The sequence below is a fragment of the Arachis ipaensis genome, chromosome B7 (assembly GCF_059453495.1).
Source record: "Arachis ipaensis isolate K30076 ecotype BB chromosome B7, ASM5945349v1, whole genome shotgun sequence".
Lineage (NCBI taxonomy): Eukaryota > Viridiplantae > Streptophyta > Magnoliopsida > Fabales > Fabaceae > Arachis > Arachis ipaensis.
The window spans coordinates 18,462,248-18,606,426 of NC_142442.1; the positions used below are offsets into that span (position 1 = coordinate 18,462,248).

General features: G+C 32.8%; 6 protein-coding genes and 2 pseudogenes across 14 annotated transcripts in view; 5 read left to right on the forward strand and 3 right to left on the reverse strand.

Annotated features, from left to right (window-relative positions):
- Positions 1-4,463: 4,463 nt before the first annotated feature.
- On the reverse strand, positions 4,464-22,164 carry LOC107606820 (isoflavone 3'-O-methyltransferase 4 pseudogene; annotated as a pseudogene).
- On the forward strand, positions 12,615-16,369 carry LOC107608841 (uncharacterized). The gene is made up of 5 exons (XM_021107414.2): positions 12,615-12,783; positions 14,507-14,556; positions 15,167-15,271; positions 15,680-15,864; positions 16,255-16,369. The coding sequence occupies exons 1-5, from the start codon at positions 12,615-12,617 to the stop codon at positions 16,367-16,369; spliced, it is 624 nt and encodes a 207-aa protein (XP_020963073.2).
- A 9,647-nt stretch (positions 22,165-31,811) lies between the features above and the next one.
- Positions 31,812-36,268, reverse strand: LOC107608842 (metal transporter Nramp1-like). 2 transcript variants are annotated; one of them, XM_088493879.1, is made up of 10 exons: positions 35,725-36,268; positions 35,023-35,101; positions 34,824-34,928; positions 34,529-34,638; positions 34,202-34,375; positions 34,022-34,105; positions 33,243-33,359; positions 32,993-33,133; positions 32,659-32,848; positions 31,812-32,289 (listed from the first exon to the last, which is right to left on the reverse strand). In XM_088493879.1, exons 2-9 carry the CDS (start codon positions 35,048-35,050, stop codon positions 32,834-32,836), a joined length of 774 nt encoding a protein of 257 aa, XP_088350005.1. In that variant the 5' UTR covers positions 35,051-35,101; positions 35,725-36,268; the 3' UTR covers positions 31,812-32,289; positions 32,659-32,833. The 2 variants fall into 2 exon arrangements, with proteins under 2 accessions (XP_088350005.1, XP_088350006.1); XM_088493880.1 differs by having other exon boundaries at positions 35,023-35,234; positions 35,725-36,238.
- Positions 36,269-38,091: 1,823 nt separating this feature from the next.
- Positions 38,092-47,421, forward strand: LOC107608843 (uncharacterized). Of its 7 annotated transcripts, XM_088493878.1 has the most exons (10): positions 38,094-38,834; positions 42,775-42,807; positions 44,995-45,066; positions 45,454-45,597; positions 45,696-45,767; positions 45,871-45,942; positions 46,050-46,124; positions 46,426-46,494; positions 46,772-46,843; positions 47,019-47,421. In XM_088493878.1, the coding sequence occupies exons 1-9, from the start codon at positions 38,407-38,409 to the stop codon at positions 46,836-46,838; spliced, it is 1,032 nt and encodes a 343-aa protein (XP_088350004.1). In that variant the 5' UTR covers positions 38,094-38,406; the 3' UTR covers positions 46,839-46,843; positions 47,019-47,421. The 7 variants fall into 7 exon arrangements, 4 of the variants coding, with proteins under 4 accessions (XP_088350001.1, XP_088350004.1, XP_088350003.1 ...); XR_015892285.1 differs by lacking the exon at positions 42,775-42,807 and having other exon boundaries at positions 38,092-38,834; positions 45,385-45,597; positions 46,606-46,843; positions 46,983-47,421; XR_015892284.1 differs by lacking the exon at positions 42,775-42,807 and having other exon boundaries at positions 38,092-38,834; positions 45,385-45,597; positions 46,606-46,843.
- A 7,396-nt stretch (positions 47,422-54,817) lies between these two features.
- On the forward strand, positions 54,818-65,861 carry LOC107608840 (isoflavone 3'-O-methyltransferase 4 pseudogene; annotated as a pseudogene). The gene is made up of 4 exons (XR_015892417.1): positions 54,818-54,942; positions 64,060-64,370; positions 64,633-64,697; positions 65,562-65,861. The product of XR_015892417.1 is annotated as an isoflavone 3'-O-methyltransferase 4 pseudogene (transcript).
- Positions 55,245-57,248, forward strand: LOC148550490 (uncharacterized). Its single transcript, XM_088494515.1, has one exon. The coding sequence runs from the start codon at positions 55,245-55,247 to the stop codon at positions 57,246-57,248; it is 2,004 nt and encodes a 667-aa protein (XP_088350641.1).
- A 25,140-nt stretch (positions 65,862-91,001) lies between the features above and the next one.
- Positions 91,002-106,514, reverse strand: LOC107606821 (isoflavone 3'-O-methyltransferase 4-like). The gene is made up of 4 exons (XM_021107405.2): positions 106,046-106,514; positions 92,663-92,973; positions 92,323-92,387; positions 91,002-91,372 (listed from the first exon to the last, which is right to left on the reverse strand). The coding sequence occupies exons 1-4, from the start codon at positions 106,471-106,473 to the stop codon at positions 91,073-91,075; spliced, it is 1,104 nt and encodes a 367-aa protein (XP_020963064.1). The 5' UTR covers positions 106,474-106,514; the 3' UTR covers positions 91,002-91,072.
- Positions 106,515-143,774: 37,260 nt separating this feature from the next.
- The window catches only part of LOC110264885 (uncharacterized), a 1,787-nt gene continuing 1,382 nt past the window's right edge, over positions 143,775-144,179 (forward strand). Inside the window, exons 1-2 of the mRNA XM_021107421.2 lie at positions 143,775-143,810; positions 144,030-144,141. Coding sequence (XP_020963080.2) covers positions 143,775-143,810; positions 144,030-144,141 — 148 coding nt within the window. The remainder of the gene's footprint in view (positions 143,811-144,029; positions 144,142-144,179) is intronic.

The following is a 144,179-nucleotide window of genomic DNA, read 5'->3' on the forward strand; positions in this document are numbered from 1 at the left end:
ATTGGGGTACTCAAGGGATGTGACTTATTCATATAAAATCTCTTTAAGATCTTTTCTGTGTATGTTATTTGATAAATGAAGATCCCATTTTTTGTATGCTTGATCTGTAGGTCGAGACAAAATTTAGTCTTTCCAAGATCTTTCATCTCAAACTCTTCTTTTAGAGCTTTTATAATTGTTGGAATCTCTTCAAGAGTTCCAATGATATTTAAATCATTAACGTACACAGCAACTATAATGAATCCAGATGCAGATTTCTTTATGAAAACACATGGACAGATATCATCATTCTTGAATCCATTTTTTGGCCAGATACTCAGTAAGATGATTATACCACATTCGTCTATATTGCTTTAGTCCATATAAGGATCTTTACAATTTGACTGAGTATAACCCTTGTGATTATTCATTGGATGATTTAGATATCTTTAATCCTTCAGGGACTTTCATATAGATATCACGATCTAATGAGCCGTATAAGTAGGTTATTACCACATCCATTAAATGCATATGTAGTTTATGATATGCGGATAAACTGACCACATAACGCAATGTTATTGCATCCATTACAGGGGAATATGTTTCTTCGTAATCTATACAGGGCCTTTGTGAAAAATCTTGTGCCACAAGTCGAGCTTTGTAGCGTACAACTTCATTTTTCTCATTTCGTTTTCTCATAAATACCTATCTGCATCCAACAGGTTTTACATCTTCTGGTATGTATGGACTACAGGTCCAAACACTCCATGTTTTGCAAGTGAGTCTAACTCAACTTTCATTATGGCTTCTTCCCATTTTGGCCAATCATTCCTTTGTCGACATTCTTCAACTGTTCTTGACTCAAAATCTTTACTTTCATGCATGATATTAAATGCCACATTATAGGCAAATATTTCATTGACAATTGTCTTATTTCGGTCCCATTTTTCTCCTGCAAAGACATAATTTATCGAGATATCGTCATTTTCACAACTTTCAGGTACCTGAACGTCTTCTGGTGTTAAAACTATATCAGAATTTTGGACAACTGCAGGTGTCTTTACTATGTCTTTTTCAACAGGAATAGTATTTATCTCTGTTCATTTTTGAGGATTTTTGTCTTTGGAACCGACAGGTCTACCACGCTTCTGGCATGAATTTGTTTCAGTGGTCACTTGTTCAACTGGGACATCAATTCAAATTGGAATATTTTCCGCTGGTATATAAGATTTAGTTATCCTCTTTGTATCAGAAAATGTATCAGGCAATTCATTTGCTATTCTTTACAAATGTATAATCTTTTAAACTTCTAGTTCACATTGTCCTAATCGAGGATCTAAATGCATCCCAGTTAAGTTCCTTTTTAGGAAGCTTATTCTCTCCTAATGTTGGAAATTTTGATTCATCAAAATGACAATCTGCAAATCGGGCTTTAAATACATCCTCAGTTTGTATCTTAAGATACCTTACTATAGAAGGAGAATCATATCCAACATATATCCCTAATTTTCTTTGGGGTCCCATTTTGGTGCAAGAAGGTGGTGCAATGGGAACATATATCGCACACCTGAATATTCTTAAATGAGAAACATTTGGCTGCTGGCCAAAAGCTAATTGCGTAGGAGAGAACTGATGGTAACTACTTGTTGGCCTCAAACGAATGAGTGCTGCGGCATGCAAAATAGCATGCCCCCAAGCCGAGGTTGGGAGATTTGTTCTCATAAGTAAGGGTCTAGCAATTAATTGGAGGTATTTAATAAGTGATTCTACTAATCTATTTTTGTGTATGGACATGAGCTACTGGATGTTCAACACTTATTCCATTAGCCATATAATAAGCATCAAAGGTTTGGGAAGTAAATTTACCAGCATTATCAAGACGAATTGCTTTGATTGGATTTTTTGGAAAATGTGCTTTTAATCGAATAATTTGAGCAAGTAATCTCACAAATGCCAGGTTGCGAGAAGATAATAAGCACACATGTGACCATCTCGAAGATGCGTCTATTAGGACCATAAAATATCTAAAAAATCCACATGGTGGATGAATATGTCCACATATATCGCCTTGAATTTTTTCTAGGAATTCAGGGGATTCAAATCCAATCTTTACTAGTGATGGCCTTAAAATTAATTTTCCTTGAGAACATGCAGCACAACAAAATTCACTAGATTTAAGAATCTTCTAATTCTTTAGTGAATGTCCATGGGAGTTTTCAATAATTCTCCGCGTCATGGTTGTTCCCGGATGACCAATCGATCATGCCAAGTTATGAATTTATTTAGGCTAGTAAACTTCTAGTTTACAATGGCATGTGATTCAATTGCACTAATTTTGGTATAATATAACCCAGATGAAAGTGAGGGTAACTTTTCTAATATAACCTTTTTATTTAAATAATGAGTTGTGATACATAAGTACTCATGATTTTCCTCATTCATTATTTCAATATGATATCCATTTCGGTGAATATTTTTAAAACTCAACAAGTTTCTTAGAGACTTAGTAGATAATAGTGCATTATTTATTATGAATTTTGTTCCTCTGGGAAACAAAATTATAGCTCTTCCGGAGCCTTCTATCTCATTGCCTGAGCCAATAATAGTATTAACATATTCTTCTTTTGGCACAAGATGGGTAAAATATATATTACTTTTAAGAATGGTGTGCGAACTTACACTATCCGCAAGGCAAATATCTTCACTATATGTCCTTGCCATTTTCTTCAAAGACAAATAATAATAAAATGAGTAGAAATATTTGCACAGTAAAATTATTTTCTTGATTGAAAATATCTTTCTAAGAAGTATAGTATATACTAAAATTTTATTATTATTATGTTGGCACACTCAATAATTTTGAAATTCATAAATATTTTATTATACATCATACTTGAAATTCGGATGCATAGAAAATAAAACTTGACAATAAGATTTTTACATTATTTATTTACATGAATACTTAAGAATATCACATATTAAACTATTCCATCATTGATCAAATAACCAATATTTCCTTCAAGATCCTCAAAGAAATCAGATACATCATAATGAGTGGTGGAATTTTCAGCATCATTTAAAACAAAATTCGACTCTTTTTCTTTGTCGTCCTTTTTCAAAGATACTTGATAAAGATCGACTAGGTGTCTTGGGATACGACAGGTACGTGACCAATAGCCCTTTCTACCACAATGGAAACATTTATCGTCAATTGATTTATTTTGCCTATTGTTTCTTTTTTTATCCCACTTCTGGTGAAATCCTTTGTGAACATAATTCTTTTTCCTTCCATAATTTTTCTTGTAACTAAAACCTTGCCGTTTTTCTTTTCTGGGGTTATGATTTGCCGCATTTGCTTCAGGAAATGGGGCGGCGCCAGCTGGGCGCGCTTCATCATTTTTTAAAAGCAACTCATTCTTGCGTTCAGCAATAAGAAGGTAAGAAATTAGCTCAGGATATTTTTCAAATCCTTTTTCTCGATACTGACACTGTAGGAGCACATTCGAGGCATGGAAGGTCGAGAAAGTTTTCTCTAACATATCATTATCAGTTATCTTTTTTTCACATAATTTCATTCGTGAGGTAATTCGAAACATTACTGAATTATATTCATTTATAGATTTAAAATCCTCTAAATGCAAGTGCATTTATTTATATCGGGTTTGAAGAAGTATCACCGTCTTTTGATGATTGTACATTTCTTCAAGGTCTTTTCACAGATCTGCAGGATCTTTTAATGTGAGATATTTATTTTTCAATCCTTCGTCAAGATGACGACTAAGGAAGATCATGGCTTTGGCCTTATCTTTCTGGGATGCATTATTTTCAACCTTAATGGTATCTCCAAGATCTATTGAATCAAGATGAATTTCAACATCTAGTATCCATGATAAATAGTTGTTTCCAGATATATCAAGAGTATTAAATTTAAAATGAGAGAGTTTCGACATAATAAAAATTTATTACCTGAATCTTCCTAAAATTTGATCAGAGTCTCGTTCTGATAACGTATTGTAACATAAATAAGGAAGATGTACTAAATATAAAATAAAGATGTGTAAATAGAAGGCTCTAATATTAATATAATTTACTCAATAAAAATGATTCATATATTTATATGAAGTAATGTAAATAGAAAGAGATTAACAGTATATAAAAAAAAGAAGAGAATGTATTGGTGTATGTGTATTATTTCAATCGTCGCTTTTACTATTTATACAAGTGACAAGCTTCTATTTTCAACCTTCATTAATTTTAAATTTATTTTAAAAAGTAATTCCTTCAATATAAAAAATATTAGCCACCCAATTTTATAAATGGGCATTCATTCCGTTCTTATCATAACATCTTTTCCTTAATTGAAACTGCTTCCCAATGACAATTATTAGTCATTTTTATTATAAACGAAACAAAGAAACATAATCTTGTCAACAGTTTCCATCCATGCAACTATATTCTCTAATCCATATATAGAAATCAAGTAGCTACTTGTAGAGCTCCATGACCCAAAAGCTAAAGACACAACACACAAATCTTATGCCATTAAATCCAGATCCATTTGCTAAGTCCGTGAAATCTTGTTTGCTTCTTTCAATCCTCCTAGCGTCTGAGTCATGATGACAACATCAGATTTAAAAGAGTCTTTGACAATAGCTGTTGGCTCAGGCACAATGGGAATAATCATGTCCATCACAATGACCTTCCCCCTTCCCATCCTTTATAGCCTTGCGGCAATTCTTTAATATCTTCAGGCATTTTTCGTCACTCCAATCATGAAGTACTCTCTGAAAAAAGGAAAAAGAACAATTGCATTACTTTATTAGTCTTTATTATTTTATTAAATTTATAATTAAATTTCTTACCTCATATATAATTTTATAATTAGGTCATTTTTAATATAAATATAAAAAAATGTATTTTTACTAATTTTTTTTATCATTCCAAGCCTTCACTACAATGGCATGATAGTGACATTCAACAGTCACACCATAAAACCAAAACACAAATTACACATAAAGCAGAAGAGATACACAAAAATAAATTCATAAGAGTACTATCATCATGACTATAAGGCTAATCAAAATAACTAAGATGCCTTATTCCTCGTCAAACAGAGATCCTTCTCCCACGTTTTAATCAAACTAAGGACATTTTTTTTGTTGGAAATGTTTTTTTGTGGGGAAAGAATAATCTGATACTTAAAAGACCATGCAAAAATATTCCAAATAAATGGCTTAGATTGCATTTATACTTGTTAGAAAAGAGACACAAGTAACAGAGAACTAATTTGGATTTATGTCAGGCAGATCTATCATTGAAGCAATATACCTATTAAGAAGGATGATGGAGAGGTATCATAGTAATAAAAGGGATCTACATATGGTGTTCATTGATTTGGAAAAAGTGTATGATAGAGTACCAAGGGAAGTCTTATGGAAGGTTTTAGAAAAGAGGAGAGTAAGGATCGCATATATTCGTGCAATTAAAGACATGTATGATGGGGCCACAACTAGTGTGAAGACTCAAGATGGTGTGACAGAGGAATTTTTCATTGGTATAGGATTACACCAGGGATCATCCTTAAGTCCATACCTTTTCACATTAGTCTTGGAAGTACTCACAGAGCACATCCAAGAGCCTGTGCCATGGTGCATGCTTTTTGCTGATAATATCGTCCTTATGGGAGAGTCAAGAGAAGACCTAAATAAGAAGTTGGAGTTATGGAGAGAAGCTCTAGAAGTGTATGGTCTGTGCATAAGCCGTAGCAAAACGGAATATATGGAATGTAAGTTTAGTCTGAGAAGGGAAAACCCTAATATAGAGGTGAAGATTGGAGAAAACATCCTACGAAAAGTTAAAAGTTTTAAGTATCTTAGGTGCATCATACAGGATAATGGAGAGATTGAACAGGATGTAAATCATAGGATCCAAGCAGGTTGGTCAAAATGGCTGAGTACATCTGGTTTTATATGCGACAAAAAAGTGCCTTTAAAACTTAAAGGTAAATTCTATCGCACCGCTATAAGACCAGCTATGCTTTATGGTACGGAGTGTTGGGCGGCTAAAGGGGAGCACGAACATAAGTTGAGTGTGACAGAGATGAAGATGTTGAGATTGATGAGTGGTCATACACGATTGGATAAAATAAGGAATGAAGATATAAGGGAGAGAGTTGGAGTAGCACCCATTGTGAAAAAGATGGTTGAATCGCGTCTTAAGTGGTTTGGACATGTGAGAAGAAGACCGATAGAACATCCAGTCAGGAGGGTGGATGAGATGGAAGATGGACAAGGGGCGAAAGGCAGAGGAAGACCTAAGAAGACCATCCATGAGGTGGTCAAACGAAATCTACATGTAAACGGTCTCTGTAGACATGACACATGACAGAGCACAATGGCGCTGTTTGATTCATGTAGCCGACCCCACTTAGTGGGACAAGACTTTGTTGTTGTTGTTGTTGTTGTTGTTGTTGTTGTTGTTGTTGTTGTTGTTGTTAGAAATACTAGTTTTAACTCAAAATTAAATGTATTTGTAGAGCGATCCTAACATGATTTGGTTGGACCAATCTTATAATGACCGAATTTTTTTTAAACAAATTGATGAACCTAGATTTTAGAGGAACGGCAGCTGGTAATAATGGAAACGTAGTTTTGCCGGTGAGAAAGAGCTTAACAGAAGTTAATCCTGGCGGTATGATGGACACACTGGGCGAGGTGGAGACAACCGTTGATGAAGATATGAGCAGCAAAATGAAAATAACAATAGCCGAAGAAGCAAGGACCAGCGGAAGTATCATTGGAATTCAAAGTACTGGTGGAGGAAAGGTTGTGTGGAGAGCTCGTTCCTCTCAATCCTCTGCGGAGGAGTTTCTTTGAGGACACCGCCAACAGAGAAATTCGATCGAAAAATGCAGCATCATCTTGATTTATTCCAAATTCAAAGAACATAGGAGATTGCATTGGGAAGAGCCCTACAATAATGATCATGGAGAGCTTTTTCTAGGAGATAAACCAAAAGAATGAAAAATTACAAGTAAGGATGAAATTTTGAGAATGGATGGGTGGGGCTATGGGATTCGGGTAGAGTTAATGGGCTTAGCCCATAAAAAAAAGATAAAGAATAAATAAATAATAATTTAGAAATCACGAAAAAAATTAGACTCTAATAATAATAATAATAATAATAATAATAATAATAATAATAATAGTAGTAGTGAGAAGACCCAGGGCGAAAGTGAGCAGGTGGTCTCAGAAAATGTAGTGTGATTCCCTCTCTCTCCTATAATAATAATAATAATAATAATAATAATAATAATAATAATAATAATAATAATAATAATAATAATAATAATATGAATTTGTGAACCGATCTCTCTATTTTTTATTAATTTGTTTTACTAACTGATCTTTTAAGGTCTAGAATATATTTTTTCACCCAAAAAAAAATTTCTTCTTTATTCTAAGAATGTCTCTACAACTAGAAAGAATATTTTTATTGGGTGTCCTTTATCAAGTTTGTTTAGGACATAAAAAAATATTTTAAAATTAATCTTAATCACTCTAAGATGATCCATGCATCTTTCAGTGAGATTCTTGATAAGATTAGGGGTAAACTAACAGGTTAAAAAGGTCTACTATTAAACAGGGAGGGAAGGTTCTATTTAGTCAACTCGATCATGGATGCTATTTTTGTAAAATCTGGTCAAATCGTAGGTTAATTAAGAAATAAATTAAATATGGGCAAAAATGATTAAAAATATAACCATCATAATTTGGCAATTTCGATATTATATTTGGATTTATTGGATTTTTCTGAGTCAGAAAACATAATTTTCTGAGTAAAAATGCGAACTGAAAATTTGACCGGCAGTACCAACTGAGATCTGTCCGGTACTGCAGTTGAGAAAACTAATTTTTAGTAAGAGAGGTTAAAAACTTAAAAATTGTAATTGAGATGGTAAAAATAATTAAAACGCACATTAAAACGTTAATCTTAAAGGTTTCGACCCAAAAGTGGACCAAATGGCCATATATGCGAATCAGGCCCAAATTAGACCAAAGATCCAACATATATAAGCATTAGTTATAAGCATTTCACTAATTCAGCTCATTAAACCTAGAAAAGAGAGAGAGATGTGCTGAAATGGAGAAGAGAGAATGAAATAGAAACCCTAAGCTTCCAAAAACTTTAAATCACCACAACTTTCTTTAGGGAGCTTCAATCGACGAGCCGTTTGCGGTCACGCGTCGCTCTTGACAAGCTTTTCACGTTCATCTAGATATTACGGTAAGAAATTTTAAAACTCAAGCCCATTTTTGTTTCTCTCACAAAATTTGTGTTTTGGCTTTGGGTTTTGAGAAATCTTGTGATTTTGATGGTTTAAGGGTACTCTAGAACGTATTCTAGCTGGGTTTCATCATACATCTTAGTGGACAAGAGGTAAAAACCACTTTCTTTGTGTTTATGATAATTTTTGGAAATCCTAGTGTATTAAGTTATGTGTATATTGTATGAAAATAGTGTAGAGTGGTGTTTGGGATATTAAATTGCTCATTGGTAAAGCTTGAGACTGAGTTTTGGGTGAAGATTCTCAAGTGAGAGCTTGAATTTGACTTCCAAGAGGTACGGTTTTAGTTTTATTTAAATTTCGTATAATGTGGTATGAAATCCTAGGCTAGATGCCCCTAGGATTAGGTTTGAATTGAGTATTTGGATGGATTATGGTATGTGTAGAAGATATGTTATGATAACTAATGTTTTGGATGATGCATTGTTGTTGGGTGGATTGAAATTGGTGTTGTTTAGGGAATTATATGATTATGAGTTCATGTATATTGATTTTATGAATATTGGACGGGAGGCCGTGAATTTTGAGTCGGAGGCCGGTAGAAGGTAAGGACGGTAAGTGATGATTGAATTGTGTGATAATAGATGATATTGAATGAAGAATTGGTATGAAATATATGAGAATATGATTGACTGATGAAATAGTGAAAAATGAGGTTTTTAAAATGTGGAATTGATGTATTTAAGTTGGAATGTGTAGATGGAGTAGGTTTGGATTTGGTTGTATGTGAATATGTGACTTGAGTTTGTTTGGGTTCATTTTATTGGTTGAAAATGATTGAGACTTGTGAATCGTTGAAAAATTGGTAAATGTGTGTTTTTGGTAAAAACAAATTTTTGACCAATTTTGGCGGGCCATAACTTAGTCCTCGGAGTTGAAAAACTTTCAAAATTAGATTTTTATGAAAATTCATTTATCAATCTTTCCAACGGTTCAAGAATGGTTGAAAATAGAATTTTGTGGAAAAAGTTATAAGGTTTTAAAAATTGGACTGAAAAACTAATTTCTGCAACATATCATATTTCTAGTTATGATATAGATGCATACGCGGCTCGTGACGCGCGTACGTGGGCATTGGACTCTGAAGTGCTTCTGCATACGCAGACACTGTCTGCATGCGCGGTATGGTCCAAAATTGGGGTATGCATACGCGAGCCTTTGCATGCGTACGCGGACACCAAGTTTTCAGCCTGTGCGTATGCACACCTCCTAGAATTTGTAAAAATATGTTTTTATGGCTCTCAACCATTCTTTTGGTCATCTAAACCTTTATAAATTTCGCTACGAGTTTAGAGCCGGTGAAATTGATGATGTAAGAGTTAGGGATAAGGCCAAATATATTGAGTTAGTAAAATTGAGAGAAATGAACAAGATGTGAGGTGAGAATGATGATGATTATGATATTGATAAGGAGAATGATGATGACTATGAGATTGACGATGAGAATGATAATGATTACGAAATTGATATTTGAGTTTGATTCTGAATTCATTACACCTGCCTGGGCAGATGCAGTGGTATTGATCTACTTACTCCGGGTTTGGTTTGAGTCTCCTAGGGTAGATGTAGTGGTTAGCCCTAACTTTTTCATAGTCGAGAATGGTTTGAGGTTTGAAAAATTATCCGAGTTTTGGATTTTCTTGGGTAGATGCAGTGAGTCGGCTCCACTACTCCAGGTTGAGATCCGAGGCTCTATTGACCATGCGTCATAAGTGTGGCCGGACACTTATACCTTTCTGGTTGAGCTCTCCCCCATGGATCTATGTGTATTGGATTATTGTGATTTTGAGCTTGAGGATGCACACTCGCAAGGGCTGTCCAATGGTTAGCTACTAGGACATGTCGAGTTGGCTGTATAACCGACAGATGATATCATCAGCCATAGGGCAGGCATTCATCATTTGCATATGTTTGACTTGTTTGGGTTTGTTTACCTGTTTTGGATTGCCTAATTGTATATGCTATGTTACATGACTATATGCTACTTGCTTTACTTGTGTCTACTTCTGTATTACTTGTCTGGTTTGTTTGTGCTTGTACAACTGAGAATTTCCTCATGCTGGTGTTGGTTGACGCTGAGGGTTGGTACTATTTCTAATTATGGCTCTGTTTGTTGGAGAATTGAGAAGGTTGAGAATTGTTAACTTAGACTTAGAATTTCCTTTATATTTGTTGCCAAGGTCATGAATCAGAAATAACTTAAAATAGATAATGTGATGTGTGGAGAATTAAGATTGCTTAGTGAGTTTACGTTGCCTTATGCAGTATTTATTTGGTACTTTTACCGTACTGGGAACCCATGGGTCGGAGGTTCTCATTCCGTATATATCTCTTATTTTTCAGATGCAGGTCCAGGTGCTCAGTAGTGAGCTGTGCTTTATCTGAGAGATGGAGAAGATTTTTATATTTCTGCTTTATTTTGTTTAGAATCTCTCCACTTTTGCTTTGAAAAACTTCTATAATGTATTTAATCCTTTTGAAAACTTGCCTATAGAGGCCTTTATGTATCTTTAGGGAGAGATAGGAGATATTGTTGTTAAATTATTTTTATTCTATACCCTAGCCGGCCTAAACTTCGCGGGTCGCGGCTAGTGGCTAATTACTGATGTTATATATCTATATTCTGACTTTATTTTAATCTTCTTTACGGTTTTAACTTTGTATCGCTTTCGATTAACGCTTTACCTTCTGTTAACACTTCGGGATTTTATTTTATTCTTCTTCAAGCTTCTTATTTAATATTTTCTTTCAATTATATGTGTGTGCGCGCGCGCGTGTTTGTGTGTTTTATAATCCACTTGAGATTCGTACCACCTTAGTATCATTGATTTATGACTTGAGCATGAGGATTTGAATATTAGGATGTTATAATTCCTATCACTACAAAAAAATTGGTTTAAAACGTCATTTTTATTAGGGCGGTTCTGTATAATTGCCATAATTTTCTTTATTTTCGGCGGTACATACTGTTGTCGTAACTTTCTTTTTGAATATGGCAGCTTTTGTGATTTCGGCGGTTAGAACCGCCGATATATTCTTTTAATAATTAAAGAAAAACTTGGTTTATGCAAACCTAGCTTAGCAAGTAGAGTGCACCAGAGTAAGTTTTCTCCTCCGGCGATGCCTCTTCAGAGTTCACAGCTTCCATTGATGCGATCTGCGTTCTCACTTCTAGGTTTGTATACAAAATTCTCATTTCTTTTCTTCTTCTATGGAATGCGTTAATTACCTCTTCTCTCTCTCTCCCTCTCTCTCTCTCTCTCTCTCTGAGTAATGCATCTTCTTCTCCAAGATTTTTATATCTGTTGCGGCATGGAAGCCCGACGCAGAGGTTTTAGATCGAATGCTCCAGATGAAAGAGTGATTAGTGTTGCTGCGTACGAGAAAGTGTGAGTGATGTGAATGATGAACCCTAATCTCTTGTCGCCCTTCATCTTCCGCAGCTATCGTTCATCTTGTCGTTGTTTCTCATCCCCTCGCGCCACCAAATTAGATCTGCCAAAATTTTTGACGGCCTCTTTGATTGGGAATTCATCGTGAAATGGTTCTGCACTTTGATTTCTCTGCTTCTTTTCTTCCTTCTTAATACCTTTCATTGATTGTAATTATGCTGATTTCGATTTTCAATTTTGTAGTTTATCTCCTTTTGTTTTTTAGCAAATTGTTGATTAAACAATCAAGGAATCAGATCAATGTGATAAGGAGAAAGAGAAATTCAGCAAAGAAGTTTCTTAAGCGAGACACCATTGATCTGCTTGCGAATCATTTACAGGTTGCTTACAATAGAGTAATTGATTTATTTTTTCTGCTTTTGTTTCATGAAATTTAGAAAACCTGTATGCATAAACTAGCGGTTTTATTCTTTAATTGTAATTACTTTCACATACAATTAGTAAATCACAGTGTTTGATATATGAATTACTATAGTTGTTATTATACTGAGCTAGGACCAATTACAAAGTCTGAGTCTATTTTAACATTTTTAATCAATTTTTAGTATTGAAACTGTTCAAGTGGATTTGGCATGTTATCACACAAGGCTGTGCACCTGATTCAAGGCATAAACGAGCAAAAGGCAAGGTTTCTGATTCACAATGCTTAATTGCTCAGATAATTGTTGTTGCTGGATTAATTTCTATATTTTAAAATATGAACTGGTTGTCTTTCACATAGTCCAGCTAAGAAAGCCTATGTTACTGATTAAGAACTAAGAACACTATTCCATTTAATTGTAGCGAAGGAGAGAAAATCCTAATGAACCAGGTTCACCAACTTTTACTATGTACTTATGTACTATCCCTTATTTACTATCCCTTATTTACTCCATCTTATTTACTCCGTGATGTCCCTCATTAGGTTCATAGTATCTTCTGTAGCAGCAATGCCCTCTGGATCCCTTGTCACAACAAGGAAGGTATCAACTTGGCCTCCTTTCTCTCTGAGAATAAAGCAAACAGGTGCTTTTCATTAATATGTACCAAGTTTGTACCAAGTTTTGTGGGCTTAACCCAAAAACTATATATTTCAAGTCTTTATGTTCATGGAAATAACTTGATATACAACTCTAAACTGAAATGCTAATGAAGTAGTATGTTTCATCGTTAGAACATGCATATCTATTATCTCATTGTTTCCATCTTAAATAGTAGTTTGTTATTCTTTCTTAAACAAGTTTTAAGATCACTTTTGCAGTTTCTAATTCTTCACTTCTATAGTTATGCTTCACTTTACTCCGCTAATTTGATGCGTGACGCCTCGCTCAACGACCGAGTGGAGCTCCGAATTCTGGGTGACGTTGGTGCCAAGATCCGAGTCATGAACTTCGATACCCCTGATGTTCATGTGCCTAATTTCTTAAGCCTATTCCCTTTTTCTCTTCAATTTTTCGATTTTTCCTACTCGGTAGTTGACGAATCTTGCCATGGTTGCCTCTAGTTACAGCTTACAGTTTATAATACAACTTTCCCAATTTAGCTTCGCTTTTTTTCTTTTCTATACCTTTTTGTTTTGGCTTATGGATTAAGCTTCCTTGTCGGTGTTTTCGATTTTGATTCTTAAATGTGATTGTAGTTTAGGGAGAGATGGAGAGAGAATGAGAGTGGCGGAGGCCGGAGGGAAAGAGGGACGGTGGTGTAGCTACGAATTCCACTATCCTCTGCTTTTTTATAGATAACTTTCAGTGAATTGTAGTTTAGTAACATCAGTGAATAAATTTCAGCATTCTCTTACTCTCTCTTTCTTTTTGGAATTCGAATTATAGATAACTGACTTTGGTTATGGCGACTAATATTCTTGAAATTAAATGTATGTGGCTTTTTCTCTCTGATGGATTACCTATTTGTGTCTTCCGTTACAAAAGAGACATGTCTAACTCTCATCTTTACCAAAGATACAACTTGAAATAGAAACTATTGATAATTGTCTTAGGTTCCATCTAAAGACTTCACAAATTTGGAAAAGCCATGGATCTAATTTATTTTTCTTAGATAGCAATTTAAATTTCAGAAAAAAGCCTTCAAACAGCTTAAGGATTATGATTTTTTTTTCCAGCTGAAATTTGATGGGTTTAGAAGGATCGAAACAATGAAGTTTTGAATGCAAGTGAACCTTGGAGCAAGAAAAAGGTGGTTTATCTTATTTGACACTCAGATCGTTATTTTTTTTTCAATTTCAAATTACTTAAAGGAATTTAAGTGCATGGCAACTTCCACCTTCAAATATATTCTCAGTGAATCGTGATGCAAGCTTCAGGGATAGGAACAATTTTGGAGGTTTTGGGTGTTTGATTCTGGATAATCTAGCTAATTGGTTACTCGGTTGCTCAGACCCCATTCCTGAAAATAACATCCTTAGATGTGAGTTTTTGCTATTTGACGCGGTTTTTTACTGGCTTGGAATCATAGTTATAGGGATGTTATCTGCAAAATAAACAGCTTGAAACCTTTTATTCTAATTCAACAAGAAGTGTCCTTCGTGTTCAGAAAAGATAAAACACTTGCACATGAAGATTAACGATGTTATTCAGATAAATTGGACTGTAAAATGTAAATGTAGCACTTATTTAGCATACTGTAAATATATCAACAAGGTGTTTTTGAGATTGTAATAGCAGTTTTAGGATTGTACAATGAAGTTGTAACTCAGCTTGATTCTTATTTCTTTTTGCTTTTGATGCTGCAGTCCATGAAAGGATACTTAGGATATATGATGACTTTGTCTGGCCTTTGAATGTGAGTTCCTATCCCTGAATAGTTTAACAATATTTGATATTCAGGGTCCAATGTAAGCAACTATAAGAGAAATAAATCTGACGCAGAGGATCAACCTGATTATTATTCAGGGTCCAATGTTCTGTGTAGCATCATAAGTGAACATTGCAGTTTGTGATGCTTTGTTTGTTTTGTCAGTTTGTGAGTAACAAGTGAATGAGGAAACTTTTTTCCCTATCTCTTTGATTTTCTACTGTCTTAAAGATTGACCCCCTTTTTTCCCCAAGAAAAAATTAAACAAAAAAGAACTTATTTGGTCCATGGAGTTGTTCCATTAAATTTTATTAAATAAAAATTCAGAGGAACAAAATTTAGTAGCAGTGTACTTGGCCTAAGGGATGTTTGAGTTGATAGAATATTTATTTGTTAAAACATTCAAGTTGTTTAATTGAAGAAGTAAAAAAGAAGAGCAGAAGATTATACCAAATCTGCTTGAATTTTTTTTGGATCAGCAAAGAAGATAGTTTGGTATGAAATTCAAGCTTAGTTAAAGGCAAACTAAATATATTAAGTTCTTAAGATATAGTTCCTTGCTTGTTTAAATATAAAAATATTTGCATTTTATCTGCAGCTTTCTTCCTTAGCAAGTGAGAATAAATTTTTGGCAGTAAAGCTAAAGCAGGCGGCAAATGGTATTTTTCTAGAATCTAATGCTTCGTCGGTGAATGACTATGAGGTGAGTACTTCAGACTTTTTTGAACTTGTTTCTTATTTGTTCATTACTTTTAAGGGGATATGTCATATGTTGAATAACCTTTTATAATTACAAGTGTCTTATATGTGAAATTTGATCAATATATTTTGAAGTGAAAATTGTTTCCTCTAGATATTGCCACAAGTCATTTTCACTTGCCATAAAATATCATTCTAATGGAAAGAAAAACTCTTGAATATTTGATGCCGAATGTTAGTAGGTCTACTTTTTCAGTCCCCTTTCAATGTTTTCAATTACTGTTATATACTATTGTTACTATATATATCGAATAAAAAAAATAACATTGATCTTGTTATCATTATTGTGAACTCAATTTTTAATGCATTAAACCAATTTATTAATATATGTTTATGTTTTAATTTTCATCAGGTAATCCAAAAAACGTTGAGAAGTGCAAGCATACTGTCATTCACATTCAGAGAAGTAGTGGAAGATGTGGAGCTTCAAGATTACTACATTCCCAAAGGCTGGAAAGTCCTTCCACTCTTCAAAGCATTCACCATTCTGCTGATTTCTTCCCTCAACCACACAAATTCGACCACTCACGCTTCGAGGTATATATGTCACATTATTATATGTCTCTATAAATCTAATCTTCAATGTGAGAAGCATATATAAGGTTATCAATCAATGCTTAGGTAAAGTCCTTTTCATTTCCTATTTGAATCTTCATCTGATCTATATATTTTTTGAATTCTTGCTAATAACTATATCAGAACACGTGACCTATATCTTTTTCTTTTTTATTTTTTGAATCTTCAAACTATAATCATAATATGCAAATGGGTAATATAAAGGATAATTTATTACTTGTAACATATTTAATTATTATTAGATAAAATGGGTTAGTTTATCATACTTAGTATTAATTCTTAATTTAACTTAAATTATAATAACTACTAGAGTGAATAACTACTACTATTTACACTTTTTATTTTAAGCAGATGGCAAAATTTTGGCGGAAGATATTTTGAATTTGGGGAGCTAGAAAGAAGATACACAGGAAGAAACAAGATCATAATATTATGTTATTTTTCTTACTTTCAAGGTATTAGCTAAGTTAGTTACCTTGTTTTATGTATGAGATATATCTGACACTGTTAAAAATTGGAGCCAATCTAAGTGAAAACATTTAGAATTAAAAAATCATGTTATATTTTATATTTTATTTGTATTGAAGTTATTACTTTTGATTTTTAATACTAAAAAATTCTATATTATATTTAATACTTTATTTATGAATTACCTAATATTTTGTTTATAGGCTATGATTTCTTGTTATTGTAAAATTTTAAACAAAAAATTATTTGTTTAATACGGTAAAAATGACGGTTAAAACTACCTTTTTAAACGAAAAAAAATGTCACTTTTATCCGGTAAAAACGGCGGCTTGTAATTGTCATTTTAAACAACATGAAAAGCCGGCGGCTTGTAATTGTCATTTTAAACAACATGAAAAGCTATTTTAACATGGTAAAAACGGCGATTTTAAATGCCATTTTAACCAATAAAAATGTCACTATCAGGGTAAAAACGGCGGTTTCAAATGCCATTTTAACCAACCAAAAATGCCACTCTGCCAAGGAAATAACGGCGGTTTGAACCGCCGTTTAACCAACCAAAAACGCCGTTTTATCCTGGGAATAATGGCGGTTTGAACCGCCATTTTAACCAACCAAAAATGCCACTTTGCCAAGGAAATAACGGCAGTTTGAACCGCCATTTTAACCCAACTCAAAAACCGCCGTTTTAACCAGGTAATTGTGGTGGTTTTTGAAAAACCGCCGTAATAACCAAATGGCGCTTCAAATTATGGCGGTTTTTCTTGAATGCCGTTCAAGGTAATAATGGCGGTTCAAACCGCCGTAATAACCCTAAAAAACCGCCGTAATTACCAAGTTTTTTTGTAGTGTATATATCATATGCAGACTTCTCTTTTTTTCAAAGGGATAGCAATAAAGTTAGAGTCTATAATGAGAATTTTTTTTTTTGAAAAGAACAAGTTGACAGTAGAAATTTTAATCTTGTTAATTGAAAAGTGTTGGTCACTCCAAAGAATTATGAGGCATTGAAAATTAGAGATCCTTACTATACTAATATCGCTCTTCTTGAAAAGTTAGTTTGGCAACTTCCTCATCAGCAGGACAAGCTTTGGGTCCAATTATTTGTGGTCAAATACCGTTCCACTCAAGGTGATAGCTTTGTCTCCTCTAGGGGCAAGAGTTCTCTGGTTTGGAAGAGCTTATGTAAAGTTTTTGAATTATTAAAAGAGAGTTTTATTTGGTGTATTGGGGTCTTGAGCAGAATTTTTTAATTTTTTAATTGGAGGAGAGAGGAATAACTGTCTGTTGTAATGAATTATGTTCACATTTTTTAGTCTCAACTCTAGACGATTATGGATCTTTGGTCATATGATAAGTGACATCTTAATTATCTTTATTCTTCTCTAAGTACGGAACTTGATAGAAAACATTCTTTCTTACAATCAGAATGTGCAAGTGGGCTCAAAGGTGGGTTGGTCTTGGTCCAAAGCTGTCTCTAAGATTTATGACTCGAGCAGTGGCTACAGGTGGTTATGCAAGAAGGACTTTGGGTGGAAAGAGAGGAAGAATTGGTTGTGACTTTGGCGTCAATTTGTCCTAGAAAAATATACATTTTTAGCTTGGCTTTGTCTTAGAAATGCTTTACCCACTGCAGCTTTTATATTTAACAAGGGTATGTTTTCTTCTCGAGAAACGATGATGCATTGCATTCGGGATTATTCGAAAGTTTAACTTGTGTAGCAAAAGTTGGAGATCTCAAGCCAACCTATGGATCTGACTTATTGGTTTTTAAGGCACAGCAAAGATCATCCTTCCAAATTCTATTCGGGTCTTTTGTGGATATGACAGGAAAGGAATAATGAAATATTTAATGCTCATGAGCTGTGGTCTACGGAAAAAGTGATAGGTTTGGCTCTAAATTTAGAAAAGGACCTTAGAAATATTTTTGATTTGCAACATGTTTCTTTTCCTTCTTCTATTAGTTGTTCTTGGAGTACTCTATTTGATGGTACATTTAAAATCAATTGTGATACTAGTTATTTTGGTGTGAATAATAACTAGCTTTGTGTGCATTATTAGAGATTGGAATGAGAACTGACAAAAAAAAATGTTTGAGAATAATTAATAGTATAAGTATGCTACAAGAAAAATTGTTTGTAATTTGGAGATGATACCTCTTAATTTAAAATTTGGGTCAGAAAGATATTATTTATAAAATCGATTATATAAAGACTTTCAATCTTATTAACAATCATCAAGATAGATATTTTTTTGCTGATTTTCTGGTGCTTAAAATTTAAGATATCATGACTTGAAATTAGCATACTGAATTTCTTTTGATTTTAAAAAAGGTAAATTCAGTGATAGATATCATAGTAAAAATGACACTAAAATTAAACCATCATCATGCATGTAGAGTTTTCAACTCCTTAAAAGAACTTCAAAGTTATTTTAAAAGTGACCACTTGTATTTTGGCTTTTTCTTACGTCTTTTATTTTTTTTTAAGTCACCAAAAATACCCTTATTTTATATCTTTTATTCTTTTACTTCTTGCTCTATTTTTTTTTCTTTCATTCTTTTAAAAATTCAAAGTTTTTTTTTTTTGGTATTCTTTCTCTTTCACATAAAAGAGGTTTTTTTTTTCTTCTATTTTCTCTAGTCATTATGTTGGACCTTACGCATTTTCTTTTGTTTCCTTAGGATTAAAGACTTGAAATTTTCACATTGTATATAGAAAGTGGAAGTGAAAGAGACGTGCATTATTTGAATTTGAGGATAGAATCAAATCAGAGAATTTTTCACATTTTATATAGAAAGTGGAAGTGAAAGAGACATGCATTATTTGAATTTGAGGATAGAATCAAATCAGATAAAATTTAGAATGTGGTTGATTTGTGTTTTTATTTTTTTTTAAATATTTTATTTTTTAGATTTTATAAAAAAAATAGAAAAAATAATAATATTTTATTTTTTTATGTTTATTTTCTGTTTTTTAATAAAAAATTTTAAAATAAAAAATATTAAAAATAAAAATAACAAATAAAAACATAAATCAACTACACTCTTAATTTGGGAAAATGGGCGTGTGAATGTATTTTGTTTACGTGTGAGGGCGTGGGAAGTTTTTCTTGTTTTGTTGGTGAGTGATTGAGTGACTATGATATGATGGTATTTATGAATTATGTTTAATTAAGTTATTTAAATTTAAAATAATAATAAGTATAATTAAATTTTGTTATGTTAAATTAATTTTTTTAAAAGAAAATTATGAGTGAGACTCGAATTTGTTATTTTGAAGTGAGTATAAAAAAATTATACCATTTAAATTATAACTCGTTAATTATGTTAAACTAACTTGATTGAACTTGATTAACAAAAAAAATAAATTTATAGCATTATTTAATAAAAAATATTGAGTCTTTATAAAATCAAATTTCATGAAAGTTTGTGTATTAAAAATAAAATAGTGTCATCACATATGCAGTGGCGGAGCTTGAAATAAAATTTTGGGGGGCCAGATAGAAGATAATTGTCAAAAATTTTTTATATGGACTCCATTTAAGATGAGCTCGTCTAACCTCATCTCTCTAATTTGGGTGACATTGCCAAATTTAAAGCCGTTTTTCAGTGTCTCGTTCTAAAGAATTAAGGTCAAACTCATCAGATGCAACTCTTTAAACATTTGAAGGTTGTATCTCACTTTTTTCGTGATTCATTAAAGTAGAAGAACTATCTACAGGGATTGATATTGTAAAAATTATATGTTCTCCTTCTTGAATATTAGCCTTCCTCTTAAAAATGCATCAATTCTTTGATTTTTTATGATTATTTTATATAAAAATTTGAATATATATCCTGTAAAATATATAAAAAAGAAATTAAAAGGATAAATATTAAAATTTATAATATTTATTGAATTTTTTTATCAATTTATACAAATACAATAATATCAATACTTATTGAATATTCTAATATTTTTTATCATATAAAAATTAAATTAAATAAAAAATAAAATATATAATAATATTAAATTATATAAATAAAAAATACCTAATTTTTTATATTTGAACTCAAAGATAGAAGGAGTGTTACTTATTGAATAGAGAGCTGCGAAATGCGAATACACACAGTTCAGTCCAAATCCAACATGGTTTAAATGTTTAAAACTAAAAACTATTGTGCGATAAAAGCAAGAGATGAAGATTGAACTTTGATATTTTAAGTCATAGTAAAATATTTGAGCCAACTGAACTATTTTTTATTTTCTGAAAAAATACTACTAATTTTTTTAACAAAAATTTGGGACCCTTATCTTAACTAAGCTCCCCTCCTGCACATGTGATATCTAACTAATTCAAGGAAATAAATATAATCTACTCTAAAATATATTGCATCAAATATCTATACCCCAAATCCCATTTTAAAATATAATTGCATCTGAATTTATATTTTAAAATAAAAAATATAATTACATTTAGGAAATAAATATAACTTATTCTAAGTTCAAATATTAAATTTTAAATTTATATCTTAAAATAAAAATTTTAAATTTATATTTTAAATTATAAATATTAAATTTTAAATTTTACATTCTAAATTTTAAATTATATATCTTAAATTGATTTTACTTTGTTTGTTTTCAAATATTTTTTTTTTGAGTTTTAAATATTTTTTTATTTTAAATATTTTTTTAATGTTCTATTATTGATTGATTTGTTTATTAAAAAAAAGTGTTGGTTCCAAGATTTTTTCAAAATATAAATAAAGATCGGAGCTCCAGAAATAAATTAAAGCAGCATATTTAATTATTCCCTCACCTTTATGAAAATTGCATCTCCATTAGGAACACTCTCAAACATATCTCCTCCCACGTGCTCCACACCTGCAACATTATTAGAACATTTCTCCAATTAATTAATTCAAGATATTTTGCAAGAAACAAAGAACACACATTTCCTTAAATTTAAAAATAAACTTGCATGGATATATAATTTAACAATTATATATTTTTCTATTTTGATTTAACAAACTCCACGTAAATTAGCAACAAATCAGTCATATTTCTATATATTTATACATATTGTTTCACAAATTTTTTAATTAACAAACTGAGTAGTTACCAAAATAATCAAACATTTCTTGAATTAATCATATTTTTCATAATAGAATAGTCAAAATTTTTATAAAATAAAAAAATCAGTCATCATTGTTATTGTAGTTTTATATTTTCATTCATATTTTTATTATAAATGTAAATCTAGTTGATCATATTATTTATAAACTTTGAATATAAATATGAATAAATTTAATTATATTATTTATAAAGTTTAATTATATTATTTATAAAGATTAATTATAAATGTGACTATATAATCATTTCACACTTTAATATGCATTTTCATGTAGGTAGTTGTCAATAAAGGTAGTTGTCTTTGAGTTTTGGTTATTATTAAATGGATATGTCCAAATATGGAAAGAAAAAAAAGAAGAAGAAATAATTGCACATCCGTACCAGTATAGAGGGGAGCACATTCTATGACATGAGGCAAATCAAAATTGATACCATGAATATGAGGGTATTTAGAAGTGATCAATTTAAGATGGTTCCCGACACCACCACCAACATCCACTAGTTTATTAATGTGCTCAAATCCATTGTAGAGATCAAGAGTCCTCTTCATTAATATAGTGGAGGAGTTGACCATAGTCTTATTGAAAACCTCGTTGAACCTAGGATCAATCTTTGCATACTCAAAGACATGCATGCCATGAGCCCTATTGAATGGTATACCTCCTTCAAGGATTGCTCCTTTCAATTCACTCCTGCTCATTCAAACACACATTCATAATTTGTTTTTTCAAACAGAAAACAGCATGATTTTCTCTTGTATATTATTTTTCTTAAAAGAGCATTTGTTTCTACTTTTCAGAAAAAAATATTTATAAATAAATTTATTTCTATAATAATAATAATAATAATAATAATAATAATAATAATAATAATAATAATAATAGTTTTTATTATCCATAATTATCATAATCGGATCGAAACGAACAGTCTGATTACAAAGATGGATGAACTAAGTAGTTTAGCCAGTTCAATTTGTCTTACAAATTACATTATTAGACATGCAATAAACTTGATCAACAACCTATATAATCAAATTTGTTAAAAATTTGCTACTTCATACCGAATTGGAGACAATCTGCTCTGATTCATGAAGGTCTACACACTACTAGAAAATTAGTTATTACAGACGGATATTTCCGACAGATTTTATCCCACTGAAATACAGACGGAATTTCAGAGGAATTTTTTTGTCGGAAAATAAAAAAAATAGATTAGCATAAATTACAGACGGAAAAGAAAATCCGTCTATAATTCTGTCAGAAAAATTAATTTTTTTTCCGTGAAATAGTTACAGACGGATTTTCCGTCTGTAATTAAGTAGATAAAACACGCATTTTATTAAATTATTACAGACGGAAAATCCGTCTGTAATTTAAAATTTTCTGTCTGAAAATTTTAATTTAGACCTAACCTATACCCTCTTCTCTCTCCGTGGCTTCTTTAAGTGGGGGGCTTCTTTATTAGAGGTTTGTTTTATAGAAATTGTTTGGATGCTGTGGCATTCGTTTTTAAGTTCAAATAAAATCTTCAATTTCAACAACTTTTAGTAACCGTTGAAGTGACTGCAGGAAGCGTCTGAGGTTGCAAGAGCAAGTGCTTATTCTGTTAGGAATGTCTCATGTAGGAAAACGCTGCCAACACTACCACCGATGCAACTGTCTCATTTAGAGGAAGAACCTATGCAGTTCCAGCATGATCTGTTTAGCTTGGCTTGGCTTGGCATGGCAAATATACATGCCAAGAGATTTTTTATTCCATAAGATTTGACTACATACTCTTTTAATTAAATATTTGTTTGTGATGAATTATAGTTGATGTATCAACACACTTTGATGTATAGTTGTTACTTAATATTATAGTTAATGTATTAATACACTTTGTTTATATTTTGAATTATATTAATTTACTTGTTTATAGTACTATTCTTTTAGTTTGATAATACGATGAATTTGTTTTTTTTTGAAATATTATAAATATTTGAATACAAAATAGATAAAAAAAATTGTATTTATTAAATTTATATTTATTTTGTATGAAAACAGGTTTATTTTTGTAATAGAAAAATTAAAAAAAATATTTTACTTTACCGACGGATTTACAGACGGATTTTCTGTCTGTAATCAGAGTGCAGATGATTTTCTTCTGAAAATTCGTCTGTAATTACAGACGAAAAATCCGTCTGAAAATTCGTCTGTAATTACAGACGAAAAATCCGTCTGAAAATTCGTCTGTAATTACAGACGGAAAATTCGTCGGAAAATCCGTCTGTAATTACAGACGGAAAATCCGTCGGAAAGTACGTCGCCTTCGAAAAAATGGATGCAGAATTTACAGAGGGAAAATCCGTCGGTAATTGGTAAAAATCCGTCTGTAATTTTCCGACGGAAAAAATCCGTCGGTAAATAATTTCCGACGGGGCTTTTACAGAGGGACAAAATCCGTCGGTAATTTCGTCGGTAACCAAAAATCCGTCTGTAATAAAGACTAAATCTGTCTGTAAATCTGTCTGTATTAATCAATTTTCTAGTTGTGACAGATGCACCAACAAGTGTGCTGCTTGTCATTTATTAAAATAATCTTAATTAGAAAATATCACGTGACTGTCATGTCTATTGTCTAATTAGAATAGTTACTAGAGTCACCAAAAAAAATTAGAATAGTTACTAAATTAAAGATGATTAGTGGCAATGTAATCTAATTAGTTATAGCTTGTATATATATATTGGTACTATTTGTTTTAAAAAAAAAAAGAGTTGTTCATGCCTATTGCCTAATTAGAATAGTTGCTAAATTAAAGGTGATTAGTGGCAATGTAACCTAATTAGTTACAGCTTGTACATATATATTGGTACTATTTGTTTTCAAAAAAAACAAGAGGGTTCGCCGTTCAACCTTTATAATGGGGTTACAACTAGTGTGAAAATTTAAGGTGGTGTGTGTAACACCCTACCACCCAAAGCTATACGCTTAAGCCGTAAAATAGAGGTGGTGTGGTATTACGACCTCTAAAATAAAATATATACATATAATAGCAGAAAGAATATAATAAACTTGGAGCCTCAGAAAAAAAATTAGGTGAAACAAAAATCGCGAAAAAAAAGCGCAACGCTCAGAAAACGAGATTACTTGCGTGTTAAAAAAATCCAAAGTTCATAAGTATAAATAAACAGAAAGTGAGATTAGAGAGTCAAGGATACAAAATGACTAGCTCCTAACTCAGCTTGCGAAGGCAAAGCTGGCCGGAGAATATTTACATACATATATACATATCCCAAAATGCCCAAAATGTATAGATAAAACCATAGCTCTCCAAAAACCTCTAAGAGGAACAAAATAAACAAGTTATTCAGAGAGAAAGTTAAGTACATATATACATAAACTATACAGCACAAGCAACCCAGAAACCACTTCGCTTCAGAAGTCCAGACGCCTAGCGAGGTGCCTCTCGACCTGCATCTGAAAAACAACAACACAGTATGGGGTGAGAACCGGAGGTTCTCAGCATGGTAAAGGTGTCACGCACATAATATATAAGGTCTTGGGAATGCCAGAGGCAATCCTAGGACGCCGACACTCAGATTATAAACCTTAAAAGTATTAAATGGAAGCCATAAAAGGTGGTCTTCTTGGGATATCTAAGTCTAACTTAACTTAACTCTAACTCCAAGTCTTTCCTCCTTTCCTCCATACCTCCATCTCCGATAATTCGCATAGACAAACAAACAAACAAGGCAATCACAAGTAGAAAACAAGTAGTTCAAGTAACAATTACAACTATTAGCAGAATATAATCAATTAGGCATTCCCAATTGATGGTAATCAGTGGCAAAGAGAAGGGGGTTGAATCTTAGCCTCTTTTTCGTTGAGTAATACTTGCTGCCTTTTAGAATGTTTCAGGAGAATTTTCTGTGTTTTGTCTCATAACCAGACACGAGATATTTTCTTTTTGTCTCGTACCCAGTTAGGAGATATTTTTCAATTTTTGTCTCCTTAGCAACAGAAACTGAAATGGAGTAGAAGAGAAAGAGAGAATCACACCAAAAAGTATCCTGGTTCAGCTGCTAAGTGCAGTACAGCCTACATCCAGTCTTCATCACAACAATGATGGAATTTCACTATAATCAAACAGATTACAAACGCCAATTCTTCCTAGGAACTACCCTTCCTATCCAGGACAAGTCCAGAATCTATCCCTAAGCTTTCAACTGCTAAGTGCTAACCCAACGTGCAAGGAAATTCTCACAGAATCATGATACACAACTCATAGATGTACAAAGGACCTATAAGACACATATGGCTTTTTATTTAATTTTGTACACCCTGCCTTTTTTCACTCACTGGCTTTTTCTTACAAACCTCACACTGTTTGCCTTTTTCACCATGAGACTCAGACAGACAAAACTAAAGAAAATACAAAATGAAACACATTGAAGGAGAAGAACTTCTGTTAGCTTGGGTAGTTATGAGAACTCTGTGCTTACTCTCCTTGTCTCAAGCCTTGGCCGTTCACCCTTATTATAGAAGGGGAAGCTTCCAAGGTTGAAACGGTTCAACCAAGCCAACTTCTTCTTCTTCAACACCAAAACCGGTTCGGACAGAGAGAGGAGAGAGTGACCCAAAAGCAAAACCAATATGCAATTACCTCTCTCTCATCCCTTCTCATCAAGCTTCATCAATCTAAGCCTTCCATCTTGACTTGGTCCCCAAGAAGGATTTCTGACCCTTGATGAATACTTGATCCTTGACAGCTCCATCTGCTCCACTTTTGCTTCCTCCTCCACGTAGCTACAGTAGCTACCTTCTGTGATGGATGAACAAAAAGTAGAAACGAGCCATACCACAGGGATCTTCTTCTATGACCGAATGGGATTGCTACCATTTTAGGTATGGAGATCTTGAGGCTTCTTCACCACATCTTACCTTTAGTGGTAAAGATCTCAGCCGTGCCATACTGTAGATCTTCTTTTTGCAAGGGCCATCATCACCTTGGCTGCTTGCTTCTTCAAAGCTTCTCTGCTTCTACCTCTGATAGCTTGCATCTTCTTCTTTCCTGACAGATGAAATAACCGAAAACTAGAGAGAGAAGAGAGATAAGAGAGAAAAGCTTTCAATGGAAGTAAAGAAAGAAATTAAAATGAGTTAAATTTCCACTTTCCAAACCCCCATGCCTAGTAATGTGTAATGCATTAATGGCAATCAAATTAATGTAAACTTTCTCTTTCATATTACCAATGTATGCATTAAATCAAAGTTAATTAAATTTGAATTCCATCAAAGAGGGGAGTGGGTAACCGAACTCAATTATGCTCCATTTCATTCTTTCTTCTTTCACTTCGGTCCAACCAAAAGTTGGGGCAATTGGAAACCTTGTTTTGGGCTTTGCTGAATAATTTTTAGGCCCAATTATCTTGCTGACCAAATAATTATTTTAGCCATTTATCAATTGAAATTCTGTACAAGGCTGAATATCACATTGGGCTTGTTGTAAGTTTCGGCCCAACAACAGAATCTGCAAATTCTAACAAAATTGTTAATTTGCTAATTTAATTTATAATAGCCTTAAAATTAATTTAATAATTTTATAATTAATTATTTTTAATAATGCTTGATCATCACATTAATTTTAAGTTTTTCAAACTCAACAATCTCCCTCTTGATAACAAACATTATTGAAAATTGAATAGAAAAATGATAAGGATTAAGAGTACTCCCTTAAAGATTTTGAATCTTCCCCTTTTCCATCTGTTAGATAGCTCCCCCTTAATATGTGCTATTTTATTAGTGGGAGCATTACCTGTAATAGTCTTAAAAACCAAGCTTAATACAGTTCTAAAAAATATAATATATTCAACATATAGAACATAAAAATGTTGAACAGTTTGATTTTTGAGCAGATGAATAAGATAATCAAAACTTGATTGGTTATCTTTTTAAATAGCTTATTGTTCAATAACAAAGTATGCCGGAGTACTCTCAGAGTACATTGCAACAAATAGCCAAGACTCAACATACTTATATCAACATGTTCAAAACAATTTCCTGCCCAACAAAATTTTTTGCCAAACAAAACAATAATTCAGTCTCAATGAAGTATTTTCTCATATTCAGTTATCAAAAACAAAACTTCATAAAAAAATTGGCAAAAGGTATCAGAGCACAAAAAAATTCAGAACATGATAATGCAGAAATTAGAGCATGAACCAATAATCATCAGAGAATAAAAAACAGAAATTAGAGCACATGTTTCAACAGATTTCAACCCTGTTTCTGTTTCTTTCCTTTTTAATTCCTCCCCCTTTTTTCATCAAGGAGGGACCTGCAAAACAGATGAAAAAAAGCATGCCAAAATATAGAATAATAGTTTAATAACCAAAGCAAAAGGGGTCCAAATTATCCAAGTACAGTCAACCAACAACACACAAAAAATAGTACTAAATCCAAAGGGGCAGTAAACTTAGAAATTGTTCAAAAAAAATGGGCAGCAATGAGCCTAACAGTTAGGCATCAGATAGATTCACATCAGAGTCAGAGAGATCATTGTCTTTGTCGGAGGGAGCCATATCCTTTTCAAAGCTTTGGAGAAGCAGATTGATCATTTCATTACACTTGTTCCATGCTTTTTCATTTTGATAAGCCTGCTTACGAGCTTCTTTGTAGGAACGTGCCATCAGTTTGGACATATGTGAAAGCTCATTTACAATGTCCTTGATTGATTCAGCAAGCTTAGATGGCTCAGAAGGACGACTTTCAAGATCACTATCAAACGACATGGTTGGCATCGAGCTTTTTCCTTTATTTCCTTTTCCGGTTCTAGAAACTCCGCCTCCTTTGATGGTAGACACCTTGTTTTCTACAGGCTCATTGATTAAATCAACATGAAAATGTTCAAAGATACATGTAAGAAAAATACCATAAAGCATATTCGCCTTCTTATCACTACGTACACAGTCCCACATGTGACGCACCATTAAATAAGCAAATAAAATAGATGAAGAAGTAAGAATAGCAAAGAGAACTAGGGTATCACAACCTGTTACTCTCTCATAGGAACCGCTCTGTGGCATTAGAATGTAGTTGATAATGCGGTGAAGCAGAGCTCTCACAGGCCCGAGAGCTTTGTGAGTCAGAACAGTCCCATCAAGTGCAGAGAAATTTTCACAAACTTAAGTTAGGGCAATCTTATAGGAAATCCCAACTTGAGAGTCCCACTTTTCCTGATATTTATGCTGTGGCTCCTTCATCAGTATACCCTAAGGCAGTACTAATAGTTTCTCTGTTTAAGGTCAGATGCACCTTCTTGACATAAGAATGGATTGCTCCATCATGGTACATCATGTTCGCGTAAAACTCACGAACTTAATTTGGTTAAATCGGCTTTTGAATCTTGAATAGTGGAGTCCACTTGAGATTGTCAAACAGAGTAGAGAAGTCAATTCTCTTTGTACCCAGAGTCTCTAGATTCACTATGTGAGAGGCACACAGTTGACAGTTGACTAGAACTTGACCATGGAACTCGTAGGCAACGCAAGAGTTGAACCGAGCCAGATCAAAGTGAGAATGATTCTTGTTGAACTTATTCTTGAAGTCTAGAGAATCCAAGTTTGGTGGTTCTCTAGTGTTGCGAAGAACGTAACCTTTTGAACGCTGAGAGCTTCGGCCAGATGGATGAGGAGTTGATCGCCTTGGGGTGAAGGAGGTGGAGAGGATTGTGAAGCTTCTTCTTCTTCGACCATAGGCTCTTTCTCTTTTCCAACCTTTTTGCGAGAAGAGGTTCTCTGAGCAATTACTTTCCTCCTCATGGCTTCGGTTGATTGTGAAGAAGGGGAAGAAGATGAAGTAGAATGTATATGGATATGGGTGTGGGTTTGAGGAGCAGATGAAGGATTTTTGGAAGATGGGTTCGGTTGCTTCTTTTAGGTGCCAACTTATTTTTCATGATAGAAAATGAAGAAGAGAGTGAGAAGATGAAGGGATGGCCGAATGGATTAGAGAATGGAGAGAGGTTACAACTGCATTTAATGCTGAGTGGAGAGAGGATTAATAGAATAATGGATATTTAATGGAGCGGTTATCATCAAGGAAATCTTTTAAAATTAAAAAGTAACTAAAAGATCTTTTCCTTGAATCAAGGGAGAGAGTAGGGGAAAAGATTTTGATTTGACATGAACTCTCCCTATAAAGATATGATGTGATAACCTCCAAAAATTAATTTTTTTAAAAAATGATGAAGAAATCAAACGGGCCAGAGTCATGGAATGGGTCAAAAGAGTTTGGTAGGCCTTATGTTCAGTAACGCTTGTGATCAGTCTCCCCCTGTTTCCTGGCTTATTCACTACCTTCCCAGATTTGTCTCCTTCCAACCTACGAGACAAAAACAAACAGGATCAATAAAATCACGATTTTTCAACAGAACTTAAATCCAGCATACCCAAATTGTTCCTTAATGAACAGAACCTATCTTCACACAAAGGTTTAGTGAATATATCAGCGAGTTGTTCTTTGGATTTCACAAATTGAATATCAATAGTACCTTTTTGCACATGTTCTCTAATAAAATGATATCTAACTTCAATGTGCTTAGTTCTAGAGTACAGAACATGATTTTTAGAAATATTTATTGCACTCATATTATCACAAGGTATGCTATTGATTTTCAATTTATAATCCTCTAATTGGGTTTTTAACCAAATTAATTGAGAACAACAAGCAGAGGCAGATATGTATTCAACTTCAGCCATGGATAGAGCAACTGTGGCTTATTTCTTGCTTGACCACATGTTTAGTGAGCTTCCAAGGAAGCAACACATTTTGGATGTGCTCCGTCTATCCACCCGATCTCCCGCATAATCTGCATCACAAAATCCTACTGCACAAAAATCATCAGATCTAGGATACCATAAGCCAAAATCACAAGTTCCCTTAATGTATCTAATGATTCTTTTGACGGCTGAAAGATGGGATTCTTTTGGGTGAAATTGAAACCTTGAACATACACCCACACTTTGAACAATATCCGGCCCAGAGAAAGTAAGATACATGAGTGAACTTATCATTCCTCTATACCGTGTTTCATCCATATCTTTGCCGTTTTCATCATTTTCAAGTTTAGTATTTGGATGCATAGGTGTTTCCATTGGTTTGGAATTTTCAAGGCCAAATTTTTTGATTAATTATTTTGCATATTTACCTTGGTGAATAAAAATACCACTAGGAGTTTGTTCAATTTGGAGACCAAGGAAAAAGGTTAATTCTCCCATTAAACTCATTTCAGACTCACTAGTCATAAGTTTTCCAAACTCTTCACACAAGGTTTTATTGGCCGAACCAAACACAATATCATCCACATAAACTTGAACAAGAAGAATATCATCATTAGATTCTTTGATAAATAAAGTAGTATCGGTGGTACCCCTTTGAAAGTAATTTTCCATTAAGAAGGCACTAAGCCTTTCATACCAAGCTCTTGGAGCTTGCCTAAGGCCATAAAGAGCCTTTGAAAGTTTAAAAACATGATTTAGAAATTCTTTATTTTCAAAACCGGGGGGTTGTGCCACAAATACTTCTCTATCTATAAAGCCATTAAAGAAAGCACATTTAACATCCATTTGGAACATTCTAAAACCTGAGAGCTTTGCACCTTCGCATTCTTTTGTTATGATGTCAAATACACCAAGCTCTATGACTGTCCTCAAAACCATTGGAACCACAACTGATGAACTTGTTATTTGCCTTGCAATCAAGAACCCATCCTCTTGTTCTTGTTCTTGATCATCAATTTCTGGTTTCACAACTAGAAAATGGATTAATACAGACAGATTTACAGACGGATTTAGTCTTTATTACAGACGGATTTTTGGTTACCGACGAAATTACCGATGGATTTTGTCCCTCTGTAAAAGCTCCGTCGGAAATTATTCACCGACGGATTTTTTTCCGTCGAAAAATTACAAACGGATTTTTACCAGTTACCGATGGATTTTCCCTCTGTAAATTTTCTATCCATTTCCCAAAGGCGATGAACTTTCTGATGGATTTTCCGTCTGTAATTACAGACGGATTTTCAGACGGATTTTTCGTCTGTAATTACAGACGAATTTTTCGACGGATTTTTCGTCTGTAATTACAGACAGATTTTTCGACGGATTTTTCGTCTGTAATTTGAACTTTGAAAAATCATCTCACACTATGATTATAGACAGAAAATCTGTCTGTAAATCCGTCGGTAAAGTAAAATAGAAATTTTTTTAAATTTTTCCATTGCAAAATGAATACTTTAGGTTTATTTTTTAAATTTCTTCCATCAAACACACTGTAAATTGAAAAAAAAAAGATACCCAAAAAAATAAACCATTGACAGAACTATAACTATTTACATTACTCATTGACACTACTAGTTCCTTTATTTTTAACAATTTAAACAAACAAGATTTTATATTAATCCTATTCCTTTTAGATTGCATGATGGTGACTTGCTCAGAGCCATTGACAAATACACCTCCTGGATCTCCTTGTGGTTGTGTGTAGCCACTTCAAGTTAAACTCCACATTAGCATTGCAATATACAAGTTCTTCCCTTTGGTTTTCAAGCTAGCTGAGGAAATTGCAGCCAATCTTTTGTTGAGTCGCAACCAGGTTTGCATTGTTGGAGCTAATGCAGCAAATCATCAACTAGAGAAAACCATTGTTCTCTTAAATTTGGTGCCTCAAGGAGTTAAGTTTGATGATACAATAGCATTCTTGATATACAAGAAATTCTGGCACAAAGAAATTCTCACTGATGCTTCCCTTTTTGGCACAAGAAATTCTGGCACAAAGAAAATCTAATGGCTTATTCAACCAGAAAAAGAATATATTTCAAGGTACCTAATTACTTTCATGGCTTATAAGGCAACTCGCAAAATCTTAAAAACCAGATCCTTGTGACATTGATTAATGGAAATACTGAGATAATATTCTATATATTTTATTTATTTTAATCAGCAAAGGGAAGAAAACACAGTTTGTATTGACACAGCTCTCTTCTTTATTTATAGAGTTTGCTGATATAGAAGTTGTCACAAAGCAGAGTTTTAAAAATTCATCCTTCTAAATGGTCTTCACACACACATCACAACTATACTAATATTTGGCAACTGAATTTGCCTTTCAATTGAAAGGCGCAATATAGATTTACCTCAACAAGGACCTTTGCCTTCTTTGACTTTATCTTGAATAAAATAGCTTCATCTACTAAGAAATTGCCTTCTCAATCATCTCTGCTCCAATAAATTCTGTGATTCCAACAGTAGCAGCCATGTTTGATGTTTCTTCTCTACTTTGCTTGCTTGGTTTCTTCAATTTCATCTTTCTTAGAAGTTAGAACCCTGGTTTCATTCAAAACAGTAGAATTCATCTAATATTTACATGGTATTTATTAATAAGACTATGTGATATTATAAGTCAGAAGAAGAATGAGGAAACTGGCCTAGAAAACACTTGCTTCTTAGAGTAAAAAACTATATACTCACCAAATGCTTATGCCATGTCATTCCTAAGAGGCCATCTCTGTCAGTGAATGCACGTTCATCCATCATAAGTCTATCATTCACATCTCTTACTTTCATTTGGTACTCTTTCCATGTTCTCCAACCTTTACTTGCTTCTATTTCCTGAACAAAAAGAAAAACAAAAGAAAAGAAAAGAAAACACTTTATTATATGATAGTTGTTATTTTAAGAACTTGTGTTTGTTTTAAGTTTAAACTTGGCCAAATGATACCTTTCTCTGGTCATTTATCTTGATTGCTGCTTTCTCAAGCTCCTTGATTGACTTCAATATAGGAGACAAATTCATGTCTTTATTTGAAATCTCATCTTCCAAGTTCTTCACATTAAGCTGTGATTCAAACATTTTGGTTTCATGAATATCTTTATAAAATTCAGTTACAACGATCCTTATCTCATAATGTGAGGTCGGCTACATAGATTATATGGCACTATATTGCCATGTCGAATTCAGTGACAACAGTCTGAGTGTAAAAAGTACAAAGTTAACACACCTGGAGCTCCTTAGCATATGATTGATAATCAAAAGGTAAGAACTCTTCATCTGCTAGCCATAATGCTACTAGACCCCAAATACTTGCAACTATTTTCCACAACAGAACCAATTGTCATTCAAGTGAATTAAGTATATGTAGTTACAGTTTCTCTTGTGGTTTCTATAGTTCCTTCACCTATTCTTTCGCCTAACATATGAAATGACATAGATCCTGTTACCACTTGTTAGGATTTGATTCGATTCAATGCGGAGAAACATTCTCATATCAAATAAGGTCATGAAGTGTCAAACATGATAACAGAACTTTCCCATTTGTAACACTATGTGTATATATTGTGAATATACTAATTGCGGAAAAGTTAACATATTTTAACCTGTAGTTGTATATGTAATTATTAAATTCTTAACTCTTCAAGAAACATTTTGATATCATTAGAGTTAACTGAGATGGAGTTTAATGTGACATAAACTGAAAAAAGAAATTGAATGCCACCAACCTGCAACATGCCTATGAAACATAGGATCTCCAAATTTCTGCATTCAGATGAAATCATCATACAGTGAGTGGTATACTGGATAATCTGCAGAATTCACAAAGAAACAAAGCTTGAGAATACATTTCAAAAGGAAAGAAAAATCAAATGGCTGTAGAAGACAGGGAGAACGCACGGCATAACCATAGCCCCTAGGAGTGAAATCGTGAGACCAGTAGCACCGCTTCCTTTTAGTTCTGGCACAAAAAGACCCTTCAAAACTTCTTTAGCAACAGGTTTTGCATATCCAAGCTCAGCAAAAAAGCATGCAGCAATTGTAAATACTAGAAATGCAATCAAGAATTCAAGTTTTCTAACCTGTTTCAATAACAACATAGAAACGGGCTCATATTGTTGTTATATAGATAGATAGTACCTAATATAACATGCAATGACGACCATAAATTTGTTCAGGATACAAATAATTTCCTGTCGTATAATAGTAGAGAAGAATGGAACACAGAAAACTACCCCATATTGCTGGAAAGCTAAGAGGATCAATGTACTGAGTATTGTCAGAATAACACCAATCCAAACAGGTATGCTGAAAAGCATGTTTAATGCAAAGGCTGTCCCAATTACTGCACATGTAGAGTGAGAGATCAAGATTTCAAAACATGGAAATATATGGTTGCCAATCATGGATCTAACTTTTATGTTGGTGGTTGTGCATGTTTTAAAGTCATGGACTCTGTTGTATCCTATAAAACATGGTAATTATACAAATAAATGAGATAAAAGAAAATTGCTAGATGAATCTGAATACCTTCAGGAATGTCACAGGCGACTATGGCAATTTTAGCAATAAACCAAAGAATAAAGTTGGTAGCCCAAGGATATTCATTTCTACAATGCTCTGCTAAGTGCTTTCCTGCAAGCAGTAGAGAGTGAACGAAAAACAAGAGAAAATTGCTAGTTGCTTGCGTACTTGAAAAGTATCTATAAAATGAAATTGATTTAAGTACCAGTGATGACCCCAAGATTGGCTGCCATGGATTGAATTAATAGAGCAGCGCAGGATGCCACCAATATGATCCAAAGTAGCTGATAAAACAAATGTGAAAAGGAAATGAAGGATAATTTTGACTAACCAAAAATACAGTCTCATTATACGACCTTAGAACAGTAACCACAGCCAAATCAACGATCATCAACGACTCCAGGAGCCTCCAATTTTCTAGATTCAGGCCAAATCAAATGCAGAATTTTCACTACTCAGCAAAAATTCAGCAAAGCTAGCAACAGAAAATTCAATAATCACATATCTCCAATTTTAGAATTCAGATTCAGAATATAAAATTGCAAAATTAGAGTCTACAACAGCAAAAGCTTCAAAATCAGCAAGGAATCCAAAACTTACAGAAGAAGTTCATATCAAAGGAGAAGAAAGAGACTCATCAGATTTCAATTTTACATTTTAACCTCAACAACAAACAAAATCAACAGAGCTGGCAGATCGAGCAATAATTCAGCATTCATCTTTGTCTATTTATGCAAAAAACGAAGAAGAAGCAACAGATTTGGCTGAAGAAGAAGAATTAGCTTTCAATTTTGAATTTCAACCAGTATAATCAAGAGCAATTTCAGTTTGAGTAGGATTCCAAAATTCAATTCCAAAACTGCAATCAAAATTAGCTCTCATTCCAGAACACACAAGAGAAGAACACATGGATCTACATTTGGCGCATTTGGAGGAAATGGCTCGGGCCGAGCTGAGGAGGAAGTTGCCATCCAGGACGGCGGAGTAGCAGCGGAGGGGTTGAATCGCCCACCGCCAAAGCCACCTTACTCGTTTACAAAGGTTGTGGTTGGCTGGGCGACAGACAGCGGCACCGTCGCAAAGTTGGAGGGAGATGACACCGTGCATGAAGGAGGCGGATGGGCCCAGAGCGGTGAGAACGATGACGACGCAACTACCTCCGCGACCACTAGAGGCAGAGATCTTCCCTGAAGGATGAGTGCAGTGATTCCTGAACCGGTAGATGAGGATAACCAGCGAATGGCCGTTGCTGAGGTCAGTGATGAGATTGTGCGACGCGAGCGGCGGCAGCAGCGGTGAAAGCAACTCGTGGACGGAGAGAGAGCGTGGACGGAGAGAGCGTGGACGGATAGAGGAAGAAGCTCTTCACTAGCGTGGAGGGTGAATGGAGCTCGAGAGACTAGGGTGTAAGTTAGGGTTAGCTCAATGTTTTCGACAGAAAATTTTAAGTTATAGACGGATTTTTCCGTCTGTAATAATTTGATAAAATATAGTATTTTGTCTATTTAATTACAGACGAAAAATCCGTCTGTAACTATTTTCTATGGAAAAAAATTAATTTTACCGACAAAATTATCGACGAATTTTGTTTTTCGTCTGTAATTTATGCTAATTCATTTTTTTTATTTTTCGACAAAAAAATCTCTCTAAAATTTCGTCTGTATTTTCGTGGGATAAAATCCGTCGAAAATCACCGTTTGTAATAATTAGTTTTCTAGTAGTGTTTGAGGTAGTACTTTTGGGGTTCCCCGTTGGAATCTGATGCAAGGGCCATGTTTGAGTGAGTTTTGAATTGATAGGAAAGTTATTATGAAATAGATGATGATGATGTAGTTTTAATTGGTCTCTATATATAAATTAAGGGTGGGTACTGCTAGCTAATCAATAATTTTTTTGAACAACATGAACAATCACTAATCAAATTAAAATACACTACACTTCTAAATTACCCATCTAAATTTTAATATTAGAATAACTATCCGCACACCTAGTAAAATGAACATCCAATATATTTATTATTCACATTATTTAATATTTTCATTGTCTACCTATACTTTTTCATAAATTAAAGTAAACTTGTGTAGTAGGTGGAAATTGGAACATCAGACACTACTATTTATGGATGTCAATTATTGAGTATAAACAAAATTACTGGTTTATTGCCAATAATGGGTGTTTCTTTTTGTTAACTTTTTGCTTGGTTCATGTGAAAAGCTTTTGTATCATTTATAATTATGTTAGCCACTTATTTGTTATTTCAACTAGTCTTATCATCCGCGCTTTGCGCGGAAAACATATAAGATAGAAAAAGGCAAGTTGGTATATAATGTGTCCGAAATTTATTTCGCGAATTACTCAGGTAAAATGGTAAAAGTGTACTCTATGAAAGTCATTTAGTTTACAAGTGTAAATTTTGAAAATTAATATATTTATAATATTTATTTAAAAAATAAATTGAAAAAAAGCCGAAGAAGAATTGTTATTAGATTATTCCTAAGAATGCTGGGAAAGTCATCTTAGTGGACATAATTATTCCCGTTGTACCTAATAATGTGATGAGCCTATTGCCAATACTGTTTTTTTAATTATATTTGATGATAAGATTGACAATTCAAATAAACAACCCGATTTTATTTAGTTCTTTATTGATTCATGACCCACAATTTTGTTAATTCTTTTTTTTTTAATGAGCACAATTTATTATTTTTAATTAATAATATTTAAAAATATTAGCTAAAAATATAATATTAAACTGCTCAACAAAAATATTAGATTATTGGTTAAAAATATTAATTAATATATATTAAAATTATCAACCCTTAAATTTTTCTTAATATTTATTCTTATATTTCGTTATAGTATTTTCCGGTGCTTTGCACAGATAATAAAGCTAATTATTAACAAATAACTTATTAACCTATAGATAATATACAAAAAATAATAAGATAAGTATGCCCTGTTTAAAAAAAAAATATAAGTATGTCCTGAAAATTTTAAGACAGTCTTATAAAATTCTAAATAAAAAAATTAAGTTCCCAACAAAATTTTAGGATTGTTTTATAAGTTTTCGAGTAAAAAATCCCGAGTAAAATCCTGAAAATTTGCAACACTCAATATATATATATAACACGGAATTCATTCTATCTTTTAATCGGTTCCATACTTGCAGGCTAAGTGTTTCCCTATGATTCTTTAAAAGACTTGCACAATATTTTTCCCCCTAAAAACTCATAAATTTATTGTAAAATTGTTTTAAAGACTTATTTGACACTTATTTTTTCCTTGAAAAATTCCGAATTTATCGTTAAAATCCTTTAAAAAACTACCTCTCTTATTATTCTTAAACTTTTACGTAAGTCATACATGAGATACATAGATATGATATGATACACCAATTTCTGTATACTCTCCTAGATCGATGAGTTCAATTATTGCAGGGTTCACCCACGAATACAGTCTCTTCCCATATCCACATTATAATGTAATTCAGTTTATATAGACTCCAACTCTAAGCTACATACACAACTAACACCATCTAATAATTTCTCTGCTTTGTTGCGTGGTTTACTTAATTTCCGAATTCACATATATGGCTCTTGCATCAAATGTTTCCGATGCAAAACTTGAGAAACAAGAAGATGATGCCTTTTTGTTTGCACAAATGGCATGTTCAATTGCGGTTCCAATGGCTGTGAGGACCACAATAGAGCTTGGTGTATTTGAGATCATAGCAAAAGAAGGCGAAGGTGCAAAGCTCTCAGCAAAAGACATTGTGGATCGCATTGGAAGCAACAACCCTGAAGCAGCATCAATGTTGGATCGTGTTCTAAGGCTTCTTGCAAGTCATTCATTACTGTCTTGTTCTGTTGTTGAAGATCCAGAAAGCTCTAATAACTTGCACCACAGGCTACTGTATAGCCTCTCACCTGTTTCCAAATACTTTGTGACTGATGCTGATGGTGTGTCTTGGGGACCCTCTTTGGCGCATCTTCTGGATAAAGTCTTATATCCATGCTGGTCAGTAAACGCATCGCATCTTATCTTGGATTTTTATGCCCTTTCACTAAATATGAATTAATTAACCTACATCATACAACAAAGACCTAATATTATTTTGGATTTTATGCCCTTTCACGTAACTCTTTGAGCCATTAATTTTTTCGTGGAAATTTAAAAGTTGAACTGTTATATGATTATTTGATATATTTAACTAAATTATTGTCTAATAATTTTTAACTAACAATTTCATACCTTAATTTTTGGTTATCAATTGATCAACATAAATACTAAATTATTTTTAATAAATAAATTTTATTAATTTATGTGTGTAAATTTTAAAAAATATGTGTGTAAATGATATTGATTCATGTGTATAAAATTCTAATAAATATAAGTATAAATTATTTGTTTCTTGTATATAAAATATTCATAAATATGGGTATAAATTATTGCTGACCAAGTACTGATAAAAAATAATAATATTTGCTGATTATGTAATATTATTCTTAAATTATTCTATTTTATTAATTTTTTTCTGAAAAATTATTTTATAATACATATATTTATATGGTGAAGTCTCTAACCAGAATATTAATGGCTAAAGAGGGCCAAGAATTGACCTTCAAATAAAATAATGACACTTGGTAGATTTGGCTTCACAACTTTTCAATAGTCAAAGGGTGGTTAAGAGTGTGCAATAATTACTAAAAAGTTATCATGTAGATAAAATTATCATTTGAGGTTACTTTATATGTTATTGAATCTTGGACAAAAATATTATTAGGTCATTATACAAAATAAAATCAAAACTGCACAAGCATGAGGTCCAATAATTTTTTTTCTGGCACAATTGTAAAATAAAATTTATTTCTTTAATAATATATTCCTTAGTTTGTTTGTATTTCTCTAAAAAAATAACCGTAAAAAATATTATAATACCCTAAAAATTTTATTAAGGGAACAAAATTAATATTTTTTTACCACATATATTTGTAAGATTTATTTTTTATATTTGTTTAAAAAATTGTTGGACTGAGAGTGTTCGTTTTTTTTTAATAATTATACAAAAAAATAATAATGAATTAATATAAATATATTAACATTTGTAAAATACATGTTATAAACATTAAAGTTAGTCACCAGTATAAAATATATGTTAGAATATAAATACACATTTATTATCTATTATATACTACTAATTTTACAACTAAAATATGCCACATGTCACTTTTCATTGCAATTAAAATCAAATTTTTCTCTCGAAAATTAAAGAGTTCTCTCCTCTTCTCTCTCTCCCTTCCTCTATCTCTCTCTTTCCTTCACTCACTCTATCTCTCTTATATATCATTATCAATTACTAATTATAAATTTGACAATCAAAATATACAACATGGCATTCTCTAATTACATTCAAACAAAATTAAAATTTTGAAATTGAATATAGCTATATTATATATTATATTTATATATTACTAACAAATTTAATAACTAAAATGTGTCACATGACACTCTCTTATTAAAATTTAAAGAAAATATTTTCTTCCAAAATTACTAAATCTCCTTCTTACATTCTCTTATCTACCTCTTTTTTTTTCTACTTCTCTCTATCCTTCGCACTCTATATATAATTTATATTTTATATTAGAAATTTGACAAATCAAAATGTGCCACCAAATATTCTTTTATTGTAATTAAAATAAAAAAAATTTTAACTTCCAAAATTAACAAACTCCTACTCCCATTCTTCTTTTTTATCTTTCTCTCTCTTTTCTCTCATTGTCTATTTTTCTCTACCATTTTATTCTATAAAAAATAAAATTAACAACATAATATAATTTAAATAAAAAATCTTATTATATACATATTTTTTATTTAGCTTTAAATTTTTTCTACTTATCTTTCTAATTTATGTTTTTACTTTTTTTTCAAATATTTATTGTATATAATTTAAAAAAAATACTAATATTGTGATTAAAAGTTAGAATTGATATAAATTTTTTTATGCTAATATCTAATTATAGTTTTATATATATAGAGTAACAAATATTATTTTTAAATAACAAGCACAGAAATTAATTATTTTTATTTGTACAACAAACTTAACACCTAATTAAATATAAGAGTATACAAGTTATAAATTCTTTCAAATTTTAGATAACGAATGTTAAAATTAATTATTATTAAAAAGTTAAACTCTTTCATATGAAATACTAAAAAATTTATTGTTAATTTTGGAAGCTAAAGAAAAATTTTATTTGATTACAATAAAAGAATATTTGGCGGCATATTTTGATTTGTCAAATTACTAATATAAAATATAAATTATATATAGAGTGCGAATGATAGAGAGAAACAGAAAAAAAGAGAGATAGATAAGAGAATGTAAGAAGGAGGTTTAGTAATTTTGGAAGAAAATATTTTTTCTAAATTTTAATAAGAGAGTGTCATATGACACATTTTAGTTATTAAATTAGTTAGTAATATATAAATACAATATACAATATAACTATATTCAATTTTAAAATTTTAATTTTATTTGAATGTAATTAGAGAATGTCATGTTGTATATTTTGATTGTCAAATTTATAATTAATAATTAATAATGATATATAAGAGAGATAGAGTGAGTGAAAGAACGAGAGAGATAGAGAAAAGGTGAGAGATGATGGAATAATTCTTAAATTTTGGAAAGAAAATTTTTATTTTAATTACAATAAGAAATTAATATGTGACACATTTTGGTTGTAAAATTAGTAGTATATAATAGATATAATACATATGTATATATATTTTATATTGGTGGCTGACTTTAGTGAATAATTTTAGTGTACACATAGTACAACCCTTTATTTAGTGAAGTTTTAGTCTTGCATGGAATGGTTAATTTCATTAAAAAAAACTTTTACTGTAAATTTTACACCGAATCAATTCTACAATCAAATCACAAAAATTTATTGAATAATTAATTTACAAAGAGAAAGAGATTTCATTATTTAAACCTAAATTTAAAAAAAAATTGTGATTGTTTAGTTTGAATTTTAGTCTTTTTTAAATTTATGTTTTTTGATCTCTCTTACACAATTATATATTGACATGTACTTTTTTTTATATTATACAAAAAAAATTAGCACTATTATAAAATATAACCAATAAAATAACCAATAAAATATAATAGCACAAAATATTTACGAAGACATCACTATTATTAAACATATTATAAATAATATTATCAACCACTACTAGAAAACTAGTTATTACAGATGGATATTTCCGACGGATTTTATCCCACTGAAATACAGACGGAATTTCAGAGGGATTTTTTTGTCGGAAAACAAAAAAAATAGATTAGCATAAATTACAGACGGAAAAGAGAATCCGTCTATAATTCAGTCGGAAAAATTAATTTTTTTTCCGTGGAATAGTTACAGACGGATTTTCCGTCTGTAATTAAGTAGACAAAACGCTACATTTTATTAAATTATTACAGACGAAAATCCGTTTGTAATTTAAAATTTTTCGTCAGAAAATATTAAAATAAGAGTTGTGAGTGAAAAGCTCCTCGTTTCAATCACGGTACTTCTCCAAATCTCTACACTCATCCCTTCCAAATCCTCCATCAGCGGCGCATCTCAGCTTTCTAATTTCATGTAATTAATTTCTCTTTTTCCAATGGATCTTCTTCGTCACGCTCTCTTCCGTTCCTCCTCCTCCTCCGCCGCCGCTCTGCTGCCATTGTTCGGTTGTTCCTCTGAGTTTTTGGCGTCTTCCGCCGCTGCCGCGACCACTCGCGTCGGACGATCTCTCTCTATCATCCTTTGCGTCGCACGAGCCCCCTCCCTGTGATTCTGTTGTTTAGGGTTCAATTTTTCTGTGCCAATTTTAGATTATCAGTTTTTCTTCGCAGTTTCTATCTTCTTGTTGTTGTTGATGCTGATTGAGCTTCTTGTTTCTGTTACAGTTTCTATCACATGCTGGTATCTCAAAACAGATGGTAATTTTGCCCTTTCCATTCTCTTTCTTCTATTTAAATGTTTCTAATTTCCAGCTTAGGGATTCGATCACCTGTTCTGAGCTTGTTCCACGATTCTACTCTATTTGTGATTTTTTTTTTGTGTGGATAAATGCATTGCTTTCAATCCTTCATCTTGGTTAATTATTTTGGAACCCTAGAATTGCACATTCTTAATTAATCAGTGTTCTAGCAATACAGTGAAATTCTTTGAACTCTTATAGATATAGAATGGAATTGAACTTCTAGATTATGGCTTCTCTTAATCACTTATTGCAGCAGATAAATTTATCTATGCAGAAATTACAGTATTAGGATTATTTATTGCAGTATTATTCTCTCTTCTGTGATTTGGAAGTTGTAGAAGTAGTTAGGTGATATGTTAAGATAGAATATTGAAAGGTTCCTTTTTTTTTCTCCTTCTGTTTTATGACCTTCTTTTCAGCTTAAATATTAATGAAAAATAAAATTAGCTTTGTCTATGACCTACTTGGCTGAGGAGTGAGGAGCAGATATTCCGATATGATATCAAGTTTGGTGGAAAAGCCTAAACAGCTTTTCATGAAAGATATCAGGTTAGTGCACTAATTGATTCTATGGATTTGTTAAATAGGAATTGGTTACTAACTTGGTTATTTTGGTGGCAGGATGCTGCCCAAGTATAATGTCACTGCCACGTTAAGGTTGGTTTTAAATTAATTTCTGTTTAAAAAATGATAAATCTAAAGCATCAAGCAGAAATTGGAAGCTAAGAATTACTAGTAGAGAGTACACTCGAAGAGACATAATGTGAAGTTATGGGCTTATTATTATTTAGAGCATAATGTGACATTAGTTTATTTGAAATTGCATGATGCATGGTTTAGAGTTTCTTCATGTGAAACCTGGAAAAGGAGCAGCATTTGTGAGAACCAAGCTCAAGAACTATGTTACAGGGAATACAGTTGAGAAGACTTTTAGAGCTGGAAGCTCGGTAATCTATTCTAAACTGCAGTTTTAGGGCTCATGCTTGGAGTTGTTATGTTCATAATTGTCACTTGAATAGGAAAAGGAAATGTTTTGGAGTTTTAGTAGCTATTATCCTCTATTAATAATATTACATAACACAACTCTCCTCTATTATCCGAGTTCTGGAGAAGCTATGCAAAGCACATCAGTGAAAAAATTGCTAATCCGAGTTTTAGTAGCAAAAAATTTCAATTTTGTTTTCATTTGCATGCTCAACGTGTACTTTATGGCAGCTTTTTATATGGTAAGCCTCTTTTCTTTAGGGTAGCAATTATATAACCACTGCAGGCTTAAGTACCGCAATTTGCTATCAATCATTAAGATCAGGTTATAGCTCTACGGATTGTGACACAAAATATCTGAATTCATATCCTACTTGTCTTGCCCCTGTGAAATTATAAATGAATTCAATTTTTCAAAATTTGGTATTTGCGTTTTTTATTTAGATTATCAGTTTATCTATCGTTCTTTTTTTACTTTCTCCAATTTGTTGCCCATTGCTTGCACCAAGTTATAATTCTTTTGCTCCTCTGGTTCCTTCTCAGCTAGTGATTCTAAAAAGATAAAGGGGTAGTAGAAAATGTAGCGTGAGAATTTGGATGCAAAAGATGAGAGGAGCAAAGAGAGCATATAGAAGAAAATGTGGCCAGCCAGGTAAGTTTGCTTATAACTGTGTAGATACCAGCCATGAACGCCACAGAGAGAGTTACAAGTGTAGTGCCAAGAAGCGGCATTGCCAGCTTCATAGCGAGAATATCTTTTGTATGGCACTAGTTTTTCAAATGGTCAAGCAATGACGTTAGATAGAAGTGTATCAGATATAATTTTAATTTTAAATTAGGTAGAACTTAGCAAATAGAATCCAAGTTGATTAAAAGGGCATGCATATGCATGAAGGAAAATGGTTCATGAGACTTATCAAAATTGTGTATAGTCTATGAAATCCAGGTCATTTTTTAGACTGTTAATAGCTTTTGCTTGTTAATTTGTTATTATACAGTTTTGTATATCCAGATGCTTAATATTTTTACTTATATGCTTAAAATTTTATGAATTATTCTCTGGAAAGAAAAAGAAAGGAAAAGCTTTAGAGGGGTTTTCTAGTAATACGTTATGTTATATCATGCTAATATCTTTTATTGTTTTGTGCTTGAATTGAAGGGATTTCATGTGGAATAAGCTGACAGGCACAATACCAAAGGAGATTGGGAATATTGCAACACTAAAACTCTTGTAAGAACCTATACCAAAGAAGATGAAATTATTATAATTGATCCTCATCAAGTTCTCTTTTTTCAAAGAAGGTGTTGTTCTATCTGTCATCCTTGTTGATATTGTCTAAGATTTGTTTCAAAAGATCAATCATGATTGCCTATGTGTATAACCAGAATTAAATTTGGACTTCTGCTGGTCCTGATGTTGTTATAAATAGACATGTATGGAGTAATCTAGTTGGCTGAGTTTAGAAGCAAGGTTTATAGAGTTGGTTGAAATTGTATATATATATATATATATATATATATATATATATATGATGCTTTGTACTTTCAGGCTTCTGAATGGAAATAATTTATATATATATATATATATATATATATATATGATACTTTGTACTTTCAGGCTTCTGAATGGAAATAATTTATCCGGTAGCTTACCGGATGAGCTGGGCAACCTTACAAAATTAAACAGATTCCAAGTCGACGAAAACCAATTGTCGGGTCCAATCCTAGTGTCATTTGCCAACATGACCAATGTTAAACACCTGTGAGTGAATCCTGATGGCCCATATGCACAACCAACTGAACTTGAAGCTGGATTTCTTATTTATCACCTTATCTGATTTGTTTGCATATTCCCTGCAGCCACATGAACAACAACTCATTTAGTGGTCAACTTCCACCCGAACTTTCGAAGCTGCCTAATCTTATCCACCTGTGAGTATTTAAGCTCTTTATTTTGCTTCCTGAGATGCCTTCTGGACTGATTAATTGTTTTCAAGTTTTAACTGTGCCTGTTTTGTTGAAATGACTTTTAAAGGCTTATGGACAACAACAACTTATCTGGTTATCTTCCACCAGAATACTCCATGCTCCAAGGGTTGCGAATACTGTATGTCCTACTTCCATATATTTTCTTTTTTATTTGAAGCAGTTATCAACTTTTTCATCTTTGTGTATTATAGAAGTTAATATGCATCTATTTGATTTCCCTTGCAGCCAACTTGATAACAATAATTTCAGTGGGAATGGAATTCCTTCTACCTATGCAAACTTATCCATGCTTGTAAAACTGTAAGTATTATTTTAACCATGCAATCCGAATGTCTGATATCCTACCTTTGATAGTATCATTCTTAAATATAATTTGTGGTAAAAGATGGGGAGTCTTTGAATCTTTATGCTTAATCGCCAAAGAGCTTACTTGTGAAGTTATGGATTGGAACTTGGAAGTATGTAAAAAATCACATGCTTTGGGCTCCTAGCTCAAGCTCAAGCAGGATATTAAGTCACAAGCTTAACCTTCAAGAACATAAGAACAATTTTTATTTTTTATTTATTTTTCGGGGCTAATGTTTACTCTTTGGCTTGGCAGGAGTCTGAGAAACTGCAATCTACAAGGAACTGTTCCTGATTTTAGCCCAATAGCAAATCTTAGCTATTTGTATGTTTAGCTATCTCTGGTGATTTTGCATTGTGACTAGTGACATTGAAATAATTTTCTTCTCCTTTTTATGGCTACCCTCTAATTTGTGGTTGTTGGTTCATGTTGTAGAGATCTTAGCTGGAATCATCTTACAGGACACTTGCCAACAAATAAACTTTTAGACAATATATAGCCAATTTTATTTATATATTTTGTATATATAACAATGTTCGTTTATTTTCATGCTAGCGATGATCAACATGAGTCTGATGTAGTAATGCTCTTGCTGTTGCAGCAATCTGGCCAATAACAATCTCAATGGATCTATACCTCGAAACTTCTCAAACCTGCCTCTTCTTTAGGAACTGTAAGAAGATACTCGTCAACATATTATATGTGATTATTACATAACACCATCTTGGATTTCTTGAATAAAAACTGTTTAGGAGAAGCGAGTGGCGATATAAACTCTAGTGAGACACTTATACGAATGCAATTCTTTGCAGATTAGTTTGATGTTTGGCTTCTGTGGTTTATCACAGGTCACTTCAGAACAATATGTTGTCTGGATCCATCCCTGCTGGAAAAGGGTCATTCTTTTCTAGCTCTATCAAGTCTGGAACCACTTCTGCCAATTCTGTATCTGGAAGAGCACCAAAAAATCAAAATTCTGTTCTTGATTTGCGAGAACAGATTCATAATCTCAATGAAGAGCTTTTTCAGCGTGTTACTCAACAAACAGATGAGCGTATTAGTAAGTTGTTAGATACACGCTTGGGATAAGGGCTATGATGATGATGAGGATGAAGATGACACTGAAGACTATAGCTGATAGTTTTAGTATGGTTGAACAATATACTAGGAATTATAGTTGATGATCAATACATTTTATGTTTTGATTTATATTGACTTGCTTGTTTATAGTACTTTTCTTTTAGTTTGATAATACGATGAATTTGTTTATTTTTTGAAATATTATAAATATTCGAATACAAATTAGATAAAAATTTGTATTAAATTTATATTTATTTTGTATGAAAATAAGTTTATTTCGTAATTAGAAAAATAAAAAAATTCTATTTTACCTTACCGACGGATTTACAGACGGATTTTCTGTCTGTAATTAGAGTGTAAGATAATTTTCCAAAGTTCAAATTACAGACGGAAAATCCGTCTGAAAATCTGTCTGTAATACAGACGGAAAATCCGTCTGAAAGTGCGTCGCCTTTGGGAAATGGGTAGAAAATTTACAGAAGAAAAATCCGTCGGTAACTGGTAAAAATCCGTCTGTAATTTTCCGACAGAAAAAAATCCGTCGGTAAATAATTTCCGACGGGACTTTTACAGAGGGACAAAATCCGTCGGTAATTTCGTCGGTAACCAAAAATCCGTCTGTAATAAAGACTAAATCCGTCTGTAAATCTGTCTGTATTAATCCATTTTCTAGTTGTGAACATATTAAAATAGCAAGAAAATACTTTTTAATTATTAAATTTTCTGATATGTTAATTAAGTTATTAAAATTTTATTAATATACTTAATTTTACAATTGTTGATATATTTATATTAATTTATTATTATTTTTTTGTATTATTATTAAAAAAAACGAAGACTCCCACAATCCAACAATTTTTTAAACAAATATAAAAAATAAAGTTTACAAATATATCTCATAAAAAAATACTAATTTTATTCTCTTAATAAAATTTTTAGGGTATCATAACATTTTTTACGGCTATTTTTTTTAGAGAAATACAAACAAATTAAGAAACAAATTATTAAAGAAATAAACTTTATTTTACAATCTAGCCAAAAAAATTATTGGACTCTGTACTTGAGTAGTTTTCATTTTATTTTGTATAGTGGTCCAATAATATTTTTATCTAAGACCCAACAACACATGAAGTAACCTCAAATGACAATTCTATCCACAAAGTAACTTTCTAGTAATTATTGCACACTCATTTAACCTTTTAAAATATTGAAAAGTTGTAAAACCAAACTTACCAAGTGTCACTATTTTATTTGAAGGTCAACTCTTAACCATCTTTAGCCATTAATATTTTAGCCACCAGAGACTTCACCTATTTATATATTGTCATATACATTAGTAAAATACATAAATATAGAGAATCAAGCTTTAATTAATTAATATTAGTCATATTTTTGTTAAATTACCTTTTTTTTATAATCACTCTTTTTAAATTCTAAAGTTTAATTTTTAAATTCTCTATGAAATGAAAGTTAAAAAAATAACTAATTTCAATTAATTAAAAATTGATTTTCATTCTTACTTAATTACTTATTTCACACCTCCTCAGTTGCCTTCAAAACCCTGCAAGTCCTCCTTAATTACTTTAACCATTTATTCTCTCTCTGTTATAAAATACTAAATAAATAAATAAGGAAGAGATAATATAAAATAAAATGTAAATAGAAGACTCTAATATAAGTAACTTGATAAAATATTTTATATATTTATATGCAGTAAAGATAGATAAAGAAAAATTATTAATAGTGTATAAAGAGAGAAGATAATTTTATTGTTGTAAATAGAAAGAGAAAGAGAAGTATTTGTAACTGTGTAAAATCCATTTGCCTCGTTCATGCTTTTATAGGCAAATAAATTCAACTATTCAAACTTTATTAATTATACTTTTCCATGAGAATTTGCTCCTTATATAGGAAATTAGATCCACCCTTAAATGAGCATTCATCCTTATCTATCCATGCTGTAACACTCCCCCTTGGATGCTCATTTAGGATTATTGCCTCATTAAAACCTTACTAAAGGAAAACTCTGTGGAAAAAACCTTAGTGAAGGAAAAAGAGTACAATATCCTTTGTGATGGGGATTGCCTCATTAAAAACCTTGTCAAGAAAAACCCAATGGAAAAAAAACTTGACCAAGGAAAAAAGAGTACAGTCTCCCCCTCTTGCTGACATTATTTAATGTCTCGAAATCGGTGCATCCCAATCTCATGTATCAGTCTTTCAAAGGAGGATTTCGGGAGTGACTTTGTGAATAAATCTGCCAGATTGTCACTTGAACGGATCTGTTGGATATCAATTGTCCCTTGATTTTGAAGGTCATGAGTGAAGAAGAATTTGGGAGAAATATGCTTTGTTCTATCACCTTTGATGTATCCATCCTTAAGTTGAGCAATGCATGCTGTATTATCTTCAAACAGGACAGTTGGAGCTATCTTATGATCAATCAATCCACATGACGACAGAATATATTGAATCAGGCTCCTTAGCCAAAAACACTCGCGACTAGCTTCATGAATCGCTAGTATTTCAGCATGGTTAGAGGAGGTTGCTGCTATCGTCTGTTTTGTGGACCTCCATGATATAGCTGTACCACCATATGTGAACAGATATCCTGTTTGAGATCTCCCTTTATGTGGATCAGACAAGTATCCGGCATCTGCATAGCCAACTAGTTGTGACTTGGATCCATAGGGATAAAACAATCCCATATCAACCGTTCCATGAAGATATCGAAAGATTTGTTTGATTCCACTCCAATGTCTTCTAGTTGGAGAGGACTATATCTTGCTAGTAAATTCACAGCAAATGATATATCAGGTCGTGTATTATTAGCAAGATACATTAGCGCTCCAATGGCACTAAGATATGGTACTTCAAGACCAAGGATATCTTCATTTTCTTCTTTAGGACGGAATTGATCATTTTTCACATCCAAAGATCTTACGATCATTGGAGTACTTAATGGATGTGACTTATCCATATAAAATCTCTTCAAGATCTTCTCTGTGTATGTTGCTTGATGAATAAAGATCCCACTTTTTATATCACTACAAGAAAAAAGGCCTATGGTCACGCTTTTTTCTTGCCACGCTTCAAAAGCGTGGCCATAAGTGGTCTATGGCCACGCTTTTATGAGGGTGGCGATAGATTAGAGATTTGGCCACATTTTTTTTTGCCACGCTTCAAAAGCGTGGCGAAAAGGATCAACGGCCACGCTTTTGTGAGGGTGGCAATTGATTACAGAAAAGGCTACGTTTTTTTTCTGCCACGCTTCAAAAGCGTGGCCGTAGATAGAAACAAGGACGTTTTAAAAGCGTGGCCACAGGGTTTCATTACGGCCACACTTAGAAAACGTGGCTATATGCTGGTACACTTTTGCCACGCTTTAAAAGCGTGGCCAAAAGTTTCTTTTTTGCCACGCTTCAAAAGCGTGGCCGTAGAGAGCAAGAATAACGTTTTGAAAGCGTGGCGAGATGGGCCAAACCGGTTGACCCAAACCCGGCTCCCAGACCCGGCTCCCAACCCGGCCCAAACCCGGCCCCCAACCCGGTCCCTAACCCGGTCCCCAACCCTAATCTCTCTTTCCCCTTCGAAGCCACTAACCCTACTCGCCTGTATCGAAGAGCTCCTCCCTTCGCCCTTCTCCCTTCGCCCGTCGCCCTTCGCCGTCTGAGCTCCTCCCTTCGCATTCGCCCTTCGCCGTCCGAGCTCCTCCCTTCGCCCTTCGCCCTTCGCCGTCCGAGCTCCTCCCTTCGCCCTTCGCCCTTCGCCCTTCGCCCTTCGCCCGTCGCCCGTCGCCCTTCGCCCGTCGCCCTTCGCCTTCGCCTTCGTCACTGATGGAAACCACTTCTTCTTCATCTTGGTAATCTTCATACCCTTCTTCTCTTTCTTGTTCTTCTTCGAATCAGTGAGGATCTCTCTGTTCACCTTCAAGCTCCAGCAAACATGGGCGACGGCAAGCTCCTCCCTCTTCTTCTCCTCCAAGCCCTCGAATTCCATAGGTATGATCGATTTTCCTCTTTTTATTTTCTCGATTTTTCCGTTGTTTTTACGTTTAGGGCTTTCCCTTTTCATTTTCATTTTCCCCTGATTCGTTTTCTCTGATTGCATGTTCCTTTTCATTTTCATTTTCATGTCCCTGGTTAAATGATAATGCTGAAGACGCGTTGCTTGCGATGCTGTGGACGTACGTGGTTTTTTTCTGGAATGAGAAAGCCACAAAGGTGCACTCTATTCACTATATTCTCCTTTGATTTTCGATATCTTATGTTGACTGTTAATATATGTTGTTCGCGGGTAATAATGGATTCCATGGTCTTTTTCCTACTATGATGAATGCTGATGATGATGAATGAAATGTCTCAGCCACGTGAGACACAAGGCTTCTGTAATTTACTCGTGTTGGTGTCAGAAAGAGTGAAATCTATCTTCTTCCTTGTGCAGTTGTGAATGATTGAAGTCAAAACCATGTTTTATGCTGATAAATCGAATTATAGAAGTTGACTAGAACCAAACATTAATTTTATACTAGTTTTTTTTATTTTAATTTTATTTGGTGGATCAGTGTTTTTTAAGTTAAGAGTATTACTTAATTTGTATGGACGATGATGAATGAGCATTATTTCATCATCACTTTGTTTGTGTGTCTTGAATAATACAATGGTGGCCTGTGAGCCTAAAACAGTTGCATTGTTAAGACCAGCATCTTAGCATTTTTTTTATTTCTTTTTAATTCTCCGCTTGATGCTTGTTAAGTGATTATATGTGCCAGTGTGTGTGTGCGTCTGTGAGATGATATGGTTGAAACTCCCGTGCTCATTTAAAGGGACTAACGTCACTCATTTCTATTAAATATAAATGTTATCTAACATGGTTCAAACTTTCTGTCCCGTTTTTAGGACTATTTAACGTTACTTATTAGCGTCAATTGTATTTTGTTTTGGATTCTTCTCTCCACTTTGCATAAAAACTCGCTTCTGATGAAAGATGCTGAAGTCACATAAAAAGTGTGTTTTCTTGCTGGTTTTGGTATTCCATTAATTCTCACTGTTTGTTGCCTTTTGCCTAAACAGTATTTTCACCTCTAATGGCCTTATTTATTATTAGCTTTTCCCTAAAGAGATTTTAAGTTACTGACTTTATATGATGTCATTTCTATTGGTGGATTGTGACTTTGTGAATAAATATTAAGATATTCATACAATCGTCTTACTTATCAATACTTGATATGATGTCGTTTATTTGAACTAATTAGTTACCTTTATTCTTTTTCAGCATGGCACTCTCGGGGCACTTGTCCAAGATTCTGTTAAGAGCCACTACGAGACCCTGTTTTACTGTTTTCCCTTCCCTTCCCCTGCTCCAATTCTCTGCTTTCCAGGTTCCCCTTTCATCTCATTTGATTTTATTTCTGTTTGATTAATCTGGTTTAGCTCATTCTGTTTAGCTTGTTTAGTTCAATTAATTTAGTTTAGTTGAATTAGGTGGTTAGAGAATCTGGACTGGTTAGTGGATGTAGGTTTTGTTTTGTTTACTGCTGCTGTTCGGAATGAATTTGTCTTTCCTCTGAAAGTTGTCCTGGATGAACTTGTTTATTGTGCTGTTTTGGTGTTGAATTCTGGACCTGTGATTGCTGTTTGTTGTATTTTTTTTCATTGTCCAAAATAGATGCTGTGGAAGTGTTACTGTTTCATTAATTTTTCTTGGTTTGTTGTTGCTGAGTTCTGCTCTGCTTGTTGCTTGGTCCATATTATATGAACTGCAATGATTTCAGTTTGTGGAACTGGTTAAGTCATATGAATTCTGTTTGGTGCTTGCTTGAACCTGGGAAACATGCTATTTACTGCTGCTGTTTATTAAGTGTTGCTGCTTTGTGCCATGTGTTAGCAACTTGTTTCCTTGTTGAGATTCTTTGTGCTTATCATGCATTCATGCTCATTACATCCTTAATCATTGGCTGCTGCTGATTTCTCAATTTGCATTTCCTCTTCTGCTCACTTTCTATGCATGCATATATGATGTTCATTCTTGGATTCTTTTGGGGGGGGGGGTGTTTGCCTAAATTTGCTTGGCATTGGGAAATTGTTGTGTGATCATGCAATTGTACTTGGATTCTTTTGCAACAATTATTCATGGATCTTGTTTTTCATTTTCTTTTCACTATTAAGTAAATAATTAAATTAATTTCACATTGTACAAAAGCACATGGGACTGTGGCCTAAAACATTGGATATCTGAAAGTAAATAGAAATTAAATTGATGTTTTCAGTGAGAAGGATTTCTGCTAATTCTGAAAGATTGAGGTTATACATTTGTTTGTGATAGAAAACATTGTGTGCCTACTTTGATGTGGTTTCTGATGCTTGCATTGTGTTGCTATTATCTAATATAATCTGAAATTCTGAACAGCCATTTGAATTTGTATTTGCATTTCTCAATCATGCACTATTATTATATTGTCTATTGTTAATTCAAGTATAGTACACACATCCTTTTCTTTTCTTTTATAAAAAAAAAAAGCCTGAAAATATATAGAATAACATTGGAAGTATTATTTTTGCAGTAACAAGCAATAACAACACTGAAGCTATTGAGAGAGAAGAAGAACAAGTTTGAAGAGGTTCCACTGTTTTGGCTTTGGTCCTTCCTCCCTGCTGATGCCTTCGTCTCTGTCGTTCCCTACTCAGTCTTCTCTGCCATTAGTCACAGATTTTGCAGTTTATTGCTTAGTTTTAAGGTGTGGAGCCTGGACCAAAGTAGTAGCTTCATCCACACTGAACATAAAACTTTCATTATTCTTTTTTCTTTTTTTCTTGTTTCCTTTTTTTTTTCCACGCCACATAAATTGGAGCACATACATCCACATTCCACTGTTCTTCCTTTTCCCTTTATATCATTTATTTATATTTATAATTATAATGTCATTCTATTTTTTTATAAAATTATATAGTTTTTTATTTTTCATAGCATCTTTCAATTTATAAGGGTAAGAACTAATTCGTCACAAATTTCTTTTTAAAATTTGTTGTTAGCCAATAGATTATTATATATATAAGAAGGAATTCAAATTTTTAACACTTACTTAAATAGACAATAAATTAATTACTTGACCAACTTAAGTAAGTTTTGTTGTATAATTCTTTTATATAGAAAAAAAAGCTTTAGATAAAAATGGTTATTCCTTCACTTTTTTGTCTAAGAAAAAATAGATTTAGAAAAATAATATTTTAAAATTGGGAATGCTATTAAATACTATTAAATGAATTAGGTCATTTAAGGACATTCTACTCTCTTGCTATTTTTAATTAGTTGTTTGGGTTTCAATGTAGCTTATTATAGTGTTAGATGTTTGGAGCCACTTGAGGAGAGATAATTGTTTCATTTTATCTCATGATCGAACATGTGAATAATTACTAATAAAATTTATTTGTTAAAAAATGATTTATTTATACTAAAAAATATTAAACATATTTATATTTTAATATTTACTTAAGGCTTAGTCTATTTTTGTTCAGGCTTTCGATAGTTATCTATCCACTACTACTGCCACTTCTTTGTTCTGCTGCTCCTGTGGTAATATAATAATCTGCTGCTGCCGAGTAGCTGTTCGCTGACGCTGCTACCTCTCTAATTCTACTTCTGCTGTGCTACCATTTTGTTGCTGTTGTGGAACGGATTAAGACATTAATTAAGGTTGGTTTATGCAAATTTAAATACATCTATTAATTTGTTATTGATGTCATGCGTGAAACTTGGTGCTTTCCTGAGGCACTCATCACTTTAGGCACTTCTTTAAGCATTGCTAAAATTCAATTTTCTCTGTTATTTTATGTCTAATGCCTTCAAAGTATTTTCGAGGCTTGCACAATATTGTCTCTTAGTTAAGTAGGAAGCTAGATTTGCAGTTAGTGAGACGAACAGTAAGGACTTCAATTTAGAAACTTAGCTATCTACGTGAAATATATAGGTTTTCAATGGATATGTCGAAAGACTGGATGGATACACCACGTCATGAGAAAGAATATCAAGTTGGTGTAGAAAGATTTTTACACTTTGCTTTCTCATCAAAGGGAGTTCCTCAAGGGGAAGAAATTCAATGCCCTTGTGCAAAGTGTTGTAATATATTCTGGTTAAAGAGAGATGACGTATACGATCATCTAATATGCCACGGTTTTGTAAAAGGTTATAAGCGGTGGTTTAATCATGGGGAATCACTTTTTGCTATGGATATTGACAGTGACATAGGCGGTGAATATAACTGCAATGATAACATTGATGAGTTGTTACGTGATAGATTTCGAGATAATACACAAGTTGACGGACAAAACATGGGGCCTAACGAATGTGCAAAAGAATTTTATAAATTGGTAGACGAGGCATGCCAAGAACTATACCCCGGGTGTAAAGGATTCACAAGATTATCCTTTACCATTCGTCTTTACTTGTTAAAATGCTTGCATGGTTGGAGTAATGCGTCATTTACTTCTCTCTTGGAATTATTGAAAGAAGCAATGCCATATTTGAATATTCCTATTTCTTTTGATAAAACCAAGAATATGGTGAAGAACTTGGGTCTTGACTACCAAAAGATCGATGCATGTCGCAATGACTGCATGTTGTATCGGAACGGGTATGAGAATGACTCATCTTGTCATGTCTGTGGAACATCCCGTTATATTGAGCATCATGAAGAAGAGGATGATGTTACCTCATCTAGAAAGCCTCGCAAAGTTGCTGCGAAAACTCTAAGGCATTTCCCTTTAATTCCCAGACTTCAACGGCTTTTTATGTGCACAAGAACTGTCGAAGCTATGTCTTGGCATCACAATGAGCGCGTTAAAGACGGGTCCTTAAGGCATCCTGCCGATGGTGAATCTTGGAAAGCATTTGACAATCGACATGAAGATTTTGCAAAGGAGTCTCGTAATGTGAGACTTGGGTTAGCAAGCGACGGATTCAATCCATTCCGAACTTTGAGCAGTACACACAGTACATGGCCTGTTGTTCTGATGGTGTATAATCTACCCCCTTGGATGAGCATGAAGCCTGATTATTTTATGCTATCTTTACTTATTCCTGGACCACAATCACCGGGAAATGACATTGATGTCTATCTTCAACCGTTGATTGAAGAATTAAAAGAATTATGGGAGTCAGGTGTCGAAACATATGATTCGAAAGAAAACAAAACATTCAACATGAGAGCGTGCCTTTTGTGGACAATTAATGACTTCCCTGCATATGCTATGTTATCTGGGTGGAGTACAAAGGGAAAATTGGCTTGTCCATGCTGTAATGATGAGACTTCTTCTATCTATCTGAAACATAGTCACAAGACTGTTTATATGGATCACCGAAGGTTTTTACCCATGAATCATCCATGGAGGCATAACAAAAGATCTTTCAATGGAAAAACTGAACTCAGGTCTCCACCACAGTTGTTAGAAGGTTCAGCTGTATTTGATATATTGCGAGAGGTGGATAATTCTTTTGGGAAGAAGCAAAAGAGATCAAAGAATGGCATATCAAATTGGAAAAAACGGTCAATCTTTTTTGAGTTACCATATTGGAAGTCCAACATGTTTAGACACAACCTTGATGTCATGCACATAGAGAAGAATATAGTTGATAGCATAATTGGAACTCTTTTAGATATTCCCGGAAAGACGAAAGATCATGCAGCTGCTCGTTTTGACCTTAAAGATATGGGTATCAGGAAGAACCTTCAACCAAGAGATACGGGGGATGGAAAAAAAACTAAGTTAGCAAAGGCATGCTTTTCATCATTAGAGAAGAAGATGGATGGTGTGTGTGGTTTATTAAAGATATTGGTGCACCAACTCAACCCTGGAATGAGCAATGAAGAGGTAACAGCCTTAGTTCAAGCTGCCCAAGATTCTCCTGTGGATACCTCAAGTAGCAAAGCAAAAAATACTCCTCGCTCCTCCGAAGCAACTCACATTCCACACAAAGATGATGTAGGTAAAATTGTGGCATGATTCACATTCTTTATTTTGTTAAAAAAGAGATAAAATTGAGAGAGAAATAGTCAAATAGTAGGCTTCAATTTCAAAAAAGGTGAGTGCTATTTCACTTTAATAAAGTCTATTCAAGTCTTGTATTTACTAGCTGGAGGAGTTTTATCTATAGAAGTCCTACTTAGCTTGACCATGTTAGTTGATCTCTAGTTGACTAAGGATAGAACTAATTTAGGATTGTAAGTGAAGAAAGAAAAATATCCTGCTAGTAAATGGAGATTCAGTGACTGAAACCGCTGGATTAGAAATAAAAAAGCTTGCAATATGGTCTGAAACTCTGAATAAATAGTGGCAATGTGAAAATGGAGATCAGCCTGGACCTAGAGGAGATAAGTTAAAGTGCAGTGGACTGTGGATATGAACTCTGTTATTTTGACTCCTTAAAAGACTTTATTACCAGTAATGTCTCTGGTCTTTTAGAGTGTAATATTTTTGTGTATGTCTGTATTTTTCTACTATGATTGTTTATGTCTGTAATACATTTGATGACTTCTTCCATTTAGATATTAGTCTACATGTTAAAGCTTCTGCCTGCTGTTTAGTTGCTTTGATGATGTCCACATAATTATAGTTCCAAGCTTGTCATGCTCAAAAAGCAGATGAAAATAACGTACATCTACTGAAAATATTATGCATTTTCTGTTTTTTTGAATATGTTATATCAATGCATTGAAGATTGAAGATGCTTGTTTAGCATATGCCTACATTCTCTTTGCTTCTCTTAAACTCGCATTCTTTTTAGTGCACCATTCTGATTATTCAAAATGGTATTACTTGTAAATATAGGATTCAAGAGCCTATGAATATACTTCCATGAAGAACCTGAATGAGTCCGAGAATGGATTTTGGGGTGCTCTGGCCAGGAAAGCCAAATCAATTTGTAGTTGTTCATTTGTGTTTTTTATTTTGCAGGGCACAGGTCAAAACAATTTACCTTGCAATGATGATGCATGAAGTACAAGAAGACTTTGATTAGGAATTCTAATTCATGTATTAGGAATTTCACACTTTTGGTATTTTGAAGATGACTTTGATTAGGAATTCTAATTCATGTATTAGGAATTCATGAGTAGTTATGATTTTCACTTTTGGTATTTTGTTAGTGTATGTTGTTATGTGATCACACACTTATTTTGGTGACAATTTTATGAAAGTTGGATTACTTGATAATTGGTTATTGACTAAATTATAAAATTATCTATGAATTCATATTAGGTTTTATATATTTATGAAGATTAAAAAGGGAATTAGGTTACTGACCATCTTTTTCGCCACGCTTTAAAAACGTGGCCATACGGCCATATCTCTGTCTATTGCCACGCTTAGGAAGCGTGGCTGTATCTAAGCTTTTTCGCCACGTTTTTCAAGCGTGGCCAAATCTCCTCTACTACCATGCTTTCGCCACGCTTTAAAAGCGTGGCCATATTTGGTCTACTGTCACGTTTAAAAAGCGTGGCCAGATCTACCATATCGCCACGCTTTTACAGCGTGGCCGTATTTGGTCTACTGTCACGCTTGAAAAGCGTGGCCAGATCTACCCTATCGCCACGCTTTTACAGCGTGGCCATATCTCTGCCTATCGCCACGCTTTAAAAGCGTGGCCGTATTTCCCACCTATAGCCACGCTTTTACAAGTGGTAGTTTGTAAAAAAGCGTGGCAAACAAAAAGCGTGGCAATAGGCTGCAAAAAGCGTGGCGATAGAGCAACCGCCACCCTTTGATAGGTCACCCTTTCAAAAGCGTGGCGGTAGCTCAAAAAGCGTGGCGAAAAGCTATCGCCACGCTTTTTTGAGCTTTTCGCCACGCTTTAAAAGCGTGGCAAAAAACGTGTTTTCTTGTAGTGTATGCTCGATCTGCAGGCCGAGACAAAACTTAGTCTTTCCAAGATCTTTCATCTCAAACTCTTCTTTTAGAGTTTTTATAATTGTTGGAATCTCTTCAGGAGTCCTGATAATATTTAAATCATCAACGTACACAGCAATTATAATGAACCCAGATGTAGTTTTCTTTATGAAAACACACGGGCATATATCATCATTCTTGAATCCGTTTTTGGCCAGATACTCAGTAAGACGATTATACCACATTCGTCTGGATTGCTTTAGACCATATAAAGATCTTTACAATTTGACTAAGTATAACCCTTGCAAATATTCATTGGATGGTTTAGATATCTTTAGTCCTTCAGGGACTTTCATATAGATATCCCGATCTAATGAGCCGTATAAATAGGCTGTTACCACATCCATTAAATGCATATGCAGTTTATGATATGCAGATAAACTGACCAAATAACGCAATGTTATCGCATCCACTACAGGGGAATACGTTTCTTCATAATCTATACCAGGCCTTTGTGAGAAACCTTGTGCCACAAGTCGGGCTTTATAGCGCACAACTTCATTTTTCTCATTTCGTTTTCTCACAAATACCCATTTGTATCCAACAGGTTTTACATCTTCTGGTGTACAGACTAAAGGTCCGAAGACTTCACGTTTTGCAAGTGAGTCTAACTCAGCCTTCATGGCTTCTTTCCATTTTGGCCAATCATTCCTTTGTCGACATTCTTCGACTGATCTTGGCTCAAGATCCTTATTTTCATGCATGATATCTAATGTCACATTATATGCAAATATTTCATTGACAATTGTCTTATTCCGGTCCCATTTCTCTCCTGTAAAGACATAATTTATCGAGATCTCGTCATTTTCAGAATTTTCAGGTACCTGAACGTCTTCTGGCGTTATATCAGAATTTTGGACAACTGCAGGTGTCTTTACTATGTCTTTTTCCACAGGAATATTTACCTCTTTTCTCTTTCGAGGATTTTTATCTTTGGAACCGAAAGGCCTGCCACGCTTCTGGCGTGTATTTGCTTTAGTGGCAATTTGTCCAACTGGGACATCAATTCGAATTGGGGCATTTTCCGCCCTGCCACGCTTCTGGCATGAATTTGCTTCAGTGGCTACTTGTCCTACTGGGACATCAATTCGAATTGGAGCATTTTCCGCTGGTATATACGACTTGGTTATCCTCTTTGTATCGGAAAATGCATCAGGCAATTCATTTGCTATTCTTTGCAAATGTATAATCTTTTGAACTTCTAGTTCACATTGCCCTGATCGAGGATCTAAATACATCAATGATGATGCATTCCAATTAAGTTCCTTTTCAGGAAGCTTATTCTCTCCCCCTAATGTTGGAAATTTTGATTCATCAAAATGACAATCCGCAAACCGGGCTTTAAACACATCACCAGTTTGTATCTCAAGATACCTCACTATAGAAGGAGAATCATATCCAACATATATCCCCAATTTTCTTTGGGGTCCCATTTTGGTGCGATTAGGTGGTGCAATGGGAACATATATCGCACACCCAAATATTCTTAAATGGAAAATATTTGGCTGCGGGCCAAAAGCTAGTTGCATAGGAGAGAACTGATGGTAACTCGTTGGCCTCAAACGAATAAGTGCTGCGGCATGTAAAACTGCGTGCCCCCAAACCGAGGTTGGGAGATTTTTTCTCATAAGCAAGGGTCTAGCAATTAATTGGAGGCGCTTAATAAGTGATTCTGCTAACCCATTTTGTGTGTGAACATAAGCTACTGGATGTTCAACACTTATTCCATTAGCCATACAATAAGCATCAAAATCTTGGGAAGTAAATTCTCCAGCATTATCAAGGCGAATTGCTTTGATTGGATTTTCTGAAAATTGTACTTTTAGTCGAATAATTTGAGCCAGTAATCTCGCAAACGCCAGGTTGCGAGAAGACAATAAGCACAGATGTGACCATCTCGAGGATGCGTCTATCAGGACCATAAAATATCTAAAAGATCCACATGGTGGATGAATAGGTCCACATATATCACCTTGAATCCTTTCTAGAAATTCAAGGGACTCAAATCCAATCTTTACTGTTGATGGCCTTAAAATTAACTTTCCCTGAGAACACGCAGCACAACAAAATTCACTAGTTTTAAGAATCTTCTGGTTCTTTAGTGAATGTTCATGAGAGTTTTCAATAATTCTTCTCATCATGGTTGTTCCCGGATGACCCAATCGGTCGTGCCATGTTATGAATTCATTTGGGCTAATAAACTTCTGGTTTACAGTGGCATGTGATTCAATTGCACTAATCTTGGTATAATACAACCCAGATGAAAGTGAGGGTAATTTTTCTAATATAACTTTCTTATTTGAATCATGAGTTGTGATACATAAATACTCATGATTTCCCTCATTCATTGTCTCAACATGATATCCGTTTCGGCGAATATCTTTGAAACTCAACAAGTTCCTCCGGGACTTGGTAGATAATAGTGCATTATTTATTATAAATTTTGTTCCTCCAGGAAACAAAATTATAGCTCTTCCGGAGCCTTCTATCACATTGCCTGAGCCAATGATAGTGTTAACATACTCCTCTTTTGGCACAATATGGGTAAAATATATATCACTTTTGAGAATTGTGTGCGAACTTGCACTATCCGCAGGGCATACATCTTCATTATATATCCTTGCCATTTTCTTCAAAAACAAATAATAATAAAATGAGTAGTATGCACAGTTAAATTGAATACTTGATCAGAATTATTTTTTCAAGAAACACTGTACATAAAATAATCTCATATACTAAAATTTTATTTTAAAATTTGACACATTTAATAATTTCAAAATTCATAAACATTAATATTTCATTTTTTATATACATCACATTTGAAACTTAAATACATAGAAAATAAAACTTAACAATAAATTCTTTACATTATTTATTTACATAGATACTTCACAATCTCACATATTAAACTATTCCATCATTGATCAAATGACCAATATTTCCTTCCATAATTTTTCTTGTTATTAAAAGCTTGCCATTTACCTCTTCTGAGGTAATGATTTGCCGCATTTACTTCAGGAAATGGGGCGGCGCCAGCTGGGCGCGCTTCATGATTTTTCAATAACAACTCATTGTTGCGTTCAGCAACAAGAAGGCAAGAAATTAACTCAGAATATTTTTTAAACCCTTTCTCTCGATACTGCTGCTGCAGGAGCACATTTGAGGTATGAAAGGTTGAGAAAGTTTTCTCCAACATATCATGATCAGTTATTTTTTCCCCACACAATTTCATTCATGAGGTGATTCGAAACATTGCAGAATTATATTCATTTATAGATTTAAAATCCTGTAAACGCAAATGCGTCCATTCATATTGGGCTTGAGGAAGTATTACCGTTTTCTGATGATTATACCTTTCTTCAATGTCTTTCCAAAGATCTGCAGGATCTTTTAATGTAAGATATTCATTTTTCAATCCTTCGTCAAGATGACGACGAAGAAAAATCATGGCTTTAGCTTTATCCTTCTGGGATGCATTATTTTCAGCCTTAATGGTATCTCCAAGATCCATTGAATCAAGATGGATTTCAGCATCTAATATCCATGATAAATAATTGTTTCCAGATATATCAGGAGCATTGAATTCAAGATGAGAGAGCTTCGACATAACGAAAATTTGTTACCTGAGTCTTCCTAAAAATTTGATCAGAGTCTCGTGCTGATAACGTGTTATAAAATAACTAAATAAATAAATAAGGAAGAGATAATATAAAATAAAATGTAAATAGAAGACTCTAATATAAATAACTTGATAAAATACTTTATATATTTATATGCAGTAAAGATAGATAAAGAAAAATTATCAATAGTGTATAAAGAGAGAAGATAATTTTATTGTTGTAAATAGAAAGAGAAAGAGAAGTATTTGTAACTGTGTAGAATCTATTTGCCTCGTTCATGTTTTTATAGGCAAATAAATTCAACTATTTAAACTTTATTAATTGTACTTTTCCATGAGAATTTGCTCCTTACATAGGAAATTAGATTCACCCTTAAATGAGCATTCATCCTTATCTATCCATGCTGTAACATCCTCGTGACTTTTTCAAGATTAATTAAACTAATATTAATAAGCGATATATAATTAAGAAAAATAATAATATTATATCTAAAACAACTAATTTTGACTATGAATGAGAAAGAAGATGAACATTGTGAAGTAAAATTATTTATCGTATTGAATGTATTAGAATTCTTCTTAACTTTCGATGTCCAGTACATGCTTCTTTATATATAGGCAGTGACACACTAACTATATAGAGAGAACGCTTTGATTAGTTACAACCAATTAATCAGAATAGAGGGAAAGCTAACCATCAAACTGCTTCTGTAACAAACTAACAAACTCTTACTCATAATATGGTAACTATACTTTATCATTAAAAAGTATTCATAAATAATCATATGTCTAATCTTGTATGATCAAATCCAAATTGTTTAAGAGTAGCTTTAAGAGTTAATTAAATATTAAGTTTGGGGTACTTGTTTTAAACCATACAAAACTCAATTTAAATTTAAAAAATTTATATTCTCATAATGTTATTATAGGTAAAAACACTAGTTACTAATTAGATGAGAATCTAAGCTTTCATAACCTTCTTGAGGTTGAGCAATGTAAACTTGTTCAGTCTAACATGCCATTCAAGAAGATATTGTACAAGTCAAATTAATGCACCACCCAACCTTGTGTAATGGATATGGTGAGCACAATTCTAACTGGTTATGGTGACTATAAGATTTAGGTGTACGGTTAATAATATAAATTAAAATTTAATTTTATTAATAAGATAATTATTTTGGAATAAAGTAGTCTATGCATGATTTACGATAGGATCTTTCTTTTTTTAATTGGTGTGTTTTTAATTATCAGGGGTGAACTGAAAGGAGCAATCTTAGAAGGAGGTATACCATTCAACAGGATTTATGGTATGAATGTGTTCGAGTATGCAAATATTGATCCACGGTTCAACGAGGTTTTCAACAAAGCTATGCTCACATCCTCCACTATATCAATGAAGAGGATTCTTGATGTCTACAAAGGCTTCGACCACATCAATAAACTGGTTGACGTTGGTGGCGGTCTTGGGGCCACTCTCAACTTGATCACTTCCAAATACCCTAATATCCAGGGTGTCAATTTTGATTTGCCTCATGTTATAGAAAATGCTCCCATCTATGCTGGTATATATGATCTACCATTATTTAATTTATTTGTATAATTTTTTTTTAATAAGATGGCTTGTCTACTCTTGAAGTTGATATGATTATTAGAAATTAAGGATGGCATGATGTTACATGAAGCTAGTAGCATGACAGAACGAATTTCCAAGTTTTTTTTTTTTATTGATTTTGTATGCGATCTCTCGTGTTGTATATGTGCTTCGAAATTATGAATATTGCGTTACTAAAAAGAATTGAATGTTATGTTGTTCTATTGTTGCAGGTGTGGAGCACATAGGCGGAGATATGTTCGAGAGCGTTCCCAACGGGGATGCCATTTTTATTAAGGTGTGACTTGTGAGTTTAAAGTTACTCTGTTACTTGCAAATTATTCATCATGAGGCTAGTGGTTGAATTAAATGCAAATAGGCCTTAAAAAATATCTGAAAGACTTGGCACTAATTAAGATTGAGAGAATGATGAAAACACAGGAGAAAATTAATTCTGCAGAATATAGAAACTATGATATTGAATATGTGATTTGTGGACTTGATTACATTATACAATCATGTTATCCGCTTTATATACATGTATAAGAGATTGAGTTGGTGATTGGTCTAAGAGAGGATAACAGAACAACTAACTAACTAAGCACAAAGGGAAATTAGTTAAAACATATATTCTTGAAGGCTTTCTTGATTGTTACGTCACTTGGTCCTTATGCTTCTCCGATGCATTGCTCTTATATCTATCATATCATATACACACTAAAAATTAATAAAAATATTATTTATACACTAAAATTAGTTATCAAAATCATCCATTATGTATTTGTGTATAAATACATGTGTTATGTAGCCTATTTTTAATATATATTTTGTATTTCAATATATATTTTATACTAATAACTAATTTTAATATACATGTAATATATTCAAAAAATTATTTAATAAATTAAATTTTATATATTTGTGTATAATAAATGCGTTATGAACTCATTCTCCATATGTATTTTTTATTTTATATAAAAAAATTATTTAATAGCTAATTTTTTATGTACACATAATATTCGATCACATTAGCATGTCTTAATAAAATTTTTCTCCGAAACATTTACACTAGAAACCGGAGTTAGTGTTAATGGAACAAACTATATACATTATGATTGAGTTGATCCCATAGTTTTTTTAGATTATATTATTTTATTTCTAGAACATACTTCATGATTGAGATGACGAAGAATGCTTGAAGATATTAAAGAATTGCCGGAAGACTATACTGAATGATGGGAAGGTGATTGTGGTAGACAAAGTTCTTCTTGCAGTGCCAGAGCAGACAAATGTTGCTAAGATGGCTTCCAGGTCTGATGTTTTCATGATGATTCAAACGCTAAAAGGAAAGGAACGAACCCACCAAGATTTCATGCATTTGGCCAAAGCATCTGGATTTAGTAGCACAACATTGCTTTGTAATGTATCCAGCTTATGGGTCATGGAGTTCTTCAATCAGTAGCCACACCACAAACTTTCAAATGTCTTAGAAACAAGAGTTAATAATTTAGTTTTGATAAATTTTAAGTTAAATCATCAGTTAGGTCTTTATATCTTTTAGTGTTCTCACAATTGTGTTTAATTTCAATAGATATGAATAGAGATGTTAATTTGGCTCTAGGCTCTCGATTTAGTTCATACCCACACTCTAAAATCTTGATCTTAAATTAATCCTATCTTCTAAAAAGTCTTTTTTAGTCCTAGTTCCCAATAGTTCTTCAATTAAAATGCTAGACTTGATAATCTATGAAGTTAGTCCTAAACTATTTAAAATTTTAGGTTACTGATTGAACAACACCAATCAACTCTAATAATCATTAACCGACCTTCAATTAAAAGGCTAGACTTGCAAGAAGCCTAAGAAGACGATCCAACATTGATGCTCCTTCAGGGTTGTTGGTTCCAATGTGATCCACAATGCCTTTTGCTGAGAGCTTTGCACTTTCGCCTTCTTTTGCTATGATCTCAAATACACCAAGCTCTATGGCTGTCCTCAAAACCATTGGAACCACAACTGATGAACTTGTTATTTGCCTTGCAATCAAGAACCCATCCTCTTGTTCTTGTTCTTGATCATCAATTTCTGGTTTGAGGTAGTACTTTTGGGGTTCCCCATTGGAATCTGATGCAAGGGCCATGTTTGTGTGAGTTTTGAATCGATAGGAAAGTTACTATGAAATAGATGATGATGACGATAATGTAGCTTAAATTGGTCTCCATATATAAATTAAAGTGAACTTATGTAGTAGGTGGAAATTGGAACATCAGATACTACTATTTATGGATGTCAATTGTCGAGTATAAACAAAATTTCTGGTTTATTGCCAATAACGGGTGTTTTTTTTTTTGTTTACCTTTTGCTTGGGTTCATGTGAAAAGCATTTGTATCATTCATAATTATGTTAGCCACTTATTTGTTATTTTAAGGGTTAAGTACTTTTTTCGTCCTTAATATGTTGGATGAAAATCAAAATCGTTCTCGACCTTTTTTATTATTAAAATCATTTTCAACGTTACAAAACGTTATAAAATTATTTTTTTGTCCGCGCTTTACACGGAAAACATATAATAAGATAAGAGCAATGTTATAGGACCAAGTAAATATTATTATTTTTTATTAATATTTAGTCAATAATTTATATTTATATTTATAGAATTTGTACGTATAAACTAATATAGTTTGTACTTATATTTTTTAAAGTTTATAATATGAATTAATAAAATTTATTTGTTAAAATAATTTAATATTTATGTTAGTCAAATAATGACAAAAAATATTAAAAATTGATGATTTTAAAAAGTTTTCATAAGATATATACTTAATTAAATTTTTTTAAAAATTCAAATGAAATTGATTTTAATTGTTAATTATATAATATTCAATGTTGATTTTGCTTTTGTTTACATTATATATTACCAGGCCAGTGTAGTGTTTTTTTATTTTTAATTAACATGTCTCTTAAGGATATATATTAAAATTATTTTTAATAAAATTTTTTAAATTTTTTATTTTAATAAATATATAATAAATATATTAAAAATTTAAACTTTATATTTTTAGTTTCTATAATTTTTTAATTGATAACTTTAATATATATATATATATATATATATATATGTTTTTAAGAAACATGTTAATTAAACACTTTTAATTAATATTATTGGCTTCTATTTATCATGGATCTTTGGTTTACTAACATTAGTTGAATACAATATCAGAAAGTATTTAATTTTGAAATCAGTCTTGTTACATATACAAGTATTTTTGGCAAACAATTCCATACAAGTTAATTCTAACCCAACAAAACCTACCTACATAACGCGCATGTGAAATCATGTCATTCCTCTTCCAACGTTTGTATCCTGCGTTCCTCCTCCTCCTCCTCCTCCTTTGAGTTTTTCCTCCTTTTTCTTTGCGTTCCTTCTTTTTCTTCTTCGCGTATTTTATCCTCTTCATTGTTCTTTTTATTACTGCTGTTGTTCTTCTTATCAGTATAAATAAACCAAAAATTCTTAACAATACACATAAATATCTTAGTTTTACATCGAAATTTACTACAAATACATAAAAATATTTTTTTAGTGCTGCATTTTTTATTTTCTTCTTTTTTTCTTATTTCTTTCTTTCTTTCTTTTAGTTAAATGAATGTAGTAGGTTCATCCTATTCCAAGTAATTTTGCAGTATTATGTGTTTCTTCTTCTTTGTTTGATTTTTTTTGTTTTTATTCTTGTTAAGAGAGTAAAACAATAAGAAAATGATAAATAAAAAAGAAGATAATAATGATAATGATGAAAAGGAAGAAGAAGTAACAAAAGATGAAGATGAGAAAGAGAAAGAGTTTTGAATTATGCAGAACTTATCAGTACACATATACCGAAAATTCTTAACAATAGACATAAATATCTTAGTTTTACACTGAAATTAGCTACAAATACACAAAAATATTTTCTTTAATGCTGTATTTTTTTTCTTCTTTTTTTCCATATTTCTTTCTTTTAGTTGAATGAATGTATATTCATCCTCTTCTAAGTAATTTTGTAGTATTATGTGTTTTTTCTTTTCCTTTATTTGATTTTTTTGTTTTTATTCTTGTTAAGAGAGTAAAACAAGAAAAAACTTAAGAAGGTAAAATAAAAAAAAAAGATGAATAAGAAAAAAAAAAGATGATGATGATCATGATAATGATGAAAAAGAAAAAGAAGCAGCAGAAGATGAAGAGGAGGAAGAGAAAGAGTTTTGAATTATGCAAAACTTATCAGTGTAAATACACCGAAAATTTTTAACAATACACATAAATGTCTCAGTTTTACCCCGAAATTTGCTACAAATACACAAAAACACTACAAGAGACACGCCAAATAGCGGCGGTTTTATTATGGATTTGCTGCGGTTTAAAACCGCCGCGAAACAAAATTCCAGCGGTTCCACAAGCGTTGCCTATTAGGGGGTGGAGATTTGATTTTGCGGCGATTTTGAGAAACCGCTGGCACAACCGCAACAAATCAGATATTCGATTTTGCAGCGGTTGCAGAACCGCCGCTATTTTGCTCAGTGGATTTTAAAAAAATCTGCGGCGGTTTCAAAACCGCCGCAATTTTATACATGAGCTTAAAAAAAACCACATTTATAAACTCATACCAAAGTAGTAGTTCAAATGGGAAGAAGCACCAAATCATTCAACCCTTTATAGTAGTTATAATAAATAACTCAACACTTTATATTTACCACAAAGCCACAAAACCGCCTCTAATGTAAAGGACAAGTGAAAAACCACCGTTGAGGAAAAAACTTTTCTAGTGTAATCCTTTCTCAGGGTAAATACTACTCAATCTTAGAAAAAAAATATAATATATAAATCAAATTAAAACTTTACTGCCCTACTTACAATGAAACATGGTTCAATTGATCAAAAAGTACAAAAAATTTACTTGATATATAAATGACCAATCAGATCATCATGAGTCATGACTCGTCTCTTCACATAATTTATGGAACCACCGCCAAACCTGAAAAGAAATAAAAAATAACTTGCTGAACGAATACATGACACAAAGAACTTCTAAAAACACAAAAGGATGAAGATAAAATATATGAAAATAAAATTGAATCTAACCACGCAAGTACACCAACTTTGTGAGCAGTAACTATATAATTAAATCTAACCAAACAAGTACACTAAGTTAGTGAGGATTTTTCTAAATGAAAAAATGAAAGAAAATTGAAAGAAAATCCTTACCTATCTCCATGCCTTTTTGTTGGGCTAATTCAATAAACTCTTCAACTTTTCTTGATCTAGTGAGTAGCTTGTCTCAAGGTTCTGGAATTATCTATACAAATCTTAAGCCTCTGGATAAAGAGAAATATCTTTGGTCCTAAATATGACATGCAAGAATACCATAAACATTAATTAAGATACAGTACAGTATAAAATATTATGTCCCTTACAAACAGTTCAAAAAATGGCATAAAAACAAGTTAAGCATATATGTATAAATTTCCACTATCAATTTATAAATATACAATTAGACAGACATGTAAGTCTGTGTTGGCCAAGAATATATATATATATATATATATATATATATATATATATATATATATATATATATATATATATATATATATAGCATATGGATTATAATTATCATGTAACGGTGGCAAAATTTTAAAGAACTAACATGTAACGGTGGTAACCTTTTGATAAACTTTACCACATAGTGATTTGCTTTGATAACAATAGATGAGGATAGTTTGCCTAAAATGGTTTGGCCATTTATGACCCACTAACACATTATTGACAAGAAGAATGCTTATGAAAATTAAAACCCAAAAAGCATGAATCAAAGTTAAGAATAATTATGCTAAAGTAAAGATGATACTCCAAAAATTGTCCACCAAACTTGGATCCACTTCAGATACTGTATGCATGCACCGATATTACAACTTTAATTTTTCAAATTATTGGCCAAAAATTGTCCTAATTGGTTTTCAATTGCTTAAAAATTAAAACGGACTAAATCATATTTAAACCATTCAAAACATTTAAAGCTTCTTGAGATAAAAATGTACTGTTTATTCGTAATATAAACAATATCATATTGTCCCAGTATTTCACCATTGCTCATAAGGCTTTGGGGGCAAAAGTCCTTAGAAGAATGCTTGCAGAAGATTTTTATCAATTAAGAGTGAAGGGTTTAGTAAATGAAGCTTGTAAAGAGGGTGTAGTACTCTAAACATTGATGCACTCACTTGCCATATCTGTATTGGGTCAAGTCTAAAACTAGCACAAAACAAAGATACACAAAAGTCTAAGAAGACAATAATTATGTTTTTCACTTGCTCTAACAACAAAAATGTGTCTATAACAGAATTTCACTTTTGGGTAGTTTTACTTTGACCCGTATTAATCCAATCTGATTTGATTTAGACTAATTCTCTCTAATTAGGATTATTTAGAAAGACAATTCAACTTCACAAGATTTTTTTTAATTATTAGAGTTAATTCTATCCGAGTAATTTCTTAATCTTTTTTCCCTTTATAGGAAATTAGAAAGGATAAGCAAACAGAGAAGAAAATTTTGGTCTCCAAAAAAGATGGGAGGGAAAAAAAATTAGACATACCAACACCCCACATACTATACCCAAAAAGGAAAGTTTTATTTTTTATTAATGAAAAATAAGAAAAAAGTTAAAATTGTTGCAGCACATACCTTCAATGTTCAGGTTTGAAAAGAGTCCAGCAGGTGAACTACCATGCCTAATAAGATTAGAAGCATTTCCACGACCAGTTTTCATTTGATTCGGCAAAGGTGGTCTTCCTGAACTTTGATAAAAACTCTGAGTTGGAGGATTATTACCACTCAAAGATCCATAATTATTGTTACTCATACTATTCATCTGCTGCTGTGGTTGCTGCACCAATGATTCATTATTCATTGAAGAAGGCAAAGGCTGAGGCTGAAGAGTATTATTGGTATTAATGGTATTAATGCACATTTCTTTTTCTTATAAGAAGAAAGATAATTCTAGATATCCAAGGGGTAATAAAGGAAACTAAAAATATCTTATATAGATAGATACTAACTTGAGAGTTACTTAGAAGTTAGAACTATGAACTGTGAAGTATGGTGCCTCAAAATCAGGAAGAGATCAAGCAAGGGAACATGGAGAAACAAAAAAAAAAAACAAAAAAGGAACAGGAAAATTTAATATAAAAATTAAAAAAAAACAAAAGAGGGGTGTGAAGGAATGGAAGTAATGAAAAGATAAGTTGTGTGGTTTGAATCACATAAGCATAAAAAAGTCATGGAAACTAACGGCAACCGGTTCCTATGTTCCTGTTCCTGAAAGTGAATCAATCCACTTAGTTTCACTAAGACAAGACCAATTTCAAAGTTGCAACAAAAGCAACATTTGAACATAAACTAATGAACATAGAAACAGTAAATGCTTTTTTTTTTTACCGAAGTATATAAGTATATAACATTTAAACCATTTAAAACGGACTAAATCACATTTAAACCATTCAAAACATTTAAAGCTTCTTGAGATAAAAATGTACTGTTTATTCATAATATAAACAATATATGTAAACATTGATGCACTCACTTGTCATATATGTATTAGGCCAAGAAAAATCATGTATTCCTCTTGAACTTTAATGAACATTTACTTCAACCAAATGAGCAAATCAGCACTTCCACTCTGTTTTTTCTTCTACAACTTGAGGTCCAACAGGCTGAAACCCCAGTTTGAGACCTGCAGAGCAGCTTCCTTTGCATTTCCTTGCCTAATTGATTCTTCCACATCCCTTTGCTAGAATTCCTCATAGATTGGATCTTCCATCAATGCTTTATCCTGCAAGAAACCTTTCGTGAGGGGATATGCTTAATCCAAGTTACTGGAATGCAAGTGAAAGACAAACATAACATGGACATCACATGGAAGTGTAGATCTCTTGATATGGATACTAAACACATTTGTGTTGACCATAAGACAGAAAAGAAGAAACAAATAAGGCTACAAAATTACATAGAAGAAGATGAACTTACATTCATTTAACTAAAAAAAAAAGAAATAAGAAAAAAAATACAGCATTAAAGAAAATATTTAAATATTTTCTTTAATGCTGTATTTTTTTTCTTATTTCTTTTTTTTTAGTTGAATGAATGTAAGTTCATCTTCTTCTATGTAATTTTGTAGCCTTATTTGTTTCTTCTTTTTTGTTTGATTTTTTTTTTTGTTTTTATTCTTGTTAAGAGAGTAAAATAATAAGAAGAAACTTTTGAGAACATTCTATGGCAAAAATTTTGAATATGGCAAAACTTCTACGATAACGATAACAATAGCGACGATAACGATAACGACGATATGTATAAGAAGAAGACGGCGATGATTATAACGATGATGATCATGATGATGAAGATGATGGAGGAAAAGGAGGAAAAGTAAGGAGAAGAAGAAAGTCCAATGAGAAAAGAAGGAGGAAGAGAGGAGGAGGAGGAGGAGGAGGTGGTGTTGGTGACGACGATAACGAAAGAGAAAAATAACAAAAAAAAAGAGAAAAAAAAGACGAAAGAGTGACGAAGAAGAAGGAGGAGGAGAAGAAAAACAGACAACAAGAACACGCAAATATAAATAACTTGTATGTAGATATTAATTGTTTTAAAATGGGTATAAAATTAGGGAAACACAATAAAAAAATAATAAAGGGTGATTTACAAAAAATATGTTAGATTCATATTGCAAGGGGCAATTTTTATGGCTCATCTTTATTAAGCAAATGGGTGTCATATATTTTGTTAATTAAATAAATCTTTAGTTTTTATTTATTATATTTTATATTACATGCCTACTACACATACAAGCTTTTTTGGCTTACAAGTCATACAAGTTGACCCAGCCCCAAAAAAAATCACGCGCACACACTCTTTAGAATGGAGTGTCAAATGCACGCGCCTCACACAATAGTTGCGTTTTTCAAAACACGCTCATTATGACACACTCTTCCTCTTCTTCCTCAAACAAAATGCAAACCGTCAAGTTTCAAGCCACATTCGAAACAAATTACGATTCTGAAAAAACGTTCCAACTCCTCGCGAAGAGTAGAAGAAATCAAAAACAAAAGATACAAATCTCCATAAAAAATCAGCAGAAAAAAGGAAGAAACATTATTCAAGGTAACGTACTATTTTACTGTTATTCAAGGTTTTTCACATTTCTGTTTCTGATTTCGAATTTGAAGCACTATATCGTCAGTATTTCTCGCTCTGTTTCTTCTAGGTTCTTCTAGGTTTTACCGTTCTTCTTGTTTTAGATCTCATATTACTGTTCTGATAAAACTGTTCTTCGTTTACGCTATCTTACATACTTCTAATGAATGCTTTAACGTGTGTTTTGGTACATATTTTGTGCATGTTTACATATTTTTTAAGTAGGTTTGTGCATGTTTACATGAAAGACTCTTCCTCTTCTAACTGATTTTTGGGTGTATATGACGGATTTTTGGGTGTATATGACCGATTGTTGGGTGTATATCTCGGACTTGGCATGCAACTGTTGCTTCTAGTGGCATTTTGAACTTAAATATATTTCTGAACTCATAATGTCATATAATCCAAAAAATGTAGAGGTGTATGGTACTAATATATATATATATATTAGGAGTTTTGAAGTCTAACTGGTACTGTTCTAATTGTGCTTGACCTTGTAGTGTCATTTTATGCATGTTTGAGTGAATTGAATATGATTTTGAACTGATTTAATTAAATGATTATGGGACTGGGTTGGGTGTATGTGGATGATATTTGGGTGTATCTGATTGATATATGGGTGTATTTTTTATATATTGATAGCATCTCTTTTTTATTGCAGTAAAAATAGCAAGCAAAAACCAAGGTGGAAAAAATGTAAGCACAAATATATGTCTTAGATAAAATCAATTTTTCATAATACAAATATATCTTATTCTAATGACTCTAATTTTGCTTTGTTTACATCAAACCAAAGACTTGAAGTGTGCAACCCATTTGTTGAGTGAAAAATTTGGAAATATGAGCGAGGAAAAGAAAGCAATTATTCGGGATTTAAGTTTTGGTGGACTGATGCACATCCCGCCACTAAGGGTGCATCACAAATTATTAAAGGAGTTGGCTAACTCCTTTAAATTGGGGAAAAACACACTCGAAACTGGCTACGGTTCGTTCAGAGTTAAACCCAGTACAATAGGGGCTGCGCTTGGCCTCAACGCATCAGGTAACTCATTACAGAAAACCTCTATACTTCTATTCTTCGTAATATCTCATTCTGCTATCATATAATCAAGAAACAAACATATGTGTATATAAGTCATATTGGGGTGTATATGAGTGATGTTTGGGTGTATTTCAAGTGATTTTCAGTGTAAGTTATTTTCTTTTTTGTAGGAGATCTATTTCCTCAGAAAGTCAGTTATAAGGAACTTTCTGAAGATAAACAGATTTTTAGAAGATTTCAAGGAAGACTCTAAAAAATCTGACGGATGAGATGATGAGTATTGGTGTTGGAAATGAACAGGATCGCCTCATGTTCAAGAGGATTTTCATCCTCTATATACAGATGGCGTTCCTGTTGCCAACCACAATAAACAAAATCTCCCCTGTGCACCTAGCACCAATTTTTAAGATGGACAAAATAAAAGAGGGAAACTGGAGAGCCCATGTTCTGGATTTCATCATCAAGGGTATAACTGATTACAATCTGAAAAAGAAAAAGTCAATCGATGGCTGCTTGTTTGCCCTAATGATAGTCTACTTCCATCTGTCAAAAAACAAAGACAAGAAAGGAGAAGAAAGACCTGCGCAACCCTGGATTGCCAACTGGAATAGAGAGCAGTTGGTTGAAAGGATGAGAGCAGAAATGGATGAACATATGGTAAGTGAAAAGAATACCTTGGGTGTATTTTATTTACGTGAATGCTGTTAACTAACATTTCTACTATTTCAGGGAATTGTAAAGATGGCCGAAACAAAAGATAAATTGAAACAAATGAAGAAAAAAGAAAAGAAAGAAAAAAAGGAAGGCAAGTTCATCATCATCTGAGAGTGAAACATCTGAAGTTGAAGTCTATTCTTCCTCTGAGTTTGAGACTGAAGAAGACTCAGAGGAATAAAAGAGGAAACAACCCACTCGAACAGCCAAAAAGTAAGTAACATACTTGGGTGTATTTTGTCACTTTTAGGGTATTTTTTAATAATGATTGTTTGCCTTCCAGAATGGAATCCAAAAAAAGAAAGAAGAATCAGGAGGATTCCAATTCAGAAACTGAATCGAATGATGAGTAATGTTCTGAAATTATCATCGCTTTCTTTTCCGTTTATTCTCAAAATTTCATGTATTAACAGAGAGTTTCTTATTAACTTTCAGAAGCGAAGAATCATCACCAGTTAAAAAACAAAAAACAAAGAAAAAAATTCAGACTAGAGCCAAAAAGTAAGCACTGCTTTGGATAGTATTTTCTGATCAATTTTATTTTGTCTTTCTGATTCATACTTTTTTTCCCTAGGATGCAATCTAAAAAGAGCAAGCTCATTGTTGAGGATTCATCTCCTGAACAAACTCAATCCTATCATGGCTAGGATACTTTGTAAAGCTATATTACCATTTATCATCAAAATTATATTTGTTAACATGTAGTTTTATGCATGTACTGTCAGATCTGAAATTAGAACTGAAGAATTAGAAGAATTCTTAAGGGAATCTAGAAAGAAGAAAAATAATGAAAAATCTGTTGCACAAGGGTTTGTTATGTTTGAGGTGTATATTACTGATTTTAAGGTGTTTTCGTTGCTAAAAATTATTTCTGGTTTCCCATGGAGAAGGGAGCTGACCTGCGATCGACAGAAGGTCACTATGACTCATCCGAGACGTAAGAACCTTTATTTGATAAAATCTTGTTATCCTGATTTAACCGTATGGTATTTTTACTGAATGGTATCTATTCTATGTTTAGAATACCGGAGGTAAACTTAGGAAGCGATGATTCTTTGTCTCAAGGACACACGGATCAAAGCAACATAAACAAACCGACGGAGAGCATGTAATTTCTCTTTCTAATACCGGTTGCTTTTATCTTTTATTACCTTCTGCTTCTAATTCTGTATATATTTTTTTAGAAAAAAAAAGTCCTTTAATGTTTTATTCAAGAAAAAAAAGGCAGGAAAAAAAAAGCAAAAACTGCAACTACGTAAGTTCTCAAAAAATAAAGCCTGTGTTTCTTTTGAATGCTTCGGGTGTATTTTTGACTTTCTTTGGGTGTATTTCAGGTTGAACCTAGTAGAAGAATCTGCCAATGACCCAACTGAAGAGAACATGATGGTTGTACGGGTAGAGACACAGTCACAAACTGAAGCGCTTTCAATGTGAGTTTTTCAAGTATATTTCAACCTTATAACCATTTTATTTTCACGGGCTTTGTTAACCTTTTATTTTTGTCTTGTTTAGAGTTCCAATTCAAGTTTATCTACCTCTGTCCCAGTCAACCCCTGTGCCAGAAATTGAACCAACCCCTACAAAGTCTCCAAGTGAAAAAATTAATGAAGAAACTAGAAAAAGGTAAGGAATAATCTTGGGGTGTATTTGGTTATTATTTGGGTGTATATTTTTCTTATTGGGGTGTATATCTTCACAATTGATCTCTAACTAGTTTTTTTTATAACATGATTCGTTTTATGTAACCCTGCAACACTCCAGAACCACCCCCAAAACCTGAAGAAAACACACCCACGCTTCCACCAGCTCCATCTAAAATGTAAGTTCAGCAGAGTAAAATTCGGTTTTCAATATCATTCGTCTATTCTTATTCTTATAGTACGTTATATGTCATCACGCAGTAATGCAGCCCCAGAAGACGCTGATGCACTGATGATGATGGTACGAACAGTATCGTACATTCCTAAAGAAGGTCCGATGCCATCATTCAGCCTCGGCTTGACTGATTCAAGCCAAAAAGAAGCAGCAATGCAAGAGGGGGAGAGGGCAAAAACTCCTAAAACGCCAAAACTAATAGAACAATTAGGGGAGCTGGTGGAAAAAATAGCAAGCAGTGGGGTGAAAACAGAAGGTAAAAGTCCACAGATTCAAAAGCAAAGTGGCGAAGAAAGTTTTGAAAAGTTTGAAACTCCTGCGAGGACTAATGAGATGACGGCTGAAATGAAAGAGAAATGCTACATCTGGGCCAAACGTGTGAAAACATACGGAGATTGAGGCACTAATGAGTATGACGCCATGTGCACACTCAATGCCCAAGATCGATACATTTTGTCAAAAGTGCACTTCGAATCTCTCAAAGCTGATACACATATAGAAGCTGAGGTAATATTAGAATAACATTAATGATTTTATCATGAAAAGTAACTGCAATGTTGATTGATGTAAATTGATTTGGGCTTTTTTTTCTAGATTGTCTCTGCCATGTGCCTCATCCTTAACCAGCAAAACATTAAAAGGTTTCAAGAAGAAATATACTGTCTCCCCCCTGATATTATGGTAAGTTGTACTTCAACGAATCTTGGGTGTATTTTCTGTATTTATTTGGGTGTGTTTTCTGTATTCATTTGGGTGTATTTTCTGTATTCATTTGGGTGTATTTTCTGTATTCATTTGGTGTTTCACAATTGTTATAGAACATGGCCAGTGGAAATCATCCAACTGGAGAATTCTTACATCCTAAAACCAATAAGCCATTCAGGGTGGAAGACTACCCAATGTTTATACTCTTTTTGGACCTTAAAAAATTAGCATCACATCCATATGTAAGTTTTCGTTTCTAAAACTTCTTATTACCATTCTTTACTTATGTACCAAATAAACTAAAACACTGTTCAATGTGGACATGCTTCAGATTTTTGCACCTGTATGGTATTCAAACCATTGGTGGTTATGGGTGGCTGATGCAAGAAAGAGAAAATTTTATATACTCGACGCATATCACAAGACATGTCCATCTGATGCCAGAATGAACATAAATAAATTAATTATAAGTTGGTTCTGTGTTTTGTATTTTAATATTTGGGTGTATTTCTGTTCAATATAAGGTGTAACTTTGTGCTCCTTTGGGTGTATTCCTTTATTAAATTTATTCATATATTACTAATTTGTTTTATGTTTTAAGGGATATGTAATTTCAAGAATGAGAGTATATGCTAGGGGGCACCTCTGAAGAGAAAGGATCACGAAATTCATCCACCATACATTAACATCTCAGGCCAAAAGATAAGGTATAAATCTTTCACTCTGAAAATTAAACTTTCCTATATGTAATTTGCTAATTTATTTCTTATTTTTCAGCTCTGACTGTGCTATTTATGTAATGAAGTGGCTTGAGATAATTCAGCCCGAAAACGTTAAAAGGGGGAAGTATGATTGGGACAACTGGACCCAGGTAATTGTGTTTAAAAACTATATAACTCTGTATTACTTTACTAAATTAACATGGTTGATTAAAAAGAATATTCTTTTAAACTGCAGGACGAGGTGGACCACTATAGAGTAGAATATGCTTCCTGGATTCTATTCAATGAAATGAATCAAGACAGAGCTGAAGCCATTAGGGGAAGTGATGCAATAAGACTGTCCAAGCAATCCTCATTGTTATCGAGTCCATCTTGTCAGATAGATTCTAATGATATTGACACTGATTAATCTAACTATTATATAGTCTTGTAACAAATTGAACACATGCTGTAAAAATTTGCCAATTATAATCCATTTTATTATAAAAAAATTTTCCATAATTAAACTGTCTCTGCTGTATTCAAAAGGTCTGAATTACAGGTACTAAAATATGAAGGAAAACATTAAACCAGATATACACCCATAACATGAAATTTTACACCCAAGAAAAGTTGAATATACACCCAAACTTCTATCCCCTAATGCTTTATCCCTAAAACCCTAAACCTCTAAACCCTAAACCCTAAATCATAAAAACCTAAACCCTAAACCCTAAACCACCCAACTTACTATACACTCAAAACATGGACTTTTACACCCATAACATTAAATTTTACACCCAAGGAAAGTTAAATATACACCCAAACTTCTATCCCATGATGCTTTATCCCTAAACCCCTAAACCACTAAACCCTAAATCCTAAAACCCTAAATCCTAAAACCCTAAACCCTAAACCCTAAAACCTAAACCCCTAAATCCTAAAACCCTAACCCCCTAAACCCTAAAATCCTAAACCCTAAACCCTAAACCCTAATCCCTAAAACCCTAAACCTTAAACCCTAAACCATAAACCCTAAACCATAAAAAATAAAAAAAAACAATAATTTATAACATAAATAGCAGCATCTGAAATATATATATGTAAAATGTCAAACAGAAGAAAATTCAGAAATACACCCAAAAAACTAAGCTTTACACCCATATTCTGTAACTATACACCCAAAAAACTATTCCCTGCTTATGGTTCCCTGAACTGATAATACATAACACGTTCTGATATTGGCTGGAATCCAGACGCACCACTGATGCAGCATCAAAGAGGTTTAACTGGAAATAATATACTCACATATTAGCAAAAATATTAACAAGAAAATTAAACTCAATCATCACATGTTTAAAGAACATCACTTTTACCTCGTTTAGAGCTTTCGTTTACTTCTTCTTTGAGGTATTTGCAATCTGTTTGTCCAACTTTGAACCTAGCCTATTTTTTGGATGTCCTCTTGTTCGAACCCTTGGAGGGCTTTGAAGCTCGTTAACGGATTCCAAGTTGGCATCTTCGTGAGATAACGAACATGTCCACTTCTTTTTGGCTTTCAGTTCTTCCATCTCAACCATGACGTTATCGTACGCACAGTGCAGAATGGCAGTCAGCTCCTCCGATTCTAATGCAAATTCGCAAATATTTTGCGAACGAAACACCAATTTGTCAAACCTCTTGCTTCTTTTGATCCAACAGTGGCTCGTTGTGGCTGCTCTTGATGTGTGTGTGTCGCCTCTTTACCTTCTTGCTCCATCGTTCCAGTATATATCTCGGTGACACTTGGGTTACTCGTTCAAAGCTTAACACGCTTAGTGCGTGACGGCACAATATGCCTCTTGACTCGAATAATAAGCATTGGTATTTCACTTGGACTGCTACTGAGTCGTAAGTAACCACAAACTTGTTGAATATTGAGCTGGAAACTTGTTCTCCAACTTCGTATACTGAAAACCCTAGAGCGGAGTTCGTTAATCTTGTGATGCAATTTGCCTTTCCTCTGAATTGTGCTTAGACTTCCCTAAACTTTTGGTGAGTGTACACATGTTGAAACTAAGCTTCAATGGAGGATTTTGTTGCACACGGTATGACCGTATGAAAATCTGCAGCATCCGATTCTCTCTCTGCTTGCTCCCTGCTTCCGAGGCAATTATCGTATTGTTTGACAAATTGAATAAGCGAGCTGTTCCGTGTAATAAACTTGTTAAAAAATGAATGCATGCTCTCGCTCCTTTGTGTGCTTCTCATCCCCGCCCAGAAGTGATGATCCAGATAAATTGGAACCCATATATGACGATCTTCGTAAAGATCTGCATAATACACCCAAATAAGGCTATATTACACCCAAAAATATGCAATTTACACCTTTGCTGCAGATTTTAAACAACATTACCTGAAAGCCACTTGTTGTCCACAAGACCATACTTTAGCAGAAAATCATTCCAATTCCTATCAAATGAGTCTTTGCTATGAGAGTTCCAAATAACTTGGCTCATTTCTTGTTCAATTTCTGCGTGTCCCTTGTACCCATTTAATTTGCCTGGAATCTTCTTCGTGATGTGCCAAATACACCAACGGTGAATTGTTGTTGGCATACAAGCTTCTATAGCCCTTTTCATTGATGCGCATTGATCGGTGAGAATCCCTTTCAGAGCATTTCCTCCCATGAAACGAAGTCAACATTGAAATAACCATTTGAATGATTCAATTTCTTCGTTTTTCATCAAAGAGCATCCAAGAAGTGTTGACTGACCGTGGTGATTCACCCCGACAAAAGAAACACAAACCAAATTATACCTGAAACAAATTACGATATTGTAGAATGAAAAATCATTACGTACACCCAAATAATGCTTTTATACACCCAAAAATATCCAATATACACCTCTGCAGCAGATTCATAAAACAACATTAATTTAGCATCATAAACAAGAACAACACATTACCTGTTGGTATTGTAGGTCATGTCAAATGAAATAACATCTCTGAAATACTCAAAGGCAGCTCTGCTCCTTGCATCGGCCCAAAAAGCCAGCTTAATTGATTGATCATCGTCGAGTTCGAGCTCGGAAAAGAAATTCTAATTCTTCTCTTTCATTCTTAATAAATATTTCCTGAATTTCTTTGCATCTTCTTGTTCCGAAACATTCCGCACTTCTCTCGTGATGTAATTTCTCACATCCTTTTCAATAAAATTTAACTCGCGGTGACCCCCAACTGCCGCAACAAATGATTGGTTAGTTTTGCTTGGTCTGATACCAGCCTCCTCGTTATTCTCTATTGTACGACGAACGGACATGCTTAGTTCCCTGTGCTATTTGAGCATCTCTGCTTTAGTTGGACAGCAAGGGTGTGAATGATGCAGCACAACCTTCGAAATGATCCAAGCACCAACATCCTTTAATGTGTGTATATAAATTCTTGCAGGACAATTTAAACCAGCTATGGGATTTGTCTTCTCGGTCGGAGATATTTTAGATTTTTATTTTTCCTCTCTGCTACATGTAATCAATTGATTCTTAATCCCGTTTCTCTTCTTATTTGTGCTCCGAACTCTTGTAGAAAAACCTGCAGCCTTGGCATAGTCCTTGTAAAATTTTACAGCATTTTCAAGGGTGTTAAAAGTTATTCCAACCTTAGGAACAAACTGGTCATCAACAACACAGAGGGGCTGCAAAATACACCATGTTAAAAATAAGGATATACTATAAAGTTTCTGCACATCATAAAAAAAAATTAACAATTCAACTAAAATACACCCAAGAATTCCTGATCTACACCCGAACGACAACAACTCAACTAAAATAACAAGAAAAGCAATAAAATATAAATACACCCAAACTTCCCCTAAAATACACCCAAAAAGTTATGATCTACACCCGAATGTCTGATATAAAATGCAGAAAATTAATCAAAACTAGTACATTAGATTCAATTCACAGATTATGTTCACGCATTAATTTCACAGTCAATGTTCACGGATTATTTAGCTAGAAAATCATAAACGACTGACTGCATCAAATTCAGATTCAATAATTAACTGAAACTAAATCATACCTCAGGAACTTCGTTCGATTCAAATTCAAAATCTATTTCGCTCTGGTTCAGCTGACAATTTGAAGTTGAATCATCCATTATCTTCAAAACGAGTTCAAAGCTTGATTTCAGAAACCATGAAAATCGAAAAAAAAAAAACAAAGCAAGAATACAGACAGAGAAACTCACGTAAATGACGAAGAAGAAACCAGTGTTACACACGTAAAAACAACGAATGAAAAGGCAAAGAGAGAACGCACGAAGGAGATCGAACAAATTTGGCAAGAAACTCGAAAAAAGAAACGAAATCTTTTGAAATTAGAAGTTATATATTCGCGCGTTAATTGATTTGGATTGATTTAAAAGTCTGTTACATAGCGCGTGAAAGGTACGTAACATAAACAGCGCATTTAGCGGGTTCGTTCTTTTCAGAACTTATAAAACTTGTAAGCGCAAAACACTTAAATGTAGAGATTATTCCTTTATATTAATAATTTATATTTAAAAGAATAATTTATTAACCATGTTAACTACTTTTTTTTGGTAAGTTTATAAAACAACCCCTCAAAACTACAAATAGCATATCATTTTCTAAGTCGTATTATACTCGTTACTTTCTTGATAGTGCATTAATCGATTTTCACGTGCAAAATGTAACCCAATTTGCTTCTTTAATTTTCTTGCTACACTAACTATATCTACCAATAAATTTAGGAGATTACACCTGCAAAAGATATTTTCACGTAAAAATAATAATTAAAATAATGACATGTATTATACTAAATAATTTATAAAAATATTATTTACACATTAAAATTAATTATTATTTATTTATATATAAATATATATAATTTAATTTTTTAATATATATTTTATATTTATAGAATTTTAATGTAATCCTAGTTTAATAATTTAACATGTTAAATCATTCACAGCTTTTCAAGATCAAATATCAACTATATATAGCTAGTCACCAATTTATTTTACATTTATCATTTACAGATGCCTATCGATTAATGCGCGCGCGCACACACATATATATATATATTAAAAAAATATTTATAAAAGAGTAATCGCGAGTGCATGTGGCCGGGGTTTAATAAATAGAAAAATAAATGGTAATTGTCCAGCAATGTTCTATTTAAAAAAAAAAATTAGGAAGCCAGCACTGATTCAACTAATAAATTTAGAAATTAGTCAATAATTGAACAATAAAAAAAATTAAAACTAAAACAATAAAAAAATCCAAAATTAAAGTAAAATAAATATTTAAAAATAGAACAAAGTAAAAATCAATTTAAAGTATGAAATTTAGAATTTATAATTTACAATTAGAATTTAAAGTTGAATTTATAATTTACAGTTTAGAATATAAAATTTAGAGTTTATAATTTAAAATAGTTGATTGTTGTAAAATAAATAAATAAGGAAGAAAAATAAATATAAAATAGAAAAATATAAATATGCTCTTATCTCACTGTAATAGAAGTAATTTATATGTCTATGAATACTATAAATATTATAACTTAAAACTAAAGAGAGAGAGTTTATATTGTAATGTATAAAGAGAAAGAGAGAAATATTTGTGATTGTTATTGATGTGTGTGATCACAAGTTCACTTCTTCTATTTATATATACAAAAGATATTCATTTTCAACTATTATTAAATTTATTCTTCCTTGATATCTTCAGCCTTCAACATTGTAAAATATGAACCGCTCATATTAAATGACGGTCATCCACCTCATTTGTTCTTATCACAACACTCCTCCTTAGATGACCATTTAGGATTATGCCTCATTAAAACCTTACTAAAGAAAAACTCAATAGGAAAAAACTTTAATGAAGGAAAAATAGTACAATATCCTTTTGTGATGGGGACTGCCTCATTAAAAACCTTGTCAAGAAAAATCCAATGGGAAAAAAACCTAACCAAGGAAAAAAGAATACAGTCTCCCCCTCTTGTCGACATCATTTAATGTCTCGAAATCGACGCATCCCAATCTCATGTACCAATCTTTCAAAGGAGGATTTTGGGAGTGACTTTGTGAATAAATCTGCCAGATTGTCACTTGAGCGGATCTGTTGGACATCAATTGTCCCTTAATTTTGAAGATCATGAGTGAAGAAGAATTTAGGAGAAATATGTTTTGTTCTATCTCCTTTGATATATCCGCCTTTAAGTTGAGCAATGCATGCTGTATTATCTTCAAACAGGACAGTTGGAGATATTTTATGATCAATTAGTCCACATGATGACAGAATATATTGGATCAAACTCCTGAGCCAAAAACACTCGTGACTAGTTTCATGTATCGCTAGTATTTTAGCATGATTAGAGGATGTTGCCGCAATCATCTATTTTGTGGACCTCCATGATATAGTTGTTCCACCATATGTGAACAAGTATCCTGTTTGAGATCTCCCTTTGTGTGGATCAGACAAGTATCCAGCATCAGCATAGCCAACTAATTGTGACTTTGATCCATATGGATAAAACAATCACATATCAACCGTTCCATGAAGATATCGAAAAATTTGTTTGATTCTATTCCAATGTCTTCAAGTTGGAGAGGAACTATATCTTGCTAGTAAATTCACATCAAATGATATATCGGGTCTTGTATTATTAGCAAGATACATTATCGCTCCAATGGCACTAAGATATGGTACTTCAGGACCAATAATATCTTCATTTTCTTCCTTAGGACGGAATTGATCATTTTCCACATCCAAAGATCTTACGATCATTGGGGTACTTAACGGATGTGACTTATCCAAATAAAATCTCTTCAAAATTTTTTCTGTGTATGTTGTTTGATGAATAAAGATCCTATTCTTTGTATGCTCGATTTGCAGGTCGAGACAAAATTTAGTCTTTCCAAAATTTTTCATCTCAAACTCTTCTTTTAGAGTTTTTTATGATTGTTGGAATCTCTTCAAGAGTTCCAATGATATTTAAATCATCAATGTATACAGCAATTATAATGAACACAAATGCAGATTTCTTTATGAAAACATATGGGCAGATATCATTATTCTTGAATCCGTTTTTGGCCAAATACTCAGTAAGACGATTATACCACATTCGTCCAGATTGCTTCAGACCATATAAAGATCTTTGCAATTTGACTGAGTATAACCCCTATGAATTTTCATTGGATGATTTAGACATCTTTAGTCCTTCAAGGACTTTCATATAGATATCACGATCTAATGAGCCGTATAAGTAGGGTGTTACTACATCCATTAAATGCATATGTAATTTATGATATACGGATAAACTGACCAAATAACGCAATGTTATCGCATCCACTACAGGAGAATATGTTTCTTCATAATCTATACCGGGCCTTTGTGAAAAACCTTATGCCACAAGTCGAGCTTGTAGCATACGACTTCATCTTTCTCGTTTTGTTTTCTCACAAATACCCATCGGTATCCAACAGGTTTTACATCTTCTAGTGTACAGACTACAGGTCCAAAGACTTCATGTTTTGTAAGTGAGTCTAAGTCAGCCTTCATGGCTTCTTCCTATTTTTGCCAATCATTTCTTTGTCAACATTTTTCGACTGATCTTGGCTCAATATCTTTACTTTCATGCATGATATTTAATGCCATATTATATGCAAATATTTCATTGATAATTGTCTTATTTCGGTCCCATTTATCTCCTATAAAGACATAATTTATCGACATCTTGTTATTTTCACAATTTTCAGGTACCTGATCGTCTTCTGGCATTAAAACTATATCAGAATTTTGGACAACTACAGGTATCTTTTCTATGTCTTTTTCAACAGGAATAATATTTACCTCTTTTCTTTTTTGAGAATTTTTGTCTTTGGAATCGACAGGCCAGCCACGCTTCTAGCGTGAATTTGCTTCGGTGGCAATTTATCCGACTGGGACATCAACTCGAATCGGAGCATTTTCAGCCGGAATATAGGATTTAGTAATCCTTTTCGTATCAGAAAATGTATCAGACAATTCATTTGCTATTCTTTGCAAATGTATAATCTTTTGAACTTCTAATTCACATTGCCTTGATTGAGGATCTATATACATTAAAGATGATACATTCCAATTAAGTTCCTTTTCAGGAAACTTATTCTCTCCCCTTAATGTTGGAAATTTTGATTCATCAAAATGACAATCCGCAAACCGGGTTTTAAATACATCTACAGTTTGTATCTCAAAATACCTCACTATGGAGGGAGAATCATATCCAACATATATCCCCAATTTTCTTTGGGGCCCCTTTTTGGTGCGAAAAGGTGGTACACTGAGAACATATATCGCACACCCAAATATTCTTAAATGAAAAACATTTGCCTGATGGCCAAAAGCTAATTGCATAGGAGAGAACTGATGGTAACTCGTTGGCCTCAAACGAATAAGTGCTGCGGCATGTAAAATAGCATACCCCCAAGCTGAGGTTGGAAGTTTTGTTCTCATAAGTAAAGGTCTAGCAATCAATTGGAGGCGTTTAATAAGTGATTCTGCTAACCCATTTTATGTGTGAACATAAGCTACTGGATGTTCAACACTTATTCCATTAGCCATACAATAAGCATCAAAAGCTTAGGAAGTAAATTCACCAGCATTATCAAGACGAATTGCTTTGATTGAATTTTCTGGAAACTGTCCTTTTCATCGAATAATTTGAGCAAGTAATCTCGCAAACGCCAGGTTGCGAGAAGACAATAAGCACACATGTGACCATCTCGAAGATGCGTCTATTGGGACCATAAAATATCTAAAAGATCCACATGGTGGATGAATAGGTCTACATATATCGCCTTGAACTCTTTCTAGGAATTTAGGGAACTCAAATCCAATCTTTACCGGTGATAGCCTTAAAATTAACTTTTCCTGAGAACATATAGCACAACAAAATTCACTAGATTTAAGAATCTTCTAGTTCTTTAGTGAATGTCCATGAGAATTTTCAATAATTCTCTGCATCATGGTTGTTCCCGGATGACCCAATTGGTCGTGCCAAGTTACGAATTCATTTAGGCTAGTAAACTTCTGGTTTACAATGGCATGTAATTCAATTACACTAATTATAGTATAATACAACCCAGATGAAAGTGAGGGTAACTTTTCTAATATAATCTTTTTATTTGAATCATAGGTTGTGATATACAAGTACTTATGATTTTCCTCATTCATTGTTTCAATATATATCTATTTCGCCGAATATCTTTAAAACTCAACAAGTTCCTCAGAGACTTGGTAGATAATAGTGCATTATTTATTATGAATTTTGTTCCTCCAGGAAATAAAATTATAGCTCTTCTGGAGCCTTTTATCACATTGCGTGAGCCAATAATAGTATTAACATATTCTTCTTTTGGCACAAGATGAGTAAAATATATATTACTTTTGATAATGGTGTGCGAACTTACACTATCCGCAAGGCATAGATCTTCTTTATATGTCCTTACCATTCTCTTCAAAGACCAATAAAAATAAAATGAGTAGAAATATTTGCGTAGTAAAAGTATTTCCTTGATTGAAAATATTTTTCTAAGAAGTATAATATATACTGAAAATTTTATTGTTATTATCTTGTCACATTCAATAATTTTGAAATTCATAAACATAAATATTTTATCAAACATTATTCATATATATGACACTTGAAATTCAAATGCATCAAACTTAACAAGAAGTTTCTTACATTATTTATTCACATGAATACTTAACAAACACACACATTAAACTATTCCATCATTGATCAAATGACCAATATTTCCTTCAGGATCCTCAAAGAAATCAGATACATCACAATGAGTGGTGGAATTTTCAACATCATTTGAAACAAAATTTGTTTCCTTTTCTTTGTCGTCTTTTTTCAAAGATGCTTGATAAAGATCGACTAGGTGTCTTGGGGTACGACAGGTACGTGACCAATGGTCATTTCCACTACAACGGAAATATTTATCCTCAATTGATTTATTTTGCCCATTGTTCCTTTCTTTATCCCACTTCTGGTAAGATCCTTTCTTGTGAACATAATTTCTTTTCCTTCCATAATTTTTTTTGTTACCAAAACTTTGCCATTTACCTCTTATGGGGTTATGATTTGCTGCATTTGCTTCAAGAAATGGGGCGGCGCCAGTTGGGCGCACTTCATGATTTCTTAAAAGTAACTCATTGTTGCGTTTAGCAACAAGAAGGGGAGAAATTAGCTCAGGATATTTTTTTAATCCTTTTTTCGATACTGCTGCTGCAGGAGCATATTCGAGGTTTGGAAGTTCGAGAAAGTTTTCTCTAACATATCGGGTTTGAGGAAGTATCACCGTCTTTTGATGATTGTACCTTTCTTCAAGGTCTTTCCACAGACTTGCAGAATCTTTTAACGTGAGATATTCATTTTTCAATTATACGTCAAGATGACGACGAAGAAAAATTATGGCTTTGACTTTTAATTTATATGTTTACTAATACTATAAATATTATAACTTAAAAATAAAGAGAGAGAGAGAGAGTTTATATTGTAATGTATAAAGAGAGAGATAGAGAAATATTTGTGATTGTTATTGATGTGTGTTGTTTCAGACATTCACTTTCTCTATTTATACATACAAAAGGTATTCCTTTTCAATTATCATTAAATTCATTCTCTCTTGATATATTCAACCTTTAACATTGTAAAATATGAACCGCTCATATTAAATGATGGTCATACACCTCATTTGTTCTTATCACAACTATGACGACAAACCATGATAACTGATGGCTAAGATTGTAGTGTTAAAAGAAAATAAAATAAGTAAAAATAAAAGATAAAATAATAACTTCAAACAATAACAATGTATAATTGAGTTTTTTTTTTTTGGGCTGAAATTAGTTGTTTTTTTTTTTGATTTTTTAGTTGGATTGTGGGAAAAAAAATTAATTTACCTCGTCAAAATAACAATTTGTCCTTAGAAAAATTTTTTTGTATTCATATTCAAGAAATATTTACACATCTGGCTCATATACGGGTATTTCACATAGGACTGGTAATGGGTAGGATAGGGTAGAATTTGGACCCTCTCCTAACCCTACCCACGAGTTAAAAATTTTATTAAAATTTTATTCTATTCTACCTGCGGGTTGATAATCTTTCAACCCTAATCTTACTCGCACCCTAAAGTTCTAAACCCTACCCTACCCTACTCTATCCGCAAAAATATAAAATATTTTTAAAATAAATATAAAATTTAATCATTCCAAATTTCATACATATTAATAAATGCTTTGTATTACTAAATTAATTAACTAGTTTAGTGATTGTTCATTTATTGCAAGTCATTCCATGAGAGGTTGTGGATTTAACTCTCACTTATACTTAATTTTTATAAAATGTGTGTTATATATGGAGTGCGGCTAGAATAGAGTAATTTTTATAAAATATGTGTTATATATGGAGTGCGACTAGGATAGAGTATAGTACACCCTAAACCCGTACCCTACCATATCCGTAACGGGTCGGATAGCCTACCCGCGAATAGGGTATGTATTGCCAGTCCTAAATTTTCACAACCATTTTTTCAATAATAAATTTTATGAGTCGATTTCTATATTGATATTTTTTTTTATTATGAATTTGGAATATATCGTATTTACAACCATCCATAGGGTTAGTACCATAAAATTTAGGCCTTAGTCCTATATGGGTTAGGATAAAAAATGATCCAAAAATAAAGATTTCTTTTTTTTTTTTTTTCAAAAAAATCAGTTTGACAAAACTATTATACAACCTAGAGGGTTTGGAGCCAACTTTAGAAGTATCTCTTTTACCACATTTTCTAAATTTATTTTTAATATTTAATTTTGGCCTCTCATTTTAGCCCTATATTAATTATAGTTACCATATTTTTACCACTTTCGATCCTATATCATTGAAATCGGGTGGCAATCACCTAGGGAGTTGGTCAGCCGACGATTGTCCTGGTGTCAACCAATGATCGATCAGAATAGCAGGTCACCATAAACTGATCGATTAAGTTAAGGTCCATACGTTATTAGGTCAGTTATTAGAGTTGGTTCGTGTTGTTCAATAAGTAACCTAAAATTTTAAATAGTTTAGGACTAACTTCATAGATTATCAAGTCTAGCAGTTTAATTGAAAGACTATTGGGAACTAGGACTAAAAAAGACTTTTTAGAAGATGGGATTAATTTAAGATCAAGATTTTAGAGTGTGGATTTGGAACTAAACCGAGAGCCTAGAGTCAAATTGACATCTCTATTCATATCTATTGAAATTAAACACAATTGTGAGAACCCTAAAAGATATAAAGACCTAACTGATGATTTAACTTAAAATTTATCAAAACTAAATTATTAACTCTTGTTTCTAAGACATTTGAAAGTTTGTGGTGTGGCTACTGATTGAAGAACTCCATGACCCATAAGCTGGATACATTACAAATCAATGTTATGCTACTAAATCCAGATGCTTTGGCCAAATGCATGAAATCTTGGAGGGTTCGTTCCTTTCCTTTTGACATTTGAATCATCATGAAAACATCAGACCTGAAAGTCATCTTAGCAAAGTCTGTCTGCTCTGGCATTGCAGGAAGAATTTTGTCCACCACAATCACCTTCCCATCATTCGGTATAGCCTTCCGACAATTCTTTAATATCTTCAAGCATCCTTCGTCATCCCAATCATGAAGTATGTTCTAGAAATAAAATAATATAATCTAAAAAAATTATAGGATCAACTCAATCATAATGTATATAGTTTGTTCCATTAACATTAACTTCGGTTTCTAGTGTAAATGTTTGGGAGAAAAAATTTATTAATATATGCTAATGTGATCAAACATTACATGTACATAAAAAATCAGCTATCAAATAAATTTTTTATATAAAATAAAAAAATACATATGAAGAATGAATTCAATAACATATTTGTTATACACAAATATACAAAATCTAATTTATTAAATAATTTTTTTGAATATACTACATGTACATTAAAATCAGTCACTAGTATAAAATATATATTGAAAATAGGCTACACAACACATGTATTTATATACAAATATATGATTACTGATTTTGGTAACTAATTTTAGTATACAAATAGCATTTTTGTTAACAAAAATGTTTGGTAACCAAAGAAAATCAGCCAAAATCAGCTATAACTTGCCTTATTTAGCATTCATTAATTGTTGCGATAATTAATTAATGCTAAATAAAGCAAATTCTGGTTGTTTTTTTTGTCTACTCTTTGTGTATATTTGATGGATATAAGAGCAATGCACCAGAGAAGCATAAGGACCAAGTGACAGAGCAATCAAGAAAGTCTTCAAAAATATCTGTTTTAACTAATTTCCCTTTTTGCTTAGTTAGTTAGTTGTTCTGTTATCCTCTCTTAGACTAAATCAATCTCTTATACATGTATGTAAAGTGGATAACATGATAATCAAGTACACAAGTCACATATTCAATATCATAGTTTCTATATTCTGCAGAATTAATTTTCTCCTGTGTTTTCATCATTCTCTCAATCTTAGTGCTAAGTCCTTTAGATATTTTTTAAGGCCTATTTGCATTTAATTCAACCACTAGCCTCATGATGAATAATTTGCAAGTAACAGAATAACTTTAAACTCACAAGTCACACCTTAATAAAAATTGCATCCCCGTTGGGAACGCTCTCGAACATATCTCCGCCTATGTGCTCCACACCTGCAACAATAGAACAACATAATAACATTCAATTCTTTTTAGTAACACAATATTCATAATTTCAAAGCACATATACAACACGAGAGATCGCATACAAAATCAATAAAAAAAAAAAAAGAAAAACTTGGAAATTTGTTCTGTCATGTTACTAGCTTCATGTAACATCATGCCATCCTCAATTTCTAATAATCATATCAACTTCAAGAGTAGACAAGCCATCTTAAATTAAACAAAAATTTATACAAATAAATTAAATAATGGTAGATCATATATACCAGCATAGATGGGGGCATTTTCTATAACATGAGGCAAATCAAAATTGACACCCTGGATATTAGGGTATTTGGAAGTGATCAAGTTGAGAGTGGCCCCAAGACCGCCACCAACGTCAACCAGTTTATTGATGTGGTCGAAGCCTTTGTAGACATCAAGAATCCTCTTCATTGATATAGTGGAGGATGTGAGCATAGCTTTGTTGAAAATCTCGTTGAACCGTGGATCAATATTTGCATACTCGAACATATTCATACCATAAACCCTGTTGAATGGTATACCTCCTTCTAAGATCGCTCCTTTTAGTTCACTCCTGATAATTAAAAACCCACCAATAGAAAAAAGAAAGATACTATCGTAACTCATGCATATACTACTTACTTTGGAATGTTAAGTCTAAAATAAGTTGCAACTTTATTTATTTTCATGTGAAATTGATGGCAAAATATTATTAGATGATAATAGTAAATATATCAAGTTTGTTGTGATAAGAACGAGCAATAGTGGATGTCCATTCCCGTGTAAAACTCATATTTTCAAAGAAGGAATGACATTAAATGCATGTTAAAATTAAGTTCCCAATATATGTATAAATATATGTATAAATAGAGGCCTTTGCCTCTGAGAGAAAGCAAGCACACGTACAATTACAAATATTTCTATTTCTCTCTCTCTTTACAGTAATAAAATAAATGCAATTTTCTCTCTTTACTTTTAATACTTCTTTCTATCCTTACATATATATACATATTACAACATATAATATTAATATATATATATATAAATTATTATTGAGCTAATTATATAGAGTCTTCTATTTACATATTTTATTTTATATTTACATCTTCCTTATTTATTTAGTTGTTTTACAACACGTTATCAGCACGAGACTCTGAGCAAATTTTTAGAAGACTCAGGTAACAAATTTTCATTATGTCAAAACCCTCTCATCTTGAATTCAATGCTTTTGATATATCTGGAAATAATTATTTATCATGGATATTAGATGCTAAAATCCATCTTGATTCAATGGATCTTGGAGATACCATTAAGGCTGAAAATAATGCATCCCAGAAGGATAAAGCCAAAGCCATGATTTTTCTTCGTTGTCATCTTGACGAAGGATTGAAAAATGAATATCTCACATTAAAAGATCCTGCAGATTTTTGGAAAGACCTTGAAAAAAGGTATAATCATCAGAAAATGGTGATACTTCCTCAATCTCGATATGAATGGACGCACTTGCGTCTGCAGGATTTTAAATCTATAAATGAATATAATTCTGCAATGTTTCGAATCACCTCACGAATGAAATTATGTGGGAAAAAGATAACTGATCATGATATATTGGAGAAAATTTTCTCAACCTTCCATGCCTCGAATGTGCTCCTGCAGCAGCAGTATCGAGAAAAAGGGTTTAAAAAATATTTTGAGTTAATTTCTTGCCTTCTTGTTGCTGAACGCAATAATGAGTTGTTATTAAAAAATGATGAAGCGCGCCCAGCTGGCGCCGCCCCATTTCCTGAAGTAAATGCGGCAAATCATTACCCCAGAAGAGGTAAATGGCAAGGTTTCAATAACAAGAAAAATTATGGAAGGAAAATGAATTATATTCAAAAGAGAGGATCTCACCAGAAGTGGGATAAAGAAAGAAATATCGGGCAAAATAAATCAACAGAGGATAAGTGTTTCCGTTGTGGTGGAAAGGGCCATTGGTCACGTACCTGTCGTACCCCAAGGCACCTGGTCGATCTTTATCAGGCATCTTTGAAAAAGGATGACAAAGGAAAGGAAACAAATTTTGTTTCAAATGATACTGAAAATTCCACCACTCATTATGATGTATCTGATTTCTTTGAGGATCCTGAAGGGAATATTGGTCATCTGATCAATGATGGAATAGTTTAATATGTGGGATTGTGAAGTATCTATGTAAATAAATAATGTAAAGAACTTATTGTTAAGTTTTATTTCCTATGTATTTAAGTTTCAAATGTAATGTATATAAATAATGAAATATTAATGTTTATGAATTTTGAAATCATTAAATATGTCATGTTTTAAAATAAAATTTTAGTATATGACATTATGTGCATGTATTGCTACTCATTTTATTATTATTTGTCTTTGAAGAAAATGGCAAGGATATGTAATAAAGATGTATGCCTTGCGGATAGTGCAAGTTCGCACACTATTCTCAAAAGTGATATATATTTTACCCATCTTGTGCCAAAAGAAGAGTGTGTTAATACTATCATTGGCTCAGGCAATGTGATAGAAGGCTCCGAAAGAGCTATAATTTTGTTTCCTAGAGGAACAAAATTCATAATAAATAATGCACTGTTGTCTACCAAGTCTCGAAGAAACTTGTTGAGCTTTAAAGATATTCGCCAAAATGGATATCATATTGAGACTATGAATGAGGAAAATCATGAGTATTTATGTATCACAACTCATGATTCAAATAAAAATGTTATATTAGAAAAGTTGCCATCACTTTCATCTGAGTTATATTATACCAAGATTAGTGCAATTGAATCACATGCCATTCTAAACCAGAAGTTTACTAGCCCAAATGAATTCATAACTTGGCACGACCGATTGGGTCATCCGAAAACAACCATGATGCGGAGGATTATTGAAAACTCTCATGGACATTCACTAAAAAAACCAGAAGATTCTTAAAACTAGTGAATTTTGTTGTGCTGCATGTTCTTAGGGAAAGTTAATTTTAAGGCTATCACCAGTAAAGATTGGATTTGAGTCCTATGAATTCCTAGAAAGGATAGAAGGTGATATATGTGGACCTATTCATCCACCATATGGATCTTTTAGATATTTTATGGTCTTAATAGACGCATCTTCGAGATGGGCACATGTGTGCTTATTGTCTTCTCGCAACCTGACGTTTGCGAGATTACTGGCTCAAATTATTCGATTAAAAGCACAATTTCTAGAAAATCCAATCAAAGCAATTCGTCTTGATAATGCTGGTGAATTTACTTCCCAAGCTTTTGATGCTTATTGTATGGCTAATAGAATAAGTGTTAAACATCCAGTAGCTTATGTTCACACACAAAATGGGTTAGCAGAATCACTTATTAAGCGCCTCCAATTAATTGCTAGACCCTTGCTTATGAGAACAAATCTCCCAACCTCGGTTTGGGAGCATGCTATTTTACATGCCGCAGCACTTATTCGTTTGAGGCCAACGAGTTACCATCAGTTCTCTCCTATGCAATTAGCTTTTGGCCAGCAGCCAAATGTCTCCCATTTAAGAATATTTAGGTGTGCGATATATGTTCCCATTGCACCACCTAATCGCACCAAAATGGGACCCCAAAGAAAATTGGGGATATATGTTGGATATGATTCTCCCTCTATAGTGAGGTATCTTGAGATACAAACCGGGGATGTATTTAAAGCCTGGTTTGCGAATTGTCATTTTGATGAATCAAAATTTCCAACATTAGGGGGAGAGAATAAGCTTCCTGAAAAGGAACTTAATTGGAATGCATCATCCTTGATGCATTTAGATTCTCGATCAAGGCAATGTGAACTAGAAGTTCAAAAGATTATACATTTACAAAGAATAACAAATGAATTGCCTGATGCATTTTCAGATACAAAGAGGATAACCAAATCTTATATACCAACGGAAAATGCCCCAATTCGAGTTGATGTCCCAGTAGGACAAGTAGCCACTGAAGCAAATTCACGCCAGAAGCGTGGCAGGGCGGAAAATGCCCCAATTCGAATTGATGTCCCTGTAGGTCAAGTAGCCACTAAAGTAAATACACACCAGAAGCGTGGCAAGCCTGTTGGTTCCAAAGACAAAAATCCTCGAAAGAGAAAAGAGGTAAATAATATTCCTGTTGGAAAAGACATAGTAGAGACACCTGTAGTTGTCCAAAATTCTGATATAACGCCAGAAGACGTTCAGGTACCTGAAAATTGTGAAAATGACGAGATCTCGATAAATTATGTCTTTACAGGAGAGAAATGGGACCGAAATAAGACAATTGTCAATGAAATATTTGCATATAATGTGGCATTAAATATCATGCATGAAAGTAAGGATCTTGAGCCAAGATCAGTTGAAGAATGTCGACAAAGGAATGATTAGACAAAATGGGAAGAAGCCATGAAGGTTGAATTAGACTCACTTGCAAAACATGAAGTCTTTGGACCTATAGTCCGTACACCAGAAGATGTAAAACCTGTTGGATATAGGTGGGTATTTGTGAGAAAACATGAGAAAAATGAAGTTATGCGCTATAAAGCCCGACTTGTGGCACAAGGTTTTTCACAAAGGTCCGGTATAGATTATAAAGAAACGTATTCCCCTGTAGTGGATGCGATAACATTGCGTTATTTGGTCAGTTTATCTGCATATCATAAACTGCATATGCATTTAATGGATGTGGTAACAGCCTATTTATACGGCTCATTAGATCGAGATATCTATATGAAAGTCCCTGAAGGACTAAAGATATCTAAACCATCCAATGAATATTCGCAAGGGTTATACTCAGTCAAATTGCAAAGATCTTTATATGGTCTAAAGCAATCCGGACGAATGTGGTATAATCGTCTTACTGAGTATCTGGCCAAAAACGGATTCAAGAATGATGATATCTGCCCATGTGTTTTCATAAAGAAAACTACATATGGGTTCATTATAATTGCTGTGTACGTTGATGATTTAAATATTATTGGGACTCCTGAAGAGATTCCAACAATTATAAAAACTCTAAAAGAAGAGTTTGAGATGAAAGATCTTGGAAAGACTAAGTTTTGTCTCGGCCTGCAGATCGAGCATATAAAAAGTGGGATCTTTATTCATCAAGCAACATACACAGAGAAGATCTTGAAGATATTTTATATGGATAAGTCACATCTATTAAGTACTCCAATGATCGTAAGATCTTTGGATGTGAAAAAGGATCAATTCCGTCCTAAAGAAAAAAATGAAGATATCCTTGGTCCTGAAGTACCATATCTTAGTGTCATTGGAGCGCTAATGTATCTTGCTAATAATACACGACCTGATATATCATTTGCTGTGAATTTACTAGCAAGGTATAGTTCCTCTCCAACCAGAAGACATTGGAGTGGAGTCAAACAAATCTTTCGATATCTTCATGGAACGGTTGATAGGGGATTGTTTTATCCCTATGGATCCAAGTCACAACTGGTTGGCTATGCAGATGCCAGATACTTGTCTGATCCACATAAAGGGAGATCTCAAACAGGATACCTGTTCACATATGGTGGTACAGCTATATCATGGAGGTCCACAAAACAGACGATAGTAGCAACCTCCTCTAATCATGCTAAAATACTGGCGATTCACGAAGCTAGTTGTGAGTGTTTTTGGCTGAGGAGTCTGATTCAATATATTCTGTCATCATATGGACTGATTGATCATAAGATAGCTCCAACTGTCCTGTTTGAAGATAATACAGCATGCATTGCTCAACTTAAAGGCGGATACATCAAAGGTGATAGAACAAAGCATATTTCTCCCAAATTTTTCTTCACTCATAATCTTCAAAATCAAGGGACAATTGATGTCCAACAAATCTGCTCAAGTGACAATCTGGCAGATTTATTTACAAAGTCACTCCCAAAATCCTCCTTTGAAAGATTGGTACATGAGATTGGGATGCACCGATTTCGAGACATTAAATGATATCGGCAAGAGGAGGAGACTGTACTCTTTTTTCCTTGGTCAGGTTTTTTTCCTATTGGATTTTTCTTGACAAGGTTTTTAATGAGGCAGTCCCCATCACTAAAGGATATTGTACTCTTTTTCCTTCACTAAGGTTTTTTCCCACTGGGTTTTTCTTTAGTAAGGTTTTAACGAGGCAATAATCCTAAATGGGCATCCAAGGGGGAGTGTTGTGATAAGAACGAGCAACGTAGATGCCCATTCCCATGTAAAACTCACATTTTCAAAGAAGGAATGACATTAAATGCATGTTGAAATTAAGCTCCCAATATATGTATAAATAGAGGCCTTTGCCTCTGAGAGAAAGCAAGCACACATACAATTACAAATATTTCTATTTCCCCCCCTCTCTCTCTCTTTACAGTAATAAAACAAATGCAATTCTCTCTCTCTTTACTTTTAATACTTTTTTCTATCTTTACATATATATACATATTACAACATATAATATTAATGTACATATATAAATTATTATTGAGCTAATTATATAGAGTCTTCTATTTACATATTTTATTTTATATTTACATCTTCCTTATTTATTTAGTTGTTTTACAACAAAGTTATCCTATAATTTTGAATTATCAGCTTTATACGAAGGGAATTACTCAGATAAAAATGCTTAAAAAGTCTTTTTTTAAAGGTGTTTTTTAGTAATTAAAATTCAATATATATATAATTGATTAAATTGTGTTATTTTTATTAAAATTATATCAGATAAATTGATTTGGCCAAAAAATGATAAATTACACCTTGAACCGATCAAAATATTTTTTTATAAAAATGACTACAATATCTCTATTATAAAAAATAACTAATATATTCTTATTCTTATTCTTATTATATATATGTATAAAGTTTGAGAATCCTAAATTATAACCCTTCTTTTCTCTCTTTGCCGTCATAGAGTTAGGATTTATGGTTCTCAAAATTTAAAAAATATATATATAATAAAAATATTTTAGTCATTTTCTATAATAGAAATATTGTAGTCATTTTTTATAAAAAAAAAATATTAATTTAGATCGATTCAAGATTTGGTTTACCGATTTTTCGGTCAAATCAATTTATCTAATCTAATTTTAACAAAAACAATACGATTTAATCAATTATATATATATATATATATATATATATATATATATATATATATATATATATATTAAATTTTAATATTAAAAAATATCTTTAAAAAAAGACGTTTTAAGCATCTTTATCTGAGTCGTTCCCTGATATAAAAACAAAATAATTAACTATATCTAAAACTCCTGAAATGAATTATTTGTTCATAAAATTAAATTTTAATTTATATTATCAACGATACACCTAGATCTTTATTAGTTAGGAAATAGTCAAAATCAGATATAATTTGTTATAATGTAATTGATTCTGAGGGTCAAATTAGTTTGATTGGTTCACAAGCTTATTCTATCTTCCCATGAATAACTTTTACTCTGTTTTTGAACTTCTCAATAACAGAATAAAGGAATTATAATTTAAAATAAGAAAAATAATATAAGAGTGAAATAATAATTTAAAAATATTTGACTAATAATCATTGAAAATAGTCGGTTTTTAATTGGATTTAAAGGATTAACCTAAGGTGTAGTTGCTGTCAGCCGTAATTATCAAGTTAGCATAACAAATAATTCTAAAAAAGTTATTACTTTCAAATTTTATATTTTATATTTTATATTTTTTTAAAAATAAATATTAAAAGAGTTAATTTTACATAAAAAAAATTAGCTAATACTTTTTATTTTTTATTATATTTTTTAATTTGACAAATTAAAAATTAATTCATCAAAAATTTAAACTTTATTTAAAAATTTATAATTAATCAATACATATTGTGATAAGAATACCTTATCACACCTTATGTGGATGCCTATTTTTCATAAGATACAATTTTTTAAGGATGACTGTATTTAATATAGTTTGAAAAATTGAAGCCTTGCACATGTATAAATAAGGGTATAGGCTGAGACTTTTGACACACAACAGAAACAATAAAATACTCTCTCTTTTATATACTGTTCTCTTCTCTCTCTCTCTTACAAATAAGTTGCTATATATATTCAATATATTGAGTTGATTATATTGGCTAATATTAATACTAGAGTCTTCTATTTTATCTTCTTTATTTATTTATTTTACAACACGTTATCAGCACGAGACTCTGATCAAATTTTAGGAAGACTCAGGTAACAAATTTTTATTATGTCGAAGTTCTCTCATCTTGAATTTAATGCTCTTGATATATCTAGAAATAATTATTTATCATGAATATTAGATGCTGAAATCCATCTTGATTCAATGGATCTTGGAGATACCATTAAGGCTGAAAATAATGCATCACAGAAAGATAAAGCCAAAGTCATGATTTTTCTTCGTCGTCATCTTGACGAAGGTTTGAAAAATGAATGTCTCACATTAAAAGATCATGCAGATCTTTGGAAAGACCTTGAAGAAAAGTACAATCATCAAAAGACGGTGATACTTCCTCAAGCCCGATATGAATGGACGCACTTGCGTTTACAGGATTTTAAATTCATAAATGAATATAATTCGGCAATGTTTCGAATCATCTCACGAATGAAATTATGTGGGGAAAAGATATCTAATAATGATATATCAGAGAAAACTTTCTCGACCTTCCATGCCTCGAATGTGCTCCTGCAGCAGCAGTATCGAGAAAAAGGATTTAAAAAGTATTATGAGTTAATTTCTTGCCTTTTTGTTGCTGAACGCAACAATGAGTTGCTCTTAAAGAATCATGAAGCACGCCCAGCTGGCGCCGCCCCCATTTCCTGAAGTAAATGCGGTAAATCATTACTCCAGAAGAGTTAAATGGCAAGGTTTTGGCAACAAGAAAAATTATGGAAGGAAAAGGAATTATGTTCAAAAGAGAGGATCTCACCAGAAGTGGGATAAAGAAAGAAATATTGGGCAAAATAAATCAACAAAGGATAAGTGTTTTCACTGTGGTGGAAATGGCCATTGGTCGCGTACCTGTCGTACACCAAGGCACCTAGTTGATCTTTATCAAGTATCTTTTTGAAAATGGATGACAAAGGAAATGAAACAAATTTTGTTTCAAATGATGCTGCAAATTTCACCACTCATTATAATGTATCTGATTTCTTTGAGGATCCTGAAGAAAATATTGGTCATTTGATCAACGATGGAATAGTTTAATATGTGAAATTGTTAAGTATCCATGTAAATAAATAATGTAAAGAACTTATTGTTAAGTTTTATTTTCTATGTATTTAAGTTTTAAATATGATGTATATAAATAATAAAATATTAATGTTTATGAATTTTGAAATCATTAAATGTGTCAAGTTTTAAAATAAAATTTTAGTATATGACATTATTTTTATGTACAGTGTTTTTTAGAAAAATAATTCCGATCAAGTGTTCAATTTAATTGTGCATACTACTCATTTTATTATTATTATTTGTCTTTGAAGAAAATGGCAAGGATATATAATGAAGATGCATGCCTTGTGGATAGTGCAAGTTCGCACACCATTCTCAAAAGTAATATATATTTTACCTATCTTGTGCCAAAAGAATAATATGTTAATACTATTATTGGCTCAAGCAATGTGATTGAAGGTTCCGGAAGAGCTATAATTTTATTTTTCGGAGGAACAAAATTCATAATAAATAATGCACTATTGTTTACCAAGTCTCTAAGAAACTTGTTAAGCTTTAAAGATATTCGCCGAAATGGATATCATATTGAGACTATGAATGAGGAAAATCATGAGTACTTATGTATCACAACTCATGATTCAAATAAAAATGTTATATTAGAAAAGTTGCCATCACTTTCATCTGAGTTATATTATACCAAGATTAGTGCAATTGAATCACATGCCATTCTAAACCAGAAGTTTACTAGCCCAAATGAATTCATAACTTGGCACGATCGATTGGGTCATCCGGAAACAACCATGATGCGGAGGATTATTGAAAACTCTCATGGACATTCACTAACAAAACTAGAAGATTCTTAAAACTAGTGAATTTTGTTGTGCTGCATGTTCTTAGGGAAAGTTAATTTTAAGGCTATCACCAGTAAAGATTGGATTTGAGTCCTATGAATTCCTAGAAAGGATTGAAGGTGATATATGTGGACCTATTCATCCACCATATGGATCTTTTAGATATTTTATGGTCTTAATAGACGCATCTTCGAGATGGGCACATGTGTGCTTATTGTCTTCTCGCAACCTGGCGTTTGCGAGATTACTGGCTCAAATTATTCGATTAAAAGCACAATTTCTAGAAAATCCAATCAAAGCAATTCGTCTTGATAATGCTGGTGAATTTACTCTCCAAGCATTTGATGCTTATTGTATGGCTAATGGAATAAGTGTTTAACATCTAATAGCTTATGTTCACACACAAAATGGGTTAGCAGAATCACTTATTAAACGCTTCCAATTAATTGATAGACCCTTCCTTATGAGAACAAATCTCCCAACCTCGGTTTGGGGGCATGCTATTTTACATGCCACAACACTTATTCGTTTGAGACCAACGAGTTACCATAAGTTCTTTCCTATGCAATTAGCTTTTGGCCAGCAGCCAAATGTTTTCCATTTAAGAATATTCGGGTGTGCGATATATGTTCCCATTGCAGCATCTAATCACACCAAAATGGAACCCCAAGAAAATTAAGGATATATGTTGGATATGATTCTCCCTCTATAGTGAGGTATCTTGAGATACAAACGGGAGATGTATTTAAAGCCCGATTAGCAGATTGTCATTTTGATGAATCAAAATTTCCAACATTAGGAGGAGAGAATAAGCTTCCTAAAAAGGAACTTAATTGGAATGAATCATCCTTGATGCATTTAGATCCTCGATCAGGGCAATGTGAACTAGAAGTTCAAAAGATTATACATTTGCAAAGAATAGCAAATGAATTGTCTGATGCATTTTCTGATACAAAGAGGATAACCAAATCTTATATACCAGCGGAAAATGCCCCAATTCGAATTGATGTCCCAGTAGGACAAGTAGCCACTGAAGCAAATTCACGCCAGAAGCGTGGCAGCCTGTCGATTCCAAAGACAAAAATCTTCGAAAAAGAAAAGAGGTAAATACTATTTCTGTTGAAAAAGACATAGTAAAGGCACCTGTAGTTGTCCAAAATTCTGATATAATTTTAACACCAGAAGACGTTCAGGTACTTGAAAATTGTGAAAATGACGAGATCTCGATAAATTATGTCTTTACAGGAGAGAAATGGGACCGAAATAAGACAATTGTCAATGAAATATTTGCATATAATGTGGCATTGAATATCATGCATGAAAATAAGGATCTTGAGTCAAGATCAGTCGAAGAATGTTGACAAATGAATGATTGGCCAAAATAGAAAGAAGCCATGAAGGCTGAGTTAGACTCACTTGCAAAACGTGAAGTCTTTGGACCTGTAGTCCGTACACTAAAAGATGTAAAATCTGTTGGATACCGATGGGTATTTGTGAGAAAACTTAATGAGAAAAATGAAGTTGTGCACTACAAAACCCGACTTGTGGCACAAGGTTTTTCACAAAGGCCCGATATAGATTATGAAGAAACGTATTCCCCTGTAGTGGATGCGATAACATTGCGTTATTTGGTCAGTTTATCTGCATATCATAAATTGCATATGCATTTAATGGATGTGGTAATAGCCTATTTATACGGCTCATTAGATCGGGATATCTATATGAAAGTCCTTGAAGGACTAAAGATATCTAAACCATCCAATGAATATTTGCAAGGGTTATACTCAGTTAAATTGCAAAGATCTTTATATGGTCTAAAGCAATCTAGACGGATGTGGTATAATCGTCTTATTGAGTATCTATCCAAAAATGGATTCAAGAATGATGATATCTGTCCATGTGTTTTCATAAAGAAATCTGCATCTGGGTTCATTATAATTGCTGTGTAAGTTGATGATATAAATATTATTGGAACTCTTGAAGAGATTCCAACAATTATTAAAACTCTAAAAGAAGAGTTTGAGATGAAAGATTTTGGAAAGACTAAATTTTGTCTCGGTTTGCAGATCGAGCATATGAAAAATGGGATCTTTAATCATCAAACAACATACACAGAAAAGATATTGAAAAGATTTTATATGAATAAGTCACATCCCTTGAGTACCCCAATGATCGTAAGATCTTTGGATGTGGAGAATGATCATTTCCATCCTAAAGAAGAGAATAAAGATATCATTGGTCCTGAAGTACCATATCTTAGTGCCATTGGAGCGCTATTGTATCTTTCTAATAATACACGACCCGATATATCATTTGCTGTGAATTTACTAGCAAGGTATAGTTCCTCTCCAACCAGAAGACATTAGAGTGGAATCAAGCAAATCTTTCGATATCTTCATGGAACGGTTGATATGGGATTGTTTTATCCCTATAGATCCAAGTCACAACTAGTTGGCAATGCAGATGCTGTCTACTTGTCTGATCCACATAAAGGAAGATCTCAAGCAGGATACCTGTTTACATATGGTGGAACAGCTATATCATGGAGGTCCACGAAACAGACGATTGCTGCAACATCCTCTACTCATGTCGAAATACTAGCGATTCATGAAGCAAGTCGCGAGTGTTTTTGGCTCAGGAGTTTGATCCAATATATTCTGTCATCATGTGGACTGATTGATCATAAGATAGCTCCAAATGTCCTGTTTGAAGATAATATATCATGAATTGCTCAACTTAAAGGTAGATACATCAAAGGTGATAGAACAAAGCATATTTCTCCCAAATTCTTGTTCACTCATGATTTTCAAAATCAAGGGACAATTGATGTCTAACAGATCCGCTCAAGTGACAATCTGACAAATTTATTTACAAAGTCACTCCCAAAATCCTCATTTGAAAGATTGGTACATGAGATTGGGATGCGCCGATTTCGAGACATTAACTGATGTCGACAAAAGGAGGAGATTGTACTCTTTTTTCCTTGGTAAGATTTTTTTTCACATTGGGTTTTTCTTAACAAGGTTTTTAATGAGGCAGTTCCCATCACTAAAGGATATTGTACTCTTTTTCCTTCACTAAAGTTTTTTTCATTGGATTTTTCTTTAGTAAGGTTTTAACGAGGCAATAATTCTAAATGGTCATTCAAGGGGAGTGTTGTGATAAGAATACCTTATCACACCTTATGTGGATGCCCATTTTCCATAAGATACAGTTTCTTAAGGACGACTGTATTTAATATAGTTTGAAAAAGTAAAGTCTTGTACATGTATAAATAGGGGTTTAACACACAAAAGAAACAATAAAATCACTCTCTCTTTTATATACTGTTCTCTTCTCTCTCTCTTACAAATAAGTTGCTATATATATATATTGAGTTAATTATATTGGCTAATATTAATACTAGAGTCATCTATTTTATCTTCTTTATTTATTTATTTTACAACAATTCATTATTAATTAAAATTTAATTTTCTACTCTTCTATCCTTATTATTTTTACTAATAATGTATGTGACAATATATAAATAAATATATGTATTATAAAATAATTTTACAGATAAAAAATTAATAAAATAGAATAATTTATTTAGTGAAAGGGCATAAAAATCCAAGATAAGATGCAATGCGTTTACTGACCAGCATGGATATAAGACTTTATCCAGAAGATGCGCCAAAGAGGGTCCCCAAGACACACCATCAGCATCAGTCACAAAGTATTTGGAAACAGGTGAGAGGCTATACAGTAGCCTGTGGTGCAAGTTATTAGAGCTTTCTGGATCTTCAACAACAGAACAAGACAGTAATGAATGACTTGCAAGAAGCCTTAGAACACGATCCAACATTGATGCTGCTTCAGGGTTGTTGCTTCCAATGCGATCCACAATGTCTTTTGCTGAGAGCTTTGCACCTTCGCCTTCTTTTGCTATGATCTCAAATACACCAAGCTCTATTGTGGTCCTCACAGCCATTGGAACCACAACTGAACATGCCATTTGCGCAAACATAAAGGCATCATCTTCTTGTTTCTCAAGTTTTGCATCGGAATCATGTGATGCAAGAGCCATAGATGTTCGGAAGCGACAGTAGCAACAAAGCAGAGAAATTGGATGGTGTTGTGTATGTAGCTTAGAGTTGGACTTATATAAACTGAAATAGAGTTGGACTTATATAAACTGAAATCTTATCTTATCTTAATATCTTGAAATGGGAGTTTTTGGCCCCATTTTTGGTACGCTGGTCAACTCACCACTTTTACCACAAAGATGCTGTCCATAGATTGCTTATTTTTTACGTTTAATTGTGGTTTAATAAAAAATATTTTTTTTAAATATATTTAAATATCACACATCAACATATTCAATTTTATGTTAATATATATTTTTTAAATAAATTTTAAAATAATATATATTATTAATTATTAAAATAAAAAATATTTTAAATATTTTATATAATTAAAAATATAAAATAATTAAAAATTAATTTATATTTTAATATAATAATATATTAAAATATTATTATAATTTATTTAAAAAATATTTTATATTTTATATATATATAATATTTTCGTATTTTTAAAAATTTTAAATTTGTGTGTATTGTATGTCTTGTATTTTATCATATTCCATATTCGAATAAGTGTCTTTGCATCATAATTTAGAAAGACTTTCACATGTACCAGTGTATTTGACTGGTACATTGTCACACTGATATACCGTAAATAATAGCCATTGAGATACTAATTAAAAAATAAAAACGATTGAAATGTCAGGGGAAATAACTGAAGTGCATTTTAGAACATTCAAAACATGGTGTGTAATAAACCTGTCTTATTATAGATGGATGTTGTAGAAAAAATGTGTCCCCTCTTGATGGGCTGTACTGTTGTAGCATTAATTGCTTATAAATGATTCTTGATTTAGCTAACTTAACTGTGTTAGCATTTAGAACCAATGCTCTACTATTGGTCTCTTTTTCTGAAAATAATGGACCTCTGGAGATGCAATTTTATCATTAGGCTAGTATAATGTTATTAGCCATTAAAATTATCATTTTTCGTCCTATTATTTCAAGTATTACACAAGTATTATAATACATTATAACATAAAATTTTTGGTTCTGAGATTAAAAAAAAAAAGTAATCTTTTATCATATTGGTATAATTAAAAAAAAGTGAGATTCAACAAAATAATCTTTTTAATAATATAAAAATTATTATCTAATATAATAAAAGAAATTAGAGAAAGATAGATTTAATGTATTTTTTATAAAAAATACTAGAAGATTATCAAAATTTATTATTTTTACTTATCAATTAGTTATTAATATTTAAAAGTATGGGATAAAGAATATTATTAGACTATTAGACTAAAAAAATTAAATTAATGACTAAATAATGACTAAAAATAATAAATTCTAATAGCTCTTAATATTTATTTTATTTCTAAAATAGTCTTTATCATATGTATATGAATAAAAAAATATTATTTTTTCATTTACAAAATTTAAACTCAAAATTTCTTAATTAAAGAATAAAATATTCATATACTCATTATCTTTACTAATCTTGTATTGTAATAATTATATATAATAAATAAAAAGAAATTAAAAAATACTGTATATCTACTAATTCATTAATTTATATATCTATCTATTAGTAATATATTAAAATAAAACCTAAAATAATCTTTAAATGCATTGTTATTTTTATCTTAAACCAAACTCACCAGTACATTTATGCCCACCAAATTTAAACACAACAAATTTCCATCTATTTTTTCAATGTAGTTGCCTGTTCCAATTATATCTGGGCCTGTATTTACTATTTACAGAGCCTATCAACTTCTAGCCATCTAAAATTTATTTTAATGTGACTTGACTTATTAATACAAGTTATCATTTAGTCACAAATTTATTATTTTTAGGTATCTTTTTTCTGCCTTTTTATGGATCTTTTCGTCAATATACACCATGCAAGATGACAAAAGCTTTACTAGCTAGCCACCGATCCATACATGGTATATTGTTGTACTAATAAAGTGGCTGGTATATGTGACAGTATGCTTGAAAATCTTCCCATAGCATTTTGCCATTTTCGGTGTAGTTATATCAAAGCCATCCATGTTTTGAATTGAATATACGCGTGTGAGAGTGAAAAATATAATTTTCAATTTTTTTTTTTTCATCCTCAGTTAATAGATGATCAACTGGGTTAGTTGTAGATGTGTGGAACAACGGAATTAGTCAAATTATCGTTACGATTCTGTTAGTTAATTAATTAGGAGTAAAGTTAATTCTAATTAATTAATTAAAAAATAGGTTTCTTATAAAAAAATTATTATCCTATTTTTTTAAATTTTAAAATAAAAAGAGATTAACTTAGTTAGCTGCTATAGTTGGTTCCTAAATTTTTTTTTATGATTATTATTTGGGTATCATTTTTTACTTCTATTATTTACAAATATAATATATATTTTTATATTCGTTTTCTTTATACATATAATGAAATTGCATGTTTTCTTTTAGTTGATAACAATATTATTTATATGTCTATTATATTATTATTTGTATTATTATATTAATATATATTTTTATATTATATATACATAATGAAATTACAGTTTTTCTTTTAGTTTGGTGATTCACGCAACAGAATCGTTTTTAGAATGGAATTCAATCAAAATTCAACTTGTTATACCTGAATAAAATAAGTTAACATAGTTTTTAGTTGTTTTTATTTATAAGTTGTTTTTATAATAAATAGTTTTTAATAGTTTTTGCACTTCAGGCGGATTCGTGATTATCTCCAACCTCTTCTCATAAGCTCATTTACACAATATTCGTTTTAGGGACATCTTAGAACGGTGAAATATAAGGTAAAGAGCAAAATTTAAAGATGTGTTTAGGTCGCAAAATCCAAACCACACATTCTAAAATCACACTTTTCATTTAAAACCGTAACTCTTCATAAAAGCGTTATCTAATGGAAAAAAGTAAATTAAAAGATTTAAGAGAAGAAATAATTAAGTTATCAAAATTAATAGATCAAAAATTAATGATTTTAACTAATGTTAACTGTAATGACACCGAATTCTTAAAATTAATACAAAATGATTTTTCTCAAAATCTTTATTTTACTATAAGTTTTATTGAAGGACTTCAAAAACCTGAAAAAACTTATTTTTCACATGGAATTTCTAAAAAATGTTACCATGGAAATGATTCACCACATCTTCATCATACCTTTAACCCACAATTAAATTCTATAGTAGACATGCTTGAAGAAATATTAGTATCTATAAAATTTCAAAGAAATAAGGAAAAAGAGAATCCCAAAGAAGAAAAATTTCACAATATAATCAACATAACAGATTTAAAAGTAAAACCACCACTAAAATTATGAATATTGAAGAAAAATTAGAAGAAGTTACAATGCTTTTTAAACAATTAAAGATGGCTCAAGAAAATAATATTATGGAACAAGGATTTCAAATAGAAGAAGAATTAGTAAACCCTGAAAATATAGAAAATGAAGAACACATCCTAGATTATTCAAGTGACGAGGAACCAGCAATTCCAATACAAGTAAAAAATGAAGCTGGAATATCTAAGGATAATCAATCTCAATTTAAATGGGAAACATGTTTTGATAATTATGCTTTTAAAAAAGGGTTTATAAATAAAGATTCAAAATAAACAAAAATACCATCAAAATACGTTCCTAAAATCCAGGAAATGGAAGGAGATAGAATGCTCGATTTAGACTGTAAAAAGAATGAAAAAAAAAATTTCGAAAATTGGTTGAATTCCTTGAATTCTCTTAGGAGAGCAAGGAGAGCTAAGAGTACTCATATGCTAGGAGGCTAAGAGTACTCATATGCTAGGAGAGCAAGGAGGAAGCTGCCAAGGCGATTCTATAGTCTGAGGAAGAATTCCCTTAGGAAAAATAATTCTAAACTCCCCTCTGGAGTTGGCATCTACAATCTCCCCTCTGGAGATAAAAACACCTTATGTAAAATATACTAAATAAAGGAAGTTTTTCCTCCAGAAAGGTACATCTTCATCCTAGTCTTCAATTATGAATTATTTAGAAAGTTTAGAATTAACAGAAGAATCTGATTATTATAGATTAACTGCTTTATTAGATAATGAAAAACAGGCTGTTCTAAAAATAGAATTAAATCTCAAATCAAATGAAAACTTTAATAAACAAAATCCCTTAAAAGAAGTTTTTAATAGAAAAAATATAATATACTATGGAAAAATTCAACTTGAAGCCCCTATAAAGATAAAATCCGCCAAGTTGAATTTATAGGGGCTTTAAGTTGAATTTTTTCATAGTATATTATATTTTTTCTATTAAAAACTTCTTTTAAGAGATTTTGTTTATTAAAGTTTTCATTTGATTTGAGATTTAATTCTGTTTTTAGAACAGCCTGTTTTTCATTATCTAATAAAGCAGTTAATCTATAATAATCAGATTCTTCTGTTAATTCTAAACTTTCTAAATAATTCATAATTGAAGACTAGGATGAAGATGTACCTTTCTGGAGAAAAAACTTCCTTTATTTAGTATATTTTACATAAGGTGTTTTTATCTCCAGAGGGGAGTTTAGAATTATTTTTCCTAAGGGAATTCTTCCTCAGACTATAGAATCGCCTTGGCAGCTTCCTCCTTGCTCTCCTAGCATATGAGTACTCTTAGCCTCCTGCTTTCTATTGTCTGATGCTTCTACAATTGCCTAAGCAACCTATTTATAATAGTTGGGTTTGATGGACAATTCCCATCCTTACCCTTCTTATGACGTCATTGCTTACGTCATTGTTTTGTTCTTTTGCACCAGCTACATTGTTGGTGCTCTATGACCTAAGTGCTTACGTCACTATGCAATAATGTTGAGAGATGCTTCAGATGCACTGTCCTCCTCTTTTATCATGTGACCCTCAGATGCATTGTCTCCTTCCTTCATCATGTGAGTTGATTTTGTTTCATTATTGCTTTCTTCAGATAGCTCTGAGGCACATAGCTGGCACTTGTGGTCTTCTCTGTCTTTTATCAAATAGCAGAGATTCCTCTTTATCCCTTCAGGGAGCTTTTCTAAAAGTCCAGATAAGTTGTAGAATGCTAATTCAAATTCCACCAAGAGTCTCATCTCTCTTTTTACAATTTCATTTCTTTTACTGGACACAAGCAGAGTATTTCTACTTTTATAATTAATCATTGTGTGAGATTCCTTCGTTATTTTTTGAGTTCTTTCAAAGACCCTTTCTAATGTGCTGGCTAACATTCCTTCATGACTGTAAATCGTTAAATCTTGAATCTGATCAATTGGTTGAAAATTTTCTGGGAAGACGGACATGAATATTACTTGGTGTGCTGGAACCAAACATTCTTCTTCTTCGTTAAAAATAGGTTGACTGTTTGTAAATTTTAGGGATATATCCCTTGGATTTACATTGTCAATCATATTTTTAAATCTCTTTACTGCATCAACGAATCCTGTAGGAAACTCACTAATAATTTTTAGGTCATTAAAAATTAAAATTGTATCAATTAATCCATATTGGAAAAACTGATAGGTGTCAGATGGGGAAGCATCTGGGAATATAACCAGCTTTGTTAGCTGTTCTTTGGCAATAGAATAATATCCCAAAATTGCCCTTTTTTCTTCAGTCCAATTCAGGACTATGTTAAGAGTTTCTCTGAGATTTGATCTACAGACCCTTTTCTTTTCCTTGATTTCAGCCCTTGTAGGAATGTTTCTTATTATCCCTGTTCTCTGGGTTTGAATTGGAGCTTTATCTGCTCTTTTTAAGGTTTGCTCTGGATGGAGAGCTTCATATTTCCTGAAGGATTCCTTTGCCTCTTCCAGTGTTAGAAACCCTCCTTTATGAATTATCCTTGATTGATGTGTGAATGGTGCTGCTTTTTCCCAGGCATCATATACTCCTTTCATGGGGCCATTATAAATTACATAATATTTTTTATCTTGGGTGGATTTTTTAATGATTTCAGAAATTGTTTTATTTTCTGAAATTTTTTCTTCACCTGATTTGTCCACCACGCTTAGCTGGCTGAACTCTGATGGTTTTGCTTGTTGTGTTGATTTCATTGCTTCGATGGCCTTCTTGAGAGATTGGATCTGTGTCCTTATTTGCTGACAATGCTTGCATTTTTCGAGCTCTTGCTCATATTTTTGAATTTCTTGATCTAATGCATTGTAGACGAACTCCATTCTCTTGTTAATGTATCTGCAATAACATTTTTGTCACCCTTAATATATTCAATTTTTATTGGATATTGTAACAAAAATAATTGCCATCTTACCAATCGTCCATGATTATAATCAACTTTTAAATTATATCGTATGAAACCTGTTAGGTAACTTGAATCTGTCCTTAAAGTAAATTCTCTGGGTAGTAAATCAATTTTCCATTTCTTAAGAGATTTAATTGCTGCTAGAGTTTCCTTTTCATGAGTGGTATATCTCTGTTCTGTTGGAGTAAAAGTCCCTGAAATATACCTGCAAAGTAATTTCTTTGGAGAATCTTTAGAATCTAGTGATTCTTTTTCTTGTTCCAAACTTTTTATAGCTTTCTTAGCTTTTAGACATCCTGACCAGGTTATGTCTGAAGCATCTGTTTCTACTATTAAGTAGTCATTTTCTACTGGAATATAAAGTTCTGGAAGTTTTTCACATAATTCTTTAATCTTTTGAATTTGCATACTATCTTTTTCATCCCATTTCCATTCTTTTTTAGTACTTATTTTTGGAAATAAGCTTTTAGTGTATTCTGTTATATTCTTTAAAAATCCTTGATCAGAAATATAATTTATACACCCTAAAAATCTTTGTAATTGTTTTCTATCTTCTATTTTATTAGGAAATAAATTTACCTTTTCTAGGACATTTGGCTGAAGTTTTAGCTTTCCTTGAGTGGATAGAATTAATCCAAGAAACTCTATTTCTTGTTTTGCTATTCTTGCTTTCTTTTTGCTAAGAACTAATCCTTTTTCTTTACATCTTTCTAAAACTATTAATAGTTTTTGAAGATGATCTTCTCTATCCTGTTTTGTAAAAATTAGTATATCATCAATGTACACTAAAACAAATTCATTTAAATCTTTTAGATTTTCTTCCAAAAATCTTTGATAAATACCTGGGGCTTGTTTTAATCCGAATGGTAATATATTCCATTCATAGAGCAACACACTTGTTGATTCTTTTGTTGGGCAAGTAAAAGCAGTTAATTTCTTTGTTTCTTCGTCTAAACGAAGTTGCCAATATCCTGATTTTGCATCAAGAGATGAAAACCAAGTTGCTCCTTTGATTTTTTCTAAAATAGAATCTTTTCTTGGAAGTTTATGAGCATCACCAATAGTTGCTTCATTCATCTTCTTATAGTTAATAACCATTCTTCGTTTTCCCCTTTTAATTTCATTATTGTTTTCGACATAAAAGGCTGGAGCCGCATGAGGACTTTTACTTAATCTTATAATTCCTTTTTCCAAAAGATCTCTACATTCTAGTGAAAACTCTTCTCTATCTCTTGCGGAATAAGGAATTTTATTTGGAACATTTATCTCTTTTATAGGATCTTTTAATTTAGTACTTACTAATTCGTTATTTGTATTTTTAATATCTAAAGGATTTTCAGCACAAATTTCATCTAAAAGTTGTTCTATCTTTATTTCAAGATTATTTTTTGGGATATTTATCTGAAAGTATAAATTTAAATAACATGTTTCTAATATAGAAAATATTTTGAATTTTAAGATCTTATCTATAGTAGTAGTTGGTATTTTTATACGTGTTGATTTTTGATTTATTGAAGAATCGTGTGGAGCTTTTAAAACTATATATGTTAATTCTTGAATGAATGGATGATATAGCTTTAAAAAATTATTTCCTATGATAAAATCCATTCCAGAATCTAACATATATATAGATGGAACAATGAACCTATAATTTTGAATAAAAATTTCAACCATCTCTGCTTTTTGGTCAATTTTATGTATTGATTTGTCAGCTATTCTAACTCTTAATGGTTTCTTTAATTTTTTCCAATCAAGTTTTATATTTGAACTAGCAAAGCATTGTGTTGCTCCAGAATCTATGAAAGCATTTATAAACTTTTCTGTTATTTTTATAGTAATAAATGTAGCATTATTACTCAGTCTCTGAGTCTGTTTCCGAGACATATTCAAAAATATAGTCTAAGTTATCATCAGATTCCTCTAAAGGTTCCATGAAACAAGACTTAGCAATTTCTATTTGTTTAGTAAGATCCTTTTTATCCTTCTTTTTCGGACATTCATTTACATAGTGTCCTTCTCCTTGGCAATACCAACATTTACAATTTTCTTTTTTATTCGGGCAATAGTTATTTCTTTGTCTTTTGTTTTTATTATTATTTTTCTTTCTAAAATATCTCTTTTTTCTCCAGTTTGGATAGTATTTTCTTTTTCTAAATTGATATTTTCTTTTTCTTTGAAAATTTTTATTAAGACCATATTTTTGAGGTATCTCTTCATTGTCTTGACAGCAAATTCTAATTATATTTGCAAATCTTTTTTGAGTTGCTTCTTGCATACAACGTTCTTTTATTTCCTCTCTTATTGCAGAGGTTGCTCCACCAAAATTATTTTCAATTGTCCCTCTGTTTATTTCTCTTATAAATCTTCCCATTATAAATTCATTAGCAGGATATGGAAGTTTTGTTATATACATACTAAGATAATAATTTTTATCTTCTTCTTTTAATTTGTAATAATGTATTCTATATTCACATATATAAGATTCCACATTGCATAGATCGTATATCTGAATATTAACTAAATGGTTTTTTGCTTCTTGATATTCTTTATTATAGACTTCTTGTCTATGATCTATAATATTTTTTCCAAAAAATTCTTTATATAGAATCATCATTATATATAATATCTTATCATAAGATGTTGTTTTTGTTGCTAAATCTTCTATTATTTGATTTTCTATTGATGTCATATAATCTCTTATAGTTCCTTTAGTATGAAACCCTATGTAATTCCAAATATCTCTTCCAGACAATTCACTAAGCTTTGGATTAGTAAAAGCTTCTAATAAAAAGGAATTCAACCAATTTTCGAAAATTTCTTTTTCATTCTTTTTACAGTCTAAATCGAGCATTCTATCTCCTTCCATTTCCTGGATTTTAGGAACGTATTTTGATGGTATTTTTGTATATTTTGAATCTTTATTTATAAACCCTTTTTTAAAAGCATAATTATCAAAACCTGTTTTCCATTTAAATTGAGATTGATTATCCTTAGATGTTCCAGCTTCATTTTTTACTTGTATTGGAATTGCTGGTTCCTCGTCACTTGAATAATCTAGGATGTGTTCTTCATTTTCTATATTTTCAGGGTTTACTAATTCTTCTTCTATTTGAAATCCTTGTTCCATAATATTATTTTCTTGAGCCATCTTTAATTGTTTAAAAAGCATTGTAACTTCTTCTAATTTTTCTTCAATATTCATAATTTTAGTGGTGGTTTTACTTTTAAATCTGTTATATTGATTATATTATGAAATTTTTCTTCTTTGGGATTCTCTTTTTCCTTATTTCTTTGAAATTTTATAGATACTAATATTTCTTCAAGCATGTCTACTATAGAGTTTAATTGTGGGTTAAAGGTATGATGAAGATGTGGTGAATCATTTCCATGGTAACATTTTTTAGAAATTCTACGTGAAAAATAAGTTTTTTCAAGTTTTTGAAGTCCTTCAATAAAACTTATAGTAAAATAAAGATTTTGAAAAAAATCATTTTGTATTGATTTTAAGAATTCGGTGTCATTACAGTTAACATTAGTTAAAATCATTAATTTTTGATTTATTAATTTTGATAACTTAATTATTTCTTCTCTTAAATCTTTTAATTTACTTTTTTCCATTAGGTGACGCTTTTGTGAAGAATTACGATTTTAAGTAAAAAGTGTGGTTTTAGAATGTATGGTTTGGATTTTGCCACCTAAGCACATCTTTAAATTTTGCTCTTTACCTTATATTTCACCTAGTTGAAATTATGGTGTTTGGAAAAAAAAATAAAAGAAAAAGATAATTTTAAAAAATTGTGAGTAATTGAATTTACTTATTTATTGACTAAAAGTTAATTATTTTTTTGTTAGACTCCGTAATTGGGTTTTAAAAAAATGATAATTTGCCCCACCGAAATAACAATTTTCCCTTAAAGATTTGTTTATGCTTTCATATTCAAGAAATATTTACCCATCCTACTCAGATACTGGTATTTCACAACCATTTCTTCAATGACTAATTTTATAAGTCGATTTCTAGATGTTGACAATATTATCTTTTCTGTTATGAATTTGGAATATATCGTATTTAGTACTGTCAATAGGTCAGTTCCATAAAATTTAGGCCTTAATCCTATGGGTTAGGATAAACGGTAAATACTATGGTGATAAACGCATATTGCTTATTTAGGTGATGAAAATACGTGGCTAAAATTACTTCTATACACGTGGCATCGATGCTGGGAGGAACGTCGATAATTACTGAATCAAAATCAGAGCTCTATATTATGTTGTCATCCATCTTATTGTGATTAGTTTAAATTAATCTTAATGTTAAAGATGTTGATTTATGGGCCGTTTTTGCATGGGTCTAATGTTTTTTTTTATGTAAAATGTGGATATGGTTTCATTGTTTTTTATAAGGATCTCGCTAGGGAGACAATGGACTATTTGTACAATGTGTATAATGAGACACAATGAGCTATTGAGTTACAAAATGAACATCTCCCATACTATTTAGAATAACTATTCGAATACTAGCGATAATAAACATCTTCCCAAAAACTTAAACTAATTTTGGGGTTCACTAAAGTTCGAACTCTTGACCTTACGGATCTAGCACTCTAATACCATATATGATACCACTCATCCCAAAAACTTCAGCTGATGGGAAAAGGTAACACTAATGATTATATCTCTAATACTCTCTAAACTTCCATTATACATATTGTATAAATATTTCATTGGCTCCTCATACTTTCTCTTTTTATAATCAAAAGAAAGATGTTAACGGTTTAGGGTCAATTTAATTTTTGGTAATCAGTAAGAAAAGAAGAATATTAGTAGCAATGATTAAAGCTGGGAAAAATTAGTTGCTGGTAAACAAAAACCATGTTAATAGAACTAACACTAACTAAATGAGTGAAAAATTGGAAAACAGGAAGAACAATAGTAGCGATTATAATAGCAACAACAACAATAATGACAACGATCATAATAATAATAATCGGTAATATTAGGTAAAAAAATTCAGTCAGAATTTATTTTATTTAGTATTTATTAATTATTATAATAATTAATAAATACTAAATAATTAATAAATATTAAATAAAAAAATTTTAACTATTTAACTAATATTTTTTAATTATTAAACATATTTGAATAATAATAATAGGCTCAATATAAGAATGTTAAATTTTGTTGCATGAGATTTGATGGACTATTTTTATTAGGGTTGATGAATGCATATGTAATTATATCATTACATTATGAATATTTAAGAAATTTTAGTTATGAGACTGATTATATCATTTAAAATTAGTATATGTGGTGTCGTATTGTGTTGTCATAAACATCTTTAAATTGCAATTAGTTTGGCTTAATGCAATGTATAATAATTTATGGAGGAAAAATGTTATATTTTAGTTAATTAGTGGACGACATATCTCATAATTGTTGACACGTGAAGTATATTATGTATAAATTGAGACATTATTTGAGATGGAATGTTTTAGTTTAAGATTTATTTGTTAGTTGGTAAGAGGTGGCATGCATGGAATTAGTTATTAATGTTGTATGATAGAAAATGTTAGATATGGTTATTTTAAGTTGAATGATTTAAGATTTATGATTTAGGGTCTAAGATTTAGAATCGACGAGTGAATATGTAGAGTTTAGTGGTTAAAAGTTAGGGATAAGATTTAAGATTTTATTGTGTGAAATTTAAAGTTTAGGATTTAGAGGATTATAGGTTGAAATGTAAAGTTTAGAGGGTTTAAAGTTTAATAGTTTAGAAGGTTTAAAATTTAGGATTGAAAATTGGGGGATATTAATGGATAATTTAGATGTATATAATATTTCTATGTATATTTAAATTATTTATTAATAAAGGACCGATGATTGAAAGACAGGTACTTGCCTCCACTGAAATTGTATATATATATATATATATATATATATATATATATATATATATATATATATATATATATATATATATATATATATATATATATATATATATCCTGTTTGTTTTATATATAGCCTGTTTGTTTTATTTTGTTTATCTCCATAATAAATTATAAATGACTTTTTTGAGGTTTATGTTAAAATATTTATTTTATTAAATTTAACCATATATTTGTCATGTTAAATTTGATTTAATATCAAAATTTAAATAAAAATAAATAAGTAGTAATAATATATTTATTAAAAGTGAAGACTTATAAGTAGTTGTCTTTATGTGAAACTAAAAATTGAAAATTGTTAAATAATAATTTAGTCAAACTTATCAAATTTTTTAACGATTCTCAAATTACAATTTTACATAAAAATAATTACACGTGAGTTTTTATCTTTTTAAAAACTAGCCAACTAGTTAATCACCAAACTGAAATTTAATTTTATAAACATAAGTAAAATTATTAGTCTTTTTTAAAAAATTTGATTGAGATAAAAAAATATTATATATCTATTAATTAGTAGAAAAATATAGTTAATGAACCAACTTTTAACTATCCACATTAACCAACGTTATTTTTTAATAGTAAAAATTCTACTTTTAGAAGGTTTAAGATTTAAAATATAAAATAAATAAAATTATTTTAAAAAAGTTAATTGGCATTGACTAAAAGAAATAAACTTCCTAATTAAAATTTATTGATTTTTTTATTTTAACTCTCTTATATACATAATATTCTAAATATATATATATAAAAAAAAGAAAATTCTACTTAGCTTATATACATCATGGTTAAGGGTTTATGATTTAGGATCTTAGATTTAGAATTTAGAATTTAAAATTTATTGATAAGTGTGTAAAATTTAGTGGTTAGAAATTAATAATAGTGTCTAGGGTTTATTAGGTAAAATTTAAAGTTTAAGATTTAGAAGGTTATATTTTAAAATGTAGAGTTTGGAGGGTTTAAGGTTTAATAATTTAGAGGGTTTAGAATTTAGGGTTGGAAATAAGGGTAAATCGACGTTTACCGAAAGAGAGGTAGTTATTTCTACTAAATATATATATGCCCTCTTTGTTTTATTTTCTTTGTCTCCATAATAAATTATAAATGACTTTTTTGAGGTTTATGTTAAAATATTTATTTTATTTAATGTAACCATATATTTGTCTTGTTAAATTTGATTTAATATCAAAATTTAAATAAAAATGAATAAGTAGTAATAATATATTTATTAAAAGTGAAGACTTATAAATAGTTGTCTTCATGTGAAATTAACTGGTAAAAACTGGTAAATAATGATTTAGTCAAACTTCTCAAATCTTCTAATGATTCTCAAATTATTATAATTTTACATAAAAACAACTATACGTAAGTTTTTATCTTTTTAAAAATTAGCCAACTAATTAATCACCAAAATATAGTTAACGAAGCAACTTTTAACTATCGACATTAACCAATAATGTTGTTTTTTAATTGTAAAAATTTTACTTTTAGAAGGTTTAAGATTTAAAATATAAAATAAACAAAATTATTTTAAAAAAGTTAATTGGCATTGACTAAAAGAAATAAACTTCCTAATTAAAATTTTATTGATTTTTTTTATTTTAACTCTTATACATAATAGTCTAAGGGAGCCACTCAAATAAAGACATTTAAAACGTCTTTTTTTAAAGATGTTTTTTAGTAATTAAAATTCAATACATATAACTGATTAAACCGTGCTATTTTTATCAAAATTAGATCAGACAAATTAATTTGACAAAAAAATCGACGAACTAAATCTTGAACCGATCTAAATTAATATTTTTTTTTTATAAAAAATGACTACAATACCCTTATTATAAAAAATGACAAAATACTCTTATTATATATATATATATATATTTGAGAATTCTAAATCCTAACATTTCTATTTTCTCTAAGCCGTCATGTGGTTAATATATATAAGTATTTTAGTTATTTGTTATAATAGGGGTATTGTAGTTATTTTTTATAAAAAACTATAATTTAGATTGGTTTAAAATTTGGTTCTCGATGTTTTTTGCCAAATCGGTTTGTTCGATCTAATTATGACAGAAATAATACAATTTATTTAATTATATATGTTAAATTTTAATTATTAAAAAACATCTTTAAAAAAAGACGTTTTAGGCGTCTTTTTCTAAGTGACTCTCATAGTCTAAATATATGTAAAAAAAAATTCTACTTAGTTTATACATCATGGTTAAGGGTTTAGGATTTAGGGTCTTAAATTTAGAATTTAGAATGCATTGATGAGTGTGTAGAATTTAGTGGTTAGAAGTTAGAAATAGCGTTTAGGATTTATTATGTGAAGTTTAAGGTTTAAGATTAAGAAGGTTATAATTTGAAATGTAGGGTTTGGAGGGTATAAGGTTTAATAATTTAGAGGATTTAGAATTTAGGGTTGGAAATAGGGGCAGACCGACATTTATCAAAAGAAAGGTACTTATCTCCACTGAAATTGTAAAATAATATTTTATATATATATATATATATATATGCCCTCTTTGTTTTATTTTCTTTGTCTTCGTAATAAATTATAAATGACTTTTTTTAGGTTTATGTTAAAATATTTATTTTATTAAATTTAACCATATATTTGTTTGGTTGAATTTGATTTAATATCAAAATTTAAATAAAAATGAATAAGTAATGATAATATATTTATTAAAAGTGAAGACTTATAAATAATTGACTTCATGTGAAATTAATAGTTAAAAATCGTTAAATGAGATTTAGGGTATAGAATTTAAAATTTAAGATTTAGATTTATGCATTAGGATGTAGATTGTTTGCAGGCTTAAGACAAAAAATTTATGATTTATGGTTTAAGAGATGTATGGTTTGTAATATTTAGGATATTTGTAGAGTTTTAGTCAAATATTTTTAGAGAAGACGATATTTTCCTTCTTTATGAAATGTCTAAATGACATTCTCTTCCATCTTTATTTTTAAAATGTATACTCTTCTGTCTCCTCTACGGCAAGGATTAAATAACATATGTTGTAATTCAGTTAATTAAAATATTCGTTAATAATTATTTTTATATATATTAGTGATAATTATTTTATTGTAACAAAAAAAATAATAATGTAAAATATATACTTATTATGAATGTAATAGTTTTTATTTATTTTCAGTATTTTACGTTTCAATCTACTAAAAATATGTCTAAAATTCTTACTAACTTAAGTATTAGAGTCTCTTGCATATAATATCCCCCATCTTATTAATACATATTTTTTTTATAGAACTTTATTTTTTATTTGATTTTGTATATTTTTTACTATGTGTTCTTAAATTAGTATATATTTTATTTACTATTGTTAATTTTTATAATATATATTCTATTAGAAAGATATAATTAAATACAAAAAAGAGTACTAAAAATGAATATTAAAAAATTATAACAAAAAGAATACTAAATTTCAACACATAAATTTAAATTCTCTTCTTTAGTACTTTTTTTGTATTTAATCTTTCTAACTTGTATTTAAATTCTCCTCCCTTTCATTTGTAAATGTGTGAAAATGACTCTCAACCATCACACTACTCACTCTAGATTTCATATGTATAGTGCAGCTCGGTGCAACCATAAACTGCTAGACCCCTTCTACAGTTTATGTTTATTTTCGATTCCAACAAAAATCGTGGAACCCCGGTTTCTGGCCAAATGCAACATGAACGTAAACTGTGGAACCCCTCCACGATTTATGTATATTTAGAAACCGTAGAATTCTTCAACAGTTTGCATAGTTTTATAAAAAATTATATTTTCGTATCCAAACTACAAAAGTTGTATTTCTGTAATTTTAAAATCCAAATATTTTATTTGGGTGATTTGCCATTATTATTATTATTATTATTATTATTATCTCTATTTTTTTTGTCATGCAATTATTTTTTCTCTTTGAGTTCGTGAAAATTTTGAGAACTACATTAATGTGATAACAAAAACTGCATTCTATAATCATAAAAGGATAAAAATAAAACCTAAGCCCACAAAAAAGCCCAACAAAAAAATCACTTCATTAGAGTTAATTTCAAGGTTCTGAAAACCGAACCGGTCATCAAACCGCTTTAGTCATTGGTTCACTGATTTAGTGGTTCAACCGGTTTAACCGATGGTCTAACCGGAAAAACCGTTTTAAAATAAAATAATAAATAAATTATAAAGGACCAAAAGTTGAGGATACTCCAAGAACTCCTGTTAGATGCAACTGCATTCAACATTATCACATATTCTCACACACACACAAATTCAAAGCCTTACATCAAAGAACAATCACAGCAAGTGATTTGGAAAGAAAATGTAAACACCGAACAATCACAAGCATACACAACATGTGAATATTATTATAGCAAACATAATACAAAATAGCTCTTCTAATGCGTCTCCTAAAATATCCCAAATAAAAAAGCTACATGATCTGATCCACTTGATTCAGAAAGTTACATCTATTGGAAAAATTAAGAATCAACTAAAAGAAAAAGAAGAGGAAGGCCTGGTTGATTCGATTCAATTCGCTGAGAGAGTTGGGATTTTGATTCAGAAATCATGCCGATGGTGGATTCATTTCCAGAGGACATGATACTTCCTCCCAATATAAGCTCACTGCGCATAAGCACATTGAAGTGTCTCAAGAAGCTAAACTACAGAGGTTCCAATATCTGAATGCTCTTTATATACTTGAAATTCATTGCTGTGACATCCTTTATTTCTTGCCTGATGAAGAATTTCCTTCCACCCTTAATCAACTTTATGTCCAAGAATGCCCTTTGCTGACTCCAAGACTTAAACCAAATAGTGGGAAGGAGTGGCACAAGGTGGCTCGAATTCCACACATACAAATTGATGACCAAATACTCTATTTAGGGAACTAGTGCCAAAGCTAGGCACTCAGGTTAGAGGACTATAAACACTATGCACAGGCAACATGTTATGCATTCTGATGAGGACAAAAGAGATGAATCCATGTTGTGCCGGTTTCATTGTGTCCTGATCTGTACTACCCTTTGATTTTCATTTTTAGCATTCAGCAAAAAATATTACAAAACAGCAACAAGTAATCCCTAATCCCTGAACAAAAATTTCAATAATGATTTGATTTTCATTTTTAGCAGCAGCAAGAAAATTTCAACAAATATTTCAAGAATTAAAGAAAGAGCAACAGCACAAAATCAGCAAAAATTAGCAATTTCACAATTTCACATTAAAAATCAGCAAACAAAGGCTTTGGGGAGAGAAGACAGAGACACGAACAAGAATCGAAAAAGTGAAAGCAATGACACTAACCATCGATGGAGTCACGGACGGCGACCGGGGAGACGACGGTGAGTGGCGAGCTGCTCCAAGCCAACAAAACAGAGAAGCCATGGAGGACGGATGGAGGATAGGGGGAAGGAGGAGGCCGAGCTACAAGAGAGGGCCTGGCCACAGACGGCGGCGACAGCATGGACGGCGGCAGCACTGCGGCAGAACAGTTGCAGGGAGGACCTAGGGTTTTGGTTTGATGATTTAACTTTGCTTCAAAGTTCAGAGGGATTCACAAATTGGGGGGGTGTGGTGGGGGAAGGGGGGAGGGAGTAAAGCTGTAAAGGTAACGCTTTTTCTTTTTTTTTTTTTGCAAATAATCAAAACGGTGCCGTTTAAAGAGAACCGGCCGGTTACCGGTTCGGTCCAACCGGCCGGTTCTCGACCGGTTTGGCGGTTTTGGAACGGTTTTCAAATGGGCGGTTATTAGAGATGGACCGGACCGTTTTCATTGTCGGTTCCCGGTTGGACCGGTTCAACCGGCCGGTCCGGTCCGGTTTTCAGAACATTGGTTAATTTACATTGAGCTAATTATGTCATGAAACGGAATAATTCTAGAGGTACTATTGACTCAAATCAGACAATGTCTCCTAAAAAATTATGCCAAAGACACACGTCACGAAATAATACTATCTACGTTACTTTCATTACTTAAAAAAGCAAAAATCCTTCATCACCTTAGCATTCACCTAAACAATTATCCAAAAACAAAGATTTTTTTTTATCAAAAAGTTCAACTAGACGGACCAGAATCCTATAGAACCTAGAGGATGGGTTATCTTTCCTAGGAGAGATTATCAAAGATCTAAGTGAGATAAGAGAGAAAAAAAAGAAGGGAGTGGGCGGTAACAGCATCAGCTCAGTTGAAAAAGGTATGGAATTTCTACCCAGATTGAATGAAAAACAAAAGAAGACTTGTGAATAGCCAGAAGAGCAAGTGGGCCTTATAGAAAAAGAAATAGGAGACTAGAATATGGCCCAAAAGAGAATATACAACAACAGGCTATGATGGACGAGATAAAAAAAAACTCTTTTACAACATTTATTTATTTTAGGGTAGAAACTCACGTATAATTAATTACTTAACTTTATATAAAATTGATAGCTAATAGTCGTTAGATGATAATTTAGTCAAACTTATCAAATTATTTAACGACTCTCAATTATCAACTTATTTTAATATTTTAATATTTAACGACTCTCAACTCTCAACTATCAAATTATAAATTATTTATAATTACCGTACTTTTTCGCTTTCTATCCTACATTCCTACGTCATCTCGGATCGACTGGCGGTCAACTGGAGGGTTGGTCGGCGGACGGTTGTCTTGGTGTCAACGAACGATTGATTTGGATAAAAGATTGCGATCAATCGGTCAGTTAGATTAAGGTTTTTATGTTATTCAAGGTGGGTCATTGGTTATTAGAGCTGGCTGATGATGTTTCTAAGACATTTAAAAATTTGTGGTGTGGCTACTGGTTGAAGAACTCCATGACCCATAAGCTGGATACATTACAAAGCAATGTTATGCTACTAAATCCAAATGCTTTGGCTAAATGCATGAAATCTTGGTGGGTTCGTTCCTTCCCTCTTGGCATTTGAATCATCATGAAAGCATCAGACCTGAAATCCATCTTAGCAACATCTATCTGTTCTGACACTACAAGAAGAACTTTGTTCACTACAACCACCTTCCCATCATTCGGTATAGCCTTCCGACAATTCTTTAATATTTTCTGTAAGATTTGAAAAAATATTAATTGAATAATTAATTAATTAATTAATTAATTAAATAAGAGTAAGCTAAGAGAATTTAAAATGTTTTGTTTGGATTAAAAATTTAAAATTTAGAAATTTACAGATAAATCGAACTCAGAAAATTAATTAGAATGCAAAAATGTAATTATTTGTATAAAAATACGTATCGGCGTTATAATTAATTGTACAGGCTTAAGTCTGTTCGGTATTGCGTATGAGAAAAATAAAACTGTAAAAATAACTAAAAAAATATTTAGAATAAAAATCGGAACACTTATCTTAAAGATTTTGGTCCTAGGTGGGACCAATAGACGAAAGAACATAAATGCCCCTCACTCACTTAGATAAAAACGTAACACACCCCATTTCACACATCAGAAGCTCCAGATGCCTAGCAAGGTGTCTCTCGACCCGCATCTGAAAAACACAACATAGTATGTGATTAGAACCGGAGGTTCTCAGCATGGTAAAGGTACCATGCACATAAGATATAAGGTCCTGGAAATGCCAGAGGCAATCCTAGAATGCCGACACTCAGATTATAAATCTTAAGGGACTAAAACAGAAACCATAAACACGGGTAGATATCTAAGGTTCTTAAGGTTCTAACTCAATCCTAACTTAATCTCTCAAATTATAATCTGCTCACTGTCTCATTCAACTCTAACCCTTACCACTGACCCAACCAGTCACGGCCTATGGCCCAAATTAAACCAGCTCGGCCTTCGGCCCAAAGAAACTCAACCCGGCCTCCGGCCCATTTAAAAACAGATCATCATTATCACCCGTCCACCACCAAGGTACTCAAAACAGAAGGACAATCACAAACACAAGCATATACAAGGCAAACACATTTAAAAAACAGTTACAGCAAGTATCACAGTTATTAGTTAAACAGAATTTATCAGATAGGCAAACCAAAACAATTATGCACACCCAAACAAAGCAAACAAATACAACATGATGCATGCCTATCCTACTGGCTGTGAGCTCAGGTGTCGGTTACTTTGCCAGAACCCGACACATTTGGTAGCTAACCCAGACATTGGTCTCTAAGTTGCGCATCTCCAGGAGGGTCATAAACAAAAGAGAGTGCCTTTCCACATCGAAGGAGTGTGCCTTTCCACCTTGCAACCAGAGAAGAATGTGGGAAAAATAATATAAAGAAGATGCCTTTTCACCTTCTCCACATCCCATCATGACAAGAGAGGGGACTTTTGTCCTCAACTTGCCATCAGAACACATTTTCAAATTAATACGCAAGCGGGATCACACCCAGACCTTGCCATCTGGACCATTCTGGTCACACACACATCTCGACCGTTCCAGCCACACATAGTTATCCTCAATCTCATCATTAACACCTCAATTCAATTATTCTAGACCTTCCTTTACTTCCAAGTAACCTTGCTTTCCATAGCCTAATCACATCACTTTCAACCTTTACTTCATCTCCAAGTTACCTCTATTTCCTAGCTTCAACTTACTATTAGAGTTACTACTATGATCTGGGACTAAAAGAGTGAAAATAAAGGTTTGGAGGGTCAACTTTCCGTAGAACCTGGGGTGACTATGCTTCTGAGCATACTCTGGCTGTGTGTACATGCTATTTAGGATGTCTACTTGACATATATAGCATACATGTTCATGAACATTACCTTTGGAGATTCGAAGCTCTAGACTTTAGATATTAAGACTGATCACCTTAATATCAATTGTTCGGTGCGGATAGGACCCAAAGGGCATCTCGTGGACACGAGTGAGGTGATACGGTTAATTTTCTTGACTGCTGTTAAGAAAGATGATGCTGAAGGGATGGAGCGCGGAGATTTCAAGGACATTAGGACTATTAGGTTGAGAAAGAGAAGTTGCAGGAGATACGCCATTGCGGAGGCCGACAGAAGGTTGAGGTAATTGCAATAACTGGATTTATAGAGCAGTGTGCGACTGTGGAATGCTGTATTTGTTCATAGCCTAAGATAGGGATATAAACCCAAAACTGAAAATGTCAAGTTTAGTATTAAACTTAGAACCAAGCTGAATCGTTCCAAGTAAGGTATTGCTGTTCGAGCCTGCAGAGTTTAGTGAAATTTATGGTCAGCGGTGGACGAATGATTGAGATCCTTAGAGATAAAGGAATTAGAATGCAGCAATGGAAGCACACCGAGTGGAAAGACCTTGGGACTATAAAAAGTTTAGTTAACGAGGAGAGTATTTCCATCCGTTTTCTCTAGTAACTGGAATTTTCAAGGGCAAAAATTTCTGTTAGGGGGTAGGATGTAAAACACGTAAAATTAATAAATTAATTATTAATCAAAGTGATTATAAAATGAGATTTGATAGTTTAATATAATAGAGCTAATTAAAATATGAATTTTGACATCAATTTTAAAGAATTTGGCCCAAGATTGGGCCGAACGGGCCGAACCGGTCGAACCGAGCCCAGAATTGGCCCAAGCCCAACCCAACAGCCCAAAGTACATTAAGAAGAAGCTTTCTTCTTCCTTTCATTCAGCATCAACGTTGAAGGAATGTTCATGGTGGGGGGGGGGGGAGGGAAGAAAACAAACCCTAATACCACAATTAAACTACCATAACTTCTTACTCCGAGCTCCAATCGCCGCACCGTTTACAGTCACGCGATCACCGTATCGAGCTCTACGATTATATCGGATCAATTTCTTTGGTAAGTCACTCTAACACTCCAGCCTCTCTACCCCTCCAATTTTCGAAAAGTAGCGAGAATCCATGTTGAAAATTTGTGATTTTAGTTCTTTAGGTTCAAGTTTAGCTTGAGGAACTTGTGGGCCTTTGCTCAATCAAGATATATTAAGGTGAGGATTCTCAAATTCTGAAAATTATAGTTTATATGAGTTTGGATATTGAATTTGGGTGTGATACATGTGAATTAGGCTTGTATATGTGTATGTTGAAGTTGATTGAGTACAATGGAGGCTTGGTGAAAGATTGGTGCTAAAGCTTTATTGAATTTGGACTTGTGGGGGCTGTGTGTGTGACCTTGGTGAGTTGCCTTGGGAAATATATGGAAATCGGCCAAGGTATGGTTTAGGTTTCACGTATTTAATATATAATGTTCTGTGAAAACTTAGGCTAGATAACCACAGGATAGGTTGGAACATATGAACTTGTTTAATGCTTAGTGACTGATAAACCACTATTTTATGGTTTATCTTGTGCTCAATTGAGTGGTTTTTATCAACTCTTTACCCATTTATTCATACTATTTGCATGGTTTTACATTTGCCTTCCTAATTATGTGCTTTGATTGAAAACATGCTTCTTTGGCCTTAAGTTTCCTATGTTTAAATCCTCTCCTATTACCATTAGATGCCTTGATATGCGTGTTAAGTAATTTCAGAGATTACAGGGCAGGAATGGCTTAGAGGATGGAAAGGAAGCACGCAAAATTGGAAGGAATACAAGAAGTTGGAGAAATTGCTAAGCTGTCCAGCATGACCTCTTCGCACTCAAACGGCTATAACTTTAGCTACAGAGGTTCAAATGACGCGGTTCTAGTTGCGTTGGAAAGCTAACATCCGGGGCTTCGATTTGATATATAATATGCCATAGTTGCTCTAACGCTAGGCGACGCGACCGCGTGCCCCATGCGGCCGCGTCGCAGTGACGAAAATCAGCGTGTTTGAATTCGCAACCAGCGAATTCTGGGCTGTTTCTGACCCAGTTTGCGGCCCAGAAAACACATATTAGAGGCTATAAAGTGGGAGAATGCATCCATTCATCAACAAGCTCTCAAATTCACAATTTTAGAATTTAGATGTAGTTTTTAGAGAGAGAGGTTCTCTCCTCTCTCTTAGGATTAGGATTTAGGACTTCTTTTAGTTTTAGGAGTGACTCTCAATCCAGGTTCAATGTTCTTTTATTTATTTTTTCAATTTAATTTATGAACATCCATGTCAGATTTAAGTTCTTTTGTTAATGCAATTTGAGATATTTCAGTTTAATATTGCTTTCTTTTATTTACATGATTATTGCTTCCCATCTGAAGGCATTCTTATTCCAGTAGATTTACTTTTTCCCTTTTGGTTTTGGTTAAGAAATCAGTAACTCAGGAGTTATCCAATTCAACAGCATAATTGATAATTGTTATCTTGCCAATTGAGTTGAACTTCAATAATCCCAATCTTTTCTTAGGAAATAAATAGGATTCGAAGATCAAACCAATTTATCCCTTGACTTTCCTTTGCTTTAGTAAAGGTCAACTAAGTGGAATTAAGATTCAACTTTCATTATTATTGATAAGGATAACTAAGTCTGGACTTCCAATTTCTCATACCTTGCCAAAAGTTTATTTTATAGTTATTATTATTTTATTTTACTTGTCATTCAACTAACTTTTTACCTTAATCCAAAATCCCAATTTACAAGGCTCATAACCAATAATAAGAACACCTCCCTGCAATTTCTTGAGAAGACGACCCGGGGTTTAAATACTCGGTTATCAATTTCAAAGGGGTTTGTTACTTGTGACAACCAAAACATTTGTAAGAAAGGTTGATTGCTTGGTTTAGTAACTATACTTACAACGAGAGTTTACTATAACTTCTAAACCATCAATCTTCCGCTCTTTCAAAATGGCGCCGTTGCCGGGGAATTGCAAACGTATGCCTTATTATTGGTAATTGTAAATATTTTATTTTTGCTTGTTTATTTGTTTTTATTTTTGCTTTTTCTTAAGTTAAGAGGTTATTGGTTTTTATTTTAAAAATTTTTATTTTATCTTATCTTATTTCAAAAATCAAATTTCAAAAATTCAAATTTAAAAATTTTCAAATTCAAAATTTAAATAACCTTTTAATTCAAATTTATTTTTATTTTTATTTTTAATTTTTATTTTGCTACTATGAACTCTCACCCCTTTGGCTATGAGTCTGGTTACAATTATGTTGCAGGAAGAAGAAATTACAATGAGAACAGGCATCAAGGTTGGAACAATCAAAGATGGGAGGAGCCACAAGGATTTGATCAACCCTCATGGCAATAACCACCTCCAGTGGACTATCAACAACCACCACCATATGCCTATGAACCCATTCCTCAACATGACTTTGGACCACCATACTCACAAGCCCCTTTCCACCATTCACCTCCATATGACCCTAATCCACATCCACCATGCCAACCACCTTATGAGCCAAATGAACCATACACAGAACCACCACTTTAATATTCACCATCTCCATATCATTATCAAGATGAACCACCTTCCTATTATGAATCCTCTCTCCCAACCAATGAATCCTCACATCCACCCCAACCTCCAATGGATGACAGACTTCGTGTTATTCTTCAAAGGCAAGAAAGGATGAATAAGAGTGTGCAAAATTTTGCGGCCGCCTTCGGCGAGTTAATAAATATAATAGCTTCCCAATATCTGAGCACTCAAAGAACTCCCAGGGCTACATGTGGAGAATCAAAAGAAGAGCAAAGCATGAAGGAAACACTAGAAGTTTCGGTGGACAATGAAGAACATGGCTTTGTATTGAAACAAGTGGAGGAAGCCATAATAGTTGCAGAGGAAGAAATGGTTGAAGATTTAGGAGATGCTGAACCTCCATGGGAAAGTCAGGTTATAGAACCTCCTTCCAAGGCGATTGAAATTGATGCTGAAAAGGGTGTACAACCCCCAAGGCATATCATAGTTGAAGACTTGGAAGAGGTTGGTCTAGAGATGGAGATTAAAGAAGAAAAAGCACAGCCTCCCACACTCTTGGTAAGTAATGAATAAGAGATTGAATTGGAAGAAAGCTACCAAGAGGAAGAGGTTGAAATTAAGAAAGTTTGCAAAGAGGTGGAAATTGTCAAAGAGCACAAGGGAGTGGAGCTTGAAATCACCTTGCCAAAGTTATTGGAGACCCCTCCCCCTAAGTTACCATCATCCTTCACAACATTCAAGTAGGTAAAATTCATATCCCTTAGCTTTCTAATTCCACTTGAATATGGGCTACTGGAGACGGATGGTCAACTTAGAGCTTTTTGTGGCATTAAGAGTAAGAGGAAGATGGTCAGTAAGAGTTGTCAAGCAAGGTTCAACATGGTTGTGTGCTCAAAGTTTAAAGGTTGGTGTAAAGCTCAACTGAATGGGTCTAGGAAGTTGTTTGGCTGCTTTAGTGAGAATTCAGATTGCTTGCTACCCGGATGGAATCATGATTATCAACACAAAGACGGGTGTAAAAGCAAGGTTTGGGATCCTAGAATCTGTTTTGACATCCAACACCCCGGGAGCCTAAGAATCTGTTTGAAGCTGCTCAAAGGCTTCACGTGCCTTGTTTGGGATCCCGGAGGATATTGGAATCACAAACATTGGTGGAGATTCCTAGATGAGTACAAGCATAAGCCACCATAACAGGGAGCTCACCAAATGTCCAACTTAAGGACTCTAACTAAAAGTGCTAGGTGGGAGACAACCCACCATGGTATGATCGTTCCTTTTTCAATTTTATTTCGTTTTGTTTTTATTTTATTTTATTTTATTGAACCTGGAATCATGCATAGCATTCACATTAAGCATTGCATTCCGCATTTTGCATATATAAAAAAAATGCCACACGACGCGACCGCATCAGCGACGCGTCTGCGTCGCATGGAGAGGAGAGAAAAATAAAAAACGAACAGAGAGTCACGCTGGAGCGTGGCTGGAGGCGTGCCAGTGGCACAAATCAACCCACGCGACCGCGTCGCTGACGCGTCTGCGTCGTATGGGCATAATGGCCTCCCACGCGGCCGCGTGTCCTGATTTTTGACGTAAAAAGGGTGCACAACGAATTATTGTGCGCGAGTGGTGCTGGATTGGTGCTGAATGCACAATTTTATCCATGCGGACGCATGGCTCACGCGTCCACGTCGTTCCCTTCTGAAGCCCACTCACGTGATCGCATGCCCCACGTGATTGCGTCACCCCAAATTTGGCAAATATATCAATTCGAACAGAGAGTTGTGTAGGCGCGAAGCTGCACTCGCGCCAGAAGCACAACATGGGTCACGCGACCGCGTGACCGACGCGACTGCGTCGCCTGTGCCGCACAGCTCAAACTTAATTGCCAAAATATCTTTTCTTCTTCTTCTTCTCCAAATCCTAATTTTTCTTTTCCCTCCTTATTTCTTCTTTACTTCTTCTTCTCTTCTTTCCCTTCTCATTCTTCTTATTTTTCTTTTTATTTTATTTTAATTGCATACTTTCATTCATTGCATTATTTTCATTGGTGTTAGAAATTTATTTGGGTCATTATTTCTATATTTTACTTGTGGACTATTAGAGGAATTACTTGACAATTATATATTACTTTTTAAAGGATTGCTTGCATGTTCAATTTAATACTTTCAAATAGCTTATTTACCATGCATGCTATGTGTTTGTGAAAACGCCCGTATGGCATTGTGCACTATTTTTAAGATTTCTTTTAATCTACTACTATAAATGCCTGTTTTTTACAAAACCCTTTTTATATTTTATTAATTAAATATAATTGTTATTACAAACATGTTGTTAGTTTGAAAGACTTGGTAATCTAACTTGGATATTGAATGCTTGATCTATGCTACTCATGCCTTTGCCAGCATGCCAATAAACACCTTGCATTCACTTGTTATCATATGCACTAGCTATTTTCCATTGATGACTTTTCACATGTACTCATGAGCGTGTGTCAACGTCATTCTTCTTTATTGTGCAATGATTACCACCTTTCCCGCTCTCTTCCTTGCTATAACCCTTAGCTTTAAAAGTCACTTTCTTTTTTTCTTTTCAGGATGGCCACCAAGAAGGGTAAAAGAGAAAGCTACTCCCAAATCACCGGCAAGGAAAGGAACAAAAAGAGCCCCAGTTGAAGCAACCCGTCCACTTGTATATCTTAGCATGCACCGAGGACGGTACAATCTTTAAGTGTGGGGAGGTCGATACCGATCTTCGTGGGTTAGTACCTTCCTGTCTCAACACCAATGTTTTAATTTTCTTTGTTAAATTAGTTGTTGCATTTGCATATTTATTTAATTTTATGCATTTAGTTACTGCTTGGTTAAAATAATAAGTTTCTTTTTAAGATCTAATTTTTGAAAATTTTCACTAATTTAAATAATATATATATATATATATATATATATATATATATATATTTAATTTTTATGTGTTAAAACTTGTTTGAAGTTGTATGTGGAACATGGTTTTTGAGCCAAAGAACACACAACCTGTGAGATTTTAAGCTTATTTATATGGTTACATTATTTAACTATAAATATTTTATTCTTGTGTGTTTTCTTCTCTATAATTGCAATCTTTGCTTTGTTCCATTCTATATGTCCATTATTTAGTATATTTACATGCTTGCACATGATTGAGGCCATTGTTTAATTTTAGCTCACTTATCCCAAATAAGCCTACCCTTTAAATCACCCTTATCAGCCACTTTGAGCCTTTTAATCCCCATTTGTTCTATATTTTACCACATCACTAGCCTTAAGCGGAAAATAAATTAATTATCCCAATTGAATCTTTGGTTAGCTTAAGATAGAGATTGTGCATCAAATAAGTGTGGGGAAATTGTGGGAACATGGGTTGATAAGGGAATGTATCATGTTTCTAATTTATTTGAATATTGGGAATTTGGGAACCTACTCATGAAAAACCAAAATAGAAAAATAATGGAAAATCCATGTGCATTGATAAGTTATGTTTATTTCTCTACAAAAAAAATCCAAAAATATTCAATAAATAAGTAAATAAATAAGGGGACAAAATTACCCCAATGTTAAGTTAATAAAAAGATCAATGCACATGTGATAAAAGTAAAAAAAAAAAAATCAAAATTTTGGTACATGAGTATGGAAATCATACAAAAGTGGGAATTATGGGTAGCTAGGCATGAATTTAAAAGTATATAGAGTATATGTATATTAGGTGAGAGCTTAGGTTAATTAAAGATTCATATTATAGCTCACTTGGCCATACATATATCCTTACCTTTACCTCAGCCCCATTACAACCTTGAAAAGACCTCATGATGTTTGCATTGGTACATTAAATATTTGTTGACTGGTTAGATGAAGAACAAAGTTTAGAAAGCATGATTAGAGAAGAGTAGAGTGAATTATCCTATACACTTGAGAGACTAGAGTGATATACACTACCAGTGAGGGTTCAGTGCTTGATTGTATGTTCCCTACTTTAATGAGCTGTCTTCTTACAAGTTTACTTACTTTTTATTGTATAATTTGAATTAGTGAAATTTGATTTATTTTTGTCTTGGAGAACTTATTTACTTTTAACTAAGTAGGTAGAAATATTTTGCATGTAGTTGCATAGATAGGTTGCATTTCATACATTCTACCATTCCTCTTCATCTTTTTAGCTTCTCTTGAGCTTAGTATGAGGACATGCTAATGTTTAAGTGTGGGGAGGTTGATAAACCACTATTTTATGGTTTATCTTGTGCTCAATTGAGTGATTTTTATCAACTCTTTACCCATTTATTCATACTATTTGCATGGTTTTACATTTGCCTTCCTAATTATGTGCTTTGATTGAAAACATGCTTCTTTGGCCTTAAGTTCCCTATGTTTAAATCCTCTCTTATTACCATTAGATGTCTTGATATGCGTGTTAAGTGATTTCAGAGATTACAGGATAGGAATGGCTCAGAGGATGGAAAGGAAGCACGCAAAATTGGAAGGAATACAAGAAGTTGGAGAAATTGCTAAGCTGTCCAGCATGACCTCTTCGCACTCAAACGGCTATAACTTTAGCTACAATGGTCCAAATGACGCGGTTCTAGTTGCGTTGGAAAGATAACGTCCGCGGCTTCGATTTGATATATAATATGCCATAGTTGCCCTAACGCTAGGCGACGCGACCGCGTGCCCCATGCGGCCGCATCGCAGTGACGAAAATTAGCGTGTTTGAATTTGCAACCAGCGAATTCTGGGCTGTTTCTGACCCAGTTTGCAGCCCAGAAAACACAGATTAGAGGCTATAAAGTGGGGGAATGCATCCATTCATCAACAAGCTCTCAAATTCACAATTTTAGAATTTAGATGTAGTTTTTAGAGAGAGAGGTTCTCTCCTCTCTCTTAGGATTAGGATTTAGGACTTCTCTTAGTTTTAGGAGTGACTCTCAATCCAGGTTCAATGTTCTTTTATTTATTTTTCCAATTTAATTTATGAACATCCATGTCAGATTTAAGTTCTTTTGTTAATGCAATTTGAGGTATTTAAATTTAATATTGCTTTCTTTTATTTACATGATTATTGCTTCCCATCTGAAGGCATTTTTATTCCAGTAGATTTACTTTTCCCCTTTTGGTTTTGGTTAAGAAATCAGTAACTCAGGAGTTATCCAATTCAACAGCATAATTGATAATTGTTATCTTGCCAATTGAGTTGAACTTCAATAATCCCAATCTTTTCTTAGGAAATAAATAGGATTCGAAGATCAAACCAATTTATCCCTTGACTTTCCTTTGCTTTAGTAAAGGTCAACTAAGTGGAATTAAGATTCAACTTTCATTATTATTGATAAGGATAACTAAGTCTGGACTTCCAATTTCTCATACCTTGCCAAAAGTTTATTTTATAGTTATTATTATTTTATTTTACTTGTCATTCAACTAACTTTTTACCTTAATCCAAAACCCCAATTTACAAGACTCATAACCAATAATAAAAACACCTCCCTGCAATTCCTTGAGAAGACGACCCGAGGTTTAAATACTCGGTTATCAATTTCAAAGGGGTTTGTTACTTGTGACAACCAAAACATTTGTATGAAAGGACTTTTGAAGGTTTAGAGACTATACTTGTAACGAGGATTTATCCGCAAATTTCTAGACCACGCAAAAGTTCTCTCATCAGTGACCTTTGTTGGATAAATGATAAATAATGTTTTGATGATGATGAGTATATGTATTTGTGTGATGAAAAGTCATCCTAGCCTAGTTTTACTAGTCTTTTTCTTTGATTTTTAATAGATTTTATGCACTTTCTTGGGCCACAAGTAAGTCAATTGGGTGGAATTTCATGTTTCCTTAGATTCAATCAACCATGGATGAATTGATGCATTTTCATGAGTTTTGTGCCATAATTGCTTAGATGACAAGAAGAAGAATAACCCTCATGATTATAGCATAGCTTTGATGCAATTGTTGATTGATGATAGGTGGAATAAAGCTTGGAAGAAGGTTGCAAGAATGGGCTTGGAAAGAAGGGATTCACGTTTGAGCTAACGTTTGCCTCAAAAGTGAATCCAAACGTGAGTAGCAGCTGAGAATCACCACTGGAGGTCGCCCACGTTTGCACCAACGTTTGCCTCAAACGTTGAGGCAAACGTTGGCTGAAGATTAATCAAGGGAAGGGCTAACGTTTGCGCCAACGTTTGCCTCAAACGTGAGGTCAAACGTTGGCCACATTTTAGCATGGAAGAGCACCCCTGTTTGATGGTTTAAATGAGCCACGTTTGTGCCAACATTTGCCTCAAACGTTAGGCCAAACGTTGGCTAGAAGAGCTGCTTGGGAAGGGCCACGTTTGAGCTAACGTTTGACCTCAAACGTTGGCTCAAACGTGGATGGCAGCAAAAGTGGCCGAGCTGCATAATTGGTTTCACGAAGACGTTTGAGTCAATGTTTGCCTCAAACGTTGACTCAAACGTGAATGGTTCATGGTCCGGTTCACAAGTGGATTTCTTCCCAACACCAAGAGCAATCAACAGAGGCTATTATCAACCCAATTCCATCAAGACCAAGGGCCCAATTCAAGGCTTGAAGATCATTAGAAGAGAGTGTATAAATAGATTAGAATTTAAGTTTTTCGAGAGCTTCCTTTTTTATAATTTTTAATACTTACAGTAGAGAGCTCATCTTGACATTTTGAGTTGTTGCTTTTAGAATTTGAGAGTTCCTGGGAAGGAGAATTGAATTCTCTTCCCCTGGGTTGTTTTTGCTTTCTTCTCTATACACTTTGTTTAAATCTTGGGGGTTGGAGAATTGAAGGAATTCTGTTTCAATCTCACCCTGAGATCTCTCTGTTTGATTTACTGCACTTTTTGAGAAATCAATATTTGAATTCCTTTCTTCTACTGCTTGATATTTACTTTTCTTGCAATTGAATTCTAAATTTGGATCTAGGAAGGCATTGAGATCTAGACTTGGTTATCTAGTCTCTTGGGTCCTGAGATCTGGAGTTATCATTTTATTTTCTCTGTTGAATGCTTTTCAAGTTTATTTACATTTCTATTTTAGATCCGGTTCAATTCAAGTCACCTTCTACTCTTCTATGTGTTGAGATTTATTGTTCTTTTGTTTAATTCTTGCAATCCCACATCCCTGACCCATTTACAATTCAAGCCATTTACAGTTCTTGCACTCTAAGATTCTGCAATTTACATTTCTTGCGTTCTAAGTTTCTGCCATTTAATTTCTTGTTCTTTAAGATTCAGCACTTTTATTTGCTTTTCTCTTTAATTTACAGCAATTCACCCTTCCCCTTTTACATTCCTTGCAAATTTGGATACTGCCAATTACAAATCAAATAACCAATACTTGATTCGCTTGACTAAATCAATCACTAAACTAAAATTGCTCAATCCTTCAATCCCTGTGGGATCGACCTCACTCATGTGAGTTATTATTACTTGATGCGACCTGGTACACTTGCCGGTGAGTTTTGTGTTGGATCGTTTTCCACACATCAAGTTTTTGGTACCGTTGCCGGGGATTGAAATAGATTGACAATGATTAAGTGAAGTGGAGATCTAGATCAAGCACTTTTTCTTTTCTGTTTCTTTAACTTTTGACTAACACGCTAACTGTTTGAATTTTTGCTTAAGCTAACTAAAACTTAATTCTAGCAATAGATTGAAGTTTTCCTGGTTTCTCTGGCATTGTGTGATTCTTATGCTTTTGCTTGTTGAATATACGAGAGAAGCAATTTTCTTTTATTAATCTTTCAAGCCTATCAACTGTTTGATACATTGTGTCAGCTAATTTTCTGATCACATCTTAGGCATGAATATATTCAATCTTCATTTGGACAGTTTGTGATTGTGCAGATCATGGAGGGGAACTCAACAAATTCCAGTAAGCAGGGGAGTAATATCCCCACCTTAGATGATAATGCAACCCACAATTGAGAGCACCCACTCATCACCATGAACGATGTTGCTCAATGGTTTGAAGCTTTCCCACAAGGAAGCATCATCGGATGGGAAGAACTAATGAGTGAACTCCTAGTCAAGTTGAAACCACCTCAGGGAATTGTTAAACCAAAGGCAGAAGTACAACCATTCACACAAGAGAAGAAAATTGAAGGTGTCCGTGCAGTCATGAACCAAAGCAAGCAGATGCATCAGCAGACTCTGCAACAACTAGAGATAATGGTCAGAAAAATCAATGAGCTGCGAACTGCTATAGTAAATACATACAACCTAACTCAAAACTCACATGGTTGGAATCAACCTGAAAAAGGTTTTGGAACAATTGACCATGAGCAACAAAGTTATGAGCGATTACACTATCCAAACAATACCGCAAGTATGTTCCAACACAAGTCTCAAGGTGATGTGTACAACCCGCCCTGGAGAACTCATTCCAACTGGAGGAGAAGTGAACACCAAAATCAAGGACCAAGGGACTTCAACCACAACAACCCCAATTTCCCAAACCAGCAAAGACACCACCATACCAATATTAACCACTACACATCACCACCACAACACTCACCCTTTCAACCTCAGACACCCCACGACCACCCAATCTCACAAGACTCTCAGAGGATCACCAACTTAGAGATCTTAATAGAGAGAATGATGAAACACCAAGAGGAAGTAAGTAAAGAGCAAGAAGCCTTAATCAGAGGACTTGAGAGGCAAATGGCATAACTGGCTAAGCACTTTGCAGAAATGGCTAAGGAGAAGGCAATTACGCCCTCCAGAGCCACTGAAGACAACCTGAAAGACAATGAGAAAGTTGCCAGGTGTGAGAAATGGAAAGCGATCATAGAGGCAAGTGAGAAGAGGGCTACGGAAAAAGAAACAATCATCAAGGAAAAGCCCACAGCAAGAGGAGGAAACCAAAGGCAACAGAAGCCTCAGCTTCCATGATCAGAGGATGAAGGATGTCAAGCTAATGACAATAAAAGAGCACTTGTTGGGAGATCTAGGTTAGGTGAATGAGAACCTTGTTGTGGTATGATAGTATTGAATTGAGAAATGGTAGGATGTGGTATTGATAAAGGTATGTGGTGTTGATGGTTGTAGGAATGGTAAAGTGAGTTTTGAAGGAAAGGGAGGTTGTGGTAATGAAATTGGTATATTGTGGTGTTGAGCATGTGTAAAGAAAGTTGAAATTGAGTTTGGTTTGTATGGAAAATTAAGGTTTTGAAGTTTTGTGAAAAACTGGTTTTGGCCGAATTTTGACAAGCCATAACTTGGCTTCTAGACCCCCAAATGGTTTCAAACTTGTTTTGTATGAAAATTGAGTTTGTGAAGTTTATGTCATTTGAAGAATGGATGAAAAATGGTTTAAAACAAAAAATTTATGCGTGTCAGAAGTTTGAGGTTTTAAATTGAACTTCTGCAGCTTTTTAACTTAGCCAAAATTTTAACCAAAAACCCACGCATGCGTACGCATACCCTCTCATACACATGTGGTAGCTACTGCCTCGCGTACATGCGTACGTGAATGAGCCTATGCGTACGCAAAATGGGCCAACATGCACGCTCACGCGTACGCGTGGCCCACGCGTACGCGTGACCTGGGCAAAATTGTACGTATGCGTACGCATACCCCTGTTTTTCAGCAATGCATATTTTGTGTTTTAAAGCCAATTTTGACCCTCCAAACCTCTATTTTCACTCTTTTAGCCCCATATCGTAGTAGTAACTCTAATAGTAAGTTGAAGCTAGGAAATAGAGGTAACTTGGAGATGAAGTAAAGGTTGAAAGTCATGCGATTAGGCTATGGAAAGCAAGGTTACTTGGAAGTAAAGGAAGATCTAGAGTAATTGAACTGAGATGTTAATGATGAGATTGCGGATGACTATGTGTAGCCGGAATGGTCGAGATGTGTGTGTGGCCAGAACGATCAAGATGTGTGTGTGGCCGGAATTGTCGAGATATATATATGTCACTGAAATGGTCGAGATGGCAAGGTCTGAGTGTGATCCCACTTGCGTATTAATTTGAAAATGTGTTTAGATGGCAAGTTGAGGACGAAAGTTCCCTCTCTTGTTGTGATGGGGATGTGGGAAAGGTGGAAAGGCACTCTCCTTCGTATTATTTTTTCCACATTTTTCTCTGGTTGTAAGGTGGAAAGGCACACTTCTTCGATGTGGAAAGGCACTCTCCTTTGTATCTCCTATAGGAGAAGGTAGAAAGACACACTCCTTCAATGTGGAAAGGCACTCTCCTTCGTTTATGATCCTCCTGGAGATGCGCAACCTAGAGACCAATGTCTGGGTTAGCTACCAGATGTGTCTGGTTCTGGCAAGGTAACCGACGTGTGAGCTCACGGCCCATAGGACAGGCATGCATCATGTTTCATTTGTTTGCTTTGTTTGGGTGTGCATAATTATTTTGGTTTGCCTATCTGATAAATTCTGTTTAATTGATAACTGTGATACTTGGTGTAACTGTTCTTTAAATGTGTTTGCCTTGTATTTGCTTGTGTTTGTGATTGTTTTTCTGTTTTGAGTACCTTGGTGGTGGATGGGTGATAATGTTGATTTTAATTGAAATGGGCCAGAGGCCAGGTTGAGTTTATTTGGGCCGGAGGCCGAGCTGGTTTGATTTGGGCCATAGGCCGTGACTGGTTGGGTCAGTGGTAAGGGTTAGAGTTAAATGAGACAGTGAGCGGATTGTAATTTGAGAGATTAAATTAGGACTGAGTTAGAACCTTAAGAACTTTAGATATCTACCCGTGTTTTTGGTTTCTATTTTAGTCCCTTAAGATTTATAATCTGAGTGTTGGTGTTCTAGGATTGCCTCTGGCATTCCTAGGACCTTATATCTTATGTGCGTAGCACCTTTACCATGATGAGAACCTCCGGTTCTCATCCCATACTATGTTGTGTTTTTCAGATGCAGGTCGAGAGGCACCTCGTTAGGCGTCTGGAGCTTCCGAAGCGAAGTGGTTTCTTTTGGGGTTTCTTTTAATCTTTTAATATATGTATATATAAAGTCTCCTCTTGTATACTTGTCTATTTGCTCCTCCTAGAGGTTTATGGAGAGCTAGGGTTTTATGTATGTATTTTGGGTTTCAGATTATGTATATAAGTATGTAAATATTCTCTGCCCAGCCTTAGCTTCACAGGCTGAGTTAGGAGCTTGTTATTTTGTACTTTTGACCATCTATTCCTACTTTATATTTATTATACTTATGAATCATAGGTTTCTTTGCACGCATGTTTTCCGTTTACGTGAGTGTTACGACTTTTGCTTTAAACTTTTCTTCACAGGCTCCTCGGTATAAATTCCTTTCAACTACTATTGTTATTATATATATACTCTTACTTCTAAAGGTTGTAATACCTTGTCACCTCAGTATATTAATTTGAAAATATGTTCGGATGGCAAGTTGAGGATGGAAGTCCCCTCTCTTGTGATGGAGATGTGGGGAAGGTGGAAAGGCACTCTCCTTCGTATTGCTTTTCCCACATTCTTCTCTGGTTGCAAGGTGGAAAGACGCACTCCTTCGATGTGGAAAGGCACTCTCCTTCGTATCTCCTCCAAGAGAAGGTGCAAAGACACACTCCTTCGATGTGGAAAGGCACTCTCCTTCATTTATGACCCTCCTGGAGATGTGCAACCTAGAGACCAATGTCTGGGTTAGCTACCAGATGTGTCGAGTTCTGGCAAAGTAACCGACGCGTGAGCTCACGGCTAGTAGGATAGGCATGCATCATGTTGCATTTGTTTACTTTGTTTGGGTGTGCATAATTGTTTTGGTTTGCCTATCTGATAAATTCTGTTTAACTGATAATTGTGATACTTACTGTAACTGTTCTTTAAATTTGTTTGCCTTGTATTTGCTTGTGTTTGTGATTGTCCTTCTATTTTGAGTACCTTGGTGGTGGACGGGTGATAATGATGATCTATTTTGAAATGGACCAGAGGCCGGGTTGAGTTTCTTTGTGCCGGAGGCCGAGCTAGTTTGATTTGGGCCATAGGCCGTGACTGGTTGGTCAGTGGTAAGGGTTAGAGTTGAATGAGACAGTGAGCGGATTGTAATTTGAGAGATTAAGTTAGGATTGAGTTAGAACCTTAAGAACCTTAGATATCAACCCGTGTTTATGGTTTCTATTTTAGTCCCTTAATATTTAGTCCCTTGAGAGAGAGAGAGAGAGAGAGAGAGAGAGAGAGAGAGAGAGAGAGAGAGAGAGAGTCACTATTCATTCCTCCATTCAAATCCAATTTTCTCTCAATCTAGAGCTTCAATCAAAGACTTATTTATGGCCACGTGATCACGTCGTTATCCTCTTCCATTCTATCTAACTTTTGCAGTGAGTAATCCCAAGAACCTTATCTCATTTCTCCATTTTCATCTATTTTTGAGTTTGGAGTTTGAGGTGTTGAAAAATTATGCTAGAAACTATATCCTAAGATTATTTTGGGCACCATATCCCAAGAGTGTGACAGCTGGCACTATATCCCTGATAACACATTCTCTCTGATAGGCACTATATGTAGTTGGATCATTTGGGAAAAAAGGTTCCATTTATATAATTAATATATGTACATATATATAATGTTATTTACTATCCTGTGACATAGTTATAATGTGAGTAATTTTATTAGCCTAAGATGCAGTAGTTCTATTAACAGGCTGTAAATGTATATAATTTTAATTAATATCCACTGTTTAAGTATGGGAATTTAATACAACACAAAAGGTAAAAGAGAATCAACAGTTATTTATTTGTTAATCATTCTATTCGTCTAAGATTAACTAATATTTTTTGTCATGCTACATGTGTTTATACTAGGATTTTAAGATGCCCAGGAAAGCTCGCTACACGAAAGGCACAAGAGTGGAGCCATCACGTCAGCAGCCTCCAGCTGCACCTCCTGCGTCTTCACCATTCGCTGACGATGACCGGCTCATCCCCCCGCCCCCCAGTAATGGTGGTGTCTCCGCAGCGGCTCCTCTCTGACCCTTTCGTTCGCCTCGGAGTGAACCAAGACCTGAGCCATAGACCGCTAACGGTGTACAAGTGACGGAACCATGCAATGAAGACTTGGACCCGGAGGCAAATGAGGTAGATTTGTTTGACGAACACATTAACAGGATGTTTGCTGCTTCTGATGCTAAAAAGCGCAAAGGGCGAAAGACTACTGAGTTTTGGGGTGTCGATCTCATTGGTAACAAGTGTTGAACCATACGACTTTTTAATTGATTA

Coding starts and splice junctions, on each gene's coding strand:
- LOC107608841 (XM_021107414.2), top strand. CDS start 12,615: ATGTACTATCCCTTATTTACTATCCCTTATTTACTCCATCTTATTTAC. Junction 15,272..15,679: donor CGTCGGTGAATGACTATGAG/GTGAGTACTTCA, acceptor AATTTTCATCAG/GTAATCCAAAAAACGTTGAG. Junction 15,865..16,254: donor TCGACCACTCACGCTTCGAG/GTATATATGTCA, acceptor TATTTTAAGCAG/ATGGCAAAATTTTGGCGGAA.
- LOC107608842 (XM_088493879.1), bottom strand. CDS start 35,050: ATGGCAGCCAATCTTGGGGTCATCACTG. Junction 34,929..35,022: donor CAATCTTGGGGTCATCACTG/GTACTTAAATCA, acceptor TACTGCTTGCAG/GAAAGCACTTAGCAGAGCAT. Junction 34,376..34,528: donor TAGCTTTCCAGCAATATGGG/GTAGTTTTCTGT, acceptor TTATTGAAACAG/GTTAGAAAACTTGAATTCTT.
- LOC107608843 (XM_088493875.1), top strand. CDS start 38,407: ATGGCTCTTGCATCAAATGTTTCCGATGCAAAACTTGAGAAACAAGAA. Junction 45,067..45,384: donor ATTGCAACACTAAAACTCTT/GTAAGAACCTAT, acceptor TTGTACTTTCAG/GCTTCTGAATGGAAATAATT. Junction 46,495..46,771: donor ATAGCAAATCTTAGCTATTT/GTATGTTTAGCT, acceptor TTGCTGTTGCAG/CAATCTGGCCAATAACAATC.
- LOC148550490 (XM_088494515.1), top strand. CDS start 55,245: ATGGATACACCACGTCATGAGAAAGAATATCAAGTTGGTGTAGAAAGA.
- LOC107606821 (XM_021107405.2), bottom strand. CDS start 106,473: ATGGCTCTTGCATCACATGATTCCGATGCAAAACTTGAGAAACAAGAA. Junction 92,974..106,045: donor AAAGTCTTATATCCATGCTG/GTCAGTAAACGC, acceptor TTTAATTATCAG/GAGTGAACTAAAAGGAGCGA. Junction 92,388..92,662: donor AAATGCCCCCATCTATGCTG/GTATATATGATC, acceptor CTATTGTTGCAG/GTGTGGAGCACATAGGCGGA.